The 144,179-nt window shown below is 31.7% G+C and overlaps 2 protein-coding genes across 2 annotated transcripts; both read right to left on the bottom strand.

Annotated features, from left to right (window-relative positions):
- Positions 1-31,718: 31,718 nt before the first annotated feature.
- On the bottom strand, positions 31,719-87,152 carry LOC129910200 (uncharacterized). Its single transcript, XM_055987474.1, has 2 exons — positions 85,523-87,152; positions 31,719-35,707 (listed from the first exon to the last, which is right to left on the bottom strand). Exon 2 carries the CDS (start codon positions 35,620-35,622, stop codon positions 32,197-32,199), a length of 3,426 nt encoding a protein of 1,141 aa, XP_055843449.1. The 5' UTR covers positions 35,623-35,707; positions 85,523-87,152; the 3' UTR covers positions 31,719-32,196.
- Positions 87,153-140,506: 53,354 nt separating this feature from the next.
- On the bottom strand, positions 140,507-141,937 carry LOC129909633 (uncharacterized). Its single transcript, XM_055986705.1, has 7 exons — positions 141,653-141,937; positions 141,443-141,582; positions 141,306-141,382; positions 141,059-141,248; positions 140,839-140,918; positions 140,589-140,780; positions 140,507-140,511 (listed from the first exon to the last, which is right to left on the bottom strand). Exons 2-7 carry the CDS (start codon positions 141,490-141,492, stop codon positions 140,507-140,509), a joined length of 594 nt encoding a protein of 197 aa, XP_055842680.1. The 5' UTR covers positions 141,493-141,582; positions 141,653-141,937.
- Between the last annotated feature and the right edge of the window lie 2,242 nt (positions 141,938-144,179).

Below are 144,179 nucleotides of genomic sequence, written 5' to 3'. Positions count from 1 at the left end.
ATTTTGTTTTTCTCAAAAGCGGCTTTAACGATTAGCATATAAGGTCCTAATTTTAAAAGGTATACAAAAAACATTGTTTGGACCGTTCTACATTAAGGGTACCTGCTGTAGAATCGTTTTCTTGATTTCTGACTTTCTAGTAAATCACATATTCGATTTCAACAAAAATTTTTGTACTTTCACATTTTAGTAGCCTTAATAGAAGAAAAATTTTCAAAAATGTCAGTATTAGTTTTTTTTTATCTGTATGTATTGACTTTTTAAATTAAGTTTATCCATGTATAGCTAATATTTACATATTTATATTTTATAACTTAGTCATTGTATAAGGTTAGGCCCCCTCTGTGCCAACAAAATTTTGTATCAATCAATGTATCTTAGAAATAAGTTAATTTTAAGTCAATTGTTAACAGTGGCGTACCTACGTTGATTCGTCGGGGCCCCGGGGCAAGACTAAATTTTGGGGCCCCTTTGATATTTGTGGGCCCCTTAGATACAAAAAAAGTACTCATACGCCTTACTTTTTTTTTGTATGGCTTATTTATTTTTAGGTTTATTTTAATGTTTTAATATGTTCGTAATGCACTTTGCTATACTTACATAAAACTTCAATCTTAAAAGAAGTAAATACTTGTACTAGGGGCCCCCAAAATTAAATATTTAGAGACCCCTAAAATAAATTTTTATAGCTTAGAATTGATAGTTCTGGGGGCCTCTGTTCTGAAGTAATGTGTACACATTTGATTTTCCATCATCAAACATAGTTTATTTCTTTTGGGGCCCCTGAAAAATTATTTTTGGGGCCTCAAAATTAAGTGCTTAGAGGCCCCTAAAATATAATATAATTTTTTTGGAGCCAAGAATTAATAGGTATTGGGGCCTCTGTTCTGATGTAATATTCGGAATGCCACCCATAACGTAATGTTTTTATTTTGGGCCCTGATGTATTTATGTTGGGGCCCCTAAATTGATATTTAATTTTCCATTTGATTGTTTTGAACCACTGCAGTAATAGCTTTTGAGGATCCTCAAATATTTGTCATGTCATTAGAAAATTTGATGAATATTTTTGGGCTCCTTAGTAATAGATTTTGGGGCCCTCAAATTAATATTTGATTGGGGCTCCTAAAGTAATATTTAGTAATCCATCAACAAATATAATTTAATTTAAAAAACAATTTTTTTTAATTTAATTTTTTTTAAGTCCATTTGGGGCCCCTGCAGGACCCTGGCTTGAAGTTGTTTTTGCTTTTTTGGGGCCTTTAATGTATTATTTGTGATTGCAAAGATTTTTCAAGTTATATTTTTTGGGGCCCTAAGATAAAATTATAATTTTTCTATTAAAAAAGCAGTTTATTTTTTTTGGGGCCCCTGGGGTAACCTTTTTATCAAATCAATATATATTGTGTGGCTACCAATGCATTATACATTACACTCAATGACATAATTTGTCTCCCTTGTATCCGAAGTCATTCAAATACATTTTAATTTACTTCGTCACTCAATTTATGCTAACTGTTTCCTTTTCTGCATTGTCTCCAGTGGGGGCCCTGAGTGCGGTCGGGGGCCCCGGGGCATCGCCCCGCTTGCCACAAGGGAGTGTACGCCCCTGATTGTTAATAACAAATTCAATAAACTAAATTGAATTGAAATTGTATTAATTTTTTTTTTCTTTGAAAAGTATCTACGTACGTTTTTTTCAAAACGAATTAACTTCAAGTTTTGTTTAAATAGTTGGAAAAATAATTTCTTCCAAAAGGCGCATACCTAATTCTTTTTTGAAAAATATTCGAAAATTTTTATACAAAAATAATAATTTTTTTTTTGAAAAACAGCTCCAACAATTAAAAAAGAAAAACCCAAAAATTCTTTTTCACACCTAATCAAATGTTTTACTTTATTTGGAGAAGACCATTTTAAAAGATGTTTTCGTTATTTTAAAATCAACTTTAAATACTTTTTTTTTACATTTCTTATAAAATTAATGATAAAATAAATTTAAAATTATTTTCTTAGGAGTTTATAAAAAGCATTAACATTCAAAGCAATTTTAACTATAAAAGCAAGTACGTGCGACCCAGTTGAGCAGTCGTTATAGTTTTAAAATTTTGTATGCATATTAAGAGAACTCCGAAATGTTTTTTTTTCAAGAAATATCTTCCATTCCTTCCTGTATTTGGTATTCATGCACTTTATTGCCATATCAAAAGCAACTGTTAGCTGTTGCATTCGAAACTTAAATTTTCAATTTTGGTCGACGAACTTTCTTGAGATTCTAGAAAAATTTTGATGGTTCTTTAGAATAGCAGCACAGCGCAATTGTTGTTTCAAGTTTCGTCTGTGCACACTAGAGGTGTGCTAAAGAATCAATTAAGAGTAGTGATAGCAGTGAGCAGCATATTAAAAGAGCAGATATTAATATCTGCTATTTAACAAATCACTTTTTATATAGCATAGCAGTTAGCGCTACATATTACTCTTTAAACTTTTTTTTGATCTGAAATATTATTGAAAATAGGTATGGAATACAAAATCAATAAAAAAAAACGTTTTCGATTTTTTTTACTAAGAAATAAAACTTTTCTATTTCGCCATCATCATGGCAAACTTTTTTCTAAATCTTTGCTTGTTTCATGGTTAATCAAATCATTAGATATGAAGAACGGAATGTTCACAAAAGAAGCAGTGAAATTTTATAGAGCCGAGAACATTTTCTAAAAAAGAGCAGTGAAGCTCCAAAGAACAGAGAGCAATTTTTTCTTATAAAAGCAATGAAATCTTTAAGAACATAGAAGATTTTTAATAGTAAAATGCAAAGTTGTCAATTTGCAACTTTGAACTTTGTATGCTAATCCTGTGCTGCGATTCATCTGATTTCAGTGGTTAGCATTATGAAGCCATTTCTTTTTACTCTGTCTATATTGGTGGAGATTCTGCTTGAAGAAAGGAAGGTTTTGAAATGTGTCCCGTGAATAATGAGAGAAACCATAAACCTTTAAAATACTCAATAAAACAAGTCGATACAAAATTCAACCCTTTCAAACATCACAAATTATTTGCCGGAACACCTTTAGCTACCAAAGTAGGTACACAGCAGCCATATTTATCCTATAAAAAATACTTCTTTGGCATTTTGCAACCGCATATTATGGGAATATTTAACGAAAGTATCCCGTACTTAACAGTAATCCCCAATACGATATTGATGATTACAAAGTAAACTTAAAGTATATATGGGGAACACTTTATCCCTCTCTTTTGGTTAGGGCAGAAGTTAAAACTTGATTAACTTTCCCCGCACCTTTATATTTTTTTTTTTTTTGTAAGTTCTCGTGCAAGTTATTATAGACCACGCTCTTTGGAGTAGCAACAGCAGCACCTTAACGCCCATATTCAGTACAATATCACATGACTTCTACTCCTGGTTGCTGCTTCTGCTGTTGTTTGCACGCTGCTGTTACAACCAAACCAACTGACCACGGCAATTACTACTCGATCCCGACATCCAATCAATATATGTGCGCTCTCCAGCAATTGGCGAGGGATTAGAGTTCACGGTTTGCGCGATCATCGCAAAATTAGGCATTTTTCTTTAATTTTAACACAACACAACAGGTGAATCGATATAGGACTTGCGAAATGGCTTTGTGCGGCGCAGATCATCGTTCCTTTCCGTGTGTATATCGATAAATTCACCGATCGATTGTTGATCGGAGGGGAAATACCAAAGAATTGAGGACGAACGATCATGTCATTAGTTGCGATCCGCCCTGAACATTTTAAACCCAAAGACCTTATACTAGAGAAGACTTTGGAAGCGGGAGCAATTATTTCCTTTAAAGTACCATGAAAAAGGAATTGCGGTAGGTGATCGTTGCCTCATCATTGTGGATCAAAAGCCTCCCTCTCACATGATCACCGAACATCCATCTATCGTACAAAGCAATTTTCAATATGTTTTTTTTTTTTTTTTTTTGAGACTTCAATCATATAGATGAATTTTTTTGTTTTTTTGCGGATATGCAGAGCCATCAATTATCATTCTGGCTGCCACAGAGTTGTATGGTGTGTATGGACCGGGATCGGGATGATCTTTAAGCGGAAAAGATCATCGTCGTCGTTGTTGTCGATTGCTAGAAATTGGTCATCATTTTGGTGTAAGACCAAGTCTCATATAAAAAAGACGAGTTAAATAAAATTACTTTTCACATGCGTTTATAAGTTGCATCTGCCACAAAACATAAGACTTTTTTGTTGCCGCGCTTCCAATCTGACATTCAGAATTACATGCCGGTGTCTGCTCTGCTGTATAGAGGACTGTCGTATTACCCAGTAAGCACATAACGCATATCGTTCAACAAAAGAATGTCAGTTACAGTATGAACAACAACGAAGGCTTACATATGTTTTGATTCCAGAATCTGACGAGTGTAAAAATTTTAGATTTGCCGCACTTAATAATGGGTCTTGTGATGAAACTGGTAAAATGTTCAATTTGGTCGTAAATCGTTCAGGTTTCGTTCAAATTCTCTCGGTGTTATTTGAACCTTTGTTGCATTTTAATTGTTGAACGATAAGAATATATTAACTGTTTAAGTTTTTCTATGAAAAAAAAAATAGTACTCATACACCATAGTGACCCAACAAATCTTTCAATCAGATTTCATTTCATTGAATTAACAAAGTGAAGGTCAACAAATTCTTTGAGTTATTAATAAAATTTTCATTTTTCCGCTCTTAATGCAAGTGTTGATTTCAAGCAAGAAATCGAGAAGTCCATTTACGTACTATCCAAGAGAGACTTTTTTGTAACGATGCGACGCATACAGTTATCGATGGTAGATAAAATATATGCAACAATTGGATAGTACGTGATCACAAAAAGAGGTTGTCTGTATAGTCGGTTTACGGACGATGATTTTACGTGATAACGTCGTAAGAAAACAGGTTGTGCGCTTTTAAAATGAGTCATTTGAAGCATTTACTTATTTCAAACAATCATAATTTACAAGAAAAAGCTAAAAAAAAAACACCTGTTTTATTTTCTCAATATATTAACTTTTTTATTTTAAAAGCTTACAAAAAAAATTATGCAATTTAAAAGCCAAGTATTTCTTCTTAAGAATAAAACCATTTTTAAATTTTTACAATGCGCAAAAAGTATAAAAATAATTTATTGAAAACAATCATTTTCATCAAGAAAAGCAAAAAAAAAAACATGAACTCTTATCTTCTCACGTCATTAATTCCATTTTTTCCCTAACATCCTATACAAAATTTTATACCATCTGAAAGCTTATTGTCTAAGCTAAAAATATATATATCAATCAGGTCTATCTATCTACAAAAAGAGCTAGAACTTTTTGAACTCGATTAAATTTCATTTAAAAAAGGAAAAAAAAACATTTATTTTTATGTCCTCACGCTATGGAATAAATTTTTTTGTTTGACAACCTATAAAAAATATATACCATGTGAAAGCTTATTATTTCACCTTTCATATGACGTATCAATCTCATTTCAAAGATGCCTACAAGAGAAGTTAGAATTACTTAAAGTCAACCATGTCGAATTTCCAGACTGAAATTACGGTACTTCCCACACTGGTTGCTGTTCGGGGGGCAACAGATCTCCACTGGTGTTTTGAGGTTTTTCGCAAGTTTCTTGATTTAACATTGTGTAGCTTGTAGTTAGTCTACCGTTATGTGTGATATAGGTAATTGTATCAGAATGCTCATAAAAGTTTAATAAAATTTCTATCTGCTTTTGGTAAAAAGTTATAACCTGTTGAACTCTAAAATTTTATTTTACCGTTATTTCAAAATTGTGTTTACGAAAATGATTGAAACTTCTCACACATATAGTCGACGACATATAGTGGTCTATCATTACTATATATACTTTATTTCTGTATCTATTAAAGAAAAAAAGATAAAAATAAAAAACGATGAAAATCGTGTTTTTTAAAAACTTGTTTCTTCTGTCAAAACTCACTAAACGATTCCAAGTTTTGCACATGTATGCATAAGGCCAAAATGTCCTATAAGTTTGAGATTTTTTGAAGGCTCCAAAAAAAGCTAAAAATCAAAAATTACAAAAAATACCCCTTAAAAACAAGGTGTTTTTCAAAAATTCATATTTCGAAACGCAGAGTGTTGGAAAAAAATCAGTATCAAATGCCTATTTTTTTTTCTCTCATCTTTCATTAGGTATCTTTAGAATTGTCAAAAAAAATTTCCTTTACCCAAAATCATCATTTTGTCATAGCCCTAACACGTGTACAACGTTCAAACAAAACGTTATAGCTTAGTTCAATATAATTTCAAGTGACCTCAACTCCAAAAATTTTATAAAGCGTTTCGCCCAGGTACGACAGTGGGCTCATCAGTTAGATCTGTCGTACCCTTACTAAGACGCCTTATTTTGGTGTTTGGTCGATGTTTACCGACACTATATAAAACTCACAGCATGAATATACTGTGAATTATAATATTCTAAGGGAATTTGTTTAAATTCAGACACTTAGAAAATGTATGCCCGTGGTCAGGCTTATATAATAACGAAGAAAAAAATAACAAAATAACAAAAATAATAAAAAATTATTAAAATTATTTTTATTTTAAGTGGAGTGATTGAATATAATTCAATATAAGTTCAAGTGTCGGTAAACATCGACCAAAATAAGGCGTCTTAGTAAGGGTACGACAGATCTAACTGATGAGCCCACTGTCGTACCTGGGCGAAACGCTTTATAAAATTTTTGGAGTTGAGGTCACTTGAACTTATATTGAATTATATTCAATCACTCCACTTAAAATAAAAATAATTTTAATAATTTTTTATTATTTTTGTTATTTTTGTTATTTTTTTCTTCGTTGTTATAGCTTAGTTTTAAAATGTTTAGAATTTTTTCTTAAATGCAGTTATTCTTAAATTAGTCTCATCTATCTATAGCGAAAAAATCAACTCTCTACAATTTTGCGTTTAGATTTTAGCCCAAATTTCATCTTTCCGTTTTACCCCTGTTTACCCTATTTAATGATGGAATTTTTAAAAATCCTTCAGTTGGTTTAAGCTTTAGGTTATTTTCTTTCAAATAAGCTATAGAAGATTTTGTACCTCAAATAGTTTATTTTTAATTTTGAATTGACATTTTTTGCCGCACTGCGAAAGTGCGATAGTGGAACGGGAGAAAATGGCGTCACTTTTTTGTGGTGGCTGCCATGGTTCATCGATTTATAAGACGTTATCACGTCAAAAGAAATATTTAAGACTTTTAAATATTTCATTCAAAAAAGTAATCACAAAATTTATTATGAATTTTCGAAATTTCAACCAAACTTGCTCATACTTACAGACATAATCGATCTTACTAGAAGCCATTTATTTTATATTACAAGTCCTGCCAATTCATTTTTTTTTCATACAACATAGTAAAAAAACGGTCTTGCCCCCACTTCTCCTATAGTTCCTTACTTCATCAACTTGTGTCTCAAACCGAATTATTTCACTTAATCTTTTATAGTCGTCAAAGTTTCAAGCCAAAAAAACTTACATGAATAATTAAAATTTTCGATTAATTATTCTTTTCTAACTTTGTTTTTTGTCGATTAAAAACTCCTTTTGATTAGCGAACCAATTTTGTTTTTTGTTTGGAAAATGTTCAACAATTTCACATTTTTGTTAAACTTCTTTCATCTATAAGAAATAGATATTTTTGCAATAAATTGGATCAAACTTTTTACCCGATCGTGCATTTGCATGATTTTTATAGAATGTTTTTTGTTTCTTTGTTTTTAATATCTCTTTTAAAATGGATATCTACCAAATAACATAAAGAAGAAAGTGTTGTAATTTTCTCGAAAACGACTGTAACGATTTTAATAAAAAGTTTGAGCTCGTTATTTAAAAAAAAAAAAAATCGAAAATTATTGTCAACGGTACATACCACTGGTTTTTTATTTTGGACTTTCTCTCAAAAGAGTTGTTCAATTTCAATGAATTTTTGTAATAATTTTTTTTTACAAAAATGTAAATGTAAATGATTTTGAGTTTTTTTTAACCTAAGTTGCCTGTATAAGGTGGTATTACATTGTTATATTCATAAGGAAAATATTAATTTTTACAACAAATATATTCCAAAAGTGACATCGGAATAGCCTGTTGACACGCCATGTCCGCCACACTATTTTAAGTACTCAAAACCATCGCAAAATAGATATTTTATATCTATTAATAGACTGATTTATAATCACCGATTTACTGAGCACCTATAACGGTGATATAAGGACTTTCACAGAATCATTTTATATAATAAATAAAGGATTTAAAAAAAAGGGGTTAATAAAAGGAATTAGTTTCCGTTTAATTTTCAAGCTCAAAAACAATTTTGATACAATTTTTGGTTTTGGGTTAATACAATTTTTGAATATATAAATCCGTTACTGATTCTACTGCTCCATATTGTTGTCATTCTTGTTTCACTTACTGTTCCATACCTCTCCACCTAACATATAGAATACCGAAACATTAAAACTAAACCTAATATCATCCTCTGAGGAGCATAAAATTGGATATGATATAGGTTTTGGGGGCATGTCAGAGCACGACTAATAATTCCGCGCACAGTTTTTTTTTCCTACATCCATCCCCCGTTCTCCCGAAATGACCATAATAAATAAAAGAATGTTGAAGCTTCCGAATGCCATAGAGTCAGTATAGAGTTAAAACTGAAACCCAACTTCAACTTAAACCAAAGACCTGCTCCTGAAGAGTATAGTATACAATATATGTGAAATCCAACCAACTACCACCACCGCCACTGACTGCTGTTGCTGCACATCGAATACCAACTCTGTAATTAGAGTCAACTTAAATCCGGCTGCGGAATCGCATAGTTTCATGTAATTTCATACTCCCGTCTCCCATTTAATGGGAGTGAATATAGAAAAAAAAAAACCTCAACTTGACTCAGTTGGCTTGTTCCATTGAAGCGCTACTTTACTGGAACGCATATTCTATTTGGTACGAACGCCATAGCCCCCGCATATAGTTGCTGTCTTGGTAAATATAATATAGCACCAGCAGGAATCAATCTCAGGGCAATGTCCCATTACAAAGCACAAACAAAAAAAAAAAAAACAGGACAACGCAGAATTCTTCCCCGAAGATCGCCCTCTGGGAAGACTCACAATGATTACCCAAAGAAGTAGTCATTCTTGTGATGTGCAATATTCTCTAACCCCGGCTTGGTTCTTTCCTGGGTAAACATCACTGTTCTGCAAGAAAACAACAACAAAATATAGAAAGAAATATTAAATCAGATACAATTTAGGGGCGTTGATGTTATTTACGTGGTGGACGCGGGCCAGTGAAAAGCCACATTGCGCGACATGCGACATACATATAGTGGATGCTGACGTAGAGTTCTATTGGGGCTATACCTACTACGACTTGAAATTGGCTTTTTGAGTTTATCCATTGGAATTATCTGATCAAGTAGTTGCGGCGCGGAATGGCTCTAGGATGTATCGCAGAGCATTATAATGGACCAACGACACGACTCCGGATGATCGGTGGGACATAGACATAGACCTTCCTAGAAAATTACACCAGATTTAACTGCTTTTTTTGCGATTGCAGATGATGATGATGATGGCATATAGTTGTTATCTCACGCACGACACATTGCTATGATGGCTTTGAAAAAAAGGTATAGGTACATACTCCTGGGGACATTGTGAATTCAATGGAAGTTTCATGTACCCCCATATCCTTATACAGATTCATCATATACATGATCATATGATTAGGCGATTAGACAAGGTAATTGTTGTCAACTTGAAAACGAAGAAGAAATAAATGGTAATTTTATGGTGACGTGGAGACATATACTTTATAATCAACGGAAAATCTTGACCTTTTCAACGATACCTCTTTTGTTAAACTGTGATAAGTAGTTTAGAAGTTATGAGGGAACATATGAGCAATCACAGGGTCAATACCTAGTTCCCGATTTGGATATCAATACAAGTCATTAATTAAATTGGAACTAGCATCTGCCATGTAAATAATTTGTGACATATCCCGGTTGCAACATATGCGACATGTATTACATGTGTGACATGTGTTACATGAGCGGTGTACCTAAGTCAATTTTGTGCGACAAGTGCAAGATTTGGGTCAGGTTTGACAAGTGTGATAAGTGCAACAATTTCGCTATATGTGCGAGATGTACAAGTGCGATTAGCGTGACATGTGTGACAAATACGTTATGTCAGCGTGCGAGATGTGTGACAAGTGTGATAGGTGTGACATCAGCGACAAGTGCGTTATGTGCGGCAAGTGCGAAATATACGACAAGTGCGATAAAGGCGACACTTGTGATAAGCGCTATATATGCGTTATGTTTGACAAATGCGATATGTACGGCAAGTGCGTTATATGCGACATGTGAAAACAAAAGATGCTTTTGCATGAATGAGATTTGGAAGTTTTACCTGAAAAAGACATCTCAAAGATACAAACAACGAAGTAAACCCTACAAAGGTTAGCAACGGAACGTCCTATTGATGTCAAAAGTGAAGTATAGGATTTGAAAAAATCCATTAAAGATCCCAATTCGACTTGATGGCAGATTGCACAATTCAACTTGAATGTTGTAACCTTACATCATTATTATCATTTTCATTAAATCAAACGTCCTTGTGAAGAGGCAACTTACTCTGTAATTCAAACCACACAACAATTTAGTGATTATACTAGTGAACACTCCATGCTAGCAACCATCAATCAACCCGAAAATGCTAATTTCGTATACGAAGCGAATTCATCAATTTTATTGCCTTTGCGATTAGAGAGGGTTCTCTCTCGACATAACTCACTATCCTGACATTGTATCCTCTAATACCATATCCTTTCTCTGAAATAACTAAAACTACGAAAAACACCAAATAACAAATGGCGAAACAATTCTGGACAAGAACATAGAGTTCACCAATTCCGGTTTTTTGTTGTTCTCCCCAAGGATTTTGAACAAAAGCATATAAATGTACAGTACACCCTCGCTCTAACTTAATACTCTCAACTCAACCTCCAAAAAATAATAGCCCTATCTACTAAAGTCGGCGGCCCGGTCCGGAATGCCATCGCAACAAATAGAGTAATTTATTTGACTTGCAATTGCAGCAGGTTAATTGCAAATAATCACAACTATTGTGCCCCCCTTCAAAGTAGTTTTACACAGAGAGAAAATGGAATGGGACTTGCTTCTTCTATTCCTCTGCCGGAAGTACATAGAATTCTCCCTCTCTCTCTTTCTCTATAAGCTAATTTCATTTGAGGCACATATTGATCGGTGAACATGTATGAAAAAACCTCTAGGGCTCCAGCAGGAGTGCTTATCATCAGGCATACATCTGAAGCGGTATGCAGTTTTTCTGGCAGCAGCGCGTCGAGGTGGCTTACGGATGGCCCTCACCGAAAAAAGTCGGAAGGAAACACCGAATGTGAATCTCATTTTGAGTGAGGAACGACTTTCCAACACACACACTGGATTTTGGTTTAACTGTTCAAAACCATCCCCTTGAGGATAGTTTTAGCGACGACGAGGACGTTCACATGACATCATTGGCTTCCATTTGTGTGGGGTCCGGGTCCTTGTATAGTGCAACCGTTCGTTGTCGTTGTTGTCCTTTGTGCACCTAGTCTTGTTACCATTACTCGTTGGAATGCAAATATGCCACCAATAACGGAGCAAGGTAATTTTCATTTACAAATCCCCATGCCTTCGAGTCAAAAGGATAACACATTAAACGTGGCAGGGGTGGGTGATGTATACATATATTGTTCCGTTGCATAAAACTCACTGCTTGCAATGTGTTATCACAAGGCTCCTTTTTCGTTTTTGTTTTTGGGCCGAAAACAAATTAATGATCCAAAGTACATTTTTGCCGGCCCAAGTTCCGGTGCCAATTTCACAGTTATCCTTGCTTAACAGCCTATACGTGTTTTTTGTTTTCTTTTTTTTTTTGTGTTGGGCGCCATGTTGCGAACTAAGGGTTGCAAGTTTGTGCAACTAATTCGCGCGACGTCACAAGTACATGTTGTGTACGACGTAGGTACGTGGCAATTGGTGGCACGAAAGCTTTCTCGCCAATTTTCTACCATGTCACACACATGCACCAAACACATTTATGTCAGAGTATCTTCCTTCATATACACACACACACACACACAAACTTTAGTTTGCAATGCAAATGTTCTATTAGACGCATTTATATCTATTTTATTACCCTGAAAACTTTCCGCTATTGCAATAATTGTAACTTAGGAAATACACTCCATTTCACACATTAAAGACTTAGTTTAAATTTAGTTAGAAAATGTTTTCCACCAAATTAAAGTCGTGGAAATAAGGGTATTTAATAACTGATTGATTGATTTCCTCAAGTGTCCAAAATTTGTTTCAAGGTAAAAGCCTAGTTTGAACCTAATCCTTTTTTTTTCTAGACATAATTTGGCTTAACCTTATTTAACCGGAGTGTTAGTAATCTTAAAAGCCTTTAGTTAGTTTGGTATAACAAAAAACGACTGGTTGCAGTTTTGCATTTAATTGCAAGGCTCTATCTAACTAGCTAAAACGACTTGCAAGTTTGAACTAAAAGCAGTTTGTATTAAAGTATACTCGTACGACTATGTTTTTTTTTTTTTAAGATAAGCAAAATTGTAATTGCAAACATTTTCCATATGGCGGGTAAAAAAGAGAAAAACTTTTTCGCACACGTTTAATTTGATTTTTAGATCTAAATCATGTAATTAGACTGGATATTACCTAGGCATTATTTTAGGCCTAATTGAAGTTGTATTTTTTTTTTCTGGGAATCGGTTTACAGAGTTATTAAAATGACACTATACATACGCTAATCAATACAGGCGCCCAAAGAGTTCAGATTTATATTTTTTTAAGCCTTAAGGATATTTATGAAATTCAATTAAAGAAAGATTTGATTGTAAGAGATATTTAAACCAAGCTTATTGGGTGATTAACTTAAACTAGATTAAATTTAAAAAAGCTAGTTTTTAAAAAAAAGTACGAAATTATAAACCTGAGACTTTTAATATGCAGGTCAGGTCCTATGCGTACGTGCTATTATTACATAATCAATCTTTAATAAACGCATATCATATCAAAATAAGCTTGAAGAAATGTGAATATGAAATCGGTAAGCAGTAAGCAAAATTAATAGAAATAATATTAAAAGTATAATTGGCTAAATGATACTGCAAGATGCAGGAATAACAACTGGCAACTCTAATTTCGAAACATTACCTACTCTAAGTGTCTTGCACTCCAGATTTTTGATGCAGAAATATTCTAGAAATACTAAATAGTAAGAAAAAAAGCTTTTTTAAAATCGTACTTTTACGTACTCTCCCTCATGTTTTGGCTCATAACTCTTTTAATAATAACGTTAACAATTAAAATAATGGCACTATTTTTAGAAGAAATATTTTTCTTTTGAACTGCGTTTCAATTAAACTGATATCATTTTTATATCTTCAGATATTCAAACTTAAATCCGTTCATTTTTTCTGCCTTATTCGATTTCATTAATCAAAAAGTTTTGTTTTATAGAAGTCAGAGTATACTTTTCTAATGGTTTTTTGTATGCTGAACTCCAATCCAAAATCAGAAAAATTCTATCATATTACGTTTTTGAGATATTACCGTTAGAAAATACAAAATACCCTTTTTTAAATACTGATATGCAAAAAAATCTCATGTTCGTTTGGGTTCATGGCAAATCTCAAAAATTTCCTTGCCTATAAACTTACCAAAAAACTTAAAGGAATGCAAATAGAATATTATGTCAAAATTTGGAAGTGATCGGTAAAGAATTTTTTGAGATTTGCGGTAATATTATTTCGGTAATATCTTAAAAACGTGATGTGATAGAATTTTTCTGACTTCGGATTCGAGTTTAGCATACGAAAAACCATTAGAAAAGTATACTCTGACTTCTGACTTTATTTATTTGTTTCCCCAAAAAAATGTTAAAGAAATTAAAATGCCCTCTTTTGAAGCTCAAAATTACTTCATACTTTTGAAAAACATTTTTTTTTTGTTCTCCCTATTTTATCTCTATTCCATCATTTTCCACTGAAGTAAGTCAATTTAAAATAACTTCAATAAGAAATATTTTTTTTAATAATTTGGACTAACCTGTGTACAAATAAAGGCATTTTCGACCCAGTAGTATAAATTTTTAGTTGCGATATACAGTTTTCACTTGTATACACTTACACATCACATAAGCACTATGTGGAAATTTTAGGATTCGTAAAAAAATAGTAATTTTGAGATAATTATTGGTTCGAGGACGTAAGTGGTTTTGGACTAAAATAAACCGAACCAGAAAAAGTTGTTTTTCTTTGAAACGTCTCCAACAATTTTGATAAAAAAAATGTACTGCCGAAAATAAGGACTTTCTTTTGAAATTAAAACAAAAGTTGAACCTTTTTACCTGGTATAGGTATAACCTTATTCTTGATTTCTATCTTTGGCATAATTCAAATGACATAATTTGTTTTGACATTAAAACAATAAAAAACGATTAAAAAATTTTATAAATCCTAAATTTTTTAAATTCAGAATTAAAAACACTTATAAAATTTTAAAATCCAGGAAATTCGTAATTCTGTATTTTAAAAATCTCGATTTTATACCAAAGTGCTTATTTTTTATCATCAAATCAATTTTTTTCCACTTACCTAGTTTTTGTAAACTGAATTTTAAAAACTACTCGTATATGTCTTTAAAAAAAATTAAAAGAAAAATTATGTTTACTGAATATTGAAAAGCGCAAAAATAGGAGAGAAGAACAATGGAATACAGAGTTATGTACCTACCTAAATCCTACATGCATGCAACTTTTTGGACACATACACAGAATTTGCAATTATAGTAGAAAAAGTTAATAAAAAAAAAAAAACAATCTAAAAAAATGGAAAAATCATTAAAACCAGCCGACCCAGCCCTCGAAATTCGAGTGCCAATTTCTTTATTTTTTTTTTATTTGCAACAATTTTGAACACAATTATACCAAAATAGTTCCGGTTCATTTAAATTTATCGCACTTCCAGTTGGAATGATATTTGTGGTAAGTTTTCCAGAAGATTTGAATGAATGCGTTCAGATATATATTAATGATTAAAGATAGGTTCACATTTATTAAAGGTGCGTTCAGGTGTTGATCTTCACAGTATACAGTAGTAAAAAGTTAATCCGTGTTACTGTGTGGCAGTGAAATTTTAAGCAAAACATCAATCTGAAAGTGAGAATCGACATTTTTTAATCAAACAAATCAATTCCTAAGGCTTTACCACACCAACTGCGTCGCACGACAACGTTTCTTTTATGTTAAAACCTAAAAAGTAAAAAAGTGGGAAATTTACAAAATTCAATTTTTTTTTTAATTTCTTTCTAGCAATATTTGTTTTTGGAAAAAAACTACAATTTTTTTTTTTTAAACCAAAAAATAAACTTTATGCATCATTATTATATGTCGTAAAATGAGTTTGAAATCTATCACTGTTTGACTTTTTGCAAAAAGTTGCCGTTGTAGTTATACTTTTAAAGCCTTAAGGCTTTACTACAATGACCTAAAAAGTGAAAAAGTGGGAATTTTACAAAAGTAAAAAAAAATTATTTCTTTTAAGATCCATTTGTTTTTGGAAAAAAACTACAAAAATTGTTTTTCAAACCAAAAAATAAGCTTTCTGCATCATTATTTTTAATTTTTTGGTCGAAAAAAACTATCAGAAAATGAGTTTGAAAATGTTCACTTTTTGACTTTTTGACTTTTTGCAAAAAGTGGCCGTTGTAGTTATACATTCAACTACATTGGCTCAAAAAGTGAAAAAGTACGAAAGTGAAAATTTTCAAACACATTTTTGTATGGTTTTTCGGGCTAGAAAATTAAAACAAAAAATGCGGAAAGCATATTTTTTTGTATAAAAACAATTTGTTAACTCTTTTTTACAAAAAAATTACGCTAGAGAAAAAAATTTTCAAACTTATTTTATGCAAAGTGAAAACTTTGTAAAATGGTAAAGGAACTGTCAAATTCTTATGTTCTTTCAAGAGAGAAAAGGACGAAGATTTCATTGGTATCAAAAGTGTTTACAAAAGATTGGACCTTAGTAATAGACTCGATTTTAATAGAATTCGATTTTAACAAAAAAATTCATGGTAATAAAACAAACATCTTACTTCTAAACTTAGATAACTAAAACAATGAAAGTTAACCATATTTAACATGCGATCTTAAAACAACGCACCAATGTGAAACCACCTTAATGTTTTTTGATTTTCGCTGAATGCTTTCATTCATTCATTCAGTCATGAATGACATTTCATTCCAATCGATTGGAAATTTTCCAACAGATATTCCAGTTGTTTTTTTTTTTTTTTTTTATGTATCGAATTTTAATTTGTTTAATTTCAGTTTTTCGGTTGAAAAAAAGTAAAAAAAAATTGATTGTGCACTTCTAGAAGTCATTCGCTTTAGATCGGTATATAATTTATGCCCCTTCGGTTTTTGTGAGCCCGGTATTTTGTACCACAAAAACCATGTTCGCCGTTTTATTATATGATGATGATGATTTCAAATAAAAATATAATTAAAGTTTAAAGTTTAAACCTATGAATTGATCAGATTGATAAAGACTGACAGAGCTTCATCTTTTCAAACATATCCAATTGTTCAGCGTCAATAACCTCATACGTAAAATTTTGACTCTTAGAATGAAAAAGTACACTTGTTTTTCTATTTGTACACTGATTAAATTATAGGGTCACTCTGGTGTATACGCAATTTTTTTTATGGTTTGCAAATTGTTCTATCAATATTATAAACTGTTCTGTACTTGAACAATTAATAAGACGAATTGAGCTTAATTGCCCATTATATGACTTTTCCTGGGAAGATTTTCAAATGGAAAACAGCAATAAAGAACAGCTTAAGTGTTTGTAATGTAAAAATATTGCTAAAAAATATCAATATCTGCTTTAACTAGATTTTTAGTTTTCTCAACAGTTATGGTTCAACGAATTAAAATATATTTAAAACAAGCTCATACCGAATTAAAAACAGAAAAGTATACTACAAATATACATCATTTCAGAATTCGAGTGATCTAAAACTAACAAAATTTTTTGTTGGTTATAATTCTGTGGTACAACTAATAACCGCTTAAGTAAAAAAAGATGTTTTAGTGTATGTTTGATGTATTGTATTTTTCACTGGAAAAAAGTCCCACCAAACGTCCTTTAAAAGATCCCATTTCATCGGTCTATTTAAAGCCAAAAGGACCTTGTCTATTACAATTCCCCCAAAAAATAACTTTTAATATCTTTGGGTCTGACTCCTGAGTTGGAAGGAAATGTCACTCCATGGAACTATAAAATACAAAGAAAGTCCCCCAACTAACAATTTTACTTCCACAAGGTTCTAACGAAGCTGTTTCGATTTTAGAAATATTGCTTGTATACGACCATAGAGAAGCCCTTTTGGCCCACCCGAGAAGCTTGATAGGCTTTAGAAGAGTCACATGCAAGTTAATTGGAGAGACTCAAAACAAATTGTGTTTAATGCCTTATAGAAACAAGCAACATTCAAGATTTGAAAATCTGTATTACTGCTACAGGCTTTTAATTCTATTTAGAAGCTCGGAGCAGACTTGTCGAAGGCTTGTGAAAGTCTAAACGAGGTATATTCCAAATAGAATAAAGAAAAAAAATTTTTTTTTCATTTTAATTTTTTATATTTTAATTTTATTTTTTTTTTTCATTTTTTTGTTTGTTTTCCCATCCAGTCAAAGCTTGGCCACACTGGAGGGTATGCGGTACCGGTACGGGTAGCGGTGAGGCTACTTGTATTAAAAAAAATTCCAAACTGACACATCAACGTTCAGGTGTGGAATTTTTTTAGTACAAATATCGTTACCGCTATACCGCATACCCTCCGGTGTGGCCAAGCCTTCAAAGTTTTCTTCTGAAATTAAATGTCAAACACAATTATATTGAGAAAAAAACTTCTTTACTTACTTGACGCATTTTGCGGGATTTGAACCTCGCACGTCCTGATTGATAGTCCGGTACCGTACCCATCGAGCTACTTAGGTATATATTAAAAGAGTTTCAAATTTGAACTAGGTGAAACAAGAGCTTTCTAAGGGCTTCGATTTAATTTCCTGATGAGTTGCACTATCTTAAGGAATATGGTGACCATTTGTGGTTTTTTTTCAAAGGTATTACTTTTGGTTATTTTCTGTTTTTTTTTTTAATGTCTTGTAAAAAATTATTTAATAAAAAATAATAACATTATACTGATTGCCAAACCATATCGGATGACAGAGAATAGATTTTTACTCAAGAACAATTTTTCTGAAGCAGAAAAAAATATCTAAAAAATTCGGTTTTTTTTTAGGTAGAGGTTTCTTAACTTAATCTGACGAGATCGTAGCCCTCCTCTGATGGAATTTGACAATTATTAGCTTGACAGATAGAAAACAAAATATACTGTCCCGTTAGATATCTATATATGTATTTCGTTCCAAATATCACCCGGATGCCGTCAAACCGCAATTTTCTTAAAAATTAGAGAATTAGTTTTTTTTTAACCTTAGATTAAAAATCTAAAATGTCCATTTTATCTCGAATAAGTAGAGAAGATTAAAATCTTGTTTACCTTTATATCACTATTTTAAACCAATTAGCGATATAAAAAGATTCACTTTTTCATTTATTTATTTATAACAATGAATAAGAAAACCAAAAATGGTCACCATAATCGCGCTTATCCAAATAATCCTTATTCTCATGTGTTTGTCTGACAGTTTACAAAATTTAGCTACAAATAAAATTAGCGTACCTAACTTCGCTTAGGCAAACTCATAAAACTAAATGCTTTTATCAATGTTTTGCTTGTGATTAAAGGGCTTCTACAAATATAAATAGAAAACCCTTAACTTCTCTAAGGCAAAAATATAAAACTAAAAGCTTTTCGCGCATGCGCCTGAAATTGAATTTCTTTTTTTCTTATACAGAGATACAAAATATAATCGGGCTCCGTGAAGCCAGAACTGCGAGCTCAAAATTTTTGAACCAAATTTGTCTAATTCGTTTGTCCACCTTTTGTCCATGTTTGTCCACCCAAAATTTTCGTTTGTCCACCCTTCAAAAAAATTTTAGAGCAAATTCTTTTTTTTTAATAGGAAGTCTGAAAAATGAAAAATCGTCTAAAACGCTCAAATTTTGAGATAGGCGTCCACCTCGAGTTCTATATACATACCAAATATTATCGTTATTCCACCCCCCGTTTAGGAGCAATTTAAAAAACAAATTTTGCACTGAAAAATTAAAACTCCCCTAAAATCCCCAAAAATCAAATTTAATCAAAAATTCAAACTGCTGTCGTTTGTCCACCTCGAGTTCTTTACGTATACCAAAAATCATCGTTTGTCCACCCCCTGTTTAGGAGATATTCCAAAAAGAATTTTTTTATAGCAACTTAAACAAAAGTACGCATACACCACAGTGTACCTCTACTGAAAATTAAAAAGTCCTCAAAAATTATTATTTTTCAAAAATTCAAACGGCAATCGTTTGTCCACCTCGAGAAATGTATACAAACAAAAAATCATCGTTTGTCCACCCTACGTTTAGGAGATATTCAAAAAACAAAATTTGTACTGAAAAATTCAAAGTCCCAAAAAATCTCTAAAAATTGACTTTTTTCAAAATTTAAAATTTCTGTCGTTTGTCCACCTCGAGTTCTACACGTATACCAAAAATCGTCGTTTGTCCACCCTACGTTTAAAAGATATTCAACAGAAATTTGAAATTTTGAAAAAAGTCAATTTTTGGAGATTTTTTGGGACTTTGAAATTTTCAGTACAAAATTTGTTTTTTGAATATCTCCTAAACGTAGGGTGGACAAACGACGATTTTTGGCATACGTGTAGAACTCGAGGTGGACAAACGACAGAAATTTGAAATTTTGAAAAAAGTCAAATTTTGGAGATTTTATGGGACTTTGAAATTTTCAGTACAAAATTTGTTTTTTGAATATCTTTTAAACGTAGGGTGGACAAACGACGATTTTTAGTATACGTGTAGAACTCGAGGTGGACAAACGACAGAAATTTGAAATTTTGAAAAAAGTCAATTTGTGGAGATTTTATGGGACTTTGAATTTTTCAGTACCAAATTTTGTTTTGAATATCTCCTAAACGTAGGGTGGACAAACGATGATTTTTTGTTTGTATACGTTTCTCGAGGTGGACAAACGATTGCCGTTTGAATTTTTGAAAAATAATAATTTTTGAGGACTTTTTAATTTTCAGTAGAGGTACACCGTGGTGTATGCGTACTTTTTTTTGAGTTGCTATAAAAAAATTCTTTTTGGAATATCTCCTAAACGGAGGGTGGACAAACGATGATTTTTGGTATACGTGTAGAACTTGAGGTGGACAAACGACAGCAGTTTGAATTTTTGATGAAAATTGATTTTTGGGGATTTTAGGGGAGTTTTAATTTTTCAGTGCAAAATTTGTTTTTTAAATTGCTCCTAAACGTGGGATGAGAAAACGATAATATTTGGTATGTATATAGAACTCGAGGTGGACAAACGATTGCAGTTGGTTTTATACGCCTATTTGAGCGTTTTAGACGATTTTTCATTTTTCAGACTTCCTATAAAAAAAAAAGAATTTGCTCTAAAATTTTTTTGAAGGGTGGACAAACGAAAATTTTGGGTGGACAAACATGGACAAACGGTGGACAAACGAATTAGACAAATTTGGTTCAAAAATTTTGAGCTCGCAGTTCTGGCTTCACGGAGCCTATAAATCGTTATATTTGAAAGTGATATGAATCATATTTTATATTATTTTTCAATCAAAAACAACTATTCAACAATTTATTTCGATCAAATATTAAAATGTGGTAACTATAACACATTTTTTTTTTGTGGAATATTTGTTTAAAAAGGCAAAACTGTTTAACTGCGGTTAATTTGAAATTTAACGTAATGTTTTTTTTTTTTAATTATGTTTGACGGCTTACATATTATTGAGATAGTTTCGGTTACATACATTTACAAAAATAAATGCATTTAAGGCAATTGTATATAATTTGTAGTTCTACCATACTTAAATACCTACCTAAGTGATTTTGAATCTGATAATTTTCGGAGTGGATTAAAAAAAAAAAAATGCATAGCATTCATAAGGATTTTGTAAGCAGTTCTAATACAATTTCTTTTGCAAAGCCATTTAAAATAAGTCAGTTATTGGCTTTTTTTTCTTGTGCTTCTACAATGTAATTTCATGTAGCCTTATTGAAATTTAAACGAAATGTTTACATTAATGCTTGTACAAATTTTTAAATTCCACTTTCACTTGGTTTCTAGGAAGCGTTTAACGAAAGTTTAGCCTCGAAAGTTTTAATTTTCGATTCACAAACTAAATACAAGACCTGTAGAGATAATAACTGCGAGAAATTAAAGATCCTAACCTTATGGAAGAAAAATTGTTAGTTGGGCCTGTCTATAATTTTTGTTATGTAAAAACCAAATTTTGCTGTACTATAAATATTGTTTGCTTTGTAACTTTTTTTTTTCAAAATTATAAGCAACATTTTGAATTTGAAAATTTTACATTTTACGTAAATATGTACATAAACGCAAATGTTTTAAGAAAATTAAACTATTATAAAAATCAGAACCTGCATCTGATGCCCATTAAGGTAATTGCATTAACAGAAAAGGACATAATTCTTGTTGGGTAGATATCCCATACTCCATTGTGCATTCATATAATACTAACAAAGAATATATATATGTTATATAGTCACCACCCTAACCTCCAACTCTCTCCAACTGTACATATTCCTTTCAATTTCCAACATCTCGATGTTCACTTCAGAGAAATCCTTTTCAAAAGACTTTTGACTTTTTTTTTCCAACTATAGCTGCAGCATCCAATCTCGCATTCAGTCCTTCAAAGGACTCGCAATTCCTTTTTGTGTAACTTTACACAGATACACTCTTGGTTGGGTGCAGGGCTGCAGGTATAGAAGATGCATTTTATATGCAACAAAACCACCCAACCAGATAAAATGCTACTGCGCTCTAGCTCTGACTCAGAGGCTATTCAAATGTCATATAGTTTGGTTTTTCTTTGTGTTGGTACAACTTGAATGGATGAAAAGAATATATTCACCCATACAACTATCACCTACCTTACTTTGGAAGGACATAGTTGAAAAAGTCACACAGTTTGTCCATGGGAATGGGAGTTGGGGGGGGGGGGGGGGTGAAAGTTTGCAATTCAATGTTGTGCACAAACCAGAACCAACCTCCCCACAATAATGTCCTTTTGATGGGAGTTCAATGTCCTTCAAGGCGTGGCACCACCACCGCACAGGTGCATGCATTTATTCCTCTCTTGTTAACGACAAAAAAGCTCCACCTACATCAAATACAGGTGTAAACTGGACATTAAAAATGGCTTCGTCTAGGTACTACTTGTTTTTACCCATTTTTTTTTTGCAAACAGTTATTTGCTAATTGGAAAACGTCATCAATTTAGACCGTCTGGAGTTTGTTTGTGTCTTCATAACTTTAAGTTGATATTTCAAATTTAGATGCAAGAAAATAGATTAGATAGATACGTCTTCGGCTTAGGCCCTAGGCTTTTCTATTGAAGTTTCGCCTTTTACAACAATCACAGAAAGATACTCTTAATAACAACTCAGCACCACCGCACTTTGGTGGCCAGCAGCCACACCTGTGTGAATGAAGTTCGATTGAGCAACTCTCAATCTCAGCTTTGGCTAAGAGATCTGGCGATTTGTAATGGAGAGCGTAGAAGACGTAGATTGGAAACTATATCTTTTAAAGCCCGAGGATAGGATTTCAAAATTTTTACTTTTTTTATCGAGATATATCCACAACACACTATTTTACTACAATGGGTCAGAGATGTAGACTTTAATAATGGCAATGATGATGATGGCAAAGATTATGTCATTCTATGTTTTTTTTTGTGTCTGTTTGTTTCATTTATATAGTTGCAGTATTATTTGATTATTATTTTTATAGTTTCATGTTCATGTTGGTATATAGTGACTCTTGATTGTTGATGATGATGGCTATGATGATTTGGATTAGGTGCCATGAAAGATTTGGAGCAGATGGGTGGTGGAATCGCGACTTTGGAAATAAAAACAACAATATTGAAATGGAGAGCAACCTTCGTGATGATGATGGATAGGAAATCTTCAAGTCGACCAAAGCCGACTGAGAGTAGATCTATTTTTTTTTTATCAAACAAAACTATTGTTGCGAAAAGGAGTGAGGTTAAATATGTATAACAAAACAATGCTTTAGGTTATTGATTGAAAGGTTACTAAAGGTTTTGGGCAGAAAAAATTGAATTGTTGTAGCCTCGGGATGAATTTTTAACATTTATTTTTTAAATTAAATTAAATCGATTCTTGGGTTCATTTTCTACCATTTTTTTGTTTGTTCCGGAAGAATAAGTTAACACAAAATTAGAATTGATTTGAAAGTACGTTTATTAGCCCCTAACAGTATGCATTAATTTAAAAAAGTGTTTCTACTTAGTGAAAAATCTCGTTCTTTAATTGCTAAACCCTGGAAACCCTATAACTTGAAAAGGAAGCCGAATATGAAAATTTTTATTGAGTAATTTTTTGTAGATAATTAAATTTCCTATCGATATGTATCCTTTAAAAAAAATTTAAAATTAAAATATTGAAAAAAACTATTGAAAAACTATTCGAAAAAGAGAAAAACATGACATTTTTGGTGTTTTTACTAAATAGTCTATTTTTATCCTTTAAGCATTTATAGATATTGAACATTTAACGGGGAAAAGAAAATACTTTATTTTTCAACATAATGGTCACAAAAGTTGAATACGGCTAAAATTGGATAAAATATGAACTTTATAAATCTACTGTTTTTGGTCTCTTTGAGCCATTTTACTTTTTCGAATAGTTTTTCATTATTTTTTACAATATTTTAGCTTTAAATTTTTTTTAAAGGATACATATCGATAGGAAATTTAATTATCTACAAAAAAATACTTAATAAAAATTTTCATATTCGGCTTCCTTTTCAAGTTATAGAAGAAAAAACAAAAAAATAACAAAAAAATCGAAAATATTGATCGTTACAAAAATTATCATATCTTTATAACTTATCCATAGATTTTGTAAAAAAATTATCTTGTTATCTTTGCCAGTAAGTGTACACATAAAAATATAAAACTATGAGGATTCGCGAAATTTAGATTTTGTATGTCAGTAAAACTCTTTTTTTGCAACAATTACCTTTAAAAAGTCGATTTTTTTCAACAGTTTTGATACAATGCACTTAAACTTTTGGAGTGACCCCCAAAAAAGTTAATCCAGTGTTTGTTGCTTATTTCATCAGCTTTCATATAAGTTGTTTATTACTCAAGGTATAGCCCGACTACTAAGTATGCTGAAAAAAAAACGATAAAAAACTTTGAAAATTCATATCTCGAAAACCTATCCATAAATATTTTTTTAGGTAAGATTTTCGAGTTTTTTGGGCTCAAATCTATACGAAAAATATAACGGCACTTGGTGGCCAAAAATTTTTTATTTTTTTGTAAACTAGTGTAATTGGTCCATAAAAAGCCTTATCAATCTATGTAAGTTCTAAAATAAGACCAAATACCTGCAATCCCAGTTCTGGCAATTTCAAAATTATTGAACGAATAGAGAATTCTCAGTGGATTTTAAATCCATGTTAAAATTTAGTGTCTACACTAATGAAAATTTTAAAAGCACTTCGGTTAAAAGACCTTTCAGTACTTTGAAGAGAGTCAAGGTATGACTCAACGATGCTCCAACACCGTTAAAACGGTAATTGAATATAATCTATAGAAATCAAAGGTGTTAGGGTAGATATGGTTTAATTTACAGATTACCTATGCTAGTAGAAAAAAATTCATCGGTGATTCTTAAAACTAGAAAAGCGATTTTTTTTTTTCTATATGAAAGACAAAAATCGCTGCACCTATTTTCCATGAAAAAGATTAATTTACAATGCTTAACAATTTAAACACATCAATTGGAATTCTTTTATTTAGAAAATCCTATTTTAAAATTATAGTGGTTTTGGTCTCACCTTCGAAAAAAAAATTAAAAACTCAATTATCTTTTCTTAACAATCTTTGATTCAAATGGTACGTATGTTAAGAGAGGAAAAATTGTAAAAGATGTATCAGACAAATCCAATCTTTTTCGTTAGATAGAAAGGTACATAACTTTTCAAATGTTTATAAATCGTTTTTTAATTACTGTGTTGAAAATATTTTGTAAACTATAGCATTTTTCATGGGTGCTTAATTCTTTATTTAATTTACTAAGTAATTTTAATCCACCCATATTTTGGAAAGTGTTAATTTATAAAAACATTAAACATATAAAAGGAGTTGAACAAAAAATAAAATGCACGACTGGGTCGCACGAACTTGCTCTTAGAGTTCAAGTCGCTTAAATTTTTAAGACTTTTTATATACATATAAATTTGGAAAATGTAGGTACCTTCTATATAGGTTCAAAAAAAAAAAAAAAATAAATTAAAAAAAAAATAAAATTCGGTTTTTATTTAAAAAAATAAAATTAAATCTAAAATTAAATTGCCCTCTAAAACAAGTATGCAGTTTTGATTTATATATTAAGATGCAATTTTAGAAAAAAAAAAATTCAAAATCGTTACTATTTTTTTATAAATACTTTTTTGAAAAAAAGTTTTAAAATAAAATTGGTATGCCATTTTGTAGAAATCACGAATCAACATTTAAAAACAAAATTTCAAAAAAATTCAATGTCAATTTGATTTTTGAAAAAAAAAAAATTTCAAAATTTCAAATTCACCTAAAATTGCCTTCCTGATATTATTCTAATATTCCAATATTTTATACGTTATCTTAATGCAATACCATAACAAATTTTGTACTGAAAATTATTCTTCAATAATTTATAGTTCTTTCATTTGATACGAATTCCATTTTTATGACCACCTGTTTTCGTTTATTTTCGATAAGTGTTTTCGAAGGTCTTTTAACTAAATTAAGATATTTTCATGCAAAATTTAGTTTTATTTTCATCTCATATCTGTTTTTAATATTGGCAACTTTAAATTTTTATAAAAGCACTTCCAATGCAAGACAACAAGGCGTTTCGTGTTGACTAAGAACATTGACTTACAAAAAAAACCTGAAAACATCTTTGTGATTTAGCACATTTTTGCAGGTATCAAATATGTGTTATTTTTGAACTAGAATCGGAGTTTTACCACACACAAAATTAGAAAATTGCTTTTTTTGGGGACTTAAATAATTACTTATGTTATGATCTTGTCTTGATTTGATTTTTGGTGAATTATTTCTCAAATATCGAATTTTAGTGTCATGAATTTAAAAAGACTATATCTCGAGTTGTAGATTTTTAACATTTTATATTTGTTTTATTTCTATCACGTTTTGCTTAGAAAGCAGATTTTTGCCCTTTTTCTAAATGCACCTTTGTTTACCCTACTCAAACTTCAAATTTAAAAAAAAATCCTGAAAATTAAATTTTTCAAATTAAATTTTCTAAGACATATTATTTTTTTTAGAACTTTTAGGGCCATTGGCTGAAACGAAACTTAAATAATTTATGTTAAACATAAAATCGTATTCTCTACTTTTTCTTCTGCGTAAACTGTCACATAAGGATTTATGTTGAACTTAAATGCTTAAGTTTCGATTCAGGCTTGCCATATAACGCGTATTCAAAAATACGCAAAACTAAACTTTAAGGCTTGCCAACCCTATGCCTTGACAGGATATCGTTAGGCAACCCATGTGCAATTTATTTCCTTAGACACTATCTTTCAGAAAATATAACTATGGCGGGATCTTCTACTATAATATTCGTATAAAGAAAACTATCGTAATCTGTGTGGCTTTGTTTCTAAATCCCTAATCTAAACTTTATATATATGTTTTTTTATGCTATTCAGGACCGAAAATTCACGAAATAGGCTCCAAAAAGAGCTGTCTCTAATCGGCATGCCTAAATTGTGATATTTCGTCACAATACTACTCTCAGGGAAATTTAAATTTCCGACACTCCACATTGATCTGTTAGGCTTACATCCAGAGGCGGATTTACAAATTTTCATGGTATAGGCTTTTCAGTTTTTGCCGCCCTTGCCCCTTCATTTTTTTATTTATATCTCGCTTCGAAAGCGTACCTTTCATACAAATTTTTCACGTTATAGCAAATCACTCGAAAACGGCTCTAACGATTTTGATTTAACTTTGAAGACGTAATACTCAAAGCAATCTCAAAAAAGTCAAATAACAAAAATAAAGTTTTCATTTTATAAAACTTTACCCTAAATGTCAGCTCTTCCCCAACTTCAAATTTTTTTTTAAATTTATGGTCCAAAATACTATTAAGTGCCTTAAAAAATGTCCCTTTTTTTTAATTTCATTTTTCTAGAAGTACAAATTAGTAGAAAAATTATATGGATATTGAGTTATAAAATTATCATTGTTTTACAAGTTTGAAACCCAAATTTGGATCGAATTGTTTACAAATCACGGTAACAATGTGGATTATCTTGGTAACGCAGTGGTTTTTAATTTTTCTGGGATTTAACTTCATAGGAGACTTACGTTGTTCCTATAGTTTAAAATAGAAATTTCAGAGAGCTTAATTATATGATTTTACAGAAATTTTCAGTAAAGTAACGCAGTTGTTTGGTTTTGATTACTTTGTGTTTAAACTGTCTGCAACTATCATAAATATAGAAATATCATTCCAATATTTCGGTGCAAATGTTATTTTTTAATAGATTAAAGTATAACCAAACCATTCTGTGTCAACTAAAATATATGAAAATATATTGATAAAAATGTCCATATTTTTTTTTTCAAAATTCACTGTCCAAAGGGACAACTTTTTAGGCACTAAATAGTATTTTGTCCCTTATATAGAGCCAGCTCTTAAAATCTACAAGTAAACTAACATACACGGTTAAAAATTCTGGAGTATTTTTTAATACTTTTTGGGTTACATATAGGTCTACACCAAAAATGTATTGAAATTTATTACATGACAAATAATAAAATTTTTTGGTTAATACAAAATGTATTAAAACTTAATATAGTTGTATTAAAAAATAATTCAGTTTATAATAGAATTTAATACTGAATGCATTAAATTTCAAGTATTGCATATTAAAATTTAATGTTTTTATACTAATATCTAATAAGAATTTTATTAAAAGGTAATACAAGATATTTCAATTCAACACCAAATATATTTAAAGTGGATTGGGTTCGATATCCCGCTTTTCATATTCCCGTTTTTTTAAATCCCGCTTTTAAAATCCCGTTTTTCATTATCCCGCTTTTTATAATCCCGCTTTTTAAAATCCCGATTTTTATAATCCCGTTTTTTATTATCCCGATTTTGCAAGAAAAACTAGTTGTTTTATTTTAAAAAATCGCGCGATTTTTAAAAATAAAACAACTAGTTTTGCTTGCAAAATCGGGATTCTAAAACAAATTAAAAAATCAGACATTGTTCTAAACGCATTTAATTAAAACCTTTAACAAAAAATATATTATATAAAAAAAAATTAGAAAAAGTAAGGAATGTGATACTTAAAAGAAATCAATTAACAAACTAATATTTACTTTAAAGTTTCAGAAGAACAATCAAATCGTGATAATCCCATAGATTAATAATAACATAAAATGATCACAACACCTTAAATTAAGTACACACTACATAATCAAAAGAAATTTCATTTAAATATATTTCAACTTATATTTGGATGCATTTCAACAATTTTGATATTTAAATGAATGAAATTTCTTAAACTTGTGAACTCAATTTAAGGCTTTAATCATTTTATGTTTTTATAAAAGAAATACCGTTTTCATAATGTGTTGAAGGTACATATTGTGTGTGGGCAAAAAATCAGTTTTACTAATTTTTTGTCTATTTCTCATGATTTTTTTATTTGTGAATTAAGCATGTATTTTGTAAAAAAATCGGGATTTTCGGGATTTGACGGGATTTTAAAATGCGGGATTTCAGAAAACGGGATTTAAAAAAGCGGTATTTTAGTAAACGGGATTTTGAAACTTTTTTTCGGGATTTTCAAAAAACGGGATTTTAAAAAGCGGGATTCCGATACGCTCCCATTTAAAGTTAATACGATATATTCCTTTTCCAAAATTCATTACTGAAAATAAATATATTAATCATAAATAAATATAATAATGGTGATATTTATTGGCTCTATTTTATCTGTTTCACAAACTGTGGCATGTAAAATCTTATTGCCGATCAAACTTCATCTGCAATGTATGCATTTTGCTTCGAAAAAATACAAAGCGTCTTCAAATTAGTACAAATTTACAATTTTTAATTTAATTTTTTTTTTTAAAAGGTACCTCAAACATAGAATTTTTTCTATTTTAAAATGGCTGAGGTTGTCGGTTGATTAAAATTTAATATTCTTGTATTACAATTTAATACTTTTTATTTTAGTTTTTAATAAATTCCTATTATATTTTAATACAATTATATTAAAATGTAATACAATTACCTATATTAAAATGTAATACAAAAATATTAAAATCTAATACAGCGGTGTTAAATTTCATACAAGATTAGAATTTAACCCACGGAGGTCATTTTCTGATAATTTTTGTATTACAAGTATACAAAATATTAAATATTGAAATTGAATACAAAAAAGATTAATAAGAATTTTAATATTTTCAAAGTATTAAAATATAACATTTTTTGTATTGAAAATTGATTTAATACAAGAGCTGTATTAAAAAATACTCCAGAATTTTTAATTTTTAAATTTTATTTCAATGAGTTTGAGTTCCGCATTAAAATGATGGTTTGCACGAAAATCAGGAGTCACTTCGGTTAAACCACAGCTGTGCACAGGTTTGTTCTTAACGTCATGAAAATCCTGGGTAAAATCACAATGTCGCGTCATTAGAATCACTGGTTTCCCCGTTAAAAGGATCATTCCGAAAACATCCCAAATTACTTTGGAAAAATTACATAATCTCTACACTTTAAGAATGGGTCGCTGCTGTACGATTGTTTTTTTTTTTTGCTAAAATCATCTTCTAATCACGTATTGCTTTGGCAAAATCTTCGGTAGCCGAGAAAAAATGAATCATGGAACGTGTCGTTTAAAGCACGGGTTGGCCAATAAAACCAAGGGTAGGATTGGTTCGGTTAAATTAATGATTTGGTTGCCCCTTAAAATCACGAGATTCCTCTTTAAAAGTCACGGTTTCCACCCGAATCTTTGCTGTATTTTCGCCAGTAAAACACGGATAGCTTTGGTAAATCGCTGTTTTTTTTTTGTACAACCATGGGTTTCCCAAGTAAAATCACCTCAACTTATTCAAATATGTACAAGTACATACATGATATCTTTATAAGTCCTTCTTATTCCCACATGAAAACTCCTAAGGAACGTGATTATTAAAAAAACACGAAGGTTATAATATGGTTTGTTGCGTGTAATCGTTCTATTTTCTTAGCGTATTTTTTTTAGGTTTTTATAAAAAAAAAAACACAAAATTATATATAAACTAGCCAGTTCGTAGCCTCCAACTAGTAGTTGGACTGGCATGTATGGGTTGTTAGTGGGAAAAATGGAATACATTCAACCCTATTACGTAAGTCGTTTGTACTAAAACGACACAAAAAACGACTCGATCTGGACGCCAAAATTGAGGCTTAAGTAAAACAATTATCGTGTCGTAGAAAAGGGGGGTGAAAAGCGAAGGGGACTGCCAAAATCTGCCGCCCTAGGCTCCAGCCTACTCAGCCTTCTGGTAAATTTGCCCCTGCTTACATCATATTTTTATTGGCAGTGCTGCAATACTTACTTTGTGACTTTGGGAGTTTCAGTCAAACCATTTTACTGCCGACAGATTCCCTTGAAGTGTATGCAACCATCATCAAAACCCAAATAGATAACGTATTCATTCATTCTTAAAGTATAAAAAAAAAACTCTTTCCATTTATTTTTCGTTGAAATGATTTATATTTATTTACTTATTTTTCAATAATAATATTAATTTTTTTACTTTTAATTTTTAATTTATAAGTTACTTTTTTTTTCTTATACATTTAATTTAATATTTAATTCATTAAAATATTTTAACTAGGATTTTTTTTTTAATATAAATTTTTCAATGCATTTAAAATTTGTTAAATGCTTTTTGAAAAAAAAAAAAAAATTATCAACTTAAAATAAAAAAATAAAAATATATATAATATTTAAAAACTAATTTTCATACACATATAAATAAAACCTAAAACGTCAAAATATTCTTTCTTTTTTTTTGTATTTTATTTATTAAATTGTATTTTGTATATATATATATATATATAAATTCTTTTTTTATTTATTTTTATTTTTATTTTACTATATAATGAGGTCCAAATAAACATTTTCTTACAAAATAAATTATTTAATAATAAAATTCTAACTCAAAAGTTAAAAAAAAAAAAATAATAATTAAATTATCTTAATATTTGTATCTAATATAAATGTGATTAGGGTCATAATGACAGGAAATGCATTTAACATGCTTAATATTTGTTTGTTTTTCTTTCTCTTTATTTTTAATACTTTAAAGGTTAAAGATATCAATTTTTTGCAAAAAAAAATTTAAATTAAATTATAAACAAAAAAAATATAAGGAATCAAAATAACGGTTTTACTACATTGACGAGTATTTTTTTGTTTTTTTTTTTATTTATTTTTTTTTTACAGCGAATTCTTTTTTCTAAGCTAAGAGGTTTTTTTTTTATAATACAAGAAGGAGCCTTGAGGTTCTACGGGAAGAAGCTACGATACGTTGCGGTTTTGATATGATGAGCATTCTGTGTGTGAAACGGTCTCTCTCGTTGGATTTTACTTTTTATTGCACCATATTGATTATTATTTTTTAAATTTTCTCCGAATCTGGTCTCCAGGGTTACCAGGTCCAGGACCACTACGAAAGGAACTCCGGATATGGTCATGATACCCGGTCTGGCGGAGTCGGATGATGGGTGTTCGATGCGAGGGTGTCCCGACTTCCCGGCGAAAGCGAGGTGCGTTCTTCTTCGAGAGGCATAGAATAGGGTCCAACCGGAGGTTGCCTTAACGGTGGATGACTGGTAGCACTGGCTGGTGAAGCCGCCGGCGGGGAAGTTATAGAGTGGGGAGAATGCGAATCGGAAGATGGTCTACGGCTAAATAAATTAAGGCCATTAAAGGGGGAAGCTGAAAGAAGATGCGCTGAGAGAGGGGGAAACCCTGGTAACCCTGGCAAGCCATGAAAGAGAGCTAAAGGGTTATGAAACAGTCTAGGATCATTCCCCATCCAGTTTTCCGGTGGGAATCCAGGTGGATTACTTGGAGGAAAATGTCCCTTCAGAGCATCAGCAAAATTCATACCCGGCATTCCGTGAGATCCGGCATAAAGCCGAGCTAAAAACTCAGCTTGAATAGTTGGTGCAAGCCCTCCAAAAGGTTTATTATTATTGCATGTATTTTCGTCCCCATTGTCATCTGAATTACCCGTCGACAAAAGCTTTCGATGAAGATTCGAATTCGAACTATGTCGATCACGACTTCGTTTCGACGGAAAAGCAGCATTGCAGCCATCAATGTTGCACTTGTGCAGGAGCTTTAGATGGATATTTTGATAGTGCGTTTGGAGACTAAAGTGATTTTGGAAGACTCGACCGCAAGCTGTACACCGCAGAGGATTGTCCTTATCGATGGGAACATCTTCTTCTTCGATGAAATCATCGTAAATCGGTGGTTCCTGTTCACTTTCCGGGCCATCCGGGTAGAGTGCGGGAGGTGGTGTTGGCAGGGGTTGTTGGTTGTTTTTATTTTCGTTGTTGTTATTATTATTGATGAAGACCTGCTCATCGATGGGTTCTTGTTTAACTATTGGAACTTCCGAAACCAGGGTTTCTGGAGCAACTTGGGGTTGGGGTTCTGGCTCTGGTCCAGGTTCATGTTCATAAGCCTCTGGAGGTTCCTGTTTGATCACTTCAGCAGGTTCGTCAGGTTTTTTCTTAGCTGAGAGATCTAAAGTAAGATTTTGAGCTGTTTCGCCACTATCTTCTAACTTAAGCCTCGATTGACCACTTTCGTTACCATTTACCGACGTTGATGGTGTCAACGGTGGTGATGGCAAAACTTTCGATGTCTCCGAATTCGTTCCCGACATTGGACTCTCTGATTTCCTTGGTCTCTTCGACAAGTCTAAAGTTGGATTTTCTACACCCCCTTCATCTTCGTTGGAATTTGTTGGAACTTGCTGAGGTTTCAAAGACAAATCGGCTACATCAAACTCTTCCAACGAATTATCACAGGAATTCTCCAACGACTGCAACGTACACCGAACTGGATTTTGACTTTTTCGCTTTCGCTTACTACCAGCTCCGCTCGCATTTGCTCCACCATCTCTATCGACACTTTCCGCCCCACCACTCATACCAACTGTTACCGCCGTCGTCGAACTATCATATTCTTCCTTCCCGCCACCATATGAAGAATCAGCTATGCTGAGCGAGTCATCGGTATTGCTGTGATTGTCCACATCATAATCCACATCGGATGACTTTGAATCTTTGGTAAGACTGAAATCGGTCGGTTGATCCTCGCCCTCAGTCACATAGTCATCCGAAACGGTCTTATCCAGAATATTATCAGATTCTTCACCAACGACGACGATTCCACCTTCTCCGTCATCATCATCGTCATCGTCCAGCACATGACCATCATCATGATCGTCATCATCATCGTCGTCATCATCGTCGAGATCTTCCGGATGGGTGTCCATGTGGTGTGGATTGTGTTTGAGTCCATCCGGATGTCCTCGACCATCATACCGTCCCAACATGGCGCTATCCATGTACGATCGATGGAGAAAGTCTTGACTGTGTTTGAGGTCCATGCCCGGCATTTGGTGATGACGCATATCTGGTGGAGGTGTGAGCAGTGGAAAGCTTCCGAATGGATTGAGAGGATTAAGGGCACCAGCCATGAGACCATTCGGAGGCTGTAGAAGGAGAGGATGTGGTTGAGCACTCCGACCATCGTGGGGGGAAATTTTTCTCCTGAGGTGGGGCGAATGAAGCTTTGGATTCGGATTGGCGCTATGACGATTTCGAGATCGTCTCGAGCTGAACATCATACTACAACCGTCTACCGTACATTTGTGCATTTCCCGCAGATGTACCGCTGAGAAATGGATCTTTAGGGCTCCTTTGTCACAGAAGGTCTTCAGGCAGACATTGCACTGGACACGTTTTTTGCCCGTCACAGGGTTGATAAATTGTGTTCCTAGGTTTGCCGGCAGGGATCCCCATTGGCGTTTACCTCCGGGTGAATGGGCCTTGCGACTTTGGTGTGAAGGCATCGATGACGCACTTAAACGGGACATTCGCTGCTGGTTTTGTTGATGTTGCTGCATTTGTTGCTGGTGCGGTTGATGGTGTTGGGAACTTGAGTTATGAGGAGGATGGTGATGATTGTTTTGGGGGGATTTCGACTCTAACCGGCTATTGCTCAAGTTTAGGGCATTCGGACCCGTGGGTCCCAGTTTTTCTTTTTTAGATTCCGGTGACTTACTTCGCTGCAAATTCATCGATGGGAAATGTGAAGCCAATAGACTGTGTGGCATTGGATTTCCCGAAGCAGCTGCAGCTGCTGCTATTGCTGCCACTTGATTGTTTGTTAGACCCCCGCCCGCCGATGAAGACTGTGGTGGCGGTGGAGGTGGCAAATGAAAGGGTAAATGATGTCCCGACATTGCCATTGCATTAAACAACGATTGATTTGAGGCATTCTTCTCCTCGGACATTCTTCTACGAGCTTGAGCCAATGCCTGTTGTTGCAAATGATGCTGATGTTGTTGTTGTGCGGCCATTTCTGGACTCATGCGAGCTCCTCCATGCATCATTGACGGCGGAAAGGCACCAAGTGCTGCTGTATTGATTTTTCGAAAATCAAAAGGTTGCATATTTTGCAGATGACTTAGCGGATTTGAGCCCGGATTACCACCACCACCACCACCGCCACCCTGAGAGTTGGCGTTTACCGCCGACTGATTTGTCGACGGCGGCGGTGGTGGCGGAGGCGGTGGATTTCGGAAGTAATTATTCAAATGATTCGGTGGTAGGCCAGCGGCCAATTTCTGATGCAAATGCGATTGAAATTGCATCTGTGCATGTGCCAACGAACTCAGATGCATGTTCATTGGATGTGTTGCTGCTCGTGGAGGCGATGGTCTACGACTGGGTGACATCACCATTTGTCTAACAGCCAGCTGTTCCGGATTGCGAGGATAGTCGTTGGTAAGGCTGCTGATGCTTTCGCTGCTGCCGCTGCTAATCCCTTTATTCCCGCTGCTGTGGTGATGATGATCCTGATTAACGCTCATTAAGACATTCAATGGGATTTTTTTTAAACAACATTGATGTCATCATTTCTTGAATGTTGTTGTGTGGTTTCTTAACTGGAGTACCCTGGAAAAGAAAAGAAAGACAAAAAAGTTAGAAAAGTTGGTATAGAAGAGCTTCTTAGATGATATTCCTAGAAAATTTAAGACCTCCCAAATTGATGATGTGACAAAAATCCTCAAGTGGACCTCTGGGAGACATCATCAAACCACACAGGCAGACAGTCATTTAGAGGACTCTCCCTCAAGATAGCCCACTCATCACTTTGAACAATGGGACAACGATCATGCCTCATCTTCACAAGTCATTGAAGAGGTAAATATAGCGCGACAAGTGGTCTCTCTTGGGGCATCAGATCGTACACATTCGTCATCGTATTTGAGTTCTCGTTTTTTTTTTTTTTTTTTTTTTTTTGGTACCTGTGAGTTCTTCAGGTACTCAGTGACGATGTCACTTCAACTAGGCCCTTTGTCATTCGTTTCTATTTTTCTTTACCATTGCGTCGTGCGTCGTTGTTGTAGTCGTAGTCAGTCTGGACAACTCGCCGCACACTTGTGACAGACGTCAATTTATTTGCATAGGTGAGTTGTTCAAGTGGGATACCTCAGTTTCACTTTTTTTTTATTTTTGGATTCGTGGGTAAATATCATGGTGACAGAAGGTAGATAGCCTTCGAGTCAGGTCAGTGTAGAAAATAGGTTTTTGTTGAAGGACTTACATGGAATATTGTCATTTCAAGTGTTGGCTAGAACACTTGAGAAATATGTCTAATCCTTTGGGTACATTTTTGTTGGATGGTTTGATTTCAAGAAAAGAGTCGAGAGGATATGATGTTTTTTTTACGCAGGTGATTTCGAAGAAAATAAGGTATCAACAAATTTGTCATTATTTTCTTTAATTTTTATGATTTTTTCAAAAAAAAAACTGATTTTTAACATTTTTGGATTCAAATATATCAAAAACTTTAAACGATATCTTAAAACGGGCAACGGATATGAACTAGGACTTAAGTGATGTATTATATAAGACTGTTGTTTTATTTCTGTACTGAACAAATACAAGGTTTTTCTAAGGTTATGGCGATTGCTTTAAGAACAAATAATAAAGAGAGAGCTTAAACAAAATAAACCTTTTTTATGACATTTTTTTATAAAATGTTGTTTAATTTCTTTTAAATATCCTTCTTTAATTTTATAAAATCTCAAAACCATAACCAAGACTTAAAATGATATTTTAATCCACCTACAATGTTGCAGTTTATTCATATAAAAAAAAAATCATTTAAGCCCTTAAGTAATAAAACTTTTTTTTATTTTAATATCTCCATGGAACAAACAAGCTTCAACAAATCAATTTAAATTTCAAGAAAAAAAAAGGTATTCCATTTAGTTGACCATCACAGCATTAGTAGAATTCATTTTTAACAATAAGTAGAGCTATAATTTTGCTATCCTCTTCACACATTTAAATTGCCCACTAGTGTCACTTTAATGTCATCGGCAAATGGAATTTTTATGACATATTATTTGAGATTGTGGAAATTCAGTTGGGAGGGTACAGTGGGACAGTGACGTATTAGAAATAAGTTAGAAATTATTTTACAATTTAAATTAATAATAATATGTCGATTTGAATAATATCAATAATATTTTTCTTAATACTTCTTGATTCTTTTTCTGACTGCATTATAAAACAAAAGAGTTGACGTCAAAACCTCAAAAAAATAAAAACATAATTTTTGTGCAATGTATCTCAAAAAACATTTTTTTAATAATGAAAATAAATGAAGGTACTTAGGATATTATTATTATTTTTAAACCCTCTCTGTATATTCTTAGAAAGAACATACCTATGTTAAAAGAGAAAAAGAAAGATTTCGTTCAGATTTTTAATATTTTTAATGCTTAGATAAGTAGTTTTGCAAGCAAAAATTCAGACAATGATTGCTTTATCAAGAAAGGAAAAAGTTCTTTGGTTTGTCTGAAAAACCTAATTTAGAAAAATGTTTTAATAATTAGCTTTTTTAAATGAAAAATGTATACATCAAGTAAAAGGATGTTGAGTTCTGTAAAATCTTCTTCATTATATACAGGGTGTCCCAAAAGTAATGGATCAAACTAAGTATGTTAATAGGGGATCTTAAGGGCTCTCAGAATTTGGTAACTTGTTCATCCCAAATCCTTACGGTTTTCGATTTAATGCAATTCTTGTGAAATTTCGAAAAACTCGACTTTGCAACAGTATTTTGCTTCCTGCTGCCATTATTGATTTTTGTTTTTTACAATTCTTTTACTAAAACATTGACAAATAAGTAGGAACAATTAATTAATCAAAATATTTTTTATTCCATACGCCATTTCGATGCAAATTAACTAACAGTTTCAAGTTTTATAAAAAATCAACTTTTAACTTTTATTTGAGAGCAACACCGCAAAAAAAATTTCTATGGTGTGAGAATGGTTTATTATTTTAAAAAGTTGCCCTGTTATTGTAGTTTTCAAAAATGTATAAAAGTTTCCAAAGTTGCAGTTAGATCGCAAAATATTACAATTTGAATTCAACAAAACAGGGTTTTTCAAAGCAAAAATACAAACAAAAATAGAGGCTTTTGTTCAAAGAAAAATAAACAAATAACAGTTCGAGAAAATGTGTTTGTTTTGGTTGTTTTTTGCTCTGAAAAACCCTGTTTTGTTTAATTCAAATTGTAATATTTTGCGATCTAACTGCAACTTTGGAAACTTTTATACATTTTTGAAAACTACAATAACAGGGCAACTTTTTAAAATAATAAACCATTCTCACACCATAGAAATTTTTTTTGCGGTGTTGCTCTCAAATAAAAGTTAAAAGTTGATTTTTTATAAAACTTGAAACTGTTAGTTAATTTGCATCGAAATGGCGTATGGAATAAAAAATATTTTGATTAATTAATTGTTCCTACTTATTTGTCAATGTTTTAGTAAAAGAATTGTAAAAAACAAAAATCAATAATGGCAGCAGGAAGCAAAATACTGTTGCAAAGTCGAGTTTTTCGAAATTTCACAAGAATTGCATTAAATCGAAAACCGTAAGGATTTGGGATGAACAAGTTACCAAATTCTGAGAGCCCTTAAGATCCCCTATTAGCATATTTCGTTTGATCCATTACTTTTGGGACACCCTGTATATTCCAGTTAAGAAAATTAATTGAAAATTTACATTAGAAATTTTGCATTAGATGTCATAGTCATACATTTTTTTTTAAACAACTCAAATCTTTGAAGGAAACAAAAAAGTTATGAAGAGATTTAGAAGCACCAAGTCACTTCTAATGTCCAGAAGGCTAGATTAAATCTATTGCATTTACTTGCATTTACATGATTCTTTATCATTACTCTTTGCAACTATTTCGAACAGAAATGCTATAAACTGTCATACCAAATCTTCATGGCGAACTGATCAAATCCAGCCGACATTTTTTTTTTTTTTAGAAAATATGATAATGGAAAATGAATTTGATGAGCAAATTTAATTGGTGCAGCTCAAAATGTTTTAAATAAATGGAGCAGAAGAACTAAAACTGAAAAAAGCTAAAAATAAAAAAAATTATTTTTTTGCACAAAAATTCTTTCATAGATTAAACGCCCCTAAAAGTATGCGTTTTATTAAATAGGTAGGTACCAGAAATAAAACATTCTTATCGGTGCTGGAGGCGTTCAGAATTATAATGTGTTATAACAGTTTTGATGTATTTCGATCTTGTTTTCTTTAAATAGATCTATTTTTGATTAAATTCAACTGATTTAAAAAAAAATTTAGTTTTATTCGAACAAGAATTAATAACAATTCTAACTTGTTCAAAACTTTTTCCTGTTGACATAATAATGATTTTCTCGGAATTTTTTACAATTTTTTAGCGTTGTTTCCGTATTTTATTTTACTTATATTTATTGCTAGAAATGCATTATCTTCTTCTTCTGATTATTTTTTTTATTAATACTTTTCTCTTAAAATTGCTTAACTATTTGGAATATTTAAATTTTTAAACAAAAAATTAAGTTGTATCAAAAAAATTAAATTTTCGAATAATAAATTAATTTTAAAAAATTTCTTTAACATTTTTGAGATTTAAAAAAAATAACAGTTCAGTTGAATTATTTTAAAAATTTTAACTCAAAAGATTTAAAACTTTTCAGTTGTATTTTTTTACGTTATTTTTAATATTATTTAGGATAACTTGTACAAAAAGTTTTAACAAGAAAGACAAAATTTGAAAAAAAAAACAATACTCTAAGCTAATCACTTATTGAACTATTAAACAGATGAAAATCTTGAGAAAATCTGTTCTTTAAAAAATGAAGAACATCTTCGTTTATTTGCACAAAAAAAAAATATTACAGATTAATAAATCATTTTTTTTGAAATTTTCAAAAACATTGCATAAGTTTAAAAAAATCTGTTAAGTAGCCTATATTTCATCCCTATACTTAAGCTTCCAAATGCAGTCTTCTGCCTTCTTATTATTTTTTAAAATTTTATTTTTAAAATTATATATATGCAAATCATAAAAAGTTTTCATTATTCTTCTATCTGCATGATTAGATTTCTTTCAAACCCATTTGCCCCACTGTACACTGCGGCAAGATCAAAAACTAAAAAAAGAACTCATAAAAAACCTATTTATAAGCAGTTCCACCGAATCAAATCGATTTGATGTAATATAGAAACAAGTCATAATCATCAAAATGTATACAAAACTGATCAATTTAGATTTGAAATTTTGGTGTTTTATTGTTCCCAAATATATTTTTTGAAAGCCATATCACCACATCAGTTTACCACCATCTTGCCGCACTTATTAGCCTACCGCATCGAACATATTATTAAAAGGGATTACCATATATCCCTTCTATAACAAACCTTATGACTCTTTTGACATTTGGAAACTTTTTTATTAGTAAAAGAAGCATAAAATGAAACATTTGAAGAAAAACAAAAATCCATAAAACTACCAAACAAAAAAAAAAAAGTTCACAACAAATAAGTTTTTTGACAATAAATTCCGATTGATGACAGTTTTTCACCGATAAAGCCTTTCAAATTTTGGTTTTTTTTGACAAAATTCCCATTTTAAGTCATTTAAGTCATAAAAAAATGGTTAAAAAAAAATAGAGTTCTTAGAACACGACTTTTGACACATTGTTGCTGGTCTTGTCGATGACCTTTTTACAATGTTGTATCTCTGTTTTGAATCTTTTGGATACTTTTTTGGCATTTATTGTGTATCTATAAATTTATAGACGAGAGTGAGAAAGAGGTGCCCCCTTTTTTTTTTGAATCATAAAACACAGGTTATGTGTCCAAACTACAAACGGTCTTCTTCGTGCAAGCATCTTTCTACAACTATCTTAAGAGATTAAGACCGGACCATAAGTTGGACTGGACTTTTTTCTTGTTTTGCTTTTTTATGTCACTTGTTGTTGTTTTGTTTAATGGCGTGTTTTACGACGAACGACATTCAACTTTGGAATGTAATTCCAGTCATTTTGCCGCGCGTATAAATCTATCTGAATGCGCGTTTGCTACTGATGAATTATACTACCGCTGCTGCCGCTCAGCGCACACACCTCCTCTATACAGCTTACCGACGAGGTGTAATTAGGTAGGCCGCTCGGCGATTAGATGCTTTTTTAATGTCATGTCTTAAAACATCATAGACTTACTTCGGGTGGATTGAACGGACTTCGGGGTTCGTAGAGTGACCGCATCACACATCTAGGAACCTATACTCTTTGCGAGTGTGGATGGAGGCGATAAGATTGTAGAGTCTTGAAATTCTGGTTTTAAGTGTTTTGTCATCTCCTATATGTTGGACTTGTACGACGTCCGTCGTCAATGTTGTAGTTGTTGTTGTTTCTCATTACTTTGGTGATGGTTTGAATTTAATTTGTTGTGTTATTGAGGTGCTTATAGTATTTAGTTGAGAGCTGCTAGATGATGTTACTTTCGAGATAAGAAAACATCAAAAAGCCCCGAGAAGTAAAAGAGACAACGACGACGACGATAATGGGGGGAAGGTCATTGGCAATGTTCGGTGACATGCTTCGATTTGGTTTGACAACTTCCTGGAAATTGGTTTGAATTTTTCAAAGTGATTTTTTTTTTGTTGCTTTTAAGTGAATGTCATGAAATTAGGGTAGCCCCTTTTATGGGACTTAAAGAGTTTTTTTTTTTTTTTTTAGTTTAAATATATATTTTATTTATGGGGCAATTACGATTAATTGAATTTATCTTTTATGAGAAATCTATGCGATGGCAAAGTGGACGTATATTTGAATTTTTTAATGTTCGTCAAAATGGTGTTCGGTAGCTAAAGATGGTTATATTTTTACTTGAAATTAAGTTAAAAAAAAAATTTAAACAAGTTTAAGATTTTTTTCGTAGTAGTTTGTTTATAATTTGTGTTAATGGATCGTTCTGATTTTTTATCGTAGAAATGCTTCTGCTTTTAAATTCTAATTTGTCAAATGGATTCTTTAAAGTTGATTTTATATGTGTATTACTGAGGCACGAAGTCAAAGAAGTTGTCATAATTTAGAGATTTATTTTGGAATCTTCCAAAAAAAGACGATATTCGACTGAGGAACAAAATCGGTTTAGGTCAAGGTTTCAGATAGTGGCTTATATTTTAAAACATACAGAAAACTGTGAAATATGAGCTATATACTAAACACTCTTGCTTTAAGCATTCATTTGAACCCAAAAAGATTTGTAGTTATTGTGTGAATAACTTAAAATTTGGAACTAAGCTATAACGTTTTGTTTGAACGTTGTACACGTGTTGGGGCTATGACAAAATGATGATTTTGGGTAGGGAAAATTCTTTTTGACAATTCTAAAGGTGCCAGGTTAAAGATGAGGGAAAAAAAAAGTAGGCGTCTGATACAGATTTTTTTCCAACACTCTGCGTTTCGAAATATGAATTTTTGAAAAACACCTTGTTTTTTAGGGGTATTTTTGGGTAGTTTTTGATTTTTAGCTTTTTTTTGAAGCGTTCAAAAAATCTCAAACTGATAGAATATGTAGGTTTTGACCTTATACATGTGTCAAAATTTAGAATCGTTTAGTAGATATATATACAAAATATTAACTAATTATAGACCATGAACACGACTAAATGTGTGCCAAGTTTCAATCATTTTCGTAAACACAATTTTGAGATAACGGTAAAATAAAATTTTAGAATTCAACAGGTTATAACTTTTGACCAAGTACAGATAGAAATTTTATTAAACTTTTATGAGCATCCTGATACAATTACCTTTCATTTGGTATATCACACATAACGGTAGACTAACTACAAGCTACACAATGTTAAATCAAGAAACTTGCGAAAAACTTCAAAACACCAGTGGAGATCTGTTGCCCCCCGAACAGCCACCAGTGTGGGAAGTACCGTAATCTCAGTCTGGAAATTCGACATGGTTGATTTTAAAAAATTCTAACTTCTCTTGTAGGCATCTTTGAAATGAGATTGATACGTCATATGAAAGGTGAAATAATAAGCTTTCACATGGTATATATTTTGTACAGGTTGTTAAACAAAAAAATTGATTCCATAGCCTGAGAACATAAAAATAAATGTATTTTTTGCTTTTTTTAATATAATTTGATCGAGTTCAAAAAATTCTAGCTCTTTTTGTAGATGTCTCATAGACCTGATCGATATTTATATTTTGAGCTAAGACAATAACTTCAGATGGTATAAAATTTTTTATAGGTTGTTAGGGAAAAAAATGAAATTAATGACGTGAGAAGATAAAAATTCATGTTTTTTTTGCTTTTTTTGATGAAAATGATTGTTTTCAGTAAATTATTTTTATACTTTTTGCGCATTGTAAAAATTTAAAAATGATTTTATTCTTAAGAAGAAATAATTGGCTTTTAAATTGCATAATTTTTTTTGTAAGCTTTTAAAATAAAAAAATTATTATAATGAGAAAATAAAAAAGGTATTTTTTTTTAGCTTTTTCTTGTAAATTATGATTTTTTGAAAAAAGTAAACGCTTCAATTGACTTATTTTAAATATAAGCACACAAACTGTTTTTTGACGACGTTATCACGTAAAATCATCGTCCGTAAACCGGATTTACAGATGACCTTTTTTTTATCTAACGTTCTTTGACCTCATGCTTTTTATTCTTGCTTTCTATTTCAAATGCCTCTGGTAAATGAAACATTTTTACAAATTTTCACTGGTATTACCAATTTTTTTTATAGTTTTTTATGGTACCAATTGTGAATTTCATCTTTTCTTTAAAAAAAAAAAAAAAACACCCTTTGACTCAAGATAATTTTGTAGATTGTTTAAAAAATAAACAAAATTTATATCAGCTATTAAGCAACCTTTCTCCCAAATAATGAAAAAAGAACCCTTTGACAAAATATACTTTTGTAGACTTTAGGAAAAATTTGTCTAACTTGTCAATAAAAATAAAATAAAAATTTTCGTTGAAATCTTGCTCTTATGTTCCAAATTGCCGCAAAGTGATCATTGAGGCTTTTTTGGTTAAATCTATCAGAAAATTGTCGACGTTTTAAAATTCTAGGAAAGCTAAGTGGTTGACTACTGTTTAAAATAGATGCCTCCAAACAAAATAGTTTTCATTTAATTTCGTTCTCAATAATTCTATAGCTCTTTAAAAAAACTTGTTTCGAACTTGTTCTCTCATAATCACATCACGTTTAACAGTTGTCAACTTAAACATGTAACTTACATGCTCAAGTCTCTCTAAATTACTTTTTCCAACAATTTGTGTGATTAAATAAATTCCATAAAACAAGTAATCATTTTTTCAATAATAATAATAATAATAATTGTCACCAATCGCGACATTGTCGTCGTTCATATAACAGACTTGAAATAACTCTCCTCCAGAGTCAGTATGCCGATGATAGATACAAATTTCATTCCTTTTGCGCCGCATTTACCCCTCACATGTTCTTGACAACGATAATTGCGAGATTTATCTTCTACATCTCATGGGGAGATGGCAATGTTGGGAACTTCAGAGAGAGTCCACCTCGACATGGTTGGTCTTGGTTGTCCGTGGTAATGGAATGGGTCTCAGGCTGCCAGACCAGTGTCATAAAGGCATTTCATCTTCAGGTGTGCAAAATTATCCATATTACTCGGATGAGATATGTCAGTGGATTTTACTCTGTGCTCAGACTGCATTTGGATATTTTACAACTCGCAATGTCGTAAAAGCCATTCGCTGCTGTTTTGTTGTAAGAAAAACAAAAAAACAACAACAAATATGTAAAAAGGTGGAACTTGGTGGTATTTCATTTAAAAGGACGCTCAACTAAAGACTTGTTCGAGTTTATGTTTCTTTCCTGAAGACAGCTTCGTTGTATAAAAGTTGGGGTTCTTTTAAAGGCGCTCCTTGTCAGTGGCGTCCTCGAATTTGTTGTCGCCGCTGTTTCATTTTCTACTGTCCAGAATGAGAAATGTCAGCGGGGGTTTTCTGCTGCGCAAGTTGACAGCAAAAAGGTGGCACCCATCGATCGGCCATCTGTCGATTGATCGGTTATAGAGAGGAGAGGGGCCGTAAAAAGTGTGTTAGGTTGAAGTGAAATTCAAATGCAATGGGCAAGGCGACCAATTGAATGGTGTTTTGTTATTATTGCCAATCGAATCAATCATAATCTGTTGTCTTTTGATGTCGTGAGAGGGTTCGTTAGTTAGCTTTTTTATTTTTTTTTTGTAATTTTTGTTTTTCTTCTTAAAGATCATTTATTATACGAATGCCATCTTGCGGATTTAATAAAAAAAAAGATAGACACAAGTAGTATCCAGAAGAGAATCATCGCATCAAAGAGAGGTCGTGATGTGAGGTCGTTACCGCCTCTTGCACGAGTTGTTTCTTTGGTTTCCTTTTAATTTTTTGTCCAAGGTTTTTTTGTAAGCTTGTCATTGAAGGTAATTTTTTTTTTTTTCATTTAATTTTCAATAATTATTGGGTAATTGTTAGTTTGTCGATTGATAAATGAATTTTCTGTCGAATATGAAATATATTCTTTTTTTTCTTCACTTAATGAGGAGGTATACAATACAATGTAAAGAAATTTTATTTAAATTGTGTTTAATATCACGACCAAAGAGACAACTTTGACTTAATTATTTGAAGGTTTGAAGACTTTATACTGAACAAAAATAGGACTGGTCAACAAATAAAATTTATTTCGTTCTTTAGCACTAATTAGGCCAAAGGGCTAAGCAATCTGAGGTTATATCACATTTCGACATTTAGTCTACCTTTGTAAAGCAATATGACGGACCTTGAAATACTTTCACAAGTAATTTTTAATAAATAAACATTTCAGACAGGGTTGTAAAAAATCATTTTTTTTTAATGTATTTGTTTTCCATTACAAATAACACTGGTTTACAAGGGTTTTGTTGCCGAAACAAAAATATACTTTTCTGAAGGTTTTTGGTGTGCTGAACTCGAATCCGAAGTCAGAAACAAGTAATCAGCTCCAGTTTTTGAGATATTACCGTTAGAAAATGCAAAAATACGTTTTTTTGAATTCTTCGGACCTTATTCTTTTGTATAAAGAAAATTGTTTGAGCTTATTTAGTAACGGTTTCTATAAGAACTATTTTCCATCTTTCGACACCTGTTTAAATCTTTTCAATATCTTTTATATTGCCCGAGATATTTTAAACTGAAGTAAGTGGGTTTGGCTTCATATATCATAAAGAAGATAATGACGTTATAAAAATTTATAAAAATACCAAACAACTTAGGATATCTCGGGCAGTAAAAAAGATATCGGAAAGATTTAAACAGATTTAAAAAGATGGTAAATAGTACTTATGAAAACCGTTACTAAATATGCTCAAAAAATGTTCCTTATATAAAAGAATAAGGTCCGAAGTACTGCATTTTCTAACGGTAATATTTCAAAAACGGGAGCTGATTAATTTTTTTTGACTTCAGATTCGAGTTCAGCACACCGAAAACCGTTAGAAAAGTATATTTTTGTTTCGGCAACAAAAAAAAAGTTTAATTTTGTTAACCAGTGTAATAATTTATTGCAAATACAAAAATTTTGCATTACAAAAATTGCAACTGAAAAAAAATTGATTTAAAAACAAAAACTGCTTGAAAATATTTGCAATAAAAAATATATTTATTGCAAATAAAAAATTTGCATCAAAAAATAAATGTTATTGAAAATAAAGTTTTATATTGCAAATAAAAATATTTTGCAATAAAAAAATTATTGCAAATAAAAAATTTGTTGCATTGAAAAAAAAAAAAGAAATCAATGTTAAATGTGTGCATGTGCATTCAATATTTTTTGGCTATTTGACCATACTTTTCAACTTGCTTATATCTTGAGTTTTAATTGTCGCATCGTCGAGAGGTATTCAGCCTTAGGGAAAATGGCAGAGCATACGTCCTTATACTCAGAATGCATGTTTATGTTAATTTAGCCTACTCACAATAATTGGAAAACTCGCCTTGTTTAACCCTCCTAAAACCATATAAAGCCGCGATTTAAAAGCGCCAGACTTTTGAAGTCGTTATAAGAATGCATAGGGCTATAAAACTGCATACCCACTAGGGTGGGTCAAAAAAATCGGAATTCGTTTTTTTTGATTTGGTACCTCGAAAACTCGATTGCTAGACACCTCTAGAATATACTCACCAAATATGAGCTATTTATCTTAATGGGAAGGTCCTCCGCTTTTCAATTTTCCATTTTTACATCAAGCTTCTACCAAAAAAAATAATTTTTTTATTAAGTGACTTTTTAGCCAATTTTTTTTTACATATTCTTGTAGAAAATTGAACGCTCTACAAAAAAGGTTAAATACACTTTTTTGAATTATCTAACCGTTAAGTAGATATTTGAGGTCCAAAAATCGAGAAAATCTTTAAAAATTTGTTTTTTGTTCTTAATTTTGTAACAAATTGAAAAATTATAATAATCAAACGCGCATGACATATTCTTGTAGGAAACAGATTGCTCCACAAAAAAGGTCTTTTAAACATTTTTTATTAATCTAATCATTTGAAAGATATTCGAGGTCAAAGTTAAACAAAAATATAAAAACTTTTTTTACTTTTCAAAATTTTCTACTTCACTGAAAAGTCATTATTATTAAATTAGTAAGATGGCTTAAATGTTCTACAAAAAAGTCCTTGGCCTCAAATTGGTTGCTTTAACCCTTTCGAGGCAGTGTGCCGTCTAAATCTTAAAAATTATACTTTTACTTATGATTTTTGATGTGCTGAGTTCGAATCTGAAGTCAAAAAGAATATAGCACGTCAGGATTTTGAGATATACGCGTTCGAGAATCACAAAATCAAGTTAAAAAATCTCAAAAAAAACAACTATATCTCAAAAACAGGAGCTGATCGAATTTTTTTTTAATTCGGATTCAAAATGAGCATACTAAAATCAATTTGAAAAGTATACTTTTGTTCTTAATAGAAAGAAATATTAATTTTTAATGATTAGTTTCTTAATGGTAAGATATGCCAAACCTACTTTACTTATCTCGAATAAGAAAAGAGATATTGAGGAGATTGAAACTTTATTTGAAAGAAAAAAAAAAATAATTTCTTTTATAAACCGTGACTAGTTTAGTTGAAAAAGTTTACGTTACGCCAAAATATTGCTTCGAAAACAGCAAAAAAATGGGTTGTCGACATTTTCTAACGGGAATATCCTAAAAATGTGACGTGCTAAGCCAATTTTGACTTCGGATTCGAAATCAGCAAACGAAAATCTTTTACAAAAGTATAGTTTCTTTAAAAGGAGGATTTCCTTGCAGACCAGTGAATTGAAGTTTTATTTTAAATGAACTTTGTTTCTTTTTTCTTCCTTCTCCGCCTAGGAATTATATTATGTTTGTCAATTGAAGTTGAAATGTCTTAAGTTTGCGTACATTTTTAATGAATTATGCCAAATATATTAGAAGAGTACATTAATCAACAATTCTTGATTGCTTCTTATTTTAAACGAAAGAGTTGACGTGCGAACCTTATTTTGTTTTCACATTGAGTTTTGTTCTAAAATCAATAAAAACTATTAATTCAGATGTATGAGAAATTCACTTTAGTTATTTAATAAATAAGATAAAATTTAAAACCGTAGAATTAGTAAATAGATAAGGTTATTCGATACAGAAATTTGTTTTCGCTATAATCAATTGTTATTATTTATTCATCACTGCCTCTGAACTCGTGGTCCAGATTTTCAATCCAATTTAATTTTTTTCTAGACTGCTTACTTTATCGACTGTCTGTCCCAATTTCCACATAAGTCACATAAAATCATTTCACTGAAAGGGTGTCACCAAAAATTGTTAATCCTCTAATACAACACGATCAAAAATCATGTCATTGTCATCTTAAAGTCTAAATTATCTTTGAATAAATTAATTCAACCGAAATGGAAATTGTTTTTTTTTTTCTTCTTTTGTTTGTTTATTGGAGACACATTCCACTAAGCCAATCGATCGTATTAAGGTGTCTTTTTTGTCTCAGCCATGCCGACTAATGTAGAGCTGATCATGTGACAGAGTATCAAGTTGCATCCCCTTTTTGATATAGAGATAAACCTTTAAAAATTTTAAGTCTTAATCAATCGATGAATAAATTTTTGTCGCACGCGTTCTTCGTCTTGTTTGTATTCTGAAGTTGTTTTTTTTTTGTCAGTTTCTGTAGGATACCAAAAAGAAAGAAGAAGAAGAAAACAAGTCAAGCTCTTCATTTTTGTAATCATTGATTTGATTAATTAAATGCCTTTTTGATCGCACACCAAATGATCTGATACCTTTACACACCTTTTTTTTTAAGAGACGAAGAAGTCTCGGGAGCGTATAGCCAGTTTTTGCTTCTGATTTATTGGAAGTGCAAGCCACTTAATTATGCTAAGCGAAGTGTAAACGTCTTTAGTTTAACCGCAAAAGAAAAAAAAAATAAATCTGAATAATATTGAAGCTCAAATGCAGTTGGGGAGAAGGTCCCAACTGCCCTCCCCAAGTGGATACACTATCGTTGTCGCCGCAAATGCCCATAATATTTACATATCACCTGGGTAATGGATCGTTAATATTTCTGACAACATAAATACCTACTGCCATCTCACCGTCTTATTTTTTTTCTTTCTTTCTTTATCTTTTCAAGCTGACATCAGGGTTTTTTTTCTCTTTGCTGTCTCCCTTATGATCATCATTTCTGTTGTTCTTATTTCGTCGTCGGCTTTAAACATCATCAGCGATCCGTTTTTTGATGGGAAACACCAAATTCGTGTTTGTTCACTCGTGTATATAGTTGTTGGAGCCCATGGATCAATTCAAATGCATTTTGAACCAAAAACAAAAATTGCTAAAGGGTTTTTCTTTTTTTTTTTTTTTTTTGATACTTCGTCTTGGATTTTGGCTTCGTTGCGGTTGATTGCGTTGACACGAGGAGGTAAATTGAATTCACTTCTTTTGGCGTGACAATCTGATGGATTTGCTGTTACATTTTTAATTGTGGTGGGATTTCTTTTGGTTGTTTATTGAAAGTTACGGTGAAAGAATACCCGAATGACTAGTATAATTTGTTGAAATTTTGTTAGATGTAAATTTGATTTGGCGTAAAATGTAGATCACTAGACTTTCTCACTTAGATTAAATTTATGACACTGTTCTAATAATTTTGAGACTTGGAATAAATTAAGAGTTTGGATGAATAGGCAACTTTTTGTAATTATTATACCAGTTTATACCAATCAGATGATGATTAGTAAGAGTGTAGTAATTATTTTCATAAATAAATACAGCACTGTTTTTTTAAAAACTACTATTTTCCTTATACAAATCAAGCGCACATGACTGAATGGTATAAACTGGTCTAAGACATAAGAAGTGTAATAATGTAACGAAATAATTTATTTTACTGTTTGACTCAATTTTTTGTAACAATTTCTTTCTGGCCAAAAACTGTCTGTTAAATGTTAAAAGTCTTTTATACTTATCAGAAATATGCGGAAAAAATATTTAATTACCTTATACCAATCAGACAAACGCACTTAACCAAACAAAGATGACAAAAAAATAGAACTTCCTAAAAATCTTCATCAATTGGTCAACTGTTCGATGTATGAACCCACCCGCTTTAAACTTGAGTTTTATACCAGTCAGAGGTTGATCATTTTTTGTTTTGAAGCCTTTAATATATATTAAATATATTTGGTCTAAAGTGTTTGTATTAGTTTTGTATTACAATTCTTTTCATAGTTGTAAATATTTGTTAAAGGTCTAAGTCTTGATTATACCAGTTAGAAAAAGACCACAACATAATATTTTAAAGTAGTTAAAAATGTATTTTTTTCATCTTTTAACTTTTGTTTTTTTTTTTCAACTTTTATTTTCTACCAGTGGGACACATTCATATAACTATCGAGCTAAAAATGGATGGGACACACACGCACACGACCATTTCACATCATAAACTTAATAAATTTGTTCGGGCAAACTAAATGGTATAAACTGTTATAAAGCATAGTGTAAATATAAATGTGAAACAATTATTTGCCTAAGATTCGCACGAGCGCACGACTTTTGTACTGAAATTGGCTGTTTTATGTGTTATACCAGTTTATACCAATCAGCGGTAACATACAAAATTACATGTTCTTTGAAGCAATTTATTCCGCTTTCAATTTTAAAATCATGGAACATTTTCCGAAAAAAAGTAGTATTTTCGACATATGCACTTTATACCAATCAGACTTTAAAAGTCAGTCATCAGACTCTCATTAGCCGCAAGAAAACCCCTTGGATTTGCAACAAGTTTGAAATTAAGTCGACCAAAGCATGTGAAAAATAAACGCAAAAAAAGAAAGAGTAAAATTAAAAACTCGTATGCTAATTTATGCCAAAATCAATTTGAACTGAATGGTATAAACTGGTATAACGGATTAAATAAAATCTTTAGAGCGATTATTTGCCTGAATTTCGCACAAAAAGCTCAATTCTATACTTGGATAGGCTACTTTATGTATTATACCAGTTTATACCAATCATTGATATAATACAAAAATAGTTTGTTAACAAATTTTTGTGGTTCTAATTTGAAAGTTATCAACAAATTGTATACAATTTTGACACTTTCATTTTATACCAATCAAGCACGCTCAATTAACCTTAAATGGTTTATTGGCCTCGAGTTTCTAATTTACAAATTACTATATAGAAAAGTCATCAAACTCTCACTATAAGTATAAGCTCAAGAAAAACCAAAAAAAACTTCCTGCTTATTATTGACCTCTAAATATTTAGCCATCCATCATGAGATGGCTTGTCAAAAACTTAAAAAAAAAAATAATCAAAATTAACTTAGCCAAACAAGATGACAAATAATAATCTAAAGACGAAAAATCTTTAAAACATAATTCTTACACAAAACGATTAATAACACATTTTTTATCGTATCTAATCTTGTTAGCAATGCAAACGTGTATTTAACTCCTCTTCACTCTCCTCAGTCTGTTTTTGTTTGCTTATATTCCATCAAAGACTTGCTAACAAGATCTTAAGTATGTCTTCTATACGTCTCGGCGTTTTATCAAAAGTTTATCATGCAGCAGATAATAGATACTCCAAACGCTAACGTTTCGTTTTACTGTTAATGTCAAATCGATCATCATCATTGTCGTCTTCGTCTTGCTTAAAATGTTTGTCTTTGCGGTTTTTGATGATCATTTCAAGACTTCTCTCAAATTCTGATGGACTTGCAGGGCAGTCACAGCAACATCAGAGAGATCATATTCAAATTCTCAAGGCTACTGGCACGATTTGTCAACTTAACGAAAATTGTTGCTATGTCATCAATCAGTTTATTGTCGCGAGACGTATTAGATACTTTTTTTTCATCATCAAATTTTTCAAATGTGGGATTTTGATGATCTTTTGTTGTGTTTGAAAAAAAAATTGATATTTGCTTATAAGTGCGATGAGAGAGGGGAAGCTTGTTATTATTAAATACATTTTTTGAGATGATCAGTTGATGGTCAACAAGACGCGTTAAATGGTTAATAATACAAAAAAATAAACAACAATTACAATAGCCATTGGAAGAATATTGTATCTTGAAGAGCCTGTTAGCTTAAACTTGTGATTTGATATTTTTTTGGTTAGCTTCCTCTTCCTCAGTGCACCTCTTCAATATTTTGGAGACAAAATATTTTGTTTGTTGTTTGATTTAACTTAACATTCTATATTTTGTATAACCTTGAAGTTTTTATATTTGATGTCATTTTGTGTGATGGCCGTGGTGTCACGAAGTGGTCACCAAATTAATTTTGAATTGAAAACCAATTACCGAGAATACAAAAGGAAGAGAGAGGCTACATGTTTATTGTTTTCTTTTGTTCGATGATGATGTTCCTCTGTGTGGTGCGGTATTTTTTTGTTGAAGTTGGAAGTTGGAAGCATTTGTGGTATCAAGTTTTCATCGTTGAAAAGGGTTAGTTTGTTTGTTTTCTTTGATGCTACTGGAAATTGGTTAGTTTTTCTTCAAAAGAGGAAGCTAACTATTAGCGGTTTGAGATATGATTATTTGTTAGAAATTGAATTGGTATTTTGTTGACCACGTGCTGGAGATTTGACAGAATAACAGAGGAAAATTTTATTAATAAGAAGTATTTCCAGAAAATAATCATTTCCTTGTGAAAGAAGTAAATGAAAAATTCATCACTAGTTGAGCAAATTTCAAGAATTTGAACGGTTGAATTGTCAAAAGTTAACAAAAAAGTTTGTAAAACTTTGTCCAATTATAAGAAAAGACGTTCACCTTTCGTAGTATAACCCAGAAAATTTGTGGTTAAAAGTAGGGATTGCGGTTGTTAGTACAAAAACCGGTTTTTTAACTTTCGTTTAAACCGGGCCAATAAACCGGTTCTTGGAAAAACCGGTTTTCGGTTTTTTTTTTCTTGTTTAGTAAAAAAAATTTAACCTAATTTGTCAACCAAAAAAAAAACTTTTCGAAGAAAATCCCTGAGCAAAGCTTTTTTAAGTTTGATTTTGTTTTAAGAGTAGGAGTTTGGAAGAATTTTTTAAGCTGAATATGAATCAAAATTTATAATAATATGGTAAGTTGAGAGAGGGAATGAATGTTTTAAGGGTTTTCAGTTTTTTGTCGCGTCGAATTTTTTTTTTTGTTGGACGTATTTTTGCAGCCGGTTTTTTTTCGGTTTTTTTTTGTAAAAACCGGTTTAAACCGCGAGGACAAAAATACCGAAAAAAACCGGTTGACCGAAGCAAAAAAACCGAAACCGGTTTAAACCGGCCGGTTTTTCTCATCCCTAGTTAAAAGTGAGAAAAATTGAAACAGATGGTTTTGGACTCTATTAATAAATTAGTAATCAATGCTGGCTCCGTATCGGTGACCTTAACTGTTTAAATTTATATTTTTTGATGAATTACAAAACAATCATTCTCTTGAAAAGGCAATGTTTAGCAAATGGCTCTTTTTTGATTTTCAGAGTTTTTTCTTTTTTGGATTAATAACATAAGTGGCAAAACGTGAAATTTATCATCTTCATCTGACTTTATTCTGTACTCCAGCAGGTTCTCTCTTGACAAACTTTGAAAAATACATCACTGTTCACATTGAAATTTTGGAAAAGATGTCTTCTTTATCCTCTATAGTACAAAATACACATTTTGTTACTATGCAGAGTCTGTCTTATCATGAATGCTGTCATGGTTAAGTAAATTTTTAACATCAAGTAGGCTTTGAAAATATCCTTAATATCATCGTTTTTTCCTTGACAGTATAGGTTAGAGATGGTATCGCGGTCTGTACCTTTTAAGATGCGATGAAACTCTACTCCAGAAGAATTACGAGCTGTTTTTAATAAATAATATGGATGAGAACTATTCAGAACTTAATTCAAAGCTGTCACTTCAAATCGCAATCCAATTTTTGCAGTGTTCCCATTGTTTGATTTTGTCAGCTTTTTTTGATATAATTTCATAATTTTTTTCACTTCAACACTTTTACTCGATATACCTACTTCAATTAATTAAGACGATACTTCTGTGGTACTTTGAGCTCGTAAGGTCAAGCTCTACATTCGTATCTAATGGCGTGTCTCAATCTGCAAAACTTATCGGTAGATATCAGAACAGTTGGTATCAAATTAATCTCTTTTATATGTAAATTAAGTTTTATGATTTCTTATTTTACTTCTGCAGAAAAATTGTATTTTTTGAGTTGTGATACTTTCTTTCTCAACTTGCGATATTTGGAAGACTTATTCCTCGTAACATGATCTATTAACTTATTAAGTAATGTTAGCGCACATTTTAATATAGGTACTGAATGAAAATTTCAGCAAAAGTATTGAAATGCTGCAGTTTTAAGTAAATTCTAGGATAGAAAATATACATATTATCTCAAAAACAAGTGCTCTGATATAAAATCAACATGTAAAATCCTAATTTTTTTAGATCAGTTTGTTTATGGTGTAATATACATTATAGGTTCCTAACCTATCTACTTAAATTAAAGATATCTCGGAGAAAATACATAAGAGACACATATTCACAAGTATTAATAGTATTTGAATTATAAGTTAGCGTAGCGAAATAATTCACTAAATAATATTGAAAAATCAAACAAAAGAGGTGATGTCTAAACGTCAATAAAACTAATAGCATGCATATTATGGTGGGTCAAAAAAATGGACCTTCGAAAACTCGATTGCTATATACCTCTAGAATATACTCACCAAATATGAGCTCTTTATCTTAATGGGAAGGTCCTCCGCTTTTCAATTTTCCATTTTTACATCAAGCTTCTACCAAAAAAAATAATTTTTTTATTAAGTGACTTTTTAGCCAATTTTTTTACATATTCTTGTAGAAAATTGAACGCTCTACAAAAAAGTTTAAACACACTTTTTTTAATTATCTAACCGTTTAGTAGATATTTGAGGTCCATAAATCGAGAAAACCTTTAAAAATTCGTTTTTGAAACAAATTGAAAAATTATAATAATCAAACGCGCATGACATATTCTTGTAGGAAACAGATTGTCCCACAAAAAAGGTCTTAGTAACTTTTTTTATTAATCTAACCATTTGAAAGATATTCGAGGTCAAAGTTAAACAAAAATATAAAAACTTTTTTTACTTTTCAAAATTTTCTTATTCACTGAAAATTCATTATTTTCAAATTAGCAAGATAATATTCTTGTAGGGGCTTAAACGTTCTATAAAAAATTCCTCAAAATCAAATTGATTGCTTTAACCGTTTAGAAGATATTCGTATCCAAACCAATGCCCAACGATTTCAGTAGTTTTCTTATGACTCGTATGCATTGCGATTTGGATTAGATTATCTTTTAAGCCATTAAAGCAATCAATTTGATTCTAAGGAATTTTTTGTAGATCGTTTAAGCCCCTACAAGAATATACCTTGTTAATTTGAAAATAATGAGTTTTCAGTAAATTAGAAAATTTTGAAAAGTAAAAAATGTTTTCATATTTTTTTTTAACTTTGACCTCGAATATCTTAAGAATGGTTAGATAAATGAAAAAAGTTAATAACAATTTATTTGTGGAACAATCTATTTCCTACAAGAATATGTCTTGCGCGTTTGATTATTATAATTTTTCAATTTGTTACAAAATTAAGAAAAAAAAAACGAATTTTTAAAGATTTTCTCGATTTTTGGACCTCAAATATCTATTAAACGGTTAGATAAACGAAAAAAGTATACAAGGCCTTTTTTGTAGAGAGTTTAATTTCCTACAAGAATATTTAAAAAAATTTGCTAAAAAGTCGATTTAAAAAAAAAATGATTTTTTTTAGAAGTTTGATGTAAAAATGGAAAATTGCGAAGCGGAGGACCTTCCCATTAATATTAAGAGCTGATATTTGGTGTGTATATTCTAGCAATCAAATTTTCGGAGTACCAAATCAAAAAAAAAAAAGAATTTCGATTTTTTTGACCCACCCTAATGCATATTGTGAAACACTTTTAGTAGAGAGTACATGGTATTGTAAAATGCTTATACATCATATTTAGGTTCTCAGTAATGACAATGAATTGGTGTCTTTAAAAAAACTTATATTATTGATAAATTCCGAAACTATATTTGTATAAAAACAAATTTTGTAATATTTTTGTTTTTAAACTTTATTTTCGAAATGAAGAATTTTAATTTAAAATTATAAAGAGTTTTTTCTTGTAAGAAAACAAAAAATAAAAGTATTTTCAGGGTATTTGGATTGTCTTGGTTTACCTACCTTGGTTTTTCAATGGGCAAACTATTTTCTTTTTAATTTTCTATAAACCTATTAGTGACAAAAGAATGCATGTAACACACACCCTCAATAACCTTAGGCCTTCTTGTTAATTATTACAATGACCTCCTTCATCTCAACACTAGATATCGATCGATCGATAGATCGTCAATTAAAGATAATTCCGGAATCTAACCTACGCGCGTCACAATCGACATAACCAATGCAAATATATGAATGTGCTTTCAACATTCATTCTGTGTTTGTGTGTGTTTGTCAACGTGTTGCAAATTAATTGCAAGCCGCAGGCAATTCAGCAAATTGTCAATTAAAAATTAAACAAGTATTCGCGCGCATTCGCGAAACCGAGCTAATCCACAAATAATATTGCAAATGTTCTAGCGCTAATTTGAATACTAATTCACATCAACAGTTTGGATTTCTTTACATTGGATTACTACTTTAGTTACACTTAAAGAAAAACAAATCTGAAAACTACAATCTTATAAAACTCAAAACCCATAAAAACCAAAATATTGGAGTACCTATTTATTTTTCTAAATGAAGACACCATGTTAACAGTACCGTAGTTAAAGGGTACCCTAAAACTAAAAAAACCAAAATTATAACAAAAGACTCTTAAAAATCCGAATGAAATCTGTTCAAACTTTTTGGGGGATTCTGGATTTACTTTATTTATAGTTTTCGGGTTTAAATTTAGGTAAATTTTACTGGTTTTGGAAATTTTATTTCAACCCCTTTTGATCAATTTTGCGTTTCATTTTAAAAAATTGGGTAAACTGGATTATTAAATGGGGACATTGAAATTTTTGGGAATAATTCGTTTTTTTTTTTTTTTTAAGTTTTTAAGACTTTGGGTGTTCTTGATTCTGGTTTAAACGATTTTTGTGTTGCGGGGATTTAGTTTTATTTATGATTTTGGGATATGGGGATTTTCGTTTCCGGAATTCTAATGAAAAAATTAAATTTGCTCAGTGTAAAAGTGTATTGCCAATAAATTGTTTTAACCCCATATAAGCTTGGCATAGAACCGAACTTTTATTTCTGTAGGTTTACTTTATTAGATTTATGATTTTACGTGAGCGCGTGCAAGCTCGCTCTGGTGGCAACTTTATATAGTTAGGCTGTGGAGTAGACACAACAAACTAGCAAACACTTGTTTCTTTAAATTACCAACATGTTCATATAAACAAGGTGGAACTATAAAACAGTGTACAGAATCGTGCTGCATCTATACGAGTATACGTTCAATAGTTAAATTAATTGTCAATGATAGATTTGAATATTAATTAGCAAACTGTTGGGTTTGTTTGAGTGTCGGTATATTCACTTGAATAGTGTTGTTATGAGTTGTTTTTGTAAATTTCTATATTATTTTGCATTTTGATTGTGGGAAAATTGGAAATTGATTGAGACTTGTCACGGATTTATATTTAATGTTAATATATGTATATATTTTTTTTTAATTATATGTTTAAGAGAATTATGACAATTCTCAACGCCATCAGATATAAATGCAAGGAAATTGTCAGTGGGTTATGTAAATTTTGACCTGTTTGTTATGATGACAATTCGTAGGTTTAGAGAAGAGTTAATAATACTTGTCGAAACAAAATGTAATTACCGTTAGAAGATTTAGTAAGCATCTGACAATATTGTATGGGTTCCCACTGTTCCTAGTTCTCAGGTTTTATTAAATAAAACAGCATTTGAATTGTTTCCACTTGCACCCTTTGGATCGTTGACTTCTTTAAAAAACCACTTTACGAACACAGTTCGGAGAAAATTCTAGTCGGTTCAAGTTCAGCTGATGAATTAGAGAAAACCTGCCTGCTCTGAGTTAAAACAGGTTGGGGTCGAAATCCCGAAAACTGAAGTTCCGAAAACCCAGAATCCTGAATGGGATTCCAAGATCGCTAAAAATTACCTATATAAAAAGAATAATTTGAGCAAATTTTTCATTTTATATAATTTTTTGGGATTTCGATTTCGAAAAATAATCCTAATTGTGAAGTTAAAAAGTAAACACGTAAAAAACAATATACATAACCGTGATTTTAGCAGTGTTGTGTTGTGATCGAATTAAGTCTAAGTAGAAAAAAATCGTTGAACTAAAATCAATACAATTGTGAGTTTCAACATTTAAGTTATAATAATTGTAATGTTTAAATCGTTATTTAATTTGAGTTTTATTTTATGTTTCAATTTAAGTTTCAGTGAAGAGACAATTCTGAAGAGTTTTTAACTTTTTCTGTTTTATTATCGGTAGCATTTCTGGATTTAAGGTTTTCGGGATTTTGGTTTTTTTTGGTATTCCGGGCTTTCGGAATTTTGGATTTTCGGGATTCTGGGTTTTCTGGATTCAAAATTTTGGGATTTTCTCCGTTTTTTTTTTCATTTGAAGGTCGTGGCTATACCATCCCCTTTAAGTTAAAAAGATTAAATACAAAAAACTATGCATATAAGCAACTTGATATCTACATTGAGGGAAAAAACAACTTAAAATCAAGGAAAACATTTAATGTTGTGTTTTTTCTTAATTGAACTACACGTTAACTACTTTCTTACTTATAAATTTCGGTCGAGAAAACTTATTTGATGAGGTCTGTACCTGAAGTACTACTTACTACCTACGCCAAAATATAGAAGAAATTTAAATGCATGACTGGGTCACACGCATTCGTTCACACTGCTAAAATTGGTAAGACTTTTTATATAAAAATGTTGGTACTAAATGTAGGTATATGAAAAAATAAAATAAAATAAAAATTATTTCTTCAAAGGTTAGAACTTAAATAAAATTGAGCTCCAAAACACGTATGTAAAGTTAGTATTCTATTTTCTTTCAATTACTATAGTCAACACCTAAAACTAAAATTTCAAAAATTTGAGTTTTCAAAAAAAAAAAAAAAAATCAAAATTTTTTTAAAAATCTAAAAATTATTTTTTTTTATTATTTATGGGAAAAATAAAAAAAAAAAACGGTAAGAAGCTCTCATAGAGAATTTATTCAAGTTTTGAGTAAATGGAGGATTCTGAATCTGAAAAGAGTTCTGGTTTTTAAATTATAATACAAGTTTGGGTTGGGGTCAAAATTCTGCTTTTTAAAATTCTGTTTTTCAAAATTCTGCTTTTCAAAATTTTGCTTTTCATAATATTGTTTTACAAAATTCTGGAAAACAAAATTTGCTTGCTTTTTTAAGATTAATTACGGTACTTCCGAGTAGGCACTATGTCAATTTTTGTAATATTAATGTTTTTGGTAAATCAATAAATTTAAAAATATTGAGAAAAGGGGTTTAATGATATCTTCGCAAAATGAATAATTGAAATTTTTTTAATTAATCAAATAAAAATTAATATTCAAAAAATTTAATTAGAAAAGGAATATTCTTCATCGTTTCTAATTAGTTTTCAACAGTATATAGATGTGAGTTGTAAAAAAGTCAGTCTTCTAGGCAGTTAGCAAATTACCAAACTTAAATTACATTAATGAGGTGTATTTTTGTTAAGTAAACACATATTCTATAAAAAAAAAAAAAAAAACAGAACTAGCAGAATTTTTTTCGGGAACGGGTCGTTATTCTGTATTCCTAAATTCTGTATGACCAAAATTCTGTATTTCAATAAAAAATTCTGTATGAACATAATTTTGTATTCCATTATTCTGCTTTTTTATTATTCTGCATTTCAAAATTCTGTTATCAAAATTCTGGAAATCCATTATTCTGCTTTTTAGAGTTCTCTATATTCCAAACCTATACCTTTTTGTTTTTCCTGCTAAACAATTTGTATTCAATTGACGAATTAAGTATAACAGTGTATAAGAGCCGTTTTGTAAAACGAAACTTAAGGATTTATGTTCTATGCACATAAAACCTCATGTGACAGTTTACGCAGAGGAAAAATTAGAGAATAAGAGATGTTCTACACAAATATTTAAGTTTTGTTTCAACGTTGCAAAAAAAAAACACACACAAAAACAAATACAAAATAACAAAAAAACAAAATGGTGAAATATGTATGAAGATTCTTGGCTAAATATTACTAGTATTTTGGTATTCAAGGTATGTCATTCAAATTCAATCCAATAGCTGTAAGTCATATGCAAATTAATTGGGGAGGTACTTTACTTCAACATTGTCTTCAAAGAAAATACCAAAATTCTGTACTCCAAAATTCTATAAATGATTAAAGAAAAATTGTTTTGATAATGAGAAAAAGTGAGCACTTTTTTTCATTATCAAAACAATTTTTCTTTTATCATTTATAGAATTTTGGAATCCGAATTTTGGCACATACAGAATTTCGACCCAAACCCATTTTTTTCTTAAAAAAAAATTCTTGCAGAATTTTGAAAAGCAGAATTTTGAAAAACAGATTTTTTTTAGAAAAAAGCAGAATTTTGAAAACCAGAATTTTGGAGCCAGAATTTTGACCCGCTCCCTAAAAGTTTTTACAAAACATGCATTTATTTTTTATTTTGCTTAAAAATTGATGTAGCTATCTACCTTTTGCTGGAAAATTAAAATATGTAAGTTAAATATTGTTAGCCAGTGAAATTGATTTTTATCCGTTCAAAAATCAATTTCTGAATGCGAATGGTTAACAAAAGATCGTCAACATAAAAAATTGCAGGTCATCTGGTTCTTATCCGAATGAAGACTGATTTTTTTTCAAAACTAATAAAACAAACGCAATTAGATTGCCCAATCCACATCACTTTGAAAAGTGTTTCTCCTTTTCACGTCTTTATATCATAAAATAAGCGTCAAATTGCTTTTTTAAGCAATCATGATATAGCAGGACTGTTTTTTATTATTATCTACTAGATAATAAATGTTTTTTTAACATGATCCACAGTATTAATTTAGGAAGATGTCATGTATATTTTACATGTGGACATTGTTAATATTACAATGAATCATGTTGATTCAGTTACGCTACTTGTTGGTTTGAAAATTTTAAATTGAACAGCTTATTTATGGTAGAAACTTTTCATATTAAAAGGGCAAGATAAAAATCATGTTGAAATCCTGTAACTTTTAATACCTACAACTATTCTGCTAGAAAAAATAACAACATAAACGTAAATTTTCTACATTTTTTGCTTGGCTAAAGTTTGAATTATTGTAAAAAGGCGAATCAAAGACATTATCCTCCTAAACTTTAAAATTGAGTTTAAAATATCAAACGACAAAAGTTCACATTTTTAAATTCCAATTTTTACTCAGAGTTCGTCGCAATTATAAAAAAAAAAAATATAAAAATCTACCAACTTACATGCAATATTTTTGTCGGAGATAAGAATTCTTATCATGTCACCTGTCAATATTAAAAACTAACCTCTTTGACCTATTATCAGACATTTTCTATTTCCAGTAATAAAACAAAAACATTATTGAAATAAAAATGCCGACTTAAATTAACAATTCAAACCGAATAATAAAAAAAAAAAAACAAATGAAATCATAAAAAAAATATCAATAACTATCTCTAGCAGTTATAATATGTTTTTTTTTTTTCTTTGTCAATCGACAAGACAAAAATGCCAATTCCTTTGGGGCACAGGTAGGTAGACTATGCTACAACATTTTCTTCCTGCCAAACCACCTTCACATAATTAACTTCATTAAAACGCCCCATTTTGCCTTTGCGTTTGCTTCACCACATCACATCACTCTGACAGCAGGAGCGACACGTCGACTATACGTTCCGTTCAATCTGTGTTCTGTCATTTTGCTGAACGATGTCTAGCGACGAAGAACAACGACCATAACGTCATCAACATTTATTACTTTTTTTTTCTTTAATGCCCTCTGTGTGACTTGACTCCTTTTTCCAGTTGACAATTACCGCGAAGGATGTCGAAGTGGGTTCGATGGCAATCGTTACAGTGGTGATGGTGACGATAATGATTACCGGTAATGGAACGGGTGAGGTGCAAGTAGTTGCAGTTGGAGTAAAATTGAAGGTGCTGTGGTATGGTGATGGTGGCGATGTTGCAAGTGCCTTTCAAAAACATGTCAGACACGACATTCCGGCTGCCACTCAATCTCTTCTGCACTCCTTCCTTTATATATAAAAATGTGTGTGTGTGTAAACTTTTTCTTCAGCAATTTGTCCGCCAACTTTGCCCTCTTGCCCACTTCTTCGTCAGTCAAAAATAACGAACGACAACAACGACGACTATTCGAACTGTAATCAAGTTTTCGATTTTGTCGATTGTCAAATCGGCCTCTGACAGTTTCAATAGGAGGGAAACTATACATACATTTGCCTTGTGGCACAAAAAGTCAGAGTGAATAAGAAAATCAATTGAATATACAAGTCGAGAGGTATGGTATCGTGCCATGGGAACGACACGATTGGTTGTCATTTTGTCAACACACACACATGCTGCCGTGATATAGTCTCAACGAACCATGGGAATTCTGCGGCACCCATCAGCCAACTCCACTTGAGGGGCAGTGTTCAATCGAATGCGAAAGCCCCGAATGCCTATCCTACATCAAACCGTTCTCCCGACACACCGTTGCTGGTTGTATAGCCTCCACTTTCGTGTCACTTTTTCGATATCAGTGCAGTGCACGCACGCAGCAATCTTTTTATTTCTTTCTTTCATTGACACCCGACAAACTTCCCCCTAACCTCACTTTTGTACGGCCATTTCGTGTCACTTTGACGACAACAAAACACGACCAAACGACGACGACGCGAAGTTGGAATGGAATGCGAATCGAAAATGAAGTCAACTTTTTTTTTTGTAGTCGTGCCACTTCAGATCGATCACGGAACAAGTGTTGCACCAAGCACCAGCACCAATTTCATGTCTCCATCGCACCATCACACACAACCGCACAACACCACTTAAAACCAGTTCGGAGAGTATGAGCAAGTGAGACGGTTCAATCGATTCGAAAACAATCAACCATCAGACAAAAGCTTGAAGTTTCGAAATAAAAGAAAAGAAGGCGAATAAATTGATGCACTGGCAAAGTCTTGAGGAGGAACAAATTTGACCTTGGACATTGAGAGCTGCTGGGCTGGTGAAAAAAAAGAAGAAGAATACTCCCGGCAAACACCACCATAACTCATCAGCATCACTCAAATTCGGACGGCGACGGATGGTCCCGGACCGGATAACTTCGAAAAGATGGATATTCCTGCGAGGAAAACCCTTCTTCCATGTTCAAATGCTTTCGACTTCGGATATAGTTCCACAAAACAAGACCAGTTATTCGCACGTCAGAGACTTCAAATTGCATCTTCTTCTTTTTCTCATTCCTTTTAGATGGAAGATGGTAAAAGATGAGAGAAGCAAAGAGTTGGTACAACTGCCATCCATCTGTACGACGAGGATGATGATAATGGTGATCATCTTTGAAGCTGTGCAGAGATCAGCATCACCATCGTCATCATCATCATCATCGTCATCATCATTCGGTACGTGATGTGTGAGACCTTTATATGCTCGTTGTTGCTTATATTCCGGCGGTGATTACTGGATGTGACATTGCAAACTGGATGTTGTTATGCATAAAAATGGAATGTGAAGAAAATACGTTGACGAAGATTGTATATCATGTCATGATGATGGTGATGGCATCTTCTGAGAGAGGTGACAGAGGATAGGATACCAAGCAGATTGATCGTTACATATAGGTGAAGCACCTGGGAGAAAAATTTATTTCTTCAGACAGAATTTTTGCCTTTGGGAACATTTTTGGAAAAATTGATTTTTTATTTTATTTGTTTCAGTTCACAGTCAGTACCCATGGAATTTTATAGTAAAAATGGTTAAGTCGCTTTATTAATTAGTACGAAAATGACTAGACTAAGTATTGGTGGATCAAAAAGTTTGTGAGGTTGAAAAAAATGTTTGTTGTGCTATATAGACCAGGGTCGATAATTTTTAAAACCAAAAAAAATCATAGTAGAATGAAACCCATTGGAAAAGGAGGTGAATATGATGAAAATTAAAGGAAAAATAAATTACGGGCGAGCCGAGTTCGGGAAGTGGGTGGGTTGAGTTTTTAATGGTAAAAAATGGTATATCTCGATTTCCGGCAAAACTACAAATCCTATAGAAAAAAGTTGTATGGCAGTTGTAGGTAATAAAAAGATCTACATCTTTTGTATCAACAATTTTTTCACATAACCTCAAAATTTATGTGAAAAATTCAAAAAACCAAGTTTTTGGTTTTTTATTTTTATCTTTTTCAAAAACAAAAATTTTTCTACGAAATTTGGTGAAAACATACCTTATTAGGTATGTCCCAAATACACTGTAATTTATTTGACTTAAAATATTAATTTGTTTAAATATTTTTGACTTAATACCAAAAAACACCCTAATTTTCAATCGAAAATTTACGTGTCAAAATATCAGCTTTTTTCAAAAAGTAGTCGGTGGGCATTTCGTTCGTTAAAATGTCTATTTTATGATGGTGTAAAAAAAATTTTACATTAGTATACTATAGAACATGTTCTCGTAAAATTCAAAAATGAAAAAAGCTTGAATTCGAAAAAATTTTTTTATCATTGTTTACAATTTTGGCCTATTTATTCAAATTTACACTTTAATTACTCAAAAAACGTAAGATTTATCAATGTTACATGAAATCTCGAGATATACTATTTTTTACCATTAAAAACTCAACCCACCCACTTCCCGAACTCGGCTCGCCCGTAATTTATTTTTCCTTTAATTTTCATCATATTCACCTCCTTTTCCAATGGGTTTCATTCTACTATGATTTTTTTGTACTTTTTAATGTTTTTGAAGGCATCGGCACTGGTCTAATACGCAAGCCCTTAAACTTAAGTATTTCCTACCGAACTGCACAAACTAGTTGCCCAACACGCTTAAGCTATCGGCCCCAAAAAATTCTGTATAGGTAGTGTGCGGGGGTTGTAAAAAATTCTCAATCACAAAACTTTTCTGAGGTGCTAGTTGCTAGTTTATGTTTATTTTTAGTGTATTTTTAGTCTTACATTGTTTTTGAAATTATTTTTTGGTTTTAATTGGAAAGTTAGAAAAATTAATTTCGACGGTAATGACAAGCTTGCAGCGGTACTGGCATACTTTAGGATGATAGAATTTTTGTTGAGATATGAATTATATGCAGAGAATGTTGATCAGGATTACTATTAGAGTGAAAATAATAAAGGGCTTAAGCAAACTTGTTTTCAAAAGGTCAAAATTAAGGAACGGTGCACTTATGACACTATGACAAAAATAAAAAAAAACAAATTAAGTTAAATTTAAAAAATATTTTTTTTATGAAAAAAAGATAAAACCGTTATTTACAAAGAGTGAAAAAATTGAAAAGAAATTTAAAAATTGTTAAGTTTGAACATTAATCGTCTGGTTGTAATTTTAAACAGATTTTTTCTAAAGCAGTATGATTTCAAACAAAATAATTGATTTTTAATTTATTATCGTAACTAATTTTTTTTTTTATTTTCAATTAAATTTTTAAAATTGTAGGTGCTTTTTGTATTGTTTACAAAAATATTGAGACTTAATGACGTTTGTTTTAATATAAGTTGTAAGTTTTTTTCGAAAACAACATACAAAATTTATTCTAAAATATTTTCTAAACGTCAGATGGAAAAAAGATGATTGTTAGTGTAAGTACTAAAAGTGGATAACAGTCTTACATTTTGGAAAAAAAAAAATGATTGTTGTGCATTTCAAGGACTCTTAAATTTTGAGCGTTTTAGATGAATTTTCTTTCTTCAGACTTTCTATAAAAAAATATGATCCAAAATTTTGGGTGAAGAAACATGGACAAACGAATTATGCCAGTTTGGTTCAATCATTTTGAGGTCGTAGTTTGCGGAGCTACATTTTTATCTAATCATTTTTTTAACGGTTTGCAATCTCCTCGTATCTACAAGGAAAAACTTATTTTTTTTTGTTAACTTTTATATACAAAATTATTACTTGATTGAATTCCAGTATTAAATATGGTGAAGTTGAATATTTGTATCATATTCAAAATGAAAAACAGTTGCTTTTAAATTAAAACTTATGACCCGAAGTTTAAAAAATTTACGCTAAATGAAAAAATGAAGCGAATTTTCTATGAAACATTACTAAAAAAAAACTATGTAGGTTAAAAATAAGATTCGTGTGATTTTCTTGAAAAGTTTTAATTTTACATTCAAATTTTTACATACAAAAGCTAATTTCAGAATTGTTCGGTTGCAAAAAACTTTTGTCACCTTTAAAAAGCAGAAAAGCGTTAACACTAATTTTGTAGTTTGATTTTTATTTTAGAGCTTTCAAAAAACTTCTGTTTTTTAATTTTTTTTTTTATTTGTTTCAGCTTAAAAGTAAACTTTTTAAACTTAAAATTTAAGTAAAAAAAAAACTACTTAAAATGTGTATGTAATGATTATATCTCGACTGAAAAGGTAAAGTATCTTAAGTCGACTTAAGATGTTTCGCGTTTTTTTGTTAAACCTCAGTGCCATCTTAAAGGCCTACAGTTCTTATCGGCATCTTTCTATCTCACCTCTTTGCTTTTTTATGCACAAAAACAATTTCATCTTATGTTCAAAAGACACATATTCAAATCCTTAAGTAGACTTAAGATTATATTGGGTTAAGACTTTTTTTTATTATTGTGAAATCTTAGATTAACTTATGTTGACTTAAGATATTTTCGCGCGTGCAAGCAGAAACAAAAAGTCATCCTTAAGTTGATATAAGATAAAATATATTTTAAAAACTTCCGAAAGAGTGTGAAAAGGCAAATCATCTTATGTCAACTTAAGATGTTGGAAATTAATATAAATACAATTTATAGAAAAGCCAAACTATCTTAAGTCATATTTAACGTATTTAAGTCCTTATAACGGGAAAAATATTAAAAAAAATATGAAAGAATTTTTGGGAGGCAGCTTTGAAGTTTGTTTTTGCTCTCCTGAAAAATCATCAAAATTGACATAAGATACTTTACCTTTTCAGTCGAGATATTATCTTCATCTTCTAACTTCAAATATTATCTTATTTTGTCATTTGAGATCTAGTTCGCCAACTTCATTCTTATTTTAGCGGAAAATTTACAATTTCTTACATTAAAATACTTCGATTCAGTCACATAGTGTCCGCCAAAGTAAGGGCAATCTATGTCACTGGCCTTTCAAGTATTTAAACCAAACGCAGATAGTTTCCTGTTTATCGGATATATTTTTAAATTATTTTTGCTGAGTCTTTCCATCATAAACTCCCATGTTTTTCAAAGCCAGTAGATAAAAAAAGACAAAAAATTCTAAAGAAAATTATAAAATGTTATAATGTTACGTATACACCATGTTGTACATATGTATGTATGTATTTTTTCACCAAAAGCAGCAAAATTTGGTTGTTTTTATATATATATATTTTTTTTTTAATTTTGTATGTGCTGTTTTCAGAAAACGAAGTCGAATACCTTAGATATGTAGCTACGATACTCACCTACAATAAATACATTAATTCGGTTTAAAGACGGAACTGTCGAATTCGTTACAGAAATGATTTTAATTCAAAAAAGTGAATTCTTATTAACAGTGGTAAAATTCCGGCGGAAACCCGTATCTTTTTCAATGTAAAATGGACTTGATCTACTGCTTTTCTCTTGGTCTAATACAGAAACAGAAGTTTACGTGGAAGCTTGACTATTTCCATTTCATTTTCGTCTCAAGCATTGAAGCTTTTTGTGTTTGTTTCATTTTCAGAATTCAGTGACCGATAAAACAAACATCTTTGCAATTTTATTATGCCCTACAATATTCAGATGAAACAGTTTTGGCACTTAAATTTACAAACAATGATGGCTTATAAAAACGTTGAACCCGTTAACTCTTTTTTTTAGTCTAAAACCTTTTATCTTAATTACTCTATTATACAAAATCACTTTGCCAAAAAAATTAAAATTCTAAAAATGACAAATCCACTTTAATTCTACTTAATATTAAAGATAATCATAATGTTACCATTGAACCATTAACTGGGAAATTATTTTATGAATAAATTCACATCAACACTCGTTTATTTCTATGAAAACTAATAAAAACTAACAAAAAAAAAAAAATACATATAAAACGATTCTGCTTAACCTCAAACAACAATAACAACAAGAAAAAAAAAATTATATTTATCAAAAGAAATTTACATATTTTCCAAACAAAAACTAATTTCACTTTAAATTGTGTGAAAATCTATAAAAATAAAAAAAAAAAAATCACGGATTGTGTTTTGACTACAAAAATTTATTCATAGCTAATTTTCTAAATATGATGTAGACAAAAAGTGGGAAGATTTTGTTCGGTGTACGGCGGCGGCGGTAGCGAGTGTATGTTGTATAGGGCTTTTGGCAAAAATTGTATTTATAGTTTTTTTTTTTTTTTTGTATTATTTGGACTCTCAAACGATTTGAATAGGCTAATATAAACCTAACTAACAAGCTGAGCTGCCTTCAGCATCATCAGGAATAGATGGATGGTAATAATTATTATTGTTCACCACATTTGTCCATTTAATTTGCTTTTTGCATGCTAATGGCAAATTTGTTTTTTTTTTTTTTTTTGTATGTTACCTATTCAAAGGGTTATATGATGGGCTGAGAGAGATTAGGCTGGAACATAGGACGTTTTGTTTGGTTAAGAGTTTGTCTAAGTGAAGACAAATGAGATTAGCAAAGAGGCGTTGACATGGTTTTAATTTTTTTTTTTTTTTTTAGTTTTTGATTTTTGAATTTTAAAAGCTTTTTATCAAGATTACATATTTTACTTAAAAGCAAATGTGTAATAGGGTTAGTTAGGTAATAGTACTTTGAGGTAAATATAGTTTTGTAAAGTAGTTTCTATTTTGAATATGAAACACATATGATTTCTTGATAAAGGGAATGAAACTATATTTTTGATTGATTTTGAGATATTAATTTAATTAAAGGGTTTCTTAAAAGCTTTTTTTAATAATTCTTTAAAAAAAATTGAATTTGAATATTTTTTTAAAGATTTAAATGATTTAATGTTATTACCTAAAGAAAAAAAAAGGGTTATGCAATTTATATTGAATTCAATTAATTAATTTAATTTAAAATGAAAAAAATTGGAAAAACTTAATTCAATTTATTGTTCTAAAAGGTAGATATTAAATTATTTTAATTACATTTCTGTTTTGGTTGTGAAAATAGCAAACTGTGAGACGAACATGGTTTCAACATTTACTGAATGCAAACTACTCGAATTAAACTACTCAAAAAAGTGAAAGAAAAAGAAGGACCTACAAAAAAAACAATCATTTTGATGTTTTTTGTTCCTAATCTTAAAATTTTTAGCAAACAATCTTAATGAAAAACAGTTATTCCGTGAAGTCAATAAGCGGTTACAGGGCCGATAACTACATATAGTCGGAACTATTCATTTTTTATTAATATTTAGAGATCGTGAGCATCGATTTTAAAAAAGCTCTATTTCTGAGTTTTTAATTCATTGAAATATAAACTATGAGTTTTAAAAAATTTAGTATCAATAAAAAGTGTCAAAATTATCTACCTATTACATAAGAAAATAGCATTTTCTATTCATCTACAAACATAAGTATTGACTTTAAAAGCAAATTTGTATGATATTTCTGCATTTTTTGCCTTTTATTATTTGTTTTTCTATTGTATATAAATCTGTTTTAAAAACAACTTATAAATAATTTATTTTAAAACAAATCGGTTAAAAAAAAAAAACAATTCGGATAGCTGAATTACACAAGTAATATTTTGGACAATGTCTAAATCGTTTAACACTTTTTTTCAGGTACTAAACAATGAAATAGATTTTTACTCCACAAAAGTAATAATTTTGAAAAAACTTTACTTACCTATTTATTTTTTTTTTTAACCATTCATACGGTTTTCAAAAACCAATCATGTGAGCTTCCTAAAAGACAAACATTTTTTTACAAAAATATAAATCTCTCAAAACCATTTCATTTTCAATGAAATTTAGTTTAAAAAAGCTTTTAACGAGGCTTAACACAGAATGTTCCATAACACAGTCAAGCCAGTAGCCAAAAAACCATGGGTTCCTGAATCCTTAGATAATTCACCCATGTCTAATGTAATTTTCTCGTTTTCGCTTCGTTAATGAGTTATAGGTTTTATGTTTTTAGATGTCGTTTTCTTAAAATAGCTCTATCTTTGCAAAACTACAACGGATTTAAAAGTTTTAGTTTTACTCGGAGCCATAAATGATAACTTCTATTTATTACTGATTCACAACTTTTCTTCAAAGAGAATGTAAATGTAACGATGTGGCAAAATTTTCAACTTTTCAACATTAATTTTTAAATGATTTTATCTTACTTTTCAACTTTTTCATTATTTTTTTTTGTTATATGAAAACAAAAACTATGTGCTTATTTTTGTACATACAAAGTATGAATTAAACAACAAAACAAAATGTTAGCAAAAGAACAGATTAGGTAATACCTACAAATTGTAAATATACATATTAAAGTACCAATATCTACCTAGATTTTTTTTTGCAAAACGGATTGTACCTAATGGTTCTTTATTATTTTCTTTTTGTTATAATCTTATGGAAGATCTCAAGTGACGTACTTTATCGAGCTCAACATATCTTGAGAAGTTAGTTTTTATTTTTTTTAAGAAGCATGCAAAATAAAACATATGAGTTTAAAAAAAAGTTTTTGGCTATTAAGGGGGGAAATCCCTCTGGACGACAGCTTTTTCAATAATTTTTTTTGGAAAGCATTTATTGAAATTTGGAAAAGTATATGTGATATTATTGACATTATGAAGTATTAATAAAATTTTTTTGAAGTACAAAAAAAACAAAATGGCGAATCTACAGCTCTTTAAAGTTGAGGTCTCGAATTTGCGCCGTGCAATGCCCAGGCCCAGAAAATTATTTATAATCAAAAAAGAAAATTTTTTGCATGAACCTAAATTAAAAAAAAAAGTGTGAAATAAAAATTAGATAGGTACCAAAAAAAAAAACGAAAAATCACAATGTTTTATAAACAAATTGTTAAAAAAAATATTTATTGTAAACATTTTATTGAACTTTTAGGTTCATGCAATGGCCAATAAATTTCAGGTCGATAGCTTCATTAGTTTTTGAGTTACGTTGCACGGCGCGGGAAAAAACGCGTTTCGAGGAAAAATCGTTCAAAGTTTTCGTTTTCGTACTGTGGTAGGTTCGGATGGCATGGGTTTCGAGTCTATCTAGGGCTTTTGAGGCTTCATTTAAGGCTTAGACCACTGAAAATAGTTTCTTGATAAATGAATTTATTAGGCAAAAAAAAAAAATTAATGCAAAAATAAAAATTTCCCCCTTAAGTTTTTTTACTCCGCCACAAAGTACTCCCAAAAGTTAGTTTTGAATTTACAACAGAACACACTTTGTGTCCTTTCAAGTGTTTATGTTCGAAAAGTTTGGATTTGTATGGATTTTTCAAACACCCTTTTGAGTGAAAGCAAAAATAAATTGTTGAGAGTTTTCTTATTCTTGAATTCTTTGAAGACTTTTCGGTAAACCAAATTGAAATGGGACCATAGGGAAGAACCAGCCTTCAATTAAAAAAAGAATCAACAAAATCAAATTTTCTGAGGTAACAAAAGCGGAGGTGAAAAAAATCACTTTTCTAGTAATACGTTAGGTAATAAATAGCTAGCTGCATTCCTCCCCTTAAACAATTCAACCGTAATACTCGTACTTCAAGGAATGCCCATCAGTTTACACTTGAGCCCAACTTCGGACGTACCGTCAAATACAGAGATTCTTTCTTTAGTCGTACTACTAGAATGTGGAATGCATTACCCGCCTCTGTTTTTCCCTCCCATTTTAATGTTCAGAACTTTAAAACCAATGTGCATCGGTATCTCCTTTTACATCCCTTCCTCTTTTCCTAAAGCTCGTACTGTGTATATATACATATTAAGGGTACCCAAAACCCCTTTAGTGCTCGCTCATTATAAAAAAAAAAAAAAAAAGTAATAACAAATAAATGCCAATTTGTTTGAAAATCTCAGTTATTTCATTTATTTGCAAGAAGTTTGTTTTAGAAAACTTCAGATTCGTGTTTAGTATACATACCTACACAAACAAAAATATAAAGTTAACCATCAATATCTATCATTTACACCAAAACTTAACTCTTTTATTTGAGTCTGAATACAATGTGACTGACGGACTATATAATCCTCTTCCCTTTTTCATATAAGATTAGTTTTTTTTTAAGATTAAGATTCATTTATTTAACACAGTTTTGACAATTTGTTTTGTCGTCTGTCAAGTTTCAAATAACCGGTCTGGATGTGAGTAGTAGGTACAAAAAATAAAGGTTTTCTGAAACTAAACGAAAAGTGATTCCTTAATATCGTACCCACTACCTATTTACCCCCTGGTAGGTAGGTACCTAAACTTTGCACACAGTTTCTGTCATTTATATTCTATTTTTTCACCAGCAATAAACGATTTGACTGCATTATAAATTGGTGCATTCTTTTTTTTTTTTGCGAAATATAAAGCAAAGGTATAAAACCAAGTCATGAACCTTTGCTGACTTAAATAGTGATCCAGTTCGTATTAATAAAACTTCTATTCATTTCTAATGATTACCATTCCCTTATCATTCTTAATTTGGATTTGACATTCGAATAAAAAAATACAGGTTAGAAGTCTGTAGTTATGTCCGTTTGATATGGAAATTAAGTCAGAAAATGTGTTTCAAAAAAAAAAAAAAAAATAATAATTAAACTACACACAAATATTTTTAATTTTAAAATTTTCACTGCCTGAAAACTCCATACAAAATCGGGTTTTTTCTCTCTTAATTTTTTATACTTGATGGTATACCTTCATAAAGAAAACATGATTGAGTTCGCAAATTTAAATTATTTTTTGAAAAAAGTAAAAACTAAACAAAATGTTAACTAAGAAAATATCCCATCCAAAATAATTTCTTAATATTAGAATTAAAAAAAAAAAAAACTTTATTTGGTTTGACCAAACGATACTGCCTGCAAACAGTTCAAAAGTCGAGGCTTTCGTAGACATAGGCAGTTGCTTGAGTTGGAAAGAAAAATTGACTTTAAGAATAAAGGAAACAACGAGAATCATACAAAAAATTGAACACATCCGAAAATTAACTCAAGGCCATTATTTTCTGTTGAATTTACGCTTTTTTTTGGTGATAATAGGTACTTTTTTTTTTCTAAATTAAGGGCTGAAAAATACTTTTGGATACAGACTTAAAGTCTTTTTACTTAAAAAGCGGAAGCGGAGTTAATATTCGAAGACGTTATGTAAAAGTCCGTATTCTTGTTAAAAAAAAATTTTTTTTGGTCTTTTCTTTAAGTTTTATCATCGCAAATAAACATAGCTTTCATTATGCAAATCAAATAAACACCCACTTTTATTCTAACAATTGAATCGCAACAATTAATATGCACAAAAGCTAAAACAATAATAAATAAAAGTAGCCAACAAAAAATATAATATTAATACTCTATTCTATAGCGTATACCTGCTTCCTCAAGTCGAGACCTACCTACTTTTATAAACTATTTTTATTAAGTTGTTTTATTCTTTGCAGATAAACGAGAATTTATTTATATTTTTTTTGTTTTGTTTTGAATTTAATCTTCGTGTTAACATTTTCATTAAAAATCATGCAGAGGGGTTATCGCCATAGCGATAATGATCTCAAAAAAAAAAAAGTTGATTCGTGAAACAAAATTCTTAAGATGACAGCATTTGATATTTTATTTTTTTTTTATTTTTATATTTTTGTTTAACAAATGTGAAATTAATAGAAAATTCATGATAAAAAACGCAACACGTTTTTGAAAACGCACTAACTTAGAGTATTTATAGGTTTAGAAGTTCTCTAGGTCTCAGATTTTTTTTGCAAATTCGTCTCCCATTCGTGTGTCGTGCAATCACATGGTTTGTCCCAATAAACTTGGTGTGGTTCCACCGTCTTCATAGGAAGAAGTCATAGTATCGCCAGTAGTTGAAGACGACACGAAACCTAAGAAAACGCCACCGAAACCAAAGACCGCCAACGACGACCAACGACTTTGTCGACCCACGTCTCCAACGAACGTTTGTCGTCCTCGTTGTCGGTGTCGCTTGTGAACGTGAATGCGCTTTTCATTGGCAACAAACAATAATAAAAGTTTTTATTCTCGCGCAATGTAATTTATTTATTTTTATTTAATTTTTTTTTTTATTTTTTATTTTTTTCTTTATAAATAAAAGTCTTTGTTTATACAAATTGCACATTGTACAGTGCAGCAGCAACAACAACAACAACACTCGCATTGGTTTGGTGCACTGGCTGCCATTGAGCTGCTGCGTGTGCAATTGGAGAAAACGTAAATTTAGCGAAACACAAAAAAAGGTCAACACAAGGACGCTCTTTGTGAGTTGCGGTTGACGGGCGGACAAGACGAAGTCGGACGGTGATGTCTTTTGTCTTTTTTTTTTCTGGCCGAGAGTGTACAATTTAATTAGCTAATAAATTATTGATTTTTTTTTGTTTCGTTGTTTCAATTAAAATATTATTTTACAATTAATTGTTTTATGTCGCATAGTTGGCTGAACACCAACTTTTCAAAATTGGGTCTTTTCATAAGAAAAATATTTTAAGGACGTTTCGATTTTATAATTTTTTTTTTTTTAATCTCATAGAAAATAAATAAAGTTATTAATAAAAAATTAATATTGATTTTATTTAATAGAAAAAAAAAAAAACGAACAACTATTTTTTATAGTTGACTTAAAGGTCGTTTCCAAGGGGAGTTGTATAGGTACTTCTATCAGTCTAATAGAAGTTCTATAGGACAAAGCCACAATAATTGTAATTTTCACACTTGAGTGATTTTTTTTTTACAATCTAAGCGTCCGTCACTAAGAACAATGAGCTTGCTCTGTCAAATAAATTAATACTTCGTTGATGGTGATGGTTTGAGGCTTTAGAGTGTTTTTGTTAGTTTTATCACCATTTGATTGGACACTAATTAACCATAACCGATGAGTTATTATTGGGTTGTTAAGAACAATATGATGGATTTTTCAGTGTGCGGTTGACTACTTTTTAATGGGAAGATTCAATTATAAGGTAGTAAAGTAGTTTTTCGAACGGGTCATACATTTTCAGATTTTATATTTTTAGATTTTTAGACTTCTTTTTGAGTTTGCGAAATTTGTATATTAATATATTTTCCGAAATGTCAGATCAGTGGAAAACAGATGTTTTTTTTGGAACAAAAATAGCAGTTTACCTACGTTAATTTTCATGTCATATTTTTACGGAATTTGTTTGGAATGTCGAGAACCTTACATAAAATGGAATTGAAAATTTTTCTTTGAATATTTTAATAAGCTGATAATGTCTGATTTTGAACAAAACATTTCTTCGAAGAAATTAAGCCGAGAAATTGACACATTCATAAAAATTTTGTGAAAGCTAGGAGAGTAGAAAATAATTTGCGAAGGTAACGGTAAACAATATCCATTTGTGATTTTCAATATCATAGATTTTTTTTCCCAGTTTTTAAGGAATTTATAAGTTGAACTGCGGTTCCTGAAAACATTTTTATGACAACTTATAATAAATTTTATATCATCTGAAAGTTTATTATTTCATCTTTTATATGACGCTTCAATCATATTTCTACGATATCTACAAAAAAATTACGAATTTTTTTAAAGCCAACCATGTTGAAATTTCAAACTGAGATTATTACGATACTTCCTAATTCCTACACTGGTGGCTGGTCATCGGCAACACAGGAGTGTTTTGAGGTATTCTTCAAATTTTATTAATTTAAAATTGTGTAACTTGTAGAACACGTACACGTAGAAAAAGAACATTTTTTCACCGTTATCTCAGGATTTGGGATATGAAATTAATTAAAATTTTGTACAATTATAGTTTATTCTATTACTTATCTACAGTATAAATTTCATTCATCTATCTTTTAAAACAAAAAAGTTATAGGTAATCAATTGATTTTTCATGTCACTTTTTCGTTTCATCGTGTTCACTTCAAAAAATCTGTAAATAACATAAATCAAATTGGCTTTTCACATTTAATATGCAAACAGTATCTAAGCGTCCAAAATTTCTTCTGTTAAAATAAATTTAAATAAGTGATAAGTGCCAATATTATACTTGTATTTGAGTTTTCCAAAATAAAATTTGACTAAAAGGAAACAGCAATACGTTTCATAAAATTATTTTGTCCATTTTCACTTTTGAAATCAATTTCTGGAAAGTAACTCAATAAAGTTAAAATAAACTCTGTACCATGAGAGGAATACGGGAGCTAACAAATATTGATTCTTCCGATGCAAGTTTGTCAAGAATCTTTCGAATGCATTAAAAATATTCAAATTTGTTTGCTTTTAGAAACATTGATCATAACCGAAGTTCCTCTGATTGTCTTATTTTGTAGTTATAATGTTTTTATCTCTTCCTTTTTTCAAGAAAGAATAAAGTGAAAAAGATAAGCGAAAAATAAAATTTTAGAACCCACAGAGGGTTAGAAAAATGGTTCGAATATCTGGATTTTGAATCTTTCAAAAACATCAATAATTCAGGGCCCTACTCTGTATTTCGTTCCGAAAAATCGGAAACGGCCAAGCTCTTCAAAAACTCGTATCAATGCGTTTTCCTTAAAACCAGTGTTTTTCAAAATGTGGGTCGCGATCCCCTGGGGTCCTAAGTTGGTCGCGGCTGCAAGCCAAATATTTATACAAATAATCATTTTTATCAAAAAAACAAAACCGACTTCCATGATTCAAAAAGGGGTTTAATGGTTTTTTTAATAGTTCCTATGGCTTTAACTGAACGAAATTGAAATGGGACCACACTGCAGCCACTAGCTTTCCAATACAAAAAGAATTATCAAAATTGATTGACTCTGTCCAAAGTTATGCGGTAACAAACATAAAAAAAAAAATACAGACGAATTGAATACCTCCTCTTTTTTGGAAGTCGGTAAAAAAATAAATGTTGCTAAGTAAAAACAAAAGACTAAAAAAAAACTCTGTATTATGACAGAAATATCGTAGCTAACAAATATTGATTCTTCCGCTGAGTTTTTTTTTTTTTAAGAATCTTTTGAGCTTAGGGTAAAGCATGAAATTTGTTTGCTTGTAGAGGCACGGATCATAACCGAAGTTTTCCGAGTAAAACCTCTGATTTTGTCTTTTGCGTTATTATGTTTTCCTCTCTTCTTTGGAGTCTCTTATTTAGTATGTTTAAGTGGTCAAAAAAATCAGATTTTGAATGAAGTAAAAAAAAAGTTGTAAAAAAACACCAATATTTCAGCTCGTAATTTTAAAAACGTGTGTCAATACTTTACGCTTTGACAGCCAACTGTGTGGGAAAAAAGATTATTGTGGAGTGAACCAATTTCATCGCATACAATCTTAAAAAGTCGACTTCAAGGCCTTGCCTCTTATATGTACGACACGGGAAAAAATCGGGGAGTTTTGAACGGGTACAGTGTATACAGCTATTTAAAAATACTGACACAATTTTATTCCTCCCAAGGGGTACGCTAACTCAAAAAGTTTGAAAAACACTGCTTTAAACTACTCTTAAATCATCATATAAAATAAATATAACTTCTTTTTTCCATTTCTGTTCCACTATTAAAAATTCTGTAAATTTTCATTTGCTTTTTATAACCGTAAAATAAATTGAAGTCGTCAGCGAATTTGAGAATTTAATAATTACACTGTGATAGTTCAAAAAACCGACAGAGGGCTCTTATGTCTACTAAAGATAATTCGAGTATGCTGAACACGATGGCGTTCTTAGTTTTTCTGGATTAGGTCAAATAAGAAAGATTTTTGCGTTTGAATTTTTGTTTGCACATGCCAAAACTTAGGGTATAAAACACCATATATTTTCCAATTTTTGATTTTTATCGATAAAAAAATGATGGAAAATCTATTTTTTTGGAAGTATTATTCGTAAAAATAGTTATTTGAAAAAAAATCTGTCAAATAACTATTTAAATCATTATTTTTTGGCAAAAAAACGTCGATTTTTCTTCAATTTTTCTTACATTTTTTAACTATAAAGGTACAAATGTATGCGAAAACTCAACATTTTTTTGTACACACCTTGTATCTGTTAGTACTCTGGAATATTATACATTTATGTAGATGTAGATATTTAATTAAAAAATCAGGCATGGTATCAATATTTTTATTTAATTTTTGTTTAAGTTCAAAAAATCATTTTTCTTTCAATTTGTTTTAAAATTAAAACATATTTACTATTACTTCCATCTGCATTATATGAGCTTACATACACAACACATAATATATTTGTCACAGTCCCCGTTTAACTGAAGAAAATATTTAAAGATCAGAAACGTGTTTCAGATAAGCGGGTTTTTCTCTTAAGAGGGTTTCTCTTAAGCGGGTTTTTATGCTACTTGAGCCCATAGGCGTTTTGCCCCCACTTCCCCTACATATGTATTGCATTTAAACTTTTTGTAATTTTTTTATTTTATAAACTTAAAAATTAAAAAAAAAAACAGTGTTTTACTGCTACTTTTTCACTCTTAAGCTTAACCAATATTGTAGATAGGTAGGAACTGCCTATTCGTATTTGTAAACAAAGCCATATTCTATCCTGAAATACAACATCAAATCGTTGCCACCTAGTGCTGCATTTAAATTTAAGTACCTAATACGAAAAATATTAGAAAAATTGAAAAAAATTGACGTTTTTTTGCCATAAAATAATGATTTAAAATGTCATTCGGCAGATTTTTTTTTCAAATAACTTCTTTTACGAATTATACTTGCGAAAAAATAGATTTTCCATCATTTTTCATTGATAAAAAATCAAAAATTGGAAAATATATGGTGTTTTATACCCTCAGTTTTGGCATGTGCAAACAAAATTTCAAACGCAAAAATCTTTCTTATTTGACCTAATCCAGAAAAACTAAGAACGCCATCGTGTTCAGCATACTCGAATTATCTTTAGTAGATATGAGAGCCCTCTGTCGGAAAAAAAAAGTTCCATTTTCGAGCACAGTGTTACCTATGAAATATTCTTAAAGATTTAATTTAGAAAAGAAAAAAGAAAAGTGGCCCAATATGGTTTCCTTGTGGAACTCCCAGATAAAACATCAAAACATGCTTAGATTAAATCTTTTGAAAGATGACAACATTTGTACCTATTTGTAAATATGATTTAATCCAGTTAACAAATCAATGGTTCTCTAATTTAATAAACAGTTTGGAGTTGCATAGTCAAATGGTTAACTAAGATCAGTTAAGAAAACATCACTTTGAAGTTTGAAGACCATTTTGTAGGTTTATGTTCAGATAGTTAGCAAACTTTAACAGGTTTGTTGGAATTGATTTCTGCAAGCGAAACCAACAGAAGCCATACATTTTTGACGATGAAGTTGAATAAATGTACCTATGTTTGCAGACAAACTTCTCTAGTCTAGTCTAGTCTAGATAAGCATAAAAGTTTTTCAATACCTCCGTTGTTTTCTGCGTTATTCTTGTTTTATTTCTTATGAAGAAGTACCTACCTACTATTCACATTTATTCAGTTTTCTATAACATAACAAGATATTTCACTATAATTATGTCCCCAGCAAGGAGCAGATCCTATGTCTAAAAAGAACTAGATGGATGGATACATTTCAGTCAAGGTCTGAGAGAAACCTTTATTTTGTATTTTTTTATGTTTCGGTCAACCCAATGAGATTTATCGCTGAGAGAAAAAAATAAATCTCATCTGCAAATGTATCAATTCCTAGAGACATGGGAGTGGTGCCATATTAAAGCTTATATTCTCAGACACCCGATAGTGGTATATAATCCGGTTTTTCGATTTTTTTTTTTTTTTTCAAAATTCCGAGAAAATCGCGTTTGAAAGTTGGGGTAAATTTTTTTTTTTAAAAATCCCCGAATCTTTGAACGCTCCTGGAGAGCAATTTTTGGGAGTGATGCCAAATGATAGCTTGTGTCATGGGCCTACGCTTTGCACATTGTCAGATTTTTAAAAAATCATCTTCCATGTTAAACCGCCACATCATGCCTATTTTTTCAGAATCGGGCTCAACTTTTTTTGTCCTTTAAGTTCTCCCGGCTTGAGAACGCGTGCACCTACAGGGATGGGAGTTGTACCCAAATGTATAGGTTAGAGTCCTCGCTACCTTTTGGCATCAAAAACATTTTTTTCAAAATTCCGAGATATAGCCGTTTAAAGTTGGGCGGGCAAAAACGCTTCTGGAAGCTGAACGCTTTGACCTAGATATTAGAACATCGGTCTAGTAAAATATTCGAAATTGCATTGGTTAAGCTTGTCGTCCCAACGAATCAAATAACAGTGAAAAAAAAAACACATTTTCGTCTTTAGATTTTACTTTAAACGAAAAGAGATATAATCTTGGGTCTAAAGAACTTTAAGAGTCTATTTAGTTCATACATTATTTAATACATAAACTTAGAAAAAACATCCTTTTCATATTTATTTTTGCAATATAAAGACATTCTTGACATATTTGACATTTTCCTTTGAATTGACCATTTTTGATTTATTTTCAGCGAAAACGGTTAAAATTTGACCTTTTCCAGTTATTTTTTTTTGTAAAAATCTCAACCATTGAGAGATATTTAAAAAAATAAATCTCAACCGATAACCTTTATTTTTGATTTTTTTAAATAAATCTCAAACCTTAACCGAAACTATTTAAAGTAATGTGGTAACTTTCAGAGAGAAACCGATTGAAAATAAAGGTTTGCTGTTATTTTTGATCTCTGATTGTTTATATATTCAGCTCAACTTACATAGATTTTCTTCTTCTACTTTACTGATTTATTTCAGTATTATATAAAATTTGTATTATAAAACCAATTTTCTTCTTTTTTTACTAAATTTGAATTCTAAGAACTTGATGTTCCTATATTTTTTTATTATTTGTAAGCTTGGCAATGTTCTAGAATCATATTGATGATAGGTAGGGTAAAGGCACCAGTATCCGGACAGTGTTAGTATCCGGACACTTTGTGATTTTTTTGCGATTAATAGGTAAATCATTCTAATAAATTCGAATTTAACCACAAATATACTTTCTCTGATATATTTCACATATAAATCCAAAGTTCAAGCAGATAACCTGAATGGTTTAAGAGATATACTTCAGTTAAGTGTCCAAGATCAGGGGTGAGGTTTTGAAAATGATTTTGTGTAAGAAAAAAATAGTGGAAGCATTTGAAAAAACTAAGAAAATTGAGACCTGTTTATTGATTTTATTATAAAAGGAAATTGTTAGTTTTGAGTAAATATGATACATTTTGATAATTTATTAATAAAATAGTCAAAAAGTTTTTTTTTTATTATATTTTTTAGTGTCCGGATACTAAAACTAAAATTTAAGACTTTTTTTTAGTTCCCGGACACAGTGTCCGGATACTGAAAATATGAGGGAAAAGGAAAAATCGCTTTTTTAGGCTCTTAAATTGTAGTTTGGAACATATTTTGGGTTTTAATGCAAGAGAATTGCATTTTTCTCTCAATGTTTCAGTATTCGGACAGGGTTTCCTTAGTTAAAATATGTGTTATCCGGATACTGAAAAACTGGATTCAGTTTCCGGACACCCTTGTTTTTAATGTAATTTTAAGTGTTTTTGTACTTTTAAATTTGTTATCTTATAAGGAATGAATTAAAAAAAACGTATCAAAGACCATAGAGGCTACAAGGATTTATATAAATTCAATTATAGCTTTGAGAGAAGCTGAAAACATTAGTAGGCAAGGAACAGCAGTTTTTAGACAAGAAAGCATTTTAAAATGGTTTGAATAGCTCTAAAATTATTTGAAAAGTATTGGCCAGGAACATATTTCCATTTATGACTCGAGTATGATATTAAATGGCGATGAAACCAGGGGTCGAATCACGGCACACGATTACGATCATACGTTAACGTTTTGACTATTTCTGTCTCTATTTAATTAGTAGAAAAAAAGAGGGACACATAGTTCCCATACGTTAACGAGCATGTGCCGTAATTCGATCCCAGCTTTTGTCTCTACCCAAATACTAGCAAAATTATATCACGGAAAAAAACATAACTTCTGGTATATTTAATCATAATATAGAAATTAGTAAAATGTACCAGAAATAAAGTTAAATATACCAGAAGTAGAGTTATCCCTTCGTTATTTTCTCTGTATAGCCTACTTAGGCTACATAAATATTTATCAGACCACTACTGGATGAGGAGCGAAACCTTTTTTGATTATGTTGCAAACTGCGGACACAAACGCTTGCTTGATGACAAAGTGGAACATCCTGTGATGGACATAAGTCACATTTAACACTAAAGTTGAGTGAATTTTGTTCCAAAAATCTAGTTATTTTGTACGCATTGCCACCGAAGACAACCCACATCATCCTGTCGGCTGCCGTTAGTGTCTTTAAATCCCCCTAATCTGATTGGGAGATAACAGTTCATGATTAGGGTGCAAAAAATGTACACTTCCAAACTGAATTTTTCACCACTTTTAAATGAAGCAAAAATGAAAAATATGGCTATGGTAGTAACAATGTGATGTTATTGAGAAATGAGGACCCCTTCAGTAATTATGAATTCTGGAAATATTCGTTCCGTGCTTCAATCTATCTCCAAGCCTACCAATTTTGACAATTCCTTCGATTCCGAACGAAGTTTCAATTTCATCCCAAGAACCTCGTTTTAACATAAACGTACCTAAGTCCTTATTTATAATTGTTTTAATAGAAAAGTTTGCCAAGAAAAGTGGATTGTTACCCTTATTATAAGAACTATTTTTCGTTTGTTTTGTATTTACCCAATGAAAAAAGTACCTACCTATCTATAGGATTTTTTTTAAACTGAAATGAATTTATTATTAATTCTTTTAACAAATATATGCTGTTAGTGTGTCCTTTTCGTTAATTGCTTAGTGATTACTTTTATTAAAAACAATTTTAACCTTAAGAAGTACCTACCAGTTTTTCTTCAACAATTAATTTTTTTAAATAAACTTTTTTGTATATTAAAGTTATATGTTCATATTTTTTTCAAAAACAAAAGATGTTTTATTTCATAAAAACGAGAAAAGAACCATAAATTCATACAAAATTATCGTGTCCGGATACTAAAATAAATTTGTCCGGAAACTAAATTTTGCGTCCGGACACTAGTGCAAATCGAACTTTTTTTATTATTTTTATTTTTAAATACTAAAATGTTTTATTTAAAAATTATGTGAATGTAACATTATTACAAAAATGCCAAACTTTAAGAAACTACCAAAATATTTGCTATAGCTTGAAAAACAATAAAACTATTCGACGTCAAAGTTCAAAAGTACCTTAACTGTCCGGATACCGTAACATGGGGTTACTTTGCCCCGGCGGGGGTAACTTTGCGCCACTGACGAAAAAAGTTAGTTTCTTGATTTACGCTAAGACATGTTAGACTCTCTATATCGAAGCTACTGTAATATACACACACACATATATACATCTGCCACGAGTTGCAACGGACCATCTGCCGGCAGTTTTTAAGAAGCAGTTGACCTGTGAATTTGAGGTAGGAAATTCGTGTTTTTTTTGTGGTGAAAAATTTGGTGTGTAAAACCAGTTGTGTGATAATTTACAAAGTAAGTACAAATATTCTAGTTATGATATTATTTTGTTATTACTCTGCGCTTGTCATTTGTTTGTTTAATTTATAAATAATAATTATTGCATTTTTTTTATGTGACTAAGCAGTTTTTTTGTTGTTTTGGGGTTACTTTGCCCCAGGAGCAATTTATTTTTATAATTAAATGTGTTTTTAATTCTATGTATGTTTTTATTGTTTTTAAAAGTGAACTATTTTTTCGTTTGTAAATTGTTATTCATGTTTATTTTAAACTTATTTTGGTTAAATTAATGAAGTTTTCTGTTTTTTTCTTTAAATTCGTATTTATTTATAATCAATTAATGAAATAAAAGAGGCTGTATTGTTTTTTGTAAAAAAAAAGAGTTGTGTGTGTACCTACAAATTTTTTTTCGTACAGATTTGAAGCTTTGATCCAGGGCTATTAAAATACAATACTAACTTTGCTCTAGCTCTTTAAATATAGGCGGTATAGTTAAAAACTTCAGGTGGAGCAAAGTAACCCCGTCCCTTGGACTACTTTGCCCCACTTTTCAACTTAAAAAACAAAATATTTTAACTGTTATTTGAATGTTTTTTTTAGAATTAATGCATTATTTCATGTCTTATCAATGAATTAAAAGAAAAAAACAAATAGATACAAAAATGTCTCTACCATTTTTAAGAGGTTTTCTAAAAATAGTGCAAAAAACGGAGCAAAGTAACCCCATGTTACGGTACTAGTGCCTTTACCCTAGGTACCTATGCCGTCGGAGTTTGAAGCTTAATTTCAGAAGTAAAAAGGGGTCTTAATCGCTCTTAAAGCTTAATGAATAAAAGTTCTTAATCTTGTACATGTATAGCTTACCAATTACACAAAATAGGTAGTTCCAAAGAAACCATCCGTTTGAAGATTGTCAATCAGCCAGTATAATAGTGTTTTGTTGTTAAATCCGTTTATTAAAAGTTTTTCCTTTTTATCTTTTTTTTCACACTTTATCAATTTTTATTTATTTTTATTTTATAAATTTTAAAAAAATCACAGACAAGAATTTAAAAAAAAAATATTCTCCACACTTGCTTCTTGTAGTATTGACCAAATCAAACAAACTCCCACGTCTCAATAAAATTTTTTACTAAAAACTCCAGTAAGGTCGTTGTTGAATACCCTAATGCACTTAGTTAGGCCTCACTTATTTGATATCCTTTTTTATGGTAGTTGTTAACAATAGGTACTTTTGGTAGGTATTCTAATTAAGAAACTCTAGATTATTATTTACTTTTTAAACATCAATTACACACGGAATTCGATCCGCCTCTTCCGCGTTACAATTAAACTGCATTTATAATCGTCGTTACGTTTAAAGTAAAGTACCCCGTAATTATATACACATTTCATGCCAAACCAACTTATTTTTAAACTCCCACGCAAACAACAACAACAACAAAAAAAACCCAAATAATTAACCCTTAATATCCGTCCACCACCGTCCAACGAAAAGAAAAAAAACAAACACACACTCGCGTTACGTTCGTTACGGTAACGCTAAGTTTTGGTGGAGAGGCTAATTATTATTTTTTTTTCTTTATTTTTCAAAAAGACAAAATGGCGTTTAAATTGGAAGTTAAGGGTAAAAATTTGAATAAAGGAGGTCCTCACAAAAAAAAAAATCCAATAAGAATTTGAATTTTCAGTGACAAAATTTTGTAGGTTAGGCACTAGGCGGGCAGATTTTTTTTTTTTTTTTTTTGAAAAAATGCAAATTTCCGTTTCCGCAACAACAAACTCTATTAACAGTATCTATCAGATAATCCAGACTAAAATGTCGTCCAGTAAAAATGTCGTCGTAGCGTTAAACGTAGGTGCTTCTGGAGTTGTCGCTAAACGAGTCCGAGATAGATGCCAAATTATACGCGACACAATCCTCCAACAAAAGTCGCCAACAGTCGCCACCGTTCCATGTACTTTACTCGATTGCACTTTATTTTTTTTTTCTCTACTCTCTTTTGATTATTTTCTTTTTTTTTATAAAAATTCTCTTCTATTTATTTTTATTCCTTTTTTTTTTGTGTATTTCACTCCACTTCGACCAATGACACTCGTCGACGATGACAAAAATTCAAACGAGAGAAAAAAAAAATAGAACCCAAAAAAGAATATAAAAAAAAAAAAACTGAAATTCTATATACACAAAGCTGAGGAGGTATATAATGTCAAAGAGAGGACGACACGAGATGGCGACACCGACATCGACGACATAACGACGACGACGACGATGATGACGATGAGAAAACGGAGACACAAACGCCAAACAACCAACGACGACGCCAATGACAAACCGAAAGCAGGCAGGCAGCCAGAGCTATGTGATATGAAAACGAACGACACAACTGTATACACTATACCGCCACTACATAGCCAGAGCTGTGTTTTAGCCGTTCGCTTGTGTCGTGTTCCCGTTGTTCTGTACTCTATTCTGGCCCTGTGAAATGCATATAGACAGACCAAACACACACCACGCACTCACACGAATATAAAACGGAGAGTTTTAATAATCCCACAAAAAGAGAGGGAGGTGACAAACGAAGAGAAAAAAAAATTACGCTTCTATATACAAATACCAAACTCACTAATACACATACAAAAAATACTCAATTGCAGCAACAACAACAAATATCCAAGAAGTCCTTCTGTCACCACAGTGTAGTGCTGTGCTGTTGTAAGGGTGCTGTCAAAATGTCACTTAGGGATGCGTACCCCGTCTACCCGACTCGACTCTTCCGACTCTTCGACTATGTGCAAGAAATATACACAAGCCTCGCCCTCGCTCTTTTACTCTTTCTAACGAATGTCAAGTTTTGGAATCATTAATCCGCAAACAGAATTTAAAAAAAATAGAAAAAAACACTTTTTCTCGAGAATTAAACAAAATTACGTTTTTTTTTGTTTTGAGAGAGAAAAAAAACCGCGGGTCACATCTATAAAGAGCGTCCCATCGAACGGACCCATTGATACTGGGGGCTCCATTTAGATGGCAAAAGTTTGCGGCGATGGCGATGGTCATTGAAACCGCACAAAAAAATAATAATAAAAAGCGTAGCACACGACCAGTTTATCGGTCAAAGAAAACACACACCTAACCAAAAAAACAACACAACAATAAAAAACAGAAGAAAAAATATAAAAAAAAAGAGAGAATTTCAAGAACTTAAAGTCAGGTGTCGCCCCCTCTGCGTCAAAAAGCTAACAAAAAAAAAAAAATGTGTCTCTCTTTTTTTTTTTTTTCTTCCAGAGTACTCAAGAAATGACACACACTCTTCTCCTCATTAAAGATTAAACAAAACAACGACAAGAAGGAAACAAAAAAATAAGTCTTAAAAGAAAGAGAGAAAAAGAATAAGTTAAACATGTAGAAAGAAACGAGTACGACAATATAGTAGCAATAGCAACTATACCACCCCGTGGTGCCGTATGAGTGATTGTGATTCGTTTGTGCCTTGAGGCAATTGGTATAGTATGTGTGTGGGGGACCATAGTAGAATGATATATATACATTTTTCTTACCAACACAGACATAAAATTGTAGAAGGACGAAGGAAAAACGGGAGAGGTAATGTGCTTATCCGATTTGAAAAATTGTGTGACACTGTAAAATGTGTCCACTACTATATGGGTGCAGTTAAAGTCGTTAAGATGGGTGAGTTTTTTTGAAACACACACACTCTCAGTTGGGAGAGATGGTTCTCTACAAGTAAATAGCAAGATTCAACCATGTTGGATTTAGGGAGAGGAATTGTTGTTGGTTGATCTCTTTGATAATTTTTATTGGATATTGAAAGAGATGAGTTTTGGTAGTGATGAAAGAGAGAAGAATACCAAGTATCGGTAAGGTAGTTTGAATGAGGCTGATTTATGCAATGGTTAGGTTTTACTACGAAAGTACTTTTGCGTAGTATTTTTTAAGAGATAAATAATACATACGTATTAAATTAGGGGTATTCACGTAAACGCGGAAAACCCGTAGAAACCGTAGAAACTGTAGAATTTTCTATCGGTAGAAATGAGCTGTCAAAATTTGTATGGGAAAAATATTCCGCAAATCATAGAATTTTATCTCACAAATTTGAAGCAGAAACCGTAGAAAAAAAATCAGATAAACTTTGGGTGTGTTCAATCACATATCGGATACGCTATCTGGGATCCCCGTATCTGGAATATCATTTTGAACGCGATTTATGTCTTATTATTCAGATAACCACAAATAAAATATGTTAATATTGAAAAGAGAATATTGTTTTATTTGAGCAAAATACATTTTTTTAATTGTTGTATAGTATTTGCAAAATTAGCTTGACTCATTTTTTTAATTAAACAAGTTCAATTTGACGTTTAACAAACAGCTGTTTGTTTCCCTTGTTTACGCAATTATTTTCTTCTGGGGTGTTCATTTAAACCTTTTGCGGAATTTTCTATTTTTCTGCAAAGTAGAAAATTATCTCGTTACGTGAATACCCTTATTATGTTTGTACTCAATTAGATAGTAGAGCAAAATAGTGGCTCATCTAATAAACACGAAGGGGTGGATAATGATTTTTGAAGAATGGAAATGTTGTGATTTTTATAATTAGGCGTTTGTATAATTTAGTAGGTAGTGGAAGGGAATATTAAGTGAATTAAGATAATTCAATGCATGTTTAGGAAAAAATTGAATTTTGTAGTTGAATCGGGACTTTTCTTATGGTCTCACCTACACTTTTGCATTGTTTTATTACGAATATTGAAAACAAAAAGAAATTTAGTAGGGCAGCATAAGCATTGGGAAAAAAATGATTAATTTGGGGTTTTATTTGGGACGGATTGCCAAAAAAATCAGCAATAACAGTTAGATATAAAGTGAAGTATCATACGACTGACTGACAGGCAGGTCTAAAACCTGGCCAAAAATATTTGGGAGCATTTTCCTTATCAAATAGGTACCAAATGACAAAAAAGTTATTCGGAAGGAAAAATTTTCATTTTCTTGGTACAGTAAAAGCCACTTAAGTGCTAATTCTTACCTCTCGATTACCCGGGAGAAAAAAAAGAAAATATGTATTAAAAATCATAAAATGAACGTACAATCCTGTGCCATAACTTTTCTTAAAGTTAGTAATTTATTCGTTATTTTATTTTTTGACTCATGCCTGATTTACAATATCTTAGACGACGAGACGAGAGCGTTGCGTTTTTTCTGAACGTTTTCGATAAAAAAAAAAAATCATTTTTAAATCGTAAGGAAATCCACAGTACCTACTGCGATTTTTATTCTATAAAGTAAAAAAAGAAATAAAGAATATTTTTTGAGAATCGAACTCCGGACGTTGAGATTACGAGGCACTCACCAATTTTAATTTATTTTTTTTTTTTCAATTTTAAATTCATTTTTATTTTTCATCATTTTAAAACTATCTTAAGGCTAGACAAAAATTCATACAACTACTTACTGGCCCTATACGGGCACTCTAAGTTATACCTACTTCATTTTTCTTAATACTAATGCCTTTCGGCCTTAAAACTAATTTATTTCATTGTTTTATTTTTTTCCAAGAAATAATTTTAAAAAAAACTTGGATTCTGATGACGAGGCACTCACCTTATCACCTAGGCTAACTCGAATTTAGAAATTATGAAAACTTTTATCCATATAAGCTGCCTAAAATATTTTAATATTAAAATTTCATTTTCGAAAAATCGTCGTCTCGTGCGTCCTTTTTCAAAATTTTCGGAATTTCAACTCACGAGAATCGGAATATTGTGTATTGTTTCATATATTTTCATTATTTGGAAATTTTTGAAATCGTCAATGAAAATCTCGTCTCGCTCTCGTCTCGCAATATTGTGAATCGGGCATCAAGTTGTTTCATTAAACAGTTTTTGGGAAATTAAGTTTTAAAGATGAAATTTAGAAAAAAAAAAAAATGTTTTCGCTTTTTAATTGATTTTGTATACAATTTTGCAATGTTATGTATACATACATATATACCATTATTTAATGACCTTGTAGTTTTTAATCAAATTCTAAAGACTACATTCTAATAAATATTAAAGTTCCTAAGAATACAAAACAAAACTGAAACTTTTTTCCCGGGAAAATCCGTTTTTTTTTTTTAATTTGCATTAAATTTTTTTTTATATCTCAAAAATATTGTGTTCAAATTGTAGGTCTATTGGCGCCAAATTGACCAAGTTATGAGTATTTTAATATTTCGCTTACAAACGTTTTAGAGTCCAGAGTTCAAAACTTTAAATCGTTCTCCCCACAACTAATGTTTTCCAAGCCGGTTCACCTCATAACTTCAAAACTACTGCACCGATTCTTTGATTCTTTTGAAATTTGGAACACTAGGTATATCTTTCCATATTTTTAAAGGTATCTCTGGAGAAATTATAATATTTATAAAAATCTATAAGTAAGGGTCGCTTTTGAGGAGTTTTTTTTTCAAGAGGTCTTTATTTTCGGGGGTACATGCTTGGGCAAACTCTTATAGGTTATGTAATGTTGTGGCGTGTTGCGCTATTTTAAAAACACTAATGTAAAAAAAAAAACAGCGAAAACTTTTTTAACTGTTTACCTACTTCAACCCCTCCGTATGACAAAATAGAGTTGCATATACAATTAAATTTTTTTTAGAATACCATTAATATCTGATTGTCGATGGCCATATCAAAATTTTTCAACAAAATCACTTTGAAGTAAAAAAAAAAACACTTAAAAAATTCACCTTGTTTTAAAACGAAAAAAAAAAAATTCGTGTTTACCCAACAAATAGTCGTTTATTTATTTGTGAGGAAAAGGGATGCAACAAACAATAAAATTCGCATTTCCAGCCAGAAATAGACAAGAGTTTCACTCAAGTTTTTTCTGTTATTATTCATATAATTTCAACAACTCTTATAATTTGGGGGGGGGGGGGGGGGGGTCACGTTTTATTAAAGTCTGAAAGAAATTTTTAAAATGACACATATTATGAGCATCACCAAATCTTGATTTTAATGAAAAATCATCTGAATTATTGCGCAGTGGAAAACGGTATTTTGGTTTAATGAGATAAATGCAGATATAGAAATGCAGATCGAGTATAGAAACAAATTTTAGCAGTGGAGGCTTATGGGTTTATACGGGTATCTACCAATTTTGTTTTGGCTACAGAAACAGAATGCAACGTTTTGTCTGATATGATTTTTCAAAACAGTACCAAAACCTTTAAAATTGACAAATGTTGCGTCGGAACATTTCTGAAAATTTCAGACAACTTCGTGGTGAACGCAAGGCGTTGTTTTGTAAAAATCTTTGTGTGCACAAATATTATCTATATTACACAATCAAGATTATCTGACAACCATAACCATTACGAATGTTATGACCCTTTTCTATGTAGATATATTTTTATGTTACCAGGATAACAGTTAAAATATCACCGAAAATCCTTTAAATGCAATGGATCAGTACTAATTAAATTTGGAACATTTTCCGATATTTCGTGAACTTTGGAAGCTCAGATTGTGTAGCCAATGCTTCGTAAAATGGAAGAAAGAGTTAATCAATTTTATTTATTCATTTTTATTTTGTATACTTTTGTTATCAGAGATTGCAAAATCTCTGCTATTTGAAAATAAGTCAGGTCAGAGCAAACAATAGGTATTACATAATATAGCTTCAGAACTATGAGCTCCAGAAATTCATAGAAAAGATATTTTGGTATGAAAAATCAGAATTTAAATTTTTAAGCAGATCAAGCTTAATATTCCAGCTTCCATTTTTACTGATCATATAAAATTTACAGTTGGAAACAGTTTTCTAAATTTTGTAAAAAAAATTAAGTACCTATAAGTAAAAATTTAGCTTCATAAGCATACTGAGCTTTATCTTTTTGCGAAAACCTTTCAGTCATTGAACTTTTTCTTCCTTATATAGGTATTGAAGTAACATTTAAGGCCTAGTACATACTTGTGAAGCAAGTTGTGAAGTGAATTCCTACAATTTATGTTTGTTTTCAATTTTCAAATTAATTTTTTTCGAAAAATAGGTAGATATATAAGGAGAGTAGATTCACGAGTGAAAGAGATTCCAGTATTGTCATCAAAAACCTGGCCTTAATTATTTTTCGTGGTTTTTGTTACTATTTCTGTTTAAAATCAGTATTCCTAAAGAAAATACAATATAAACCTAGTTTTTGTTATTTTTATTTTTTTACCAAAAACTAAAAAATTGATTAATGGCCTGTATACTCCACCTGTCGACATTATTTTTCTCAAATTTTCTTCCTCATCCCTAATACCCAATTCTCAGTTTTTTTTCTCTCTTCCCCAACCTTAATTAAGATCACCCAAAATAAAATACACTAATAACATCAGTAAATTTAATTTAAAAATAAAAAAACGTTGCATAAAGTAAGGAGTATTTTCTATCACAAAGTGAAAAACTAATTGACCCTCGATTCTCTAAAGAGCAACTAAGAGCACCCAATTTTTGTTGCATTGTGTTAAAGAATATATAAACTAACTCATAAGTTTCAATTCATCGCAGAATAACGGGGTATACTAAAACAAAATCATTAAAGTTCAAATAATAACTTATCAAAAATATCAAGTTTTTAGATACTAGTTCTAAGCCCGCATTAAAATAGAAAAAACCATCTAACATTTTCAAAACTTTATTAATATCGTTAATAAATAACTGAAGAAGAATTCTCCATCTAAATTTTTTTAAGATTTCTATCACAACACTTCGATATCGCATATAGAATAACACTTACCAAAATACTTCGCATTCAAATAAAAATGAGGTAGATGTAACAGTTAACTTTGAACTCATTTTTTAACAAGACACGATCGAAAAACAAAAAATTGTGCAGCATATTGACACATGTTTATTTTGTACCCACTTTGCCAAACTTTTTGGTGTCAATTTTGATTTTCAGAAAATCGACTTATGGCCAGGTTTTTACTGCAAATACTCCTATGTGCGTCGTGAAGCAAAACCCTCCAATTTTTTTTCACCACGAAAGTTCACAGGAACGTTCACGGGTGACCAAACAAAAAAAAGGAATGGATTCACTTCACGACTTGCTTCTCCAAGTATGTAGAATGTAGATACTAGGCTTAAAGTGGGTATAGGTTTATTTATTTTTTCAGGAAAAAATTATCTAAATTTTAAATTTAAATTTAAATTTTAAATTTCCACAGATTTTACTAAACATATGAGCTCCACTGTCCAGTCTCCAGCATCCAGCTTCAGGTAAACTCTATTTGCTTCTGAAACTCACTCCGCATTCTCATTTTTCTTACCTTCGATATCATTGCAAAATCAGCTAAAGAAATAAGTAGGTATTGACTTGAATCCACTTTATTCTCTTACGTATCTCGGAATTGCGAGTGTGACAAGCGCTCTTTGGAGATACTCCAACATCCAACTCTGATTCCAAACTCTATGGAGTTGAAGCTTGGAGCTCGAGATGAGATACCCAAAACCGGATACCTACCTACATTCTCGTCGTTACTCATTCTCATGGTATTGAGGTACCTTACTCACTTACTCACTGTTAACTATGGTATCTGGATTTGGTATAGGTAATGGTGGTTGTGAATTGGAGCCCAAAGACTTTCAAGTTGAATTAAATGCACCGCGACACTTTGGACATCGCCGGGTGGCAGTGTACCAGCAGTAAAATAAAAAAAAAAAAAAAAACACCTATAAAAGGGGGGCCGAATACTTATACCACGAATAACAACCACATGCAAAAGAGTCACCATACTGTTGGTACTTTCTCTCTTTTCCTCTCATTTACTAACTGAATGGAACGCAGAGCTCCCCTTCTAGCATTTGGATGTTTTTGAGTGCGCGCGATTGCAATGTGACACAAAATCGCGCTACGGCGACGGTGGCAATGATGATGGCGACGAATGGGAGCCCATCAGACCCCCTCGAAAAGAGTGTCGTTGTGTGTGCTAACGATTTGGTGGGACGAATCGAAAATCCAAATCTCCATCACATATCCAAGAGGGAGATGGTCATCATCATCAGGTAGAGAGGTATTTTGTATGAGAGAACGAGTTTGTTGTGTGTGAAATGGAGAGTTAACTTGGTTATATTTGTATAGAGGTCGAGGTATTGGAACACCTACCTTACCTACTCTTAGGCTTTAGGTACCGAGTATTTAACGACACTATAGCGACAATTATACGAATTGGAGTTTGTATAGTTGTATACCTAGATAGAGACCATATTCAGCATAGATATATTTGCTTAAGGCATTTTTTTGTTTACCTATTTTGCAAGTGGTATAATTTCGTGGGAGCGGCTTGGTGACAAAATATGAGATCAAGAAGAGAACGACTATAGAGTCGTTATAGGATTGAAAAAAAAGTAACTTACTGCTTGAGGCTTCGGGGCTATGTGTGACACAGTGCGATAGAGATAGAATGAGTTGAATGCGTGTGCGAATAAGAGATAGACTGATAGGAGCAGGTATTCAGAGGTGTACATACTTAAAGTGAGCTATGATGGCCACAAAAATTACATTTCTAGTTTTTTTTTTGTTTTCGTTTGCTTTCAAATAATTTTTAAATTTTCTTATGAATTTATCACGTAAAATTATCGTCCTTAATTTCCAAAGTCAACCAATTTTTTTTATAGAGGGAAATACTATGTATACACTTATAGTTCTTGAAAATAAAAGAAATCAATATAGTTTTTCAAAATATCATGGGTGAAAGTGTGTTTGGTTTTAATGGACCTTAAAGTGGTTTTTATAACTGAATTTGTATATTGGAACAAAATAAATCTTTTAAAATTTTCCTAGACAGGTTATTTAAGTAGCAATTCGATCAATTGGTGGGTCACTGTGGTGTATACGTAACATTTTTTTTTTTTTTTTTTGAAAACTCTTGTAAGCAAAATAACATAACCAATTTATTTTGTAGGATAATTTTATAATAGATACTTCAATGCGTTAATATATTTATAATTGTTCGGGATGCAAGAAAAAAAGAACATTATTAAATAGTTTTGAACTCATGAGGATAGTAAAACATTGTTTTTCTTTTAAATAAAATATTTCTAGGTACTCCTAAAAAAAAATATTAAATTAACTTTGAATTTGAAAATAAGACATGCATAGGTAAGTAGGAAAAGTTCAATCAATTACGAGTCTTAAATGTAGAGAATTTGAAAAAAGGTGATTTAAGCTAAGTTAAGATGCAGTATTGTAGTTTTCTCTGAGTATAAATATCAGTTTACGTAATGAACGGCTATTCGCACTGAAAATTTACAATGATCTTCTTCATTTGAAATTGACTTAATTATGTTTCCTTATTAAGGAAAAAGAGAGAAAGAATCGGAGCCTAAGTCTCGCTGGAAAGAGTGCAGCTGAAAATGGAAAATTATTTAAAAAAAAACTGATCTTAAGCCGTCGAATTAGTGGTGCTGCACGTTTTGCGTTTTTTCTTCTCTTTTTGAAATAGTTATTTTTGAAAGTTGCTCAAACATTGTAGGTAGGTACCAGAATGTTCCAATTTTTTTTTTTTTTTTGAAAAATGTTAAAGCCATACTTTTGAACCTCTAACTTCATTGTTTTCAAAGGGTCGAAAACAAAAATTAGGTCTTTTTTTTTTAATTTTTTAAGCTTTTTTTAAAAAGTGTTCAAACACAATTCAAAAGAGAATGGAGACCGTCAAATTTGTATTTTTAAAGATATCTCTTTCGAGACTATTAAAAAACTGTTCGGATTTTTTTATTTTCCTAAAAATTAGTTTGAATTCGTCCAAAAAAAGAACAGGTCGATTCTTAGGTTTATTAAAACGTTATAAAACCTTATTTGTTTCTAGGATATTCCAAAAACAAAAAAAAAAAACAAAAATTTTAAATACGTTCCATTTAAATTTATACAAGTTAAAACATAAGAGCAAAAAAGGTAGTATAAAGATTGTTTTGAAAACGTCCTTTCCATTCTCCCTATTGACCGAAACTGAAAATATGCGTTCCAAAATTCCAAACCTTTTTCCAGGTTGTTCTCGGGCTCTTCTAAAATGTTCACAATTTCGCTTTTTAATGCTACTGGCACATTAAAAATCCAAAAGCTGTTCCAAATGCAAAAGGGTAGAAATTGTGTCAGGGACGTAGGCATCCAGAGCACCTGAAGTTCAAGCTTACAATAAATAAAAAAAAACAGCAATAAAAATGGTTGCCAAATAATAAAAGGACAAAATGAAAAAACGCGAAAACCTCGATTATGAAGCTTGATCAGTTTTCTTGTTAATCAATATTCTGCTAAGATAAAACGACAGTTTTCAAAAACTTTACATTTTGATTTTTTGTTTTTTTTTCGAAATTTTAGTTTTGCTAAACAAAATGTGTAAACAAAACCTTGAATATTTTAATAATTGTTACCGCTACAAAATTTGAGTTTGAAATTTTGTTTTGAAAACCTACAATTACTGGCAAAAGAAAAAAAATTAAAAATATATTCTTTAAAAATTTCTCCACTGGTCTGATCAAACCGGAAGTGCACTTCTGAGAATTTAAGTTGAAATAAAAAATGACTGGGTGGAGCAACAAAATAAATTTTTGCGCAAGAAATTACCATTTAGGGGAGAGTGGGGCCAAATGTAACACTTTTTTCTAAAATCGATGGTTCTCCTACAAATTTGAAAGTGGGTCAACCAGACCTTTTTTAAATTAAAGACCCATGTTTTAGCTCCAAGATCCATCATAAAAATTTAGCAAAACATAACGGTAATGTTGAAAAATAAAGCTTCCAAAAAAAAAATCGTGTTGTTTCAACTTACCCCACATACGGGGCAAAGTGTAACACATACCGGGGTAGGTTGTACCAAGAACTAAAAATAAGAGAAAAATACCTTTATTTGTTTATATTTATTTATTTTTAATTAATAACAATAAAAACAAACCTCAGTCATGAAATTTTGGTGCAAATTTGTAAAAAGTGGAGCAAATCCAAGATTTCCAGAGAAAATTTGACAGTAGTCTTAAATAAAAGTTATTCGAATTCATAAATTGTTTTATAAGCTTTATGAATTCAAGTGGTGGTTCAAAAATGTGTTTCCAATTTCAAAATAAATACAAATTCAATTACAAGCATTCATATTCAGGGTTGTTTATTATATTAGGTAAACAATTTTTCAGTATAGGTAGGTTTTTACATGGTACAACTTGCCCCGGAAAAATGTTACAACTAGCCCCAGCATGAAATTTGGCACATAAAATCAATTTAAAAAAAAAAGCGAAACTGATATAGACATAACATACACACGCAATTTGAGCCAAAACACAGTTGCATATAACAAAAAAATACTTAGCACTCTATCTTTTTCGGGTAAAGAGGTAGACCAAAAATAAAATTTAAAAAAAAAGTTACAAACATGCATTTTTTGGGCACCACTAGTGTAACTTCTCACCCTGTCGTCTAATCTTCATCTGAAGAAAATGTGCCGGTAGATATGCAAAAATTGAGCATTTTTCTCCTTTACGCGTTTCTTAATATTGAAAGGAACATCGCTTTTTTTAGCTGTTAATTCTTACCCCTGTTACATTTAGCCCCACTCTCCCCTATTAGCTAAAATTTTTGACATCAAAAAAATAATAATTTTCCGTCCGCTAACAACAGTCTAATTTTGGCGGAAAATTCAATAGCGAGCTACAAATTTTAAGTTTGCGTAGCAAATAAGCATTTTATTAGCTACGATTAATCAGATTAATTTTAATTTTATTTCGCCACAAAGTGTAAGCCAAAAAACGGGACCTTAAGTACAGTAGACTTCACTTAAAGAAACAGTGAGACATAGATTAAAGAAAATCTATGAATTGAAAATAATTTTAATATGATTTTGTGAAGCTTTTTTATTTGGTTTATTTTTCAGTTTATTGTAACTTTTTTGAAGAAATGGGTTAAAGTAACAAAATTTCATTAATAATATACCAGTTACTTACTTATTTGACGTTTTCCTTAACTTGTTTCTATTTTATTCGTCCGTCTCACTGTTCGCCTTAGCCTGTCTCAGAGTTCGCACTCCTTGCAAACATTTTTACTACTTTTACTACTTTTTCTACATTTTTGTTTAATATGATTCTCTTATTATAACTTTTCCTGGAACATTAAGATAAAATGTGTCTTAGAATGACTTCAAAGTTTGGTTAAGATAGTTTAAAAAAAAAGTGTCTCACCGTTTGCACCTTTTTTCTACTATTACATTTTATTAACATCAAAATATTCACACGAAATTCAGAAAACAAAAATATTGATTCCGTCGCGTCGTGTCGATCAGTTTTCAAATTCTTCAGCCACATTATTTTTTTGATTAAATGGACTGAAGCAAGAAAGGAAACTATAAAAAAGTATCTATTTTTGAATTAAACATCATAAAAAAGGGTAAATTGAATTGCTAACAAATTCTACGTACTTAGTTCAATTGTAACGGTTCTTTTAAATAAAATCATAAAACAAAGCACTGGTATCCTAGGTCATTACAGTGTCCTTTCTTCTACTATTAAAATGGTTTCATATCTCATGTCATTGACAAAATTTACAAAATCATTTAAGAAACTATATCCACACTTGCACAGGTAGGTACACAATCCTGAAATTTAAATTTTTCTCGTAGAAGGGTTAAAATAAAATTAAAGGGTTAAATCTATAGACACCGTCATATAGGAATCTCCGTAAATATTTTTAACCCGTTCTCTGATTCCACAGAAAAAAAAACCGAACTCGCGACACGCCTGTAATTTGAAACGCGCAACGTTTCTTTTGTCTCAAATTTTATTGTCCCAGGACTCATTAGGATATAATTACTCAAAGAAAAACAACCATCAAGATGAACAACGAACAACAAAAGAATCCTTTCGATGTAGATATGTTGTCTTGGTACCGAAATCGAGGACCAAAATCGAGGTTAGGTAGGTCTTCTTAAAGAAAGATATCACAATTTATCATTGGGGTGTTAATGTATAAATCCTTAACCCTTTCATTTTTGGCTTCACAGAAAGCATCATTTCAGATTTTTATATTTTTACTACTACCGCACATTTATGACACAGCGCGTCATCTTTTATAATATCCTTTTATTTAACCCTTTCGTGTCGTCTCTCTAATTCACAAAATGAAAAAAAGAAAAAAAAAATACACATAATAAAATCAAACAAAAAAGGACAAAAATTTAGAAGAAAAAAATAAGATCACATCACCTAAATGCCATCCAATAAAAATGAAGCTGTAAACCAATCAGGATTGTGTCTTTGTCGGAGTCTTGCATGTCCTGTCTGAATAAAAATTTTCAAAAGTCTTCCAAAGGCAGGTAGGTATAATATAGCGACCATATTTGAATGGTGCGAGAGAATGTCATAAAAACTAATAATAATAATGGAATGGTAGAGGATATCCTTGTTCGAGCGGGATACGCCATTTTCGTCATTCAAAAGATTATTGTCGTCGAATGTAAAAAGATTTCTTTATGTTTATTTTGGACCGAAAGGGTTAAAATTTGAGGACTTTTATTGCAAGGTTCTTTCGGTTATTTATATTTTTTTTATTTATTTATGATTCAGCGGCTAGCAATAAAGAAGTCTCTTGTCTCTTTTGTGCCAGTTTTAGCAAAAAAATTGAATTTGACTGTCTCCTAATATACCTGTTTTGAGTTGTAAAATAAGGAATAATACAACCAGTTTTTTTCTTGAATGAAACTGGATTTCTCTGCTGACAAAAAGTGGACTTTCTGAATGAAGTAAACAACTTGCTATTAAATGAAATATTTTATTGTTTTGGTTAGTACACCTTTATGCTTTATATGAATACAGATATGAAAAAATGTATGAGTTTTGAAAATTATATTTGATTGAAACTATTATTTTAAGATTGTAAATAAAATGCACGACTGGGTCGCACGAACTTGCTCTTAGAGTTAAAGTTGCTTAAATTTTTAAGACTTTTTATATAGAAATTTGGAAAAAAAAAAATAAAATTCGTTTAAAAAAAAAATAAAATAAAATCTGAAATTAAGTTGCCCTCCAAAACAAGTATGCAGTTTTGATTGATATATTAAGATGCATTTTTAGAAAAAAAATTTTAAAAATCGTTAGAGCCGTTTTTTAAAAAACTAATTTTTTATAAATAATTTTTTGGAAAAAAAGTTTTAAAATAAAATTGGTATGCCATTCTTTAGAAATCACTAATCAACATCTAAAAACAAAATTTCAAAAAAATTCAATGTCCCGTTTTCGAAAATTTGATTTTTCAAAAAAAATTTTCAAAATTTTTTTAAAAATCCAAAAATTATTTTTTTCAAAATCTACGCTACATACCAAGTTTGGCATTAATCGGTCCATCCGTTTAGGCTGTAGCTCCTTATACAGACAGACAGACAGACTGACAGACAGACTGACAGACAGACTGACAGACAGACTGACAGACAGACTGACAGACTGACAGACTGACAGACTGACAGACTGACAGACTGACAGACTGACAGACTGACAGACTGACAGACTGACAGACTGACAGACTGACAGACTGACAGACTGACAGACTGACAGACTGACAGACTGACAGACTGACAGACTGACAGACTGACAGACTGACAGACTGACAGACTGACAGACTGACAGACTGACAGACTGACAGACTGACAGACTGACAGACAGACTGACAGACAGACTGACTGACAGACAGACTGACAGACAGACAGACTGACAGACAGACAGACAGACAGACGGACTTCCGGGACCCACTTTTTTGGCATTGTCTATAATCGTAATGTCATGGAAAAATGTTATCTCAACTTTTTTTTTTGTACGAATGCATAACTTGATATATAGTACCTATATCGCAAGTAAAAAACAATATCCAAAATGAAAGAAAAAATTAATAATTTTTGGGATATTTTTTCAAAATGTTTGTTACTTCATAACTTCGGACTGAGTAAACCCATTTTAATAATTCTTTTTGTATTGGAAAGCTGGAAACTATGAGAAAAAACATAAAACACAATTTCGATCCATAGAAGTCGGTTTTGTTTTGTTTTTTTTTTTTTGTTTATAAAAATGATTATTGGAAATAGGTATACCAAAGTTTTTTTTTTATTTTAAGGACCTAACATAGCGAAAAAACATAGCGAAAATAAATAATATTAAAAATTATAAAAAACACCTTATTACTAGCATTTACTAAAAAATGAAACTAAAAATGTGTTTTATTTGTATTTCTATTTTTAAGAATATTTCTCTTCAATAGAATCTAAAATTTTCTACACCATCTTAAAGTAAAAATTGCAACAAAAAAAACTTAAAAATTTTTCATTAATTTTCTTCAGACTTTTTAGCAATAGAGTCATTTGGGGTAAGATTGCGCAGTGGGTAAGAGCGCGCACTGCTTATTTCTCGAGTTGTGTCCAAAAAAAAATTAAAACGAAAAATGAGGAAATCAGCGCTTAGTAAGGCGTCAATAAGTGACGATCTTCGCGAGTGTGTTTCCAGTTCCATTTTATTTTAAAAGAGGGTTGAAATAATCATTTTTAGCAAAAAAACAAAACCGACTTCCATGGACTTTTATGGTTTTTAAAATAGTTCCTATGGCTAAAAGTGAACGAAATTGAAATGGGACCACACTGCAGCCACCAGCTTTCCAATACAAAAAGAATTATCAAAATTGGTTCACTCAGTCCAAAGTTATGCGGTAACAAACATAAAAAAAAAAAAAAAAAAAAAAAAAAAATACAGACGAATTGAATACCTCCTCCTTTTTGGAAGTCGGTAAAAAAATACAGACGAATTGAATACCTCCTCCTTTTTGGAAGTCGGTAAAAACCCAGCTAAAAACAAAAAAAAGGTTGTGCTAGAAAAGTGCGTGGCGTCGCGTGGCAGCATTAGATACCGAGAGTAGCATATATTTTTGAATAGTGCATATTTATATTTGATTTTAGTCAAAAATTTCTTAAACTTTGTTTTATTTTATTATAAATTTGATAAATAAAAAAAAAGTACCTTTGTGGGTAAAATCGCGCAGTCCTTTTGCGGGTAAGAGTGCGCACTTCTCCCCATATTAAACTTTTCTTTTTTTAATCTGATTTACAGTACAGAGTATTTTAAAACTTGAATCTTGAGAAAGGAAGGCTGTTGTTCATGAATTCCAAAAAAGAAAGGCTGTGATTTAATTAGAAACATTTTTTGTTTGTTTTATTTTATAAATAAAGTTTAAGTTTTTGTATTTGAACTTAATTTGTTTTTTCTTTATTATTTTCATTAATTTTAGTGAAAACTTGGAACTTTTGAAAGAACGTTTTGTTTAACTTAGTATTACATTAAGTTTTCAGAAAGTTAGTAGACGTAAACTGTCAAGATTCCTATTAAGATTATGTGCGCGCTCTTACCCAAGAGTTTGCGCGATCTTATCCTGACTTAGGGGCAAGAGTGCGCACTTTGACTTCATATGGTTTTTGTTTTGAATCATATGAAATATTTAAACTAAAAAACTTTTTTTTTGTGTTTTCTTGTTCCCAAAATATAGGTTTATCAAATGTAAAAAACTTTATGCTGATATCTCTTACAGAATCTTCACAATTTTGCCTTAAAGTGAAAAGTGCGCGCACTTACCCCAACCGACTCTAGGTACTTCTTTTTGAACTTATATCATACACTAGCCCAAAAAATTAAAGGAACAACAAAAATTCGTGATTTTTTTAGTGATTTTCGATAGGCTGTATCTCATTAGGTAACATAACAAGAAACAGTCTATCGAAAAGCAGTAAAGAAATCACAAAAAATTTTTGTTGATCCTTTGATTTTGCTAGTGTTTGTAAAAAACGATCCAAATTAAATTTTTGTTTATTTTAGTTACATACTTACAATTTTCGCACGTAAAATTTTTTTCGATAAGAGGGAATTTTTTTCCACAAATCGATATAACAATTTATGAGCCCCTTCACGCTATCTGCTTCAACCTAATCGATTTTTTTCCCTAATCTTAATCTAGTCATCTCATTTTCAGCTGGACATTTTTTTTTTTGCAACTTTTGGCCTCCGAAATCAGAAAAACCAACGATCAAAATAATTTTTAATTTGTACGCCATTTCCCATCCCCCATCTATAATCTATTCACTATGTACATCATTTGAATTCAAATTCTGTTAGTCAGAGAGTATAGACATCTTAGCCAGAAATAAAGTTAATTTTTTTTTAAACATTTTGTCTTAGGTTCGACTCCTTAAAATATATAAAAAGATATAACTGTTACCAAATTTTCGTCTAATTTGTATTTGTTTGAACTAATACAAAGTTTTAATATTTGTTCTTATTTTTTGCATTTTTATTTTAAAAGACCACTAAATTGTACTAAAATGATATTGATTAAAATTTTTGTGTTTACTGTCGCTTATAAGATTCTACTTTAGAAATAAGAAAAAATATTTTGTTAACTTTAATTAACGGCAAACGTTTTAGCCGATTTAAATGAACATTTTTTTTGATACAAAAAAGGTTGAATAGCCCTCTTATTAAAACTTAGCAAAACTAAAAAAAAAACAACATATTTTTGGAAGTTTTTTAATTTTAATTTTTTTTTCGTATTTTTTTTTTCAACCAGTTGCTGAATTTTCTTGAAATTTCATCTTTAGATAACAACGATTAACATGTTAAATCCATGTTCTTTTCATTGTGGTTTAAGTAGTTTTTGTATGCATATGGTTCATGTGGTAATTTTTTGCAATTTTATACTTTGTGCCTAGGATATACATATGTATTTTGTATTTATTTGTTCATATACAGTGGACGTCCAGTATAACGAATGATGAATAATGTTCGATTTCATTCACTATATCGAGCGCGTTCGATTTTTCATTTAAAAAAGAGGTTGTCTGTAAAGCCGGTTTACGGACGATGATTTTACGTGATAACGTAGTTAGAAAACAGATTGTGTGCTTTTGTTTAAAATGAGTCAATTGAAGGGTTTACTTTTTTCAAACAATCATAATTTACAAGAAAAAGCTAAAAAAAAATACCTTTTTTATTTTCTCATTATACATTTTTTTTATGAGACATCTACAAAAAGAGCTAAAATTTTTTGAACTAGATAAAATTTCATTAAAAAAAGCAAAAAAAAACAATTATTTTTATGTTCTCAGGCTATGAAATCAATTTTTTTGTTTGACCACCTATACAAAAATATATACCATGTGAAAGCTTATTATTTCACCTTTCATATAACGTATCAATCTCATTTCAAAGATGCCTACAAGAGCAGTTAGAAGTTAGTTAGCCACACTGGTGGCTGTTCGGGGGGCAACAGATCTCCACTGGTGTTCTGAGGTTTTTCGCAAGTTTCTTGATTTAACATTGTGTAGCTTGTAGATTGTCTACCGTTATTTGTGATATACCAAATGAAAGGTAATTGTATCAGGATGCTCATAAAAGTTTAATAAAATTTCTATCAGATCTTGGTCAAAAGTTATACCCTATTGAATTCTAAAATTTTACCGTTATCTCAAAATTGTGTATACGAAAATGATTGAAACTTCGCACACATATAGTCGTAGTCATGGTCTATCATTACTCCATATACTTTATTCCTGTATATATTAAAGAAAGAAAGATAAAAATAAAAAACGATGAAAATCGGTTAAAAACGGTCAAAAAACGTGTTTTTTAAAAACTTGTTTCTTCCGATATTCATTTCAAACTCACTACGATTCCAAGTTTTTGCACATGTATGCATAAAGCCAAAACCTACATGTCCTGTAAGTTTGAGATTTTTCGAAGGTTCCAAAAAAAAACCTAAAAATCAAAAATTACCCAAAAATACCCCTTAAAAACAAGGTGTTTTTCAAAAATTCATATTTCGAAACGCAGAGTGTTGGAAAAAAATCCGTATCAGGTGCTTAATTTTTTTCCCTCATCTTTCACCTGGCATCTTAAGAATTGTCAAAAAAAAATTCCTTTACCCAAAATCATCATTTTGTCATAGCCCCAACACGTGTACAGTGTTCAAACAAAACGTTATAGCTTAGTTTCAAAATTTTTTAGAATTTTGTCTTGAATACAGTTACCTATTCTTAAATTAATCTCATTTATCAATAGCAAAAAAAATCAATTCTCTACGATTTTGCGTTTAGATTTTAGCCCAAATTTCATCTTTCCGTTTTACCCCTGTTTACCCTATTAAATGACAGAATTTTTAGAAATCCTTTATTTGGATTAAGCTTTAGGTTATTATATCTTTCAAATAAGCTATAGAAGATTTTTGTATCTCTAATAGTTTATTTTTAATTTTGAAATTCGCTATGTATATCGGGTATTCGTTATATTGGACGTCGACTGTAGTCAGTTCAGCTGTTTAATTCGTCAGTTTTTTGTTCAAAGTATCAGTAATTCGATTGATCTCTTTGAAAATTATTTTTTACTACACACAGACACAATGTTATCATTTTCATTTTTCGAAACCATAACGTTCGGTTTCTTCAATCGAATAGAATCTTATCACAAACTCATCAAATTCATCGCAATGAATCAATAAATCTCCATTTAAACTTGAAACTAAAACTGATCTTGATCCCCTTCAAATAATAATCTACAGCTCTAAACTAGAGCTCTGTCATCAGCAGCTTTTTTGTTAAATTAAAAATAGATTTTGCTTATCAAAAAATTAATGATTGGTCATTTAATTTTCGCTTCTTTCAATAATAGAAAATAAATAAACTAATTGGACAATCAGTAACTGTAACTGAGACTGAGTCTTGCCTTGCATCCCAACCAGCGTTACCGTCGAAAATTTTTGAAAGGTCGCTAAAAAAGTCGCTTTTAGAAAAAAAAGGTCGCTAACCTGAAAAATTGAAAAAAAGTCGCTTTTTTGTCGAAAAAGTCGCTATTTAAAAAAAAAAAAGTCGCTAAATCGTTTTCATATGTTTTTACATAGAAAAATAAACATAAGTTGTCTTGAAACAAAGTTTTCATTAACAATAACGAAATTAGAAACTAAAAAAAAAACAGTCTTCATTTTAGGATCTTAATAGGCTATTGATTATGTAGTTTAGAAAGGAACTAAGACGTTCACGGGTTTTTATTGCAGGAATCGTTGAATGGGTTATAAATACGGTGACCATATTTCTGGAAGCCAAACCCGGGACACATACAAAATTCATTGGATCGTTTTGAAAATATTGATTTTTCCAAAAAAAATTCAATATTTTTTAAATAAATAATTTTTCTCCTTATTTTGATATCAAGAATGATTTTTTGGGAGCGTTTTCGTTGAAATCATTTAAGTCGTTTACGAAATCAGAAATCAAGAAAATGGTTTTATAATAATGTCTGTTAATAACTTCTAAAAAATCAATATTTAATCAAAATCGGGAGAGCTGGTGTAGCAACCAGACAAACAGAAACTAGAACTAAATAATTGACGAACATTTAAAAAAACTATAGCCTAGTCTAGAGGCGAAACGAAAATTTTCATACAAAACCAACACAACGAAATCATTAACAAAATTTTGCTTTTCGTTTCACAATACGGAGGAGCTTAGGCAACGAAATTCTTATCCATTTATTTGTCCTAGCAATTTTTCTTGCAGCAAAAGTTTTTTGACTTAGGAGACTTAGAAAAATTTTCGTTTTGCTTCAGCAGCGCACTAGGCTTAATGCTTTATCCGAAAAATTAGATAAATGTTAATTTCCAACCACTGTTTTCTTGTTCTTGTTTTCCGTACAAAGTTTTTAAAATATTGAATACAAAAATCAGAGCATGTGCAAATACGGGACAATCACGGGACAAATTACAAAATACGGGACACTTATACGTCCCGGGTTTCTTAAATAAAAACCCGGGACAAGCTGTAGAAATACGGGACAGTCCCGGGTAAACCGGGATGGATGGTCACCGTAGTTATAAAAGAAGATAAAATTGCGGAGTGCTATTAAATGAGAGGGTGGAAACTGAAGATAGGGGTGCAAAAGCCCCCTTTTTGGTTTTTTCAATATACCTCGTAAACCAAGCAAAATTTTGATATATTGCATATAAAATTTTTTATAGAGAATTAAATTTCCTATTGGAATAATGTTTTTTAAAAATTGAAAAAATTGAAAATTGAAAAAAATTCCATACCACAGTAGTCGAAACAATCATAAAAAAAATATCAAAAAAATCGAATTTTTGAGTTTTTTTGTTTTTTTAGTTATACATTTTTTTTGGGTTGAGATAGACATAAACATTGCTCCAAAGAAAAAAAGAAGATTAAATTGCCTTCAAAATGCTGTGCTCACTAAATTTTTTCATTGAAAATTAACATTTTTTTTTCATTGCATTAACATTTTCTATATCTTTTTTCAAAACTATGACCATATATAAAAAAATGTTTGCAAAAAAAAGAAAAAAATGTGAATATCAGTCCCTTTTTCGATTAACAAAAATTAAAGGTATGATATTTGACTAAATTTTTGTAATAATCCAGTAGTTTAATAATTCCATTGTTAGTATTTAAGTTTATTTCTAATGTAACCATTTAACATATTAAATAAATAAATAGGCATTATTATCTTTCAATTAAGCCATCGAAACCTAAAAAAAATATTTAATGGAATATTTTTTACGAATTTTTAAAAATATGTTACATGAGAGTAACGCTGGGTCCAAAAGGGTTGAATAAAAATAAAAAACTCAGAACGAAAAAAGAAACACAAATTTGAAGCTCTAAATGTTCAAAATTAAAAAAGAAATACAATTTTTAGAAAGAAAAAAAAAAGTCGCTATTATGAAATTAGTGAAAAAGTCGCTTTAAATAAGAAGTCGTCGCTTGGTCGCTAAGGCTTCAAAAAGGTCGCTAATAGCGACTAAAGTCGCTTAACGGTAACGCTGATCCCAACTGCCACCATCACTGACCGCTTACAAAAATGCCTTACAAAAACTCGAATTTAATTCACCCATATTGATGCTTTCTCAACCCAAACAGCCAGCTTCTCTAATCCAAGTCCACTTAGCAACCGAAATTAGCTTATCTCTGGATGTGCGTAATTAAATTCTCTTAAAGTGCAATTAAAATTGAATTTCTGGATATCTCGTCGTTGGAAGTCGAAGTCGTTGAGATGCGGCAGCGGCTGGTAGTGCTGCGCGTGTCGTGTATCTGCTTCTTTCGTCCCCCCATCATACAGTGGGACAAAATCAATACAAAACCGGAAAAAATTGAAAAAAAATTGTGTTTCCATTCTTTAAATTCCAATTTTCAACTTTTATCCAATTTATTAGATAATTTTACCCACTGTACACTTACGTTGGTTTTGGTACAATGTATTCATCGGTGTTGTTTGTAGTAAATGAATTTTTCTCGTCGTTTTGTTTGTTTTCATTAACCAAATTGATTTTTTGTTTCTTTTATTTGGAATTGTACAGAAAATTAATGACACACACACAAACCATTTAGACGACACGATTCTTTATCGCTCAAAGGATGGGACCTTCTTCATTATATTTCAATAGAAATGAGTTTTATCGCAACTCCAGGAATTAAATTGTTTAAAAAAAGAACTTCTAACGGTAGCAAAGGGACACAAGACAATAATTCGTTTAGAAGAAATTTTACGATCGGTGATCAGTATTTTATGTTTGGTTTAGGTCTTAGAAGTTCATTCATAAAAAAAGATAACGGAATTAGATGAGTTTAAAAGGAAATAGGTGCGTGTGTTGCAACTGTCAAAGGGTGTTTGGGTTTGGGAACAATTTTTTCATGAAGAAGCAGAAATGAACAATTTAGAATGCACCCCCTGATGGAAATAAAGATATCAATGTTTTTGAGTTTGATGTGTATTCACCACCAAAGAAGAATGCAAATTTGCACTATTCCACTGTTTCGCAGTACAACGAAAAAACTTGATTTTGACGTCTTAATCGCCCTTTAGCACGAACTGTCGCAATCTTTTTTTTGCTTTGACTCCTACCTATTCGTCGCATCTAAGCGCTCTTGGTCATGGTAATTTGATTATGAAGTGAAATGACGTGAACGTAGTTGGCTTTTATCCTCGCATAAGGTAAAGTTGATGATGCGCACTTTTTCAACCAGCTAACATGCGTTTTAATAGTAAAATTGTTGTTTTTACTGCGTGGTAATGCAAATTGGTTGCAATAATGATGTCTTGATAAGAATCGTTGACACTCAAGACATCAGTCATCTTTGAAGACTAAAGTTGGTTTAGATGTGATGGTAGAATAAACCTGAATTTATAATCTCATTTGAATTGGAAATTTTGGTTTGTGGAAACATTGATTGGGAGGGGAATTTATTGTCAGTACTCAAACAAAATATAAAAAACATTGCGTGTCACTTTTGAGCTTACATAGGTATAAATTTACTTATGAGGTTCCATTATTTCAGGAAGGAGATTTTTTTAGTTGTTAGTTTGCTTTAAGATTACAACTATTTTGCATTGTAGTTCTTATTTAATTTTCCGTAAGTGAATTGAGAAAGCGATTTTTGAAAAAGTAAAAATAAACAAAAATTTATTTAAATTTGTTAATAACCATTTAAATATTGAAATAAAATTCTTTCAGCAACTCGACAACTTTTGTCTTTTTTTCTACGTGCAGTGAGCTAACATTTTTGAAGTGATAACCTCTTATAAATCGATGAACCATGGCAGCCACCACAAAAAAGTGACGCCATTTTCTAACGTTACACTCTCGCACTTTCGCAATGCGGCAAAAAATTTTAATTCAAAATTAAAAATAAACTATTAGAGATACAAAAATCTTCCATAGCTTATTTGAAAGATAATAACCTAAATCTTACGTCATTCCGTCATTTAATAGGGTAAACAGGGGTAAAACGAAAAGATGAAATTTGGGCTAAAATCTAAACGCGAAATTGTAGAGAATTGATTTTTCTTGCTATAGATAGATGAGATTAATTTAAGAATAACTGCATTTAAGAAAAAATTCTAAAAAAATTTGAAACTAAGCTATAACGTTTTGTTTAAACGTTGTACACGTGTTGGGGCTATGACAAAACGATGATTTTGGGTAGGGAAAATTTTTTTTGACAATTCTAAAGGTGCCAGGTGAATGATGAGGGAAAAAAATTAGGCGTCTAATACGGATTTTTTTTCCAACACTCTGTGTTTCGAAATATGAATTTTTGAAAAACACCTTGTTTTTTAGGGGTATTTTTCGATAGTTTTTGATTTTTAGCTTTTTTTGGAGCGTTTAAAAAACTCAAACTTATAGGATATGTAGGTTTTTGCCTTATGCATACATGTGCAAAAAATTTGAATCATTTAGTGAGTTTTGACTGAATAACGTAAGAAACAAGTTTAAAAAAAAAACACGTTTTTTTTACCTGTTTTAACCAATTTTCATCGTTTTTTATTTTTATCTTTTTTTCTTTCTTGTTTTCAATAAATTATTTTTATACTTTTTGTGCATTGTAAAAATTTAAAAATGGGCAGAAGTTTGAGGATTGGAGTGAGGTGTTTCTTTATACCTCCAAAACCGTATAAATTCTATCAGACCCAACAATGACGCACAAAGGACTCAAACCATCACTAACGCTTCTTATGTGTTTACTATACAAGTTTGCTACAGTTACCATAGAGTATATAAAATTTATTTTAAATTTTTACAAATTTTTGTTTTTTTAAATAGATTTTTTTATTTTTTGTGCAATTTTAGGAACTTTATGCCTGAAGTAGATAAGATTTTAATTCAATTGAAAATTATACCTATGCTCATTATGTATCTATTTTTAAAACTTGGGGGGAGGGGCAAATATGGGTTAAAAGTGTACAAAAATTATTTTTTCGTTTAAATTAATTGCATTTGGAACAAATTTGACATTTTTGTTTTTCGGATAGAAGAACGTAGGAAAATGAAAATACAGAACTTCAAATACAGAAATACAAAATTTACGACCTCAACTTTTTGGAATAATTATTTAAAATACTTTTTTTGTTTAAGTTGAAACAAATATAAAAAAATTAAAAAAAAAAACTGCAAAAGGAGACTATAGAATTTTATTTTTTTTTGCCTCTAACTTATGAAATATTGAACTTTGAAAACGATTTCTTTTTAAGATTCTTAAGATTTACTTTTGCAACTTAAAACAACTTCAAAAATTATAATTTTGAAAAAAGGACGAAAAGGTTTTTGTATACTTATGGTTATTTATACACTTAGCATTATTGTAGACATTTACCGTGAGGAAGGCAAAAATAAATAGATATGCCTACTTAGTTGATTTCAAATCCGCATTTGACACTGTAGATCGAGATTTAATGTTCTATAAACTTTCTGCTCTGGGTCTACCATTTAAAATGTTGAGGACATTAAGAAAAATATACAAAAACTGTTCAGCGAAGGTATGGGATGGAGTCAATATGTCTGAAAGTTTCGCAACACCATCAGGTTTGAGACAAGGATGCATCCTGAGTACACTTCTTTTCGCCCTTTTTATTAATGATATTGTTTCTTATCTTAATGGAGGGATTGATGTAGGTCGTACTGATGATATAGTACTGTTAGCAGACACGCCGATAAAACTCCAGATGATGATAACTAAGCTCGAAGAATTTTGTAAACTGTGGAACCTTACAGTAAACAGAGGAAAATCCCAAATAATGATTTTTGGTAGAGGCAAGAGACAGCGAAGTAGAAACTATATCTGGAAATTGGAGAGGGAAGCAGTGGAAGTAGTTGATAGTTACAAATACCTGGAAGTAATACTAACACCACAAAATAGTATTAAAACTCACTTGCTAAAAAAACTGAAAAGTGCAAAAATTGCCATAAACACAACCTGGTTGACTTGTATGAAAAATAAAAGCATAGGACTTCGAGTCAAATATCAAATCTTTGAGGCAAAACCGAGATCAGTTATGTTTTATGCAACGCAAGTTTGGGGATATTTACAATATGAGAGTGTAGAACAGCTTCTCAGGTTCTTTCTTAAAAGAGTACTGCACCTTCCCCGGACGACCCCCACATACATGCTACACATTGAAACTGGACTCCCACCATTGTTCATCACAACACTGAAACTCCATTTTGATTACGTCCTTAAAGTATTAAACATGCACGAAGCAAGACTTCCTAAAATAGTTGCTATGCACGCCATCGCAAAAAAAGCATCATGCTTTCAGAAATGGAACGAGCTGGCTGAGAGGACGGGACGTCCATTAAATTTATCGGGATTAAACATACAGGAAACGAAAGTTGAACTTTACAATATACTCCAGAATCTTGATGAAAAACTACATAAAGCCTTTATTGAAGAAGCTCAATCATTAATTTATCGAAGGTACTATTCGAAACTGGAACACGATCTAAGCACGATTAGCTATTTTGGAAACAATGTCGATGCAGAAAAAATCTCAACCATATTTAAGGTGAGAGGAGAGTTACTGCCATTAAACTACATACCCCACCGGCCGGATTTGCCTAGCACATGCTCCTTGTGTAACTTGAAAACCCGTGAAGACATCATGCACTTTATAGGCGCCTGTCCCATACTTAAAGAATTAAGAAAACTACACTTGGGAAAAGCTAGTTACGAAGAGGATGAAGTTATTAATATACTGAACGGACGTGATTGGACTGCTCTTTATAACTTTGTGAAATCAGCATTAAGATATAGAAACCAAATCTTAAGAGAAGCGTTTTAATTAAATGTTTAACCAAATGAAAAAATGTAGGTATTGCAAACCTAGTGCACCTATTTATTAATTTTTATTATTGAAATCATAAACTTGTATATCTGGCAGACGGCTTTTGCCATGTCTTTAAAGATTTGTAAACCGAATTCAAAAATTTACTTATGATTGAAATAAAATCTATTTTCTAATCTAATCTAATCTACTTATGGTTTTTTACTTAGGTATATCGCTGGATGAGAACACTGTGATAGTTTTTAGAACTTTTTTTTGCAACAGAGCGGAGACACATCGATTCTAGTTAATTCGAGTGTGCTGAATTCAGTGGTGGCAACCGTTTTAAAAATTTGGCTCAGGTTTTCGAGATATTTCGAAAATAAAATCTTAGGTCGGGACTATTAAAATACTGATAATTTCGAATAATTAAGTTTTTTTTAAGCAGCTTTTAGTTTAGAGAAAAGCTATTCCTGTATATAGCTATATGTTTAACACTATTCCAACCTAGATTGTTATGTTTCGGTCGCTTACAAAGCATTTTTTAAACAAAAACTTCACTTTTTCATTTTCATGTTTTTTATATTTTTTTAAATTTCAAAGCCTTTAATATGGATGCAATTTGAGTTTAACATTGATTCGGGATATTTTATATTATTAAATAGCATACAATTCCAAAAATGAATAAAATACTGCAAACCTGAAAAAGTTCACTAGTGAAAAAGAAAATCAGCCTATTAAGCTATGGAAATGTATTAAATAACACTGGTAAGCAAAATTAAACTTTTTTTTGCCACAAGAACCAAAATATACTTTTCTGAATATGAAAGGGGTGCTGAAATCCAATCCGAAGCCATAAATATTTATTTGGCTGCCTTTTTTTTAATATTACAGTTATAAAAGGCAAAAAACGTTATTTTGACTGCTTTTATCACGGCATGATGTAAGTATATAAGAACGTTTTTTTTTTTCTTCCAAAAACTGTTTAATTTATTTATTATCTGAGCTTAAGCTAACAATCCAAAAACTATCTTAACTTAATCTTAAGTTCAAGTTTTGATACATTTCCGTAGCTTTAGTAGGCTGATTTTCACTACTGAACTATTTGATATTTGCAGTATATTATTGGAACTATATGCTATGCCAATAATAAAAAAATATACCGAATCAATGTTAAACTCAAATTGCATCCATGTTAAAGGCTTTGAAAGTCAAAAAAAATAAAAAAAAACATGAAAAAGTGAAGTTTTTGTTGAAAAAATGCTTTGTAAGCGACCGAAACATAACAATTTAGGTTGGAATAGTGTTAAACATATAGCTATATACAGGAGTAGATTTTCTCTAAACTAAAATCTGCTTAATAAAACTTAATTATTCGAAATTATCAGTATTTTAATAGTCCCGACCTAAGATTTTATTTTCGAAATATCTCGAAAACCTGAGCCAAATTTTTAAAACGGTTGACACCACTGAATTCAGCACACTCGAATTAACTAGAATCGATGTGTCTCCGCTCTGTTGCAAAATCGAACTATCACAGTGGAATTATTGGGTTGCATGTTTTATGGAAACCCCTGCAGACATATAAACCCTATAATTTTCAGCCAGCGATATTTTTATATTAGTTTAAGAAACTCGCATCTAATCAACTGAAATAAAAAGTTCCTAAGCTTCTGATAGTAAAAAAGCAAAAGAAAGCAGACTGATGACATTGCATTGAGCCTTTGCATTTGCATCAGTTTTTTAAACATAAAAAAATGTACTATGGTTTTTAACAATGCTAAGGATAATTTTCAAGGTTCTAGTTGAAAAAAAAAAAACAAAAATCCCAGACAAATCCGGAGCACTGGCGCCATTAAGTATAATATCTCTGAAAGGAAATCCCTGTATGAAGAATGGAAACAAAAACACAATTGTCATCTTCTCTACTAAATTTTTAAGTGCAAAAATATTGTTAGCCTTTTTCATATTTCAAATAATAAAAATCCTATATAATCTTGAGTACCAATTCTTCTTGTAACAATGTACTCATATTCAATTTTTCATTATCATTATTTATATACAATACCAGATACACACATGCTATACTTTAAAAAATAATCCTTTTACAGGAAATCGAAGTACAAAAGCGACAAACAAAACGAACAATTTCGAACAAAGCTTAATCTTGTTTCGTTCAAGTGGCTCATGTCCAGGATCATCCTTTTTCTCAAAAAAAAAGGACAGTTTGCATTTTTCTCGTATGCATTTGATCCTGGCCAATTACATCCATTGTCCTTCTTTTATTATTCCAATGTTTCACTTCTTATGTCCGAGATGTAAATCTCTATTGTGGATGACATTTCAATCCCATCAGTAGAATGTATGTCCTTTTGAAGATTTAGCGCCATGCGCTAAAGGATTATCCTGAATCGGCATCTCAACGACATAAAACCAAAAGAGAATACAAATTATTATTAACACAAATAAAAAAAAAAAAAATCTGAAAATGGACCAATTTTTCTTCTTTTTTTTCCGAAACCTATGTCAAAGGACATTTTGACATCTTTTGGGTAACAATGTGGGTTACCTGTTAAATTATTAGCCATGCATCGATAAGGATCTACCTAATATGGGAATATACATAGAAGACCCTTTCAAAAGTTGTGTTGTTTTCAACACACCACCGAGATAAGAACAAAAAAGGATCCCTTTTTGGTAAAGTTATGTTTTTTTTTTTTTTTGTTTTCTTGTGTGTGGTGAAGTGAGAAGATTCATATCGCGATTGTGACTCTGAAAGGAAGGATATCTATCGATAATAGTAATAATTTTAATTGGTGATGGTGTTTTTTTTTTTGAAGATGCTAGAGGTCAAGGGGAATAACTTGATGACAACATAACAAAGGACCAACAAAGATAATTTTTCGGTTATGTGTCGCAGTAAAAGGTTCTGATGATTGTTTCGGTAATAAAATATAGAATTGTCTTTATCCTTTAAAAGGGATGGACATTTTCTTAGTTTTTTTTTTTAATTTTGTGTTTACAAAAGAATGCCGAAAGATGAAATAATAACGATTATAATAATTATGATGATGATGAAGATTCTTTTCGTAACAGATTGCGCCCTTGCATTATGCGGTTCGATGAAATAAATGCGGATTTGGTTTGACCAAATGTTTGAGTTATGACCACACACTGCGTTATATTATTAGAAATGATTTTTTGAATCATATTACCATGAAATTTTTGAAAATTAAAACAATTATGAAGATTATAAACAACGATTTTTGGTTATACTGGGTTGATACCTGGGTTCACTTACAATAATTGTGAACGTTGATAATGAACAAGTTTTACCTATACATAACCTGCATCTAATTTCCATTGCGTCTTAATAAATATTAACACTAACACTGTGCTGCATTGAATTTGAAACTTCGATGTGACCTCACCTAGCTGAGATTGTAAGGTAACTTGAAAACGTCAGTAACATAACAAATAAATTTCTAGAGGTGGTCAAAAAAAGTTAATGTATGAACAATGATGTATTAATGGAGGCCTATTGAATAGTATAATAAAATATATATATAAAAAAAAAAACATTTTTCGGCGGCATTGTTCTATTAGCCCTCAATTTTTCATATTTCATTTTTTTTTTTTTGAAAAATGTTGGTATCAAAAATTTAATAAGTAGCTAAAAGTTTTTATCTAAACGGTCATCTTTTATATAATAAAATTAAGATAAATTTGAAATCTTTGAACAAAGTTTAAAAAATTCGAACTCGAGATAACAATCAAATATGAAATTAGGTACATACAATGTTAGTTTAGCAATTTTGTCTGTCTTTGTCTGTTTATCTTTCTTTATTTCCTGTTAGGAAAGTGATTTTGGTAAATCCCTAGAGCGAAAATTTAAATATTTAGACCCGAAATTTACGGTAACTTATTTTGCAATCTGATCAAACTGAAAAGTTTTTTTTTTTCAAAAACTGTACCAAAAGTTCCTTGAAGTAGGTACAACAAAAAAATAATTTGAATTTCTATTAACTTTACCTACCGCTTTCTGGATTTGAGTAGATACACAAATAAAACGATTTTAACGAACATTTTATATTATTTTATATTAAAACTATGAAAAATCTTCAAGAAAATCATTTTTGGATTAAATTAAATTAAATTATGAACTTTTTTAAAACTTTCATTTTATGTTTTCTTTTCTTGTTAAAGAAATACCAATTTCGTATTTATAAAAAGCATTTAAAGGATATTCTTATAATTTTAACACATTTTTTTTAGTAGGTTTTTATTGAATTAATTGAAAAATATTTTTTATAGTTCTCACATAAAAATATTTGACATGCTGATGCTGAGCAACTTTTAAAACTTTTTCTTAAAAAAAAAAAATTATTAAAACTCAGACAAAATTTAAAAGTAATTAAATCGCTCCATTATATTTAAGGTCCCCGTTGAAAACACTGGTCTGCAAGGAAATCCTCCTTTAAATAAAACTATACTTTTCTAAAGGATTTTGTATGCTGATTCCGAATCCAGTCAGAATTGACCTAGCACGTCACGTTTTTTAGATATTCCCGTTAGAAAATCTCAAACACCCATTTTTTTTTGCTGTTTTCGAAGAAATATTTTGGCATAATGTCAACTTTTTCAATTTAAATTGTTACGTTTTATGAAAAAACTTACTTTTTTCTTTCAAATTCAGTTTCAATCTTTCCAATATCTCTTTTCTTCTCCGAGATATCTTAATTTAAGTAAGTTTAGTAGGTTTGGCATATCTTACCATAAAGAAACTGATCTCTAAAAATTAATATATCTTTCTCCTTAGAACAAAAGTATACTTTTTTAATGGACTTTAGTGTGCTGATTTTGAATCAGAACTCAAAAAATTACCGTTTTGAGATATAATATTTTTTTTGAGATTTTCTAATAAAAAACTTGATTTTGTGCTACTTTAATGCGAATATCTTAAAATCCTGACGTGATAGAATTTTTTTTGAATTCGGATTCTAACTCAGCACATGAAAAACTATAAGAAAATAGTATTCTTTTGTTTCTAGGAGAAATAAATCTGAAGCTTTACAAGGCAGTTTATCGAATGGTTTATTACAAATAAGATTAGATTAGACTTTATTGAAGCATAAAAAAAAAATAAATTTATAAATACAATATTTAAATACAAGTCGATTACGACCTGGTATATAACCGTCGGTCAGATTGACAGAATATAATATAATATTTTATACAATCCGTTTTTTGTTAATTTTTCAAATAGAATATAATAGTTTACAATATTAAGAACAATTTTTTTTTTTTCTTTGAATTTCTTATTTTAAAAATCAAAACTGATAGATCAAAAGCTTTCTGTTTGTATTTTCTTTCTATAACTTAGAGCCAAACGAACAAATTTATACAAATTTTCCCAACTATGTGCCCCATCTAAAATTTGAATAACTTCCTCTGATGTCAAATGGTTTTTTCCAAAAATATTTCGTCTCATTTCTTGGAGAATTGGACATGATCCTAGAAAGTGTGCCACGTTTTCTCTGGCATGCATGTTGCAGATGTCGCACTCGAGAGGCAAATCAGGTCTATGTGGAATGAAATTAAGAGGAAGGATTTCCCCTCTAGCTCGTAGTATCAGCGATATCATTTCTGTAGGATTCTTATCATTAAAATAACTAAGAGGTCCTAGGTCATACTGCAGGTTGCTGTAAAAATCTCTATATTGCGATGATTTGGCCTGGTTGATGAAACTCTGGTGAGATTGTTCATCTAATTTGGTCACCAACTGATAGAGAGATTGTTTTAATGCTGAATGATCATGTAAATTGAGTACCAGTGTTTCATTCACGAAACTCGAAATTTGAAACCAAGCTCCGACGAAGTTCAGTTTGTTTGTGATCAGATAGTTTAAAACTCTAAAGATCAGCCTTGAGGAGCTCATTTTTAGTACTTTGAGCACATAGTCGAAGTGGGTTTTAAGAGTATCAATAAACAGCGGAGGTAGCCCTGTTTCAATATGAAGCATGTAGTTTGGAGTCGTTGCCGGGAGCGAGAAAACTCGTTTAAAAAAAAACCGAAGCAATTTTTCGACATCTTCATATTCTTTATAGCCCCACACTTGCGCAGAGTAAAGCATAATCGATTTGGCCACTGCTTGAAAGAGTCTGTATTTGGTTGAATGATTGACAGCTTTGTTAGCGACGCAATTTTTCCAAGAAATGCATAGTGCAGCTTTGGCTTCCTGAAGTTTAGCTTTTAGGTGTTTTTTCATACATAGATCACTTGTTATAGTCACTCCAAGGTACTTAAATTCTTTGACTAGTTTTATCTCCTGCCTCTGGAAGTTCCATTTTTCCTCTCGAGAATACCTTCCATGCCCTTTTCTGAAAATCATTATATCGGATTTCTCAAGATTAACTGTCAAGTTCCATGTATCACAATATGTTTCAAGTCTAACTATCATTTCTTGTAGTTGTTTAGGCGATTCTGCGAAAAGAACGATGTCATCAGCGTATAATAAACCTGGTATTGTTTCTTCCAAAATCTTCACCCCTCCTCCAAGATGTTCTGTCAAATCATCAATGAATAGAGTGAAAAGGAGAGTGCTCAAAGCACAACCTTGTTTAAGTCCCATTGAGGAACTGAAGTGTTCAAAAAGACTGTCACCGTCCCAAACAGATATGCAATCCTTAGAGTAGAGAGCTCGTAAGATTCTGCACATTTTGGTAGATAAACCAATATTCGATAGTTTATAAAATAGCGCTTCTCTATCTATACTATCAAAGGCAGCCTTAAAATCGATTAAAAAAGCGTAAAGTTTTTTACCTCGACGAAGATGCAATTCAGCAATATTTGTTAGTAAAAACACCTGATCTATTGTCGAGTAGCCAGGGGGGTCATTCCGTAATTTTAAAAACGATAATCGAATCGATGATAATCGTTTTACAGTTTGAGAATCTTTAAAGCATTGAATAATTACAAATAGAAGTGGACACCCAGGGAAACTTCCGCTGTAAAATTGTAGTCGCTTGTATCGTGCGTTGAATTAAAAAAGCAAATCCAACAATCCAAAAGCAAAGCCAACAATCCTAAAGCAAATCCAGCAACCCAAAATCAAATCCTAAACAGCTTATACATATGGATAAAAGTTTTCCCATTTCAGAAAGTGGAGATAGCCTAGAGGATAAGGTGAATGTCTGTTAAGTTTACCTGCCCAGGTTCGAATCTGACGGGAGATTGAGATTGTTTTTTTTTTTCTACATTACTAGAATAAAAATTAATTAAATTTCTCAAAAAAAATCTCCGCAAAAAAAAAAGTTTCAAATTTTACCGGTATTCGAACCTAGGCCAGTAGGAGTAAAAGGCATCGGCCTTGTTCTCTAGACTAATACGACTTTTTAAAATACGAAAACTTATATCAATATAAGCTCTTTGAAATGTATAATAATAATTATTAATTTTTTTATGAAGGTTTAAAAAAATTATTAGTTAAGATTCAACTCGAAAATACATGATAGTTGAGGCGCAAACCTGTAGTTCATCTATCTTCCGGTACTCTTATAGTCGCATGAGTAATCTGCGGTGTCACTTCTATTTATAATTATGCAATGCTAATACTGCGTGGAAATTTGATTTTTTGTTATTTGTTGGAAATTTACCGTTCGTGACTTGGCCTTACATTTATCGCAATGACTTAGGTAATACACTCTAGTGTCGATTTTTTTTTTTTTTTATTTTGTTCAAATAAGTTTTTGAATTTTTAATCTATAGAATTTGAGTAGTTTTTGAATGAATAAGTTATAGTTATTCAAATGTGCTTCTTGCTACCGCCCCTAAAATTTATTTGTTTATTGCGCATTTTTAGAGACGTGACCTTTCAAAGCAAAAGTTACTTTATAAAATAAAAAATGGTACAAATTAAAAGTTATTTGTATAGAAGATTAGCGTATTTCTTCTTAAACCAAAATATTAAAGGACTTTTTTGCGTTCGCTGAAAGAGCGTTGTGTTGCCACTTTCAAAAAATTTGCGCAAAATAAAGTAGATAACAAAATTTCGCAGTAGATTTTGGAGTGAACACAGTGTCCCGTTTTGATCAACTTTTTTCATTGGGAACACCTGAGACTTACCTGAGAATTTTTCTTACTATGTCTGGGGTGCTAGCCGCCCATTTATTCATGCTGTAAAGGCCTTAAGTAAATTAAATCGCAATTTTGTAATGAAAATTGAACAACAAATAATAAATGTAAATTTTTTTCGAATCAAAAAAACTGAGTAAAACAAATAGAAAATCTACTGACATACAAAAAACTCTATATTCACCTTTAGGGTTTTTTTCATTTTTTTTTTTTTAAGTGACTTGTGAACCCTCTAAAACTTCTTTGATCGATCGGAAAATTTTTTGCAGTTATTTAAGTTCCAAATGGCACCCATCCTGGCTATGTATTTAAAAAAGTAAGACCACTTTTTTTACTCCAACCTAGCGTACACATCATTGGGGCAGCAACATAAAATTTAATCTAAAAAAAAATATTACCTCAGAGGTCCCAAAGAAATAAATTTTTATTTTTTAAAGAAAAATAACATAATATCTTGAGGCCTCAAACAATATTACTTGAATAATCTTAGCGACCAACAAATGATAGGTACATCAGGGTGTCTAAAAAAAATGAAAGCGTATACGTACATTTTTGTCTGTTCCCCAGATATCAAAGGGTCCCCAAAATTAAGTCTTGCCCCGGAGCGGAGGCCCCGACAACTCAACGTACGCCCCTGAGGAGTATGTACATTAGTAAAACCATGGAAAATATGTTATTTGTCTCTTTTGATGAACAGTTTGTTTGTCATTTATCATTTATTACTCAAAATATATGTATACGCAAACGCTACACAGCGCTACACAACGCTTCACAACGCTACGCAACGCTACACAACGCGCCATAACGTGAAACAACGCGATACAAAGCGAACAACAAAATTAAAACACCACACCCAGGGGCGGAGGACTACTAGACAAAAATAAAAACATAATTAAATTAAACATTTAAATATTTCTCTGGGGGGAGGGGTCATATTTTCCTATAAAAAGGGCTACACCACACACAAATTATTCAGTCTGTCCGTGGTCGTCGACCAGTGCACATCGGTAAGCAGCTATTGGAGATCGGTAAGTGATCGCATGTCACATGAGACATGTTGCATGTTACATGTTGCATGTTGCATGTGCATTTTGCATGTTACATGTTGCATGTTGCATGCAGCATGTTGCATGTTACTTGTTACATGTTGCATGTTACATGTTGCATGTTACATGTTGCATGTTACATGTTACATGTTACATGTTGCATGTTGCAAGTTGCATGTTACATGTTACATGTTACATGTTACATGTTGCATGTTGCATGTTGCATGCTGCATGCTGCATGTTGCATGTTGCATGTTGCACGTTGCACGTTGCATGTTGCCTGTTGCCTGTTGCATGTTGCATGTTGCATGGTGCATGTTGCATGTTGCATGTTGCATGTAGCCTGTTGCATGTTGCATGTTGCATGCAGCATGTTGCATGTTGCGTGACACAACGCGACACAACGCGACAAAAAGACACAAAGCGACACAACGCGACACAAAGCGACACAACGCGACACAACGCGACACAACGCGACACAAAGCGACACAACGCGACACAACGCGACACAACGCGACACAAAGCGACACAAAGCGACACAACGCGACACAAAGCGACACAACGCGACACAACGCGACACAACGCGACACAAAGCGACACAAAGCGACACAACGCGACACAAAGCGACACAACGCGACACAACGCGACACAACGCGACACAACGCGACACAACGCGACACAACGCGACACAACGCGACACAACGCGACACAACGCGACACAAAGCGACACAAAGCGACACAAAGCGACACAAAGCGACACAAAGCGACACAAAGCGACACAACGTGACACAACGCAACGCAACGCGACACAACGCGACACAACGCGACACAACGCGACACAAAGCGACACAAAGCGACACAAAGCGACAAAAAGCGACACAACGCGACACAACGCGACACAAAGCGACACAAAGCGACACAACGCGACACAACGCGACACAAAGCGACACAAAGCGACACAAAGCGACACAAAGCGACACAAAGCGACACAAAGCGACACAAAGCGACACAAAGCGACACAACGCGACACAAAGCGACACAAAGCGACACAAAGCGACACAAAGCGACACAAAGCGACACAAAGCGACACAACGCGACACAACGCGACACAAAGCGACACAAAGCGACACAAAGCGACACAAAGCGACACAAAGCGACACAACGCGACACAAAGCGACAAAAAGCGACACAACGCGACACAACGCGACACAAAGCGACACAAAGCGACACAAAGCGACACAACGCGACACAACGCGACACAACGCGACACAACGCGACACAAAGCGACACAAAGCGACAAAAAGCGACACAACGCGACACAACGCGACACAAAGCGACACAAAGCGACACAACGCGACACAACGCGACACAACGCGACACAAAGCGACACAAAGCGACACAAAGCGACAAAAAGCGACACAACGCGACACAACGCGACACAAAGCGACACAAAGCGACACAAAGCGACAAAAAGCGACACAACGCGACACAACGCGACACAAAGCGACACAAAGCGACACAAAGCGACACAACGCGACACAACGCGACACAACGCGACACAACGCGACACAAAGCGACACAAAGCGACAAAAAGCGACACAACGCGACACAACGCGACACAAAGCGACACAAAGCGACACAACGCGACACAACGCGACACAAAGCGACACAAAGCGACACAAAGCGACAAAAAGCGACACAACGCGACACAACGCGACACAAAGCGACACAAAGCGACACAAAGCGACAAAAAGCGACACAACGCGACACAACGCGACACAAAGCGACACAAAGCGACACAAAGCGACACAACGCGACACAACGCGACACAACGCGACACAACGCGACACAAAGCGACACAAAGCGACAAAAAGCGACACAACGCGACACAACGCGACACAAAGCGACACAACGCGACACAACGCGACACAACGCGACACAACGCGACACAAAGCGACACAAAGCGACACAAAGCGACAAAAAGCGACACAACGCGACACAACGCGACACAAAGCGACACAAAGCGACACAAAGCGACACAACGCGACACAACGCGACACAACGCGACACAACGCGACACAAAGCGACACAACGCGACACAACGCGACACAACGCGACACAACGCGACACAACGCGACACAAGGCGACACAACGCGACACAACGCGACACAACGCGACACAACGCGACACAACGCGACACAAAGCGACACAAAGCGACACAAAGCGACACAAAGCGACACAAAGCGACACAACGCGACACAACGCGACACAACGCAACGCAACGCGACACAACGCGACACAACGCGACACAACGCGACACAACGTGACACAACGCAACGCAACGCGACACAACGCGACACAACGTGACACAACGCAACGCAACGCGACACAACGCGACACAACGCGACACAACGCGACACAACGCGACACAACGCGACACAACGCGACACAACGCGACACAACGCGACACAAAGCGACACAAAGCGACACAAAGCGACACAAAGCGACACAAAGCGACACAACGTGACACAACGCAACGCAACGCGACACAACGCGACACAACGCGACACAACGCGACACAAAGCGACACAAAGCGACACAAAGCGACAAAAAGCGACACAACGCGACACAACGCGACACAAAGCGACACAAAGCGACACAAAGCGACACAACGCGACACAACGCGACACAACGCGACACAACGCGACACAAAGCGACACAACGCGACACAACGCGACACAACGCGACACAAAGCGACAAAAAGCGACACAACGCGACACAACGCGACACAAAGCGACACAACGCGACACAAAGCGACACAACGCGACACAACGCGACACAACGCGACACAACGCGACACAAAGCGACACAAAGCGACACAAAGCGACACAAAGCGACAAAAAGCGACACAAAGCGACACAAAGCGACACAAAGCGACACAACGCGACACAACGCAACGCAACGCGACACAACGCGACACAACGCGACACAACGCGACACAACGCGACACAACGCGACACAACGCGACACAACGCGACACAACGCGACACAAAGCGACACAAAGCGACAAAAAGCGACACAACGCGACACAACGCGACACAACGCGACACAACGCGACACAACGCGACACAAAGCGACACAAAGCGACACAAAGCGACAAAAAGCGACACAACGCGACACAAAGCGACACAAAGCGACACAAAGCGACACAAAGCGACACAACGCGACACAACGCAACGCAACGCGACACAACGCGACACAACGCGACACAACGCGACACAAAGCGACACAACGCGACACAACGCGACACAACGCGACACAAAGCGACACAAAGCGACACAAAGCGACACAAAGCGACACAACGCGACACAAAGCGACACAACGCGACACAACGCGACACAACGCGACACAACGCGACACAACGCGACACAACGCGACACAACGCGACACAACGCGACTTAACGCGACACAAAGCGACACAATGCGACACAAAGCGACACAAAGCGACACAAAGCGACACAAAGCGACACAAAGCGACACAACGCGACACAACGCAACGCAACGCGACACAACGCGACACAACGCGACACAACGCGACACAAAGCGACACAAAGCGACAAAAAGCGACACAACGCGACACAACGCGACACAAAGCGACACAAAGCGACACAACGCGACACAACGCGACACAACGCGACACAACGCGACACAACGCGACACAAAGCGACACAAAGCGACAAAAAGCGACACAAAGCGACACAACGCAACACAACGCGACACAACGCGACACAACGCGACACAACGCGACACAACGCGACACAACGCGACACAACGCGACACAAAGCGACACAAAGCGACAAAAAGCGACACAACGCGACACAACGCAACACAACGCGACACAACGCGACACAACGCGACACAACGCGACACAACGCGACACAACGCGACACAACGCGACACAACGCGACACAACGCGACACAACGCGACACAACGCGACACAACGCGACACAACGCGACACAACGCGACACAAAGCGACACAACGCGACACAACGCAACGCAACGCGACACAACGCGACACAACGCGACACAACGCGACACAAAGCGACACAAAGCGACAAAAAGCGACACAACGCGACACAACGCGACACAAAGCGACACAAAGCGACACAACGCGACACAACGCGACACAACGCGACACAACGCGACACAAAGCGACACAAAGCGACAAAAAGCGACACAAAGCGACACAACGCAACACAACGCGACACAACGCGACACAACGCGACACAACGCGACACAACGCGACACAACGCGACACAACGCGACACAACGCGACACAACGCGACACAACGCGACACAAAGCAACACAACGCGACACAACGCAACGCAACGCGACACAACGCGACACAACGCGACACAAAGCGACACAAAGCGACAAAAAGCGACACAACGCGACACAACGCGACACAAAGCGACACAAAGCGACACAAAGCGACACAAAGCGACACAACGCGACACAACGCGACACAACGCGACACAACGCGACACAACGCGACACAACGCGACACAACGCGACACAACGCGACACAAAGCGACACAAAGCGACAAAAAGCGACACAACGCGACACAACGCGACACAAAGCGACACAAAGCGACACAAAGCGACACAAAGCGACACATCGCGACAAAACGCGACACAGCGCGACACAAAGCGACACAACGCGACACAACGCGACACAAAGCGACACAACGCGACAAAAAGCGACACAAAGCGACAAAAAGCGACACAAAGCGACACAACGCAACACAACGCGACACAACGCGACACAACGCGACACAACACGACACATTGTGTCGCGTTGTGTCGCGTTGTGTCGCGTTGTGTCGCGTTGTGTCGCGTTGTGTCGCGTTGTGTCGCGTTGTGTCGCGTTGTGTCGCGTTGTGTCGCGTTGTGCCGCGTTGTGTCGCGTTGCGTTGCGTTGTGTCGCGTTGTGTCGCTTTGTGTCGGTTTGTGTCGCGTTGTGTCGCGTTGTGTCGCTTTGTGTCGCGTTGTGTCGCTTTGTGTCGCTTTATGTCGCGTTGTGTCGCTTTGTGTCGCGTTGTGTCGCGTTGTGTCACGCAACATGCAACATGCTGCATGCAACATGCTGCATGCAACAGGCTACATGCAACATGCAACATGCACCATGCAACATGCAACATGCAACATGCAGCGTGCAACATGCAAAATGCAACATGCAACATACAACATGCAACATGCAACATGCAACATGCAACATGCTGCATGCAACATGCAACATGCAACATGCTGCATGCAACATGCAACATGCAACATGCAAGATGCAACATGCAATATGCTGCATGCTTCATGCAACATGTCTCATGAGACATGCGATCACTTACCGATCTCCAGGAGCTGCTTACCGATGTGCACTGGTCGACGACCACGGACAGACTGAATAATTTGTGTGTGGTGTAGCCCTTTTTATAGGCAAATATGACCCCAGAGAAATATTTAAATGTTTAATTTAATTATGTTTTTGAAGTCGTGTCACGTTTTCGTTTCATCTTGTTTCAAATCACTACGATACTAAAGAAGTTTTCAATTTATCCTATTTTCAAAAAATGAAAAAAACCCTAAAGTTGAATATGGAGTTTTTTGTATGTCAGTAGATTTTCTATTTGTTTTACACAGTTTTTTTGATTTGATAATAATGATGTTATAAGCTTTAAAAGAAAATAAATTTACATTTCTACGTTCTACCTAGCTTTTATGTTATTGTGGGATGGCGTAGGGCTGTAAAAGTAACGACAAAATGAGTACCCGCATGTATACGTTACTTTTGATACTAGTGCCCGCATCAATAATATCGTTACTCGTTACTTTCGTATGTTTCGCATTTTTCGTATATCTCGTATATTTCGTATGTTTCGTGTGTTTCGCATGTTTCGTTACTTTCGCATGCTTCGTATGTTTCGTACATTTCGTATATTTCATGTATTTGATACGTTTCGTATATTTGGTATTTAAAGTATTTTTCGTACGTTCGTTGGTAGGTATAAGGGTATACATCTTTTTTTTTTTTTGAAAGAACCAAAAACAATTTGTATAATCTAAGCTACATTTTAAGGCCATAAACATTAATTTAAGTTGCGGCGTTCTCATGTTATAAGAGTTTGAAGGTAGCTATACTGATTTTTTTTTCGATTTTTTTTAATCAAACGTGGAAACTTTTTTTATTTTTTTTCCTAATTTTTCGACAAAACTTTGGTAATTTTTTGTTTATATTCGTTCAGCAATCTTATCACAATTCTTTAGAGACCTTTATTTCAAAAGTACATAGCGTAGATCTCGGAATATGAACACTTCAATGCAACCATGTCCAACAATTTTTCATTTTTTTTTTCGATTGAGAGAGATTTTCAAACCCCGTTTTCTCTGCTTTTTTTTAGTTGAAAATTTTGAAGTGAAAATAAACAAATTTTTTGAAAAACCAAAAAACTTTTATACAATATTATGGGTTTGAAATTTGGATGAAAGTTTTAAAACAATTACTACCTTTAATGCATTTCCTTTGCATTACAAATTTAAAATAAAATGCATTGCAAATCATAAAAAATTATTGCAACTGAAAAATATTTTGCATAGGTAGGGTAAGGTCGTAGGAAGGTACCTAAAAAAATGTTATAGCAAATAAAAAACAAATTTTTGCATTGAAAAATCAAAAAGAAATATGTAGGTACCTACATTAAATATTTTTTTTTAATATTTATCTGTCCACGTCCTTACAATTTTGCATTGAATTTTTTTTAATGCAATATATTTTTTAATTTCGATAATTTTTTTTTGTTTTTGACCAGATATCCTGTAGGTTCTTGCTCTTCAGTTAAAAGCAATTTTTTATAACAAATTATGAGTTGTAGGTATGACTTTGTTTGGCATAGTAAAATTGAACTCTACAACAGAATTTGAGTATTTAATTGATTTAATTTATAAGATATATCATTAAATGTTACTTTTATTACATTTTCTTCACAAATATACAAGGCGTGTTTTTTCTACAACTCAGTAGCTACTCATTTTTTTATTTTATTCGAAAAACAATAAAAACAAATACTTACTTGTGTAATTTTTATTATTGTTTTGCGAATAAAATCAAAAATGAGTAGCAACTGAGTAATAGAAAAAACACGCCTACAGTTAAAGTTCACAATTCATAAAATCGGAGAAGAAAAGAACACAGTCCTTTGTTCTGAAATTCCCCGGTGTGCACTCAGAAACAGAAAATCGAACTGATCTATTTTTGACAACCAATGTCAAAGGATACGGCGGATGAAAAAGTAGAAAGTTGGGCTACTTCTTCCGTCGAATCCGTCCGTCTCCGTCCGATCCGTCGCTTATGGGTCGCTTCCCATAAGAACGTGTGTATTTTATCGAGCTGTCAGTTGAAAACTTCGACGCAACGGATTCTATGGGTTGGGGTTCCCCAATAAGCATATTTCGTTTGATCCATTACTTATACTACTATTACTTGTATAGGTATAAAAAATTTCTAACATTTTTCAAAAAAAAAAAAATTGGTACGCCATTTTTAAGAAATAATTAATTTACACATAAGAGAAAAATTTCAAAATTTTTCAGCAACCCGTTTTCAAAAAATTAATTTAAAAACAAAAATTGAAATATTTTTAAAAATCCATTTTTTGAAAATTTTCTAAAATTTTATTATAATCTTTAGCTAAAGGCTAATAACGGTACAAAAAATATTTTTGTTATTTTAAAAGTTGGCTCTTAGGTGTGATACTACACACAAAAATTTTAATCAAAATCGTTAGAGCCGTTTTTGAAAAAATTAACTTTTTTATTTCCGTTATATGGCAGGTACCGTTAATTTTGGCCATAAAAAAATGTCTATTTCCCCTCTAGGGAATCACCAAAAACTGCTAACTACCAAGTTTGAAGAAAATCACTTCACTCATTCAGGCTGCAGCTAGAGGTACATATATGTATACAGATAGACAGACAGACAGACAGAATTGCTGGACCCACTTTTTTGGCATTTTCCATCATCGTTATGTCATGTAAAATTGTTATCTCGAATTCGATTTATTTTTCGAATCCTAAACTTCCCTATTATAGTACCTATGCGCAAGTAAAAATCGACTTTTCAAAAAGAAAATTTTTGACAAAAAAATATTTCTTCCTGATGTGTAGTAAATTTTCTGGCAAAGATAACAAGATACTTTTCTTCAAAATCTATGGATAAATTATAGAGATATGACCATTTTTGTAACGATCAAAATTTTCGACTCATTTTGAGTTTTTTTCTATAACTTGAAAATCAAGCCGAATTTTAGAATTTTTATTAGGTAATTTTTTGTATAGATTAAATTTCCTTTCGACAAAATTTGAATTAAATAAATTTTTACTAAATAGTCTATTTTTATCCTCTGAGCATTTATATCTCGACATTCATTTGAAAAATCGATTTTTTAAAAATGTTTTGATACATTGCACTTAAACATCTGGAGTAACCCAGAAAAAAATATTCTAGTGTTTCTTGCTTATTTATTCAGCTTTTAGGAGCTGATTCTTCTGTTCGTTTATTACTCATGATATAACCCGAAAAAAAGATGGGGAAAACAGCGGCAAAAAACTTTGAAAAATTGTATCTCGAAAACTTATCCATCGTATTTTTTTTTTTGTAGTGATTTCCGAGTCCCTGAGGTCAAAGTAAGTAAGAAAACAATAGTGGGATTGAGTGTCCATTTTGGCTGTAAAGCAATGTTATTAATGAAGACATCCGCTCAATCGACTACAAATAAATAAATAAAAATCCTCTTTTTTTTATACTTTTATCTATACTCTTTACTCGCCCTGGCAACAGGCTACAATTCTTGTACTTGGATTTTGCGTCTGAATTTTGAGTTATTTCCATATTTTGCATAATTACATTAAAATCTGTGCTTAGAAATACTGCACTTTTTTCTAGAATTCTCAGTTCAACCAATTTTTTGCAAATTTTGTCCATAATGTTAATATGCAATGTTTAAATAATGTTACATTCTAAATATGTTCATTAATCATAAGTGTTTTAATTTCCTTGTAAAAAAAAAAATCAGAAAACTATTAAAGTTTTGTTTTAACTTTTGTTTTTGAAAGTTTTTTTTTCCTAATTCCTTATCTAATCTAACTCCCTTATTTTGTATAGGTACAACTATCTCTGTTCAGAAAAAAGAACAGCACGCTTGAGGTAAAGAACAATAATAAATTGTACCTCAAAATATTTATTTTGTGGTATTTCGGGGGTTTTGAGCTTGGACCCTCCAAACCAATCGCTCAGTATTAAAGCTCACCAGGACGGGCGCACAGTGGTCGATTTTGAGTCACTAGGTGGACTTAATTCTTTTTTATGTCTTATTGGCTTTGAATATTATTTTTAATGTGATAACGTCTTACAAATCGATGAACCCTGGTCTCCCGTTCTTCCCGTGCCTGTTAGCAGTTTTTTTCACCTTAGCTGCTATATTCATTATCAATATACAGCTTAAACTATTACACTGGTTTACAAGGGTTTTGTTGCCACAACAATAATATACTTTTCTGAAGGTTTTCGGTGTCCTGAACTCGAATCCAAAGTTAAAAAAAAATTAATCAGCTCCCGTTTTTGAAATATTACCGTTAGACGATGCAAAAAAACGTTTTTTTGGGTACTTCGGACCTTATTCTTTTATATAAGGAAAATTGTTTGAACATATATAAGGTTATGTGTTGGTCAGGAAAAGCGATACAATAATTAAGAACAAATCTGAGTTTCTCTGTAATAAGAGTTTATTTTGTTTATTATTTACAAATTCTAACTTAAAATAATTAACAATAATATTTCACCTGTAATAAGAGAAACGACATTTAATGTTAATAAATTAAAATATCGATTCCTAACTACGCGCTTATAGTTTTAGCAAAACTTATATTTTGACAATTGAAAATGATTTGTTATTGTAGTGTGGTCCATCTGTTTACGTTTGGAAGAATGACAGACTGAACAGAGGGTGATTCATTACATTAAAGACAATAAATGTTCTTTACATCCCCCTTCTCCGGAGGTGAAAATACTTTCAGGTCGATATGAAAAAGTCCATCTTATCTTTGTCGTCTTCCTTAAATGAAGGAGCTGGGATCAGCTTGGAAACATGGAAAAGGTTTGACTCTGATTTTCTATGACCAGTGCTAATTCTATATATTGAGTTTGATAATTTTTCCATTATTTTGTATGGCCCAATTTTTAATTCATCAAGCTTCTTTCGATTCAATTTGTTACCATTTTCCAAAAATACTATGTCACCTTCATTAAAATCAAAGTGGGTCCGGTTTTTATCATAAATCCGTTTGTTGTAATTGTGTGATTTTATAGTATTCTCCAGGGCAATCTTTTTGTCTCGTATCCAATTCTGCTCGGATCTCGGTTGCCTTAGTTCACTTGGCAATATTGTAATATCTGTGCCATGCATCAGGTAAGAAGGTGCAAATCCAGTCACAGAGTGTTCAGTATCATTGTATTTTTGAGTGCACATCTGTGCAACCGTTGTCCAAGTTAACTTTTGTCTATCTCTTTCGTTGATTTTGCATCGAATCTTATTAACCAAAGTTTGGTTAAGCCTTTCATTCAATCCATTCGAGAAAGGACAATTTACGGCTGTGAAAACTAGTTGTATGTTTTTATCGAGCAAAAACTTTTTGAATTCCTTAGAATTTATGCCAGGATATTGATCTGTCAATATTAGACCAATTTCATTGTCTTTTTGTACGTTTTCTACCAGCTTGATGAAGTCGTTTGCAATTTGCGTTTTCGATGTTAGAATAAAAGCTTTCCTCGTAAAGTGATCGGTAAGCAGATGAAGATATTTTTTTGTGGATCTAGATCCCCCAAAGCCCCCTATAGTGTCTATAGACATTATTTCAAAAGGTCTTGTAGCCGGACCTAGATGTGACATTAGACCAAACTTCTTTTGTCCTCTTGACTTGTTCTTTATACAGATTTCACACCTCTTACAGATCTCTTTAATATTTTTTGTTAAATTTGAAGCTGTGTACCATTGGCTTATTTTTGTCTTCATTAGGTTTATGCCTATGTGGCAGCAGCGTGCATGAACATCTTTCATTAATTTTTTACTGAAGTCTTCTGATAATATGATTTTTTCTTTTTTTTTACTTCTTTGTAATAGATGTTTCCTTTCGAAACCAGCTTATTTTTCTTGTTTTGTATATTCTCATTATTTGCTTGGTCTTTCAATATGTCTTCCAATTTTATTAAGTTAACAACTTTAAGTTGTTCATCGTTGTTTTCATGGGATTCTAAAACTGGGTTTCTGCTTAAACAGTCAGCTTCCAAATTAAATTTTCCTGGGGAATATATCACATCAAACTCATACTGTGACAGGTAGAACGTTAAATCTCCTAGATCTTCATCGGTTCTTGATTTTAAATTCATGTTCTCTAATGGTTTGTGATCAGAAAAAACGGTGAACTTTCTACCTATAAGTAAATGTTGCCAGTATTTTACTGATTCTTTAATTGCTAAGCATTCCAAGTATATGGCTTTCTTTCTTTTCTGTACTTCATTTAATTTTTTAGAGAAATAAGCTACAGGCTTTTCCTGTTTGTTGTTTTGTGGTTGTTTGAGTACTGCACCTACTCCTTGCAAACTAGCATCGGTGTAAATATAAATAGGCAAATTAGGATCATATATAGTAAGTATCGGTTGCGAGCACAATATATTTTTCATTTCATCAAACGATGTTTGACATTCATCTGTCCAAATAAATTCTCGTCCTTTTCTCAGAAGGTTATGTAGTGGATTTAATTTTATTGCTATGTTTTCAACATATTTATGATAAAAATTTATTTTTCCCAAAAACTGTCTAACATTTTTCTGTGTTTTCGGAGTTGGAAAGTTTTTAATTAAAATCAAGTTATCCTTTATGGGTTTAATTGTATTATTTTGAATTATGTGACCCAAATATTTCACTGAATCCGCCGCAAATGTACATTTTGAAAATTTCAGTCTCAAACCTTCTTTCTTTATAGCTTCAAAAATCTGTGTCAAATGTTGCACGTGTTCGGAAAAAGATTTCGAAAATAATAATATATCATTTATATAGTTTACGGTGAAATCTGTGAATTTGTGTTTTCTGATTATATTGCTAAGTATTCTCTGAAAGATCGCTGGCGCTGTTTTGAGGCCGAATGGTAAACATGTCCACTGGAAATGGCCTTCTTGTGTCACAAATGCTGTTTTGTGTCTATCTGAGATGCGAAGGGGTATAGACCAAAAAGCTGAATTAATATAAAGTGTAGTAAAGAAATTACAATTTCTTGTTTTTATCATTAGATCCTCAATCAGTGGGAAGGGTTGTGATTGCGGTATGACAATTTTGTTTAGATCACGAAAATCTATACAAAGTCTTGATTTTTTATCTTCATCTCTTTTGTATGCAAGCGTAACCGGAGCTGCAAATGGGCTGTATGACTCTTCTATTAGTTTTTTATCTAGCAACATTGCGACTTGTTTTTCAATTTCGTTTGTATCATCAACTGTACACCGATACGGTCGTTTATAGCAATATTTATCTACTAATAAGTCTATGCGTGCTTCATAATCATTTACAGTGCCGACATCATATTTATCTTTGGCGAAAATCGAAGAATTTTCTTTTATCAATTTATCTATTTCTGCCTGTCGGTCATAGTCTAAATGGTTAACACATATATAAAAGTTGTTTTCTTCAATATGTTCATTAAAATTAACTAATTGCAAGTGCCTATTTTCGTTAACAATTTCACCTACTTGATTTTTATATTTCATATTTTTAGAAAATAGATTATCTTTTAAATCTATGCTTTCATTACAATTAATATCATTTTTTGGAATAATTTGACTGATTTTAAGTTTTTCATCTTGAATTAAAAAAAAACTTTTTATGCAATCTAATCCAATTAAAAAATCATAATCAAAGTTTTCTTTATCTATTACAAAAACATTAATTTCCTTCTCTATGTTAAATATTTTTACACTTAGTTACAAAGCCTGTTGTTTTTTTTAACAACATTAATAGTTTTAAGATTAGCATTCTTAAAATTGTTTATTCTTGAGCCTGAATCATAAATTCCAAATACCTCAAGACTATTATTTAATGTTAACTTTATTTTTATTAATGGTGTCACTACAAGTTTTTTTGGTCTTCGTTTTGTAGTTCACATTCCAATTCAGAGTTGTTGACGAGTTTAATTCGGTTCCTCTTTTCTTCTTTATTTTCTGTTTTGAACCAGCAGGAAGCCTCTGAGTGATAACGGACACCTTTCTTCAGTTTCTCACAAATGGTACATCTTTGTTTTTGGTTTTTGTTTTGTTTTGCTTCAATTTTTTCTTTATATTCTGAGCTCAGTTTTTCGTGTTTCTTTTTTATTAAGTGTTCATATTTATTGATTTCACTGTACAAATTTATTGTTGATTTCAGTGAATCTCTATCAATTTTATCGATTATATGGTCTGGTAGGCCCATTACAATGAGGTTTATTATTGTTTCGTCGTCAACAGACTTGTTGACTTCTAGTAATAGTCTTTCTTTTTTGGTAGCATATTCTAGCATTGAGCCAACTTGAAACTTAAACGAAAATGCATATTTCACTTGGGACCAACCTTTGTTTGCATATGTTTCGCAAAATGTTTTTTTCCAAATTTGCCAGGTAGAGCTTATAGTGAGTTTAATTAACATACTGCCATACCAATCCAGACTTTGCTTTTCAAGTAAGTATTTTAAGGTTTCAATTTTCTTTTCATCTTGTAGAATCTCAAACCTTTCACATTCTTTCTCAAACTCTTCAATCCACTGGTCAGCATTAGATGTTTTGTTAGAGAATTTTTCTATCAAGAATTTTTCAGCTAGTTTCCCTAAATTTTGAGGTTTGGGTGAATTATTTTCTTTAGCAACAAGTGCAGGTACAGGCTGTTTTTCTTGAATAGTCTCCTCTAGAAACTGATCATTGAATTGTAAGTTTTCACCTTCATCTAAATAGACTTTGCGAATTTCTTCACTCAATGGAATCCATAAATTTCGAAATGGTAACGGAGTTACGAATAACAGAGTTACGCGCGACAGAGTTACGGCCGTCAAAGTTACGCGAAACCGAAGTTACGAAAAACTAGAGTTACGAATTCTAAAGTTATGTTAAGCTATGACATGTGATTTTTGGGTTAGCAACAATAATTGCGAGGAACGATATGGAATTATGGAAATACAAACAAGAGATAAACAATTTTCTCATTGGTCAGAACTAAATGAGTAAAGCGAAAATGGGTGTTATTTAATCTTGTAAAATTTTGATTGGATAGGTATAGATATACATATATGGTTTTGTTTTTGTGAGAAGATCGCAAAAACGTTGAAATAGAAAAAAAAACATAAGTATACTTATGTAAGTTTGGGGGACATAATTGAATTTAACTTCTTATTTGTTCAACTAATATTTCAAATACGTATTTTTTTTTTCTATTAATTAATATAATTATTCATAGCGTATTTTTTAATACCCACTTTGTTATTATTTATATTAAAATAATAACCAAACCACCCCTTTTTTTTACAGACGTTATTTTGGTGTGGTGAACTGTTGTTGCAATTGTTGCCAACCCAAAAATCACATGTCATAGCTTAACATAACTTTAGAATTCGTAACTCTAGTTTTTCGTAACTTCGGTTTCGCGTAACTTTGACGGCCGTAACTCTGTCGCCCGTAACTCTGGTATTCGTAACTTCGTCGGTTTCCCATAAATTTCGTATTTGGTGCCTTCGTTTCAATGAATTCTTGACTTTTGCAAATATGTTTGAACTAAAAATGCAAGCGTGCTTACTCACAGGTTTTGATTCATCAGGAACATCAAAAATACGTCCATCGGGTGTCTCAATTGAGGTAATGCATATTATATTCGATTTTCCATCTGATGATCCCAAGGTAGTGAATTTGAATCGTAATCTGTCCATTTTGTATGATGTAGGAATATAACCAAAAATGTCGTTTTATAAGGTTATGTGTTGGTCAGGAAAAGCGATACAATAATTAAGAACAAATCTGAGTTTCTCTGTAATAAGAGTTTATTTTGTTTATTATTTACAAATTCTAACTTAAAATAATTAACAATAAAATATCACCTGTAATAAGAGAAACGACATTTAATGTTAATAAATTAAAATATCGATTCCTAACTACGCGCTTATAGTTTTAGCAAAACTTATATTTTGACAATTGAAAATGATTTGTTATTGTAGTGTGGTCCATCTGTTTACGTTTGGAAGAATGACAGACTGAACAGAGGGTGATTCATTACATTAAAGACAATAAATGTTCTTTACACATATTTAATTACGGTTTCTATAAGAACTGTTTTCCATCTTTCAATGCCTGTTTAAATCTTTCTGATATCTTTTTTATTGCCCGAGATATTTTTAATGGGAAAAAATATTTCTTTTTCCCAAATTTTTGACCGTTTTTTATTTATATCTTTTTGGTTTTGATAGATATATTAATCAAATTAACAGGAAATATAGATTAAAGCCAGCACTATATTTTTGCAAAATTTCAATCATTTTCATAGTCACATTTTTAAGATAACGGTAAAAAGATGGTCTTTTTTTTGACACGTAATATCTTTTTACATAGAGCATTTTTAAATTTGATTTATTTTTATTTTGAAAAGATATAATATAACCTTTCATTTCATATATCACACATAACAGTTCATGCTCTACAAGCTTGACAATCTTGAACAATGTCCTTCCGTAAAAAAAATGGTCACCTTAAAAAGAGCAGATTGGTACCTGAAAGAGACGAAAAAAATAGTTTGCGGCGGTTTTCGGCACTTAATTTTAGCATCAAATTAAAAAAAATTCACGATGGCACTCTTCGGCACTTTTTTTTAATCGTCCAAGAAGTAAAAAATAAACATCTGAGAACTATCAAAAAAATGCCTTACAACATTCAGTTAATAGAAATAGAATCCGACTGTTTTTTACAAAAAAACAAATTGAATTTAAAAATACATACCACTAGCATTTTCTGACAGTTTTTTGTTCAACTCAATTGCTCACTTTTATCATAAATTATCACTTTGTAAACACTTGTTAATTCGAGGACGTTAAAATAGAGAGTGAGCAAATCATGAATGATTACATTGAGATGCTTCCCATGAATAAAATAACGGAATCAAAAAAATTATTTTTGTTGTTTTTTGTTGTTTAAAAATATTTACTTTCGGCCTAACGGTATTTTGTATGTTGACAACAACTTTTTTTTTGACCAGCTACGATGTACTGAATCGACCAGTGTGGGGCGGCGGCGTTTGGCGTCCCCTTAGAAACCACTAACGGAGCTGTGCCAAAAGAAAATATATTTCATGGACCTTTAAATCACTCTTCTCAGATAAGTAATGTGTCCGCTTAATATCAATAGGAATGTCGACGTACTCTTGATTGGACTTTGTCGACGTCCCTAGCCTGTTCCTAATCTAAAAAAAATTTCTCTAATATTTTTATTTTTCAGGTACCCTTAAATACAAATCGGCACCGCGTCTTTATGGAATCGTTTGTCGTCCTATGAGCGGAAGGGTGCCAGTACAAAGGTCTTCTTCCAGCCTCAATCTAAATCTCCCCAGATGCCTTCGTTGAATGGAGGCTTTTGACTGTCTGAAGCTGTAAATCCCTCCTGGTCGTTGGTAAGGTAATCCGCAACACAGATAATGATTTAAAAGTATTCTATTGGACAGTCATTCTGTCCTACATAAATCATAAGAAACTCTTGGGTTTCATTTATGAATAAACCCCAAATTTACCTTTTTTTTGATGTCTCACTCGATGGATTTTGAGGTAATTTTTAAAGACAAGGATTTTGGATTTTTTTCGAAAATCTGAAGAAAAGAAATTGTTTTGTAATTTGTAATGAATTAAAATTTGAACAGTTTCTTCCTCTTTCCACTTATCTGCTTCTTGTATTTGAAGAACCAATTACGAATAGAGTTCGAAACCAACTTGTGTGATCTAGTAAAAATGCTAGTTGGTTCAAATAATTTTTAGAATTAGAAAACCTGTTCTAGGTTAGAATTTGTCAAATGGCAGCGTTGCAACGCGTTGGTGGTGCGATACGTAGTGTGTCGGCCTCCCAATCGCTAGGTTCTAAGTTCAAGTCCTGCATGGGTAATTTTCAAAATCAACCAAAGGAGTCTTTTGATCGTGAAATAGCTAAAATTGCAGTTTATAACCTTGGTGGTAAGGTAACACACAAAAGTTGTTGTTGTTCATTCAAAATCGTCAATATTTAAATTGATTTCACCCTTTTAAAATAAAATATAAAATAAAACAAAATAAAATAAAATAAAATAAAATAAAATAAAATAAAATAAAATAAAATAAAATAAAATAAAATAAAATAAAATAAAATAAAATAAATTAAAATAAGAGGAGAATAGATTCAGCGTTGGAGGTGATCGGACGTGCTTTGAAGTCGCTCTTGAAAATTAATGGGAATAAAAAAAAATAAATTAAAATTATTTGAAGTAAAATAAAATAAAATAAAATAAAATAAAATAAAATAAAATAAAATAAAATAAAATAAAATAAAACAAAATAAAATAAAATAAAATAAAATAAAATAAAATAAAATAAAATAAAATAAAATAAAAATAAAATAAAATAAAATAAAATAAAATAAAATAAAATAAAATAAAATAAAATAAAATAAAATAAAATAAAATAAAATAAAATAAAATAAAATAAAATAAAATAAAATAAAATAAAACGAGAATAAAACGAGAATAAAACGAGAATAAATTCAGCGGTCGAGGTGATCGGACGTGTTTATAATACACTCTTGAAAATGAAAGTTTTTTTAGACACTATCTTTAGGAAAATTTAACTCTCAACTGATATAATGATGAGGGTAGGTGGTCCTGTTGTAAAGTTAATCTTTTGTATTTAAGAAAATGAAATAAATCTTTTATTTTTATAAATTTTATTTTTGAATAAACGATTATTCAAGTAACTTATTATTCGTCCTTTAAGTTCAAATTTTTTCCATTCACCAAGACCATCCATGTAGTTGGCGACCATTCTGCCGAACGTTTCGTCGTTCGCCAAACTATCATGGCTGGTCCTGGTCCTGGTTCTGGTCCTGGAGCTTGACACCGGCACATCGACATCATCCACCAGCTCCTCATCCGTAATAGACAAACGCCCTAAATGAAATAATTAAGTAAATGTTATTAGTTAATTAGGTAAATAAAATTAATTTACCTAGAACATCATCTACACCAACAAATGATGAGGATGCCAGTGGAACAGGTGACTCAGATTCAAGGCCGGCATCTTGTTGACTGTGAAATATAAAGAAGAATTTCGTGTTATAATAATGGCAACAAAAGTTTCTATTATATAAATGGATAAGGAATACAATTGACAATGACACAAAAGAAAAATTATGAAGAATATAATAAAATATTTAAAAAATTCTTACTTTGCAATAAGCCGAGCTTCCGCCACCACCCACTCCTTAAAATCTTTCCTCTCCTCCTCGCTTTCTATCTTCTTCATATTTGACACGATAAATCGCATAAATACGATGTCGATAGTTCTTGGCGGCAATGGTGTGTCAAATGACTCCAGTGCCGCCAATATCGCCTGCAAATTTGGAGAGAATTCATTTGCTAAAAGACAGTTGAAATTAGTATTGAATTGAATATTTTTAAATTAAATTAATCTACCTTCAACACTTTCTGAAGCATCACTGTCATCAGGATTAACCTCTGACTCCTGATGACGCTGACTGGCCGAGCTTTCACTGTAAGATAAATATTATTATAATATAAGTTAACGAATTTAATTTGAATTTCAAAATTACTTCAAAATGAAGGGCACCAAAAACTGAAGCTCCGCATTCAAGGAGCTCATTTTTGAGGTCCTTTTTTTTTTGGACCCTCAACCGGTGGTCTTTGGTGAAATTATCCCTCAGACCCTTCCATTTCCTCATGATGCCTTGCTCTGTTATAACAAAAAAAAAAATCATTTTATTTAAATGGAAATTAAAAATAAGCCAATTTGTACAACTTACTGAACGCAACTTTCTTCTCCTTATCGAAGGAATCAAAGGTTGGAATTAATTCCATGCAGATGGAATTCCAACATTCGTCCTTTGAGTGGGCATCATGATAGCCCTCGTTGCTCCTATCGAAAATGACTGGCATTTCCCTAACCAGTTTAATTTTTTTGAAGAAGTCAACCTTAGCCAGACTTGCTTTGATAGTAGAGGGATTCATCTCTGTTCAAAAAAGAATACAAAGGAAAATATTAATAATATTAATCAAACATCAAATCAAATTTGTTAAAAAACTTTACTTTCTAGCGGGAAAATCGTGATCGTTTAGAAAATATCATTATTTCAACAACTGTGAACGTTAACTGTCGTATATCTCACAATTCATAGACCTGACTTGCTACTGAAAATATTTTGATGCAAAGCTTTTAACCTCAAATGAGGTATACCAAATAATTTTTTTGTATAAAAAAGAATATTTAAAATTTTTCTTTAAATCGTTAGAGGCGATCTTTTTTGAGCTCCTTGTTCTGTTAGAAGAAAATAAAAATATAAACATTAGTAGAGTAACTAAAGCAAATTATTAGGGAACCCGGCCGAACAGCTCTGATTTTGACGATTTTTTTTTCAAACGTAGGTAATTAAAAATACTTTAAAGTCTATAGACTAAAAATTGCCGGTCTTGCCGTATTGTTTTTTTAAATTAAGAATAATTTTTTTTTAACAAAACCATTTTTTTTTGCTTAAATTTCATAAAACAAATGATAGCAAAAGATTCTATATTTAATTTAAGGAAATACATAAAAGGCAGTAAGGGACAATCTTCCATCGTTTAAGCGATAAATGCAATTTTCTAACATTCTGACCTCAAACGCAAAAAAAATATTTTGAAAACAACGGCAACACCTACAATATTTTAAAATACATTTTCAAAAAGCCAGAAGCTCATTCTTATCTCTTAAATTTAAATCCACTAAATTTAATAAAGACTTTTTGAACAAATGGTCCTCAAACTCAGAATTAAAAAAAAAATGTTATTAGAAAAATTTAAAATGACTTTTTTCCAAACTTTTTCTAATAAAATATGAATTTATTTAAACAAAATTTTTGGCCATAAATATTATCAGTTGAATTTCGAAGCAAAAAAGGTAAAATATATCACACTTTTGAAAAAAAAAATGAAAAATTACTTCAATTTCAATGGTTTTTTTTTTTATTAAAACTGAATTTTTGCATTGAAATAATTAATTTTCTCAAAGACTGTGGTAAATAGGAACTTTAAATTTTTGCTATTTAACTTTCAACAGTAAGGGTTATTAAATGAATAAAAAATAATTTTATGTTTAGATGTTGGACTTAAAAAAAAAAATAAGTTACATTTTTTTTTCAAAACTTTTATTAAAAAAAGTTCTTCGAAAATGAAATACTTTTTAATTTTTTTCATAAACCGTAATACATACTGACATTTCCTTTTATAATTTGAAATCATAATAAATGCGGCCAAAAAAATTTGAAAATAAATGCATTTTATATTACGACCAAGTTTAAAAAACGACATATTAAAATTTTTTCAATAATTTTTTTTTTCAAAAATCTGAGTTCAATTACCATTCTTTCAAAAGCCTTTCATTCAATTAACTTAATTTTAATTTTACATATATGACTACGCTTCTAGCTTTTAAAAAATGTATATTTGAATATTGTAGGTGTTGCCGTTGTGTTCAAATATTTTTTTTTGTGTTTAGAGTCAATTAATAAGAAAATTGCATCTATCGCTTGAACTATGGAAGATTGTCCCTCACTCCCATATATTTTTTTTCCTTGAATTTCCTAGACAATCTTTTGGCATCAATTAATTTATGAAATTTAAGAAAAATTTTTGAAAAAAATTTGTTTTTGTTCACAAAAATCTTCAATTAAATTTAAAAAATCAAAACGGCAACACCGGCAATTTTTAATCTATAGACTTTAAAGTATTTTTAATTACCGACGTTTGAAAAAAAAGATCATCAAAATCTAAGCTGTTCGGCCGGGTTCCCTAATATTGCCAATTTTTGAGCTTTAGTTACTCCACTACATAAATTTTAATTAAACCAATTTTTAAATGAATAAATTACTTAATATTGTTATTGGATTTTTTTTCGTACGAACTGTAGCTCGCGATCAATCCTTGGAAGATTTCACCCCAAACCACAGCCCTCACCTGGGTATCCAAATGATGAGGATGAGTTCTGTCAAACAGCACGGGGTGCTGCTTGACCAACCTTATCAAGGCAAGGTCTGTTGCTTTTTTGATCCTTGAGGTCCAGGAAGGCAATGGCTCTAATCGAATAGACATACGCCCTTAATGAAAGTACAAGTTTTATCACTTGTGCGCCTCCACAATAAATTAAAACAAAATAGCGAGACATAAACAAATAAACAATACAACATTGTATCGATCTACAATGTTGGATCATAGCATATACCCTTCTGGTGTATTCTAATATTTATCTTGTAATAATAAACTGCGACATCCAAGCATCCACTGTTAGATGCTGTGTCA

The sequence above is a fragment of the Episyrphus balteatus genome, chromosome 2 (assembly GCF_945859705.1).
Source record: "Episyrphus balteatus chromosome 2, idEpiBalt1.1, whole genome shotgun sequence".
In the NCBI taxonomy this organism is placed as follows: Eukaryota; Metazoa; Arthropoda; class Insecta; order Diptera; family Syrphidae; genus Episyrphus; species Episyrphus balteatus.
The sequence above is the reverse complement of the archived record's forward strand: the minus strand, read 5'-3'. Positions and strand labels throughout refer to the sequence as shown.

Coding starts and splice junctions, on each gene's coding strand:
- LOC129910200 (XM_055987474.1), bottom strand. CDS start 35,622: ATGAGCGTTAATCAGGATCATCATCACCACAGCAGCGGGAATAAAGGG.
- LOC129909633 (XM_055986705.1), bottom strand. CDS start 141,492: ATGAGCTCCTTGAATGCGGAGCTTCAGTTTTTGGTGCCCTTCATTTTG. Junction 141,383..141,442: donor TTGGTGCCCTTCATTTTGAA/GTAATTTTGAAA, acceptor TTTATCTTACAG/TGAAAGCTCGGCCAGTCAGC. Junction 140,919..141,058: donor GAAGCTCGGCTTATTGCAAA/GTAAGAATTTTT, acceptor TATATTTCACAG/TCAACAAGATGCCGGCCTTG.